The sequence below is a fragment of the Alosa pseudoharengus genome, unplaced genomic scaffold, assembly GCF_046254945.1.
Source record: "Alosa pseudoharengus isolate Yale_2024_CS ecotype anadromous, Long Island Sound unplaced genomic scaffold, YU_APseudo_1.1 YU_APseudo_1.1_scf_5, whole genome shotgun sequence".
Taxonomy (NCBI): Eukaryota; Metazoa; Chordata; class Actinopteri; order Clupeiformes; family Clupeidae; genus Alosa; species Alosa pseudoharengus.
Genome location: NW_027468837.1, coordinates 31,718,050 through 31,830,549, shown reverse-complemented (window position 1 = coordinate 31,830,549; position 112,500 = coordinate 31,718,050). Strand labels below are relative to the sequence as shown.

Genomic DNA, 112,500 nt, shown 5'->3' with positions numbered 1-112,500 from the left:
GACAGATAACTTTGCAATCAGTGCAGGAGGGTCAAGAGAGTATATTATGGACCTTGGTCTATACAAACCTGTTAATGGTGACTATGTGATATCAAGGTTTACAGCCTTTCCAAATACTAAATTTCACAGTGCCTCCTTATAAGGAGCAATGTAAACAGAGCATCATTGCTATTGCCACACCTTTCTTTTATAACAACAGACCAAAGTCCATGCACATTATGCCAATTATATAACTGATTAGACTATACAAACATTCTAGTTTTGATCTTCTTTACATTAAATATGAAAAAATCAAATCATATCTAAAACAAATGGTGTTTGAATGGCATATAGCTAACCAGATTAGACACTGACAGCAAATCAAATGTTTGAAAGTCACCAGTGTGGTGGTTTAAATCTTAACGTGCACTAGCTCATGAGATGTAATGATGTATTAGGTGTACTTGCCAATGAGTTATACCAGTTGATATGACTTCATAGCAAAGACAGCACGATCACATGATTTCACAACTTTCCACACAACGACCTTGACAGGGTTGAAATGGTTTGAGGTCCATCTGGTTGCATTTTACGTTCATCCTCTTAGAACAGAGGTGGGCAAACTAAGGCCCGGGGGGAAAATTCGGCCCAATGGACTAATTAATCCGGCCCACAGAGCATTCATAAAATAGGGCAATTTCTCATTAAAGGTGCTCTAAGCAATGTTGGGTAACATCACTTCGGTTGATGTTCAAACAAAACAGAGAGCTGGCTCGCCCCTCCCTCCCCCTCCCTCCCGTGCAACTGAAATTCTCCTCAACGTGCGTCTCGTCGGTGAATGGCTGGAAAAGTTTATGTTTCATGGACCAGGCTGTTTTTGCTGCCGTTTTTGAAGCCTAGGCTGTCTACAGAGGCCGCATTTAAAAAGAAAAGTGTATTCAGGAGACCGACAGCTAGTAGATTGTGAGGAGATGTTTGCTGTATGTGACAAAAAATGTTTCAGCTTAGAAACCATTAGAGCACCTTTAAGTGAGGTTGTAGGCCTGATTTATTGTAAAATGTTGTCGTATTCATGAAACCCCCTGCTTCTTCACCCAGCAAAAAAGTGGGGCTACTGGTTTGAGATTAGCACCCAATTTACAGGCTCATCTAAATATTTTTCCTGACAATATGCTGACATAGAAGATTGTTAGTTATAAAGCCCAACCCCCATCTACTAATAGCCCGTGCCACCCAGCCGTCAATCCATATCTTAAACCCAATGTAGCCCTTTAGCCAAAATAATTGCCCACCCCTGTCTTAGAACAATCATGTTAGTAATGTATTTTCTTTTTTAATCAGTGATAACAAATATTCGTTATAACTTAAAATACCAAAAATATGTCTGTCATGTTTATGCATTCTGTGTATGACTTCAACCTTGCATTGATGATGAAATCTAAGTTAGTGTTTCTCATAAATGTGACATCTGGTGTGACAACACCAGAGATCCCAGATGTATCATCAGACTGAGACTAACACTGAATCTGTTGGCAAACCACTTTACTGATACATCACTTCATATCAATTTCACAATGCCTTTGGAAAAGACACAAATGTCAGACGATATTCTGTCACATCCTAAAATAACTTGCAGAGACATTTCAACTTAGCCCTTTTCAGTGACCTCTGTCACAAGAAAGTGACATTTCATCATATTTGATCAGAAATACTGACTCCAATCCAGTTTTACTTCCCTAAAGATAATATCATATCACCATAAATATAAATGTCAAAGAGAAGAGAAATCAAGTATGATGCATCTAAACTATATGGACGAAGCTTAAATATGCATAACCCAGCGTCGCTATGTATTCACGCACTGCTGACATGAACAGACTTTTTCAAATTTTGTCCAGCCTCATTAACATGCGTCTTTTAAATTTAATTCAATCACACTTTCTGAAAGAACAGAGATGCCCAAACCATCTCAGCCTATAACAATGAGAAATTAGAGATGGATGTATAATGCCTTTTTGTGTCTAGCTCCCACTGCCTTATCATTGTATAGTTCTGTGAGGACTTAAGATAGTTTGTTGGTTTGTGGTACATTGATGTATATTGCAGTGTAGTCCACATGAAGTGATTGAACAGAGTTCATATTCCTGGGCTTCTACACTCATTTGGAATCATAATCAACTCACACTTGAAAAAAATAAATATACAAGAGATACCATACAGTAGGCTAGAAACAGCAGAAAATGATGTTGATTGGCGGAATCCCTTTTCTACACACACACACACACACACACACATATATATAATAAAATAAGGATGATATTTATGGAAATGCCAAATAGAACGATTTTGTGACAGAGTTGGAGAAAATTGCCCAGCTGACTCCAAAACTTGAAGAGTGTTTGAACAAAACACATATCAGTTATATTAGCTATGATACTTAAGCTTTCTTTGACAACTTTTCTTTGACCACTTGTCAGAGAGAAGTAATATTTTGCTAAAATTAGATCAAGTCTCAATTGATGGCAAAACGTTGCTACTGGAGCTCACCGATTAGCCTAATCTGCCAGTCAAGACCATGGTATATTGATTTATAGAATGATGTAGGTCCAGATAAAATAATGAGATGTGATTTTGGTTTTGAATGGACAAAACTAAATTATGATAGTCTAGCATGAACTTTTAACAGGTTAACAGGTTATTGGGTTAACAGGTTGTGTGCAGCACTGCGCTCTCCTTTTAACAAGCAAACACAAATAACTGGTGATAAAGAAACTGTGTTGATTTTGCTTTATGAATCTCAGGAAATTGTTTGAAGTGGTGCACCAGATCAAGTTCAGAGAATGCTGAGTCATCCGACTGTGATTTTCAAGTCAACAGTATAACCATTAAAACTTAAGCCTAAATGAAAGTGCGGCGCATGTCGTCGGGACTAGCAGAGTTTCAAACTGTTAACAGCTTTAAAATGACACTTGACAAAAAATAAGCATCTTAGTATTGTATAAGTATAAGTATAAGTAGTCTGATTTCTGGTTAAAATCAAAAGTCATACTCGGTTAACTGTATATTCTGACTGAACATCAATGATGCGGCTACATTAATGACATGCACGTACCTGAGACGACGTCTGGATTTTGTCTGTTGTAATTGCTATAAAGCATGTTTAACTGCGTACTTCGTTAGAAAACACAAGTGCAGTTCGGTGGAGTTTTGTGTTCTATGGGAACTGAATGAATGCTCTGCAAAGTGACATAAACTCACTTCACTGTGGTCACCTTCAAATAAAACCTTTAAAAAACACTGACCTGAAGTAGTCCTTTCGATTACGCTTCCTTTTGTCTCTTCCTGGCGTTTGTTACAGTTGATTCCTTTCCTGACAAATTATTTATTTTCTGATTAGAAGATGATTGTGCAAAAACCGTGTATTGCACTTATCTGGTGACAGAAGTGACTGCCCCTTAATTCAAAAGCAACTGAAGTGCGAGCAACTGTGATATGACAGCCAACACCGTGATGCTGCAGACACATTTTGTATAGGCTATCGTGACTCCCCTCCCATTGGAACACCTACGGGAATGACATGGAATGACCAGAGCGGAAAAGCGCGAATGGGGTTTGATATCATGTGAAATATGATTACGAAGTGCTAACTCAGCCCAGCGCTCCGTATAGACTAGTTGTCACGTTATCAGAAAAAAGCAAAAGACGGCAGAAACTTCCAAGGTCTGTAACAGATTTGGTGATAGGTAGGCTATTTCTGCGCAAAATTGCTTCATTCTTCTTCTTGCATCTAAAAAAGTGTTTGCCTTTAGTGTTTGCCATATAGAGACAAAAGACAATATGTAGCCTAATAAACTTTATGAGAAAACATTAAGTGTTGCTTGATATAGCCTAATGAAGCCCATCAGACGTAGGCCTTTATTTATATTTTTGTAGCCTATTATTTTCCTACGTGGTTAATATCAAAACATTAGCAGTGCAGTGTGTATTGGAGGACGAATATTTAACACATTTTGAAGCCAACGCATTTTTCAAAAGTATGGATTAGCCACTAAAACTTTTGTGACTTTCACTCATTTAAATATCTAAAGACAGGTCAATATAGCCTAGCTATTAGGCCTTATATGCAATTCAGTGTGATATGGAATCCTCTCTGACTGATCATAAACCATATAAATGTAAATGTAAATGCCTATATGGAGACATCCAGTTTGTGTAAGTCCCATGTTTATTATCTTTGCTTACGTAGATGCTGTTGACAATAAATATGTCAGCATTAGGCTACTGTATCAGGAACGATCTTTCTTCTGCCTCTGAAATGTCTACAGAACGACATCTTTCAAATGAACAATGAATTGTAGTATTATCCTCTGATTGTGGTCTATAGAAACACATGCTTTTAAGGGGTCAACAGTCAGTCTTACAGCTTTTTTCCGTACAGTGGGTATCCTCTCAGGCTGTTCTCATGTGAAATCACCTTCAGTTGCAAAGGGTCACAGTTGTACCCAGTGTGTGGTAACTGCGGTGGCACATAAACAGAGACATATATACTCACACACACACAAAAAACTTGTGGTAGACGTTCTCACATTCTGCAAGAATCTCTGAAAGCCATCTTTGATTGTGACTTTGTTCTGTTTTCAGTTGTTTCCAACACAGAACAAAATTATCTGGCTGTAAAGGTTTACACTTGAGGCTTCTCTTCTGCTGTGCTGTAAAAAACTGGAGGGGCTTCTAGGGATGGGAAGCACACCAAAACAAATAGATCATTTGCCATGAGGCTGTGTGGGCCTGTTTAGAATGGTCAGTTCTACTGGGTTCCCATAGTTCATCCCTTGTCCCTCACAAATCTCGACATCTCCCATCGGCAGTAGATCTCTTGACAGCTCAAGACAGCATCAACTCAGCAGTTTGTTTATTTTTTTAAAACTCGGAGTCATTGGTTTATGAACAGCAAAAAACACAACGCAGCACACTCCATGAACTGCAGTATAAACACTGAATGCATGTATATGACTACAGCCTTTGGGACCTGTCATCTGATTGGGATCCAAGCCGTGGTTTTGAGACGGCAAACTGGATTTCCTAATCTGTGCGTCACAGTGCCCTCTGCTGATTATATACACACATAGATTTGTTTCTTAGTTCACATATTTTTTTAGAATTCAGTCATACATGACCAGTCATACTATATATACTTTTATTTATAATCACTGACTGTATGTGTGTACTGACCCAAGAACTGAGCATCAAGCTCATGGTGGCCTGTGAATCTTTAGCTCTAGGAGCAGACGACATCAGGCAGAAATTTGGAACGCTGAAACAGCTTAGCTTCTACAGTACTGCTGATGGAAGGACATACAATATAATGGGCACACATGGGTAGCTACGCAATGCCAACACACAGCACGCTTAAACACAAATAGAATGGTGGAGCCACACTTTTATTGACACCTGTACAGAAAAGAAACAATCCTCGACGAGTCATGCAAAGCAGATATTGTGTACAAAGAGAACACAACATGAACAGTATGGAGGCAGAGATAAATACATTTACAAAAATAAAGAAAAAAAACTCCTGAGATGTCTCACGTACAATACGATACAATACGCAAGGGCACTACCTCTTACATGGCACTCATGGGTAAAAGCAACTTGATCCCAAGCCAGGTGATAAAACATGGGCATCTGTCTGAAGAGTCAGAACTGGGAAGAAACACTCCAGCAGTAGGAACCTTGGAACTGGGAAAGATTGCTTTATTGAAAAGACACTTGTTTAAGAGAGGTATTATTGAACTAATGTTTCTATACTGAATTCTATAAGAGATTGATCTATAGATATATGCAAGAGTGGGGTGGGCAAAGGAAGGAAAAGAAGTCACAGTTACATGTCTGGAAAAACACACTGTTACAATAAGGCTACAACATCAAGGGACAAAGGATAACTCTACATGACCTCTCCTCCTTTTGCTCTCACTGATGCCATCCATGTTTTGTAACCATGCAACAGTACATTAACATTCCATTCCTTATACAGACAGCCATGTTCAGACCAATAGGACTTATAAACACATACACAAACATTTTTTTTTACCTCAAACTGATACTGTACAAACACTCTCCATATTTCAAATTCATACTCACACATATAGCCAGGTAGGAGGGAAGATAGAACGTATACATTTACATAGACTGAATCTCGGACCAGGACACAAATAGGTCAGTTAAGCTTAGATGTAGCCACTAGTCTGAGAACAGGCTGGCAAAAGATTTCCTCAGGTTCCGAATGGTCTCTGCCTTGGCTTCATCCTCGTTGCTGGAGCGAAACGTGTCACCAAAGGCACTGAAGGCATTGGTCAGGGATTGAGATTTGCTGAAACAACACAGAGTGCACATATTTTGGTAAGTCATCATGCATTAGATGATAATGATGGACTTTAAGATATGCTGCTGAGTGCTCTTACTTTAGTAGGGGATGGGTTGACTTCTGCTGTGGTTGCTCCTCAACAGGGGGCTGTTCCTGGCTTGGAGCAGCAGCGGGTACGGCAGAGGGTTCTGGGGCATCTGCTGGGGCGGCCGCAGGGGCAGGTGGGGTGGCAGCGGGGGCTTCAGTCAGTGGCTGATCTTTCGGTATGTTCTTAGGCGGGGGCTGGGGTTTAGCTGGGGACTGGACCTGCGCCGGGCCAGGATCAGCCGGCGCCGCAGTGGGAGCTGCAGCCTGGCTTTGGGCCTCAGGTGGAGCTGGCTTTGGGAAGGCTTTGGCTGGAGGTGGGGTCTGGGGCTTTGGCTGGAGCTGAGGTTTGGAGTTTCTCCGAACGGGAGGCACTGGCTTAGGGGGCTTGGGGGACTGCGGTTTGGGAGGGAGCTCTGTGGGCTTGCCTGGAGCAGGTGTGGGCGCGGGCGCCCCCTGGGGCTTAGGCTGCTGGGGTTTGGGCTGCTGAGTGGTGGGGGGTGGAGTCGGCTTGGGTGGGGGTGGAGTCGGCTTGGGTGGGGCTGGTTCCGGGGAGGACCCATGGGGAGCTGGCTCTGACGGAGACTCCTTACTCTGAGTTTGCGACTCTTGGGGTTGCACTGGCCCCCCTAGGTTTAGTACAAGAGAGACTCATCACTTCACCACACTATCTCTACGACAAAGGCAAATAGGGTAGAGAAAACAAACTGATGTTTAAATCAAGCACCTGGTGTTTGAGTATTTTATTTACACACATTACAGACAACAACGAACCCCCGAGTCTAATCAAAGAAACCAAATATAATAAAATGAAGGTCAGAACTTTGAGATAAAGACAAAACAATTATATCCACAGACGGAAGCAAGTCAACACATGGTATGCTTCCTTGGATATCTTAAAGACGAGGAGTACAACAAAAGTTACTGCTCAGGCAAACATGTATGGAATGAAGTGGAGGGAGTTGTACACATGCCGACTGGGTTTGTGTTCAAGCAACTTGCTTTTGCACTTTTGTGAATCTTGCTTTTGTGCACTTTAAATCTCTGTACCATGTTTTATACATGCCTTGGTTACCTGTGACCCACAAACAAAGTGAAAATCATAATTCACAAATATGCTATTCATTCTTGAAAAATATGCATTGAAAATGTTGTGTTCCCCTTTAAAATGAAAAGTAAAAAATAAAAAGATACCCGCACACTGTTTCTATAAGCTCCCAGAGTGGTTTATTAACACAACGTTTCGACCAGAGGTCTTCATCAGGTATCAAGAAGATGAGCGGGCGGGTGGAGATATATGATATATAGACAAAACACACCCAATCCCTCACATCTGTACAAGTGTCACACATTACAAGAAAAAAAGGAACATAAGAAAAAAAGGGAAAAGTTGATATTTCCAAGTCTCCAATGTCTTGTGGCAGACGAGAGAAGAGTAAATGTGCAGTATGGTCAATCTCACACACTGCAAAGAAACAAATGACAGATTTTTAGAAAATAATTATAAACGTTTTGAAAAACACTTATAAAAAGGGTTTTATATCAAACTCCTCGTTCAGTCCAAATGGAGCCATGGTATTGAGGGCATGTATATAATACGTTTCACGCTGTAAAAGCAGTCGTTCAAGATCACCGCCGTTTCACTTTTTCAATGCCCATATAGCGATCAAATGCCCTTGTGGTCTTGCTTTTGTTGGGAAGACATGTAGAGCTTTGCGCACACGCATTATTGAACACCGGAGTAATATCAGGTGTGGGGATGTGAGGGATGTGACATTTCAAAGAAGCTGGGCAATATCAGCACCCTTCACTATATAGGCATTGAAAAAGTGGAACGGCCACCTAGGGGTGGTGACCTTGAACGTATTATATACATGCCCTCAATACCATGGCTATATTTGGACTGAACGAGGAGTTTGATATAAAACCCTTTTTATAAGTGTTTTTCAAAACGTTTATAATTATTTTCTAAAAATCTGTCATTTGTTTCTTTGCAGTGTGTGAGATTGACCATACTGCACAATTACTCTTCTTTCGTCAGCCACAAGACATTGGAGGCTTGGAAATATCAATTTTTCCCTTTTTTTCTTATGTTCCTTTTTTTCTTGTAATGTGTGGCACTTGTACAGATGTGAGGGATTGGGTGTGTTTTTCAGTCTGGTGTATAATGACCTATACAAAGGATTGAATTGATGCAACTGTAACACTTGGTGGGCTGATGTAGGCCACATAGGCCATTTGATTACAATTGTCTGATGCATTAATGGATAGGACAGACTGATTGGTGGACATGGGGCATTACCCACTACTTTGTCTATATATATCTCCACCCACCTAGCCTGACGAGCCAGACCCACATTAAAATGTAGGGTCTGGGCACTCACCGTTCGCAGTGCTCAGTCCGAGGGGCGGGATAATCAGTTGTCTTTCAAATTCCCTCTGCACGCAATAGGACAGCGGCAGCGCTATGAGTCCCATGCGTTTCCCACCAGCGGAGCAAGTTGGCTAGTTCAAACGTTTGCCAACTTAATAAAAGCCAAACCGTTGCAACTCTGCCATCAATCATTATGTTAAGCCCACCTAACGACTCTATACACGATTTCATTGGCCTGATTGAGTTTCGATTTCTGGAGCTCACAAGCCAACGGAGAGTTGCTAGACTAGCCCTGGCAGCAAATGTAATTTGCTGCCGCTAGGGGCGTGTCTAGATTTCTAGGCTAGCACCCACCCGCTCATCTTCTTGATACCTCTGGTCGAAACGTGTTAATAAACCACTCTGGGAGCTTATAGAAACAGTGTGCGGGTATCTTTTTATTTGTCAATTGTTGGCTAAGCCTTATACCCAGCACCTGTTTAAACTTTGTAGATGTGCGTGCACTCCACTCTTTGTCTTCCCCTTTAAAATGATCATATTTATAGTGATAAGACTGCAAGACTTATTTAAAAACACAGTGCCATCTACTGGTTTTGTGTTGACATTATACAGATAATTCTCTTAGTAAATAACTTTTTGTAATAATGTTTAGACTTCAAATGGTTAATCAAATGATGGACATTTAAAAAAAGAATGAACCAAAATGCTCATAAACTGGGGGGGGGGGGGGGGGGGGGGGCATGAAGGAGGTGCCAGACACACCAGGAGGAGGGAAAAGAAGGAGATCCCTAATATTCTAAACCTTGGTACTGGATTTAAAGTCTTATCCCAAGAAAACAGCTGCAGCTGTAAATAGTGACATCTTAATTTAGTTATTAGATGCCACTCGATTGAAGTTGATTAAAATAGCACATAAGATGATACATTGCCCATAGGAATGGCTCAACAGGATCTTTTCACTTACACAGTAATAGGATAGGAATGGTTCAAACTACGGGATCTTTTCACTTACACAGTAATACAACTCACTGAAAACATCACTGACGTATATCCACAAACAACAGATATTCAGGTTATGTAAACAAACTTTGTTGTTCTCCAAGAAATTGCACATTCATTGGAAAATTTCAACAAAACCATCTAAATTTGACACACAAAGTTTCTTTCCTTTGGTGATATGCCATGCAAAGTGTCCTACATCCAATTGCATGCACACAGATCAAACAGAAGATCGGAAGAACATTCAGCCGGCATTGTAGGTTCGCTTCAAAAACAAGCAGAGATGTGTCGCTGCCCATAGCCTGGTTAAAAATGGAACATAATACTGCCCTCCTATCCTCTGTCACAGCAGATCCTCTGCTCTTTGTTGTTCCAACTCATCATCTACATCACCATCAGACATCTTATTCAAAAATAACTCTTCTCTATAAAATTAGAAAACCTCCCATTCTAGCAGTGCACTGCTCCATGAGTTACTGTTGCATGTTTACTGTAAAAGGCAAATACACATTCTCTCCGATATCACCGCTAGCATTAAATTGTAATAACAAATGCAATAGTGGTACCGGTAAAGGCAATGTGAAGATTTAGCAAGAATCTCAGGCACATGTGAATTCAATTAAGAGACTCCTCAATCCCAGGATGGATTCTAAAACATTTGCCTTTGCCACTGTGTCAGCATATGCAATGCATAAAACAACAAAGCACAAAAGCTGACGCAGTGGCTTCCACTAACAGGATAGTTTATGAAGATAGTTTGTGTTTTAAAATGCAGAAACCTTTTTTGAAGATCTCTGAAACCAGACAGGTCATTCTGATGATTTTGTTGGTTTTGAATAACTAGGCAAACACTGTATGTGATTATCATGAACTAATGTTAGATATATCCTTACCTTTAACTGTGGACATATTACAGTAACCAAAGCACAATTACCGTAAAACTCCAAATAATAGCCCGGGCTTTTATTTTCCCAAATCGCCAAACTGCACCGGCTAGTATTAGAGACAGGCGTCTATATGAGACAGGCCTTTAATTCCCTTTACACAAAACTTTTCCTCTGCAAAGATGGAAAATATTATAGAATTAATTATTTCAAAGACACTGAATGTCTACCTATATGACTAGGTTATCTGATGACAATTACGGATCATCATTCATTTAGTGTTGAGATGTTGTTCATTGAGGGAGATACAGTAAGATCCAAATAGCGGGGATAGCCAGAACAGATGAAACACGTTTTAATCAAACGTAATTTACAAAGAGATTGTATCACACTGAAAGCTCATATTTTGTCACTACTAGCAAATAGCCTATATCGGTCCTTTGTCAAATACAGTTGCATTATCAGCCCTGACCAAAACCGTTCAGGAATTATTTATGCAAAAGTGGAACATGCTTAATGTTTCATTCTCCCTCCTTTTCAGCACGAATGAAGCAGCATGAGAGAGCATGAACGATATCGTTTCTCCCGTTTTGTATTTGCCAAATTTGTCTACATTCAAATCATAGCCTAGCCTACTTCCAGGCGCATGGGAACATATTTTTGACCATGGGCTGCTGAATAACATAATAATCATGGATGTCCGACGATTTCATTTAGACAGCTAAATACGCCATTTCAGCGCCGTGTATGAGTAGGTCTAAGAGTGAGAAGTTTTATAATGCCCTGGGCAGCCACATTCCACTGCAACTATGCGCATCACTTGCCACTCCGACTCCTCAATAAAAACTGTGCGCGCACACACCAGTCCCATAGAAGCGCATTTGACTTTACATCATTAACCTATTTCCGTATACCTGTATAGCCAGATAATGTCCGTAGACGGGCTCTGATATAGCCTAGTCTAAGGTAAATTCCTTGTCTGACTTATTTCTGTTTATCGCCATGGCATTTACAATAATTAAGAATAACGTTCGCGAACCGTTCTGGTTTTGTTGCCAGCATAAAAACAAGCTTACCATCGGCCTATCCACAAATTTTAAACACAAGGGATGAATTGAACGATGACGAAGTCGGACATATAGGCATAGTTCATATTGAAAAAAGTTATACAATTCCAAGTTATACAATTTGGAACTCTAGCTTTTCCCCACCGCAGTTTTTCAATGCCATCTGATCATAACGTGCGCAGTCTGCGCCATACTTAAGACCAAATCACACCCAAGATTTGCGACGAGATGAGCAGCAACTTGATGCAACATTCTAAAACCTTGCAACTGTGACCAGACATGGTGAATGCTTTGCTACGGCTTGAAACGACGTGCAACATCTAATTCACACTCCTTTCTGTAATGGTTTCGTGTCATTGCGAATCTTAGGTGTGAATTGGGCTTTAAACAGACGATCTGACGGGTTTTAGAAGATTAAATACAACTCGAAACTAAAAAACAGGCCTCTACTGGACACCGGCCTATAACCCAAACCTGTAGCCACGCCAGGCGTTTAAAAGAGACAGGCGTCTCTTTGGGACTCGGCGATTATTTGAAGTTTTACGGTAATTCATTACCATCTTCAAGTATTCTTTTTAATCACAGATTATTCTCCACCAACATCTCATGCTCCTTGTAAATTATATTAAAGGAGCTTTTGTGCGTACATTCTGGTATCCCAATTGTAAACATATTTTCAAGTACATTTCCTCAGCAGTTACATTTCATGCAAAAATAGACAAATCTGTATCAAGTAATAAATCACTGTCATCACTTACAAACACCCATATACACAAACTGACACACACATGCACACAACATGAAAGCAAGGCCTTGTGAAGAAAAAGATAAAAGAACAACTAATTCACCAAACAAACACTGCACAATTCCCACACAATTCTGCACATTGACAGCAGCACTGATCTTTGCGTAGGCACAGTTAGTTTTGTGTTGTTTATCAAGTCAGTGCATTATATCACTGACAAAAGCCCTGCAAAATGAGATGTACACTGTGTCCACTGAGAAAGAAAACAAAGCAGGCAGCCATCACAAGCAAACAATCAAGCAAACCAACACAAGTTAACAATACATTCCAACACGGCATTAAACAGCCCTGGCAGAATTATAATCATCACTAGCTACACCTTCCCGTGCTGTAATCTAGACAGTGAAATCTGAGGCAACTCTTCCTTCCTTGAACTGAATGAACCACTACTCTGGTGTCACTGTAGGCTCAATTCACTGTGTCTGGACTTGTGCCTGGACTTGTTTGGGTTTTACAGCAACGCCATTACAGTCGAGAATGTACTGTAAACAACCTTGTGGTGGTGGTCGCTGCCCAGGGATCTTGGCGGTTTCCGTTACAGTCTCCTTTGCTGGGGCTCCCTGTGAGAAGGCAGAGACGAATAGTCAGCCCAACATCAAAGCACTCGGAGCAGAGAGCAGATTAGAGCTGAGTTCATGAGCTCAAGAGAGGAAAGCCAGAGAGCAGAATCAAACAGACTGGCTACAGCCTGGAAACAGGAATTATGAAGAAAAATACTAGTTGTAGGTCCAAAGGTGTCAAAAAAGAAATTTTTTAGTATAAGCATTTGCATTCATTTAATTTTAATGCTACAAAATCCTCCAGAAATATGAGGCCCAGGTTGGAGTCTTTTGCAGGCATTATTCATGTAAAGGTCATGCATGAACTTGAAGTTCAGGTTCATCATACTAAAATTACTTTAAAATCAATCATAAATTCGTACTTACCGACCTTAACTTAAAGTAAGCAAAAATAAATCCTGATAGCACAGATGCTAAGTGTCAGTGATTTGGAGTGGTTGAACATAAACACCAGAGGGCGCCTAAAGCAAAGGATATCCAAGAAATCCATTTCTACTCATCTCCCATGATGCACCATTAAGCGAACCTACAGATTGCAGAAGGGGGTGATTACCTCTGGGGGCTGGGCTGGGGGGATGGGCCTTTGAGGAGGCCGTGCGGGGGCTCGGCTCCCTGCCTGGTTCATCTTGGCTAAAACAACATCAGCAATGAGTTGCCGGTCTTCACCTTGGTGCTCTCCAATCAGAGGCATAGAGGATCCAACCACCTAGACAGCAATGATGAACAGAAACCTCACTCCTGATGAAGTGGAGATCAGCATGTGGTAACTGCTGGGAGGACTGGGTCAACAACTGTAGCTGATAAGAGAGGCAGATTATAAGAGTAGCCTCTCTGAGTCAGGTGTCAGTCTTTGACTAATAAAGAATTCGACTAGGGAACAGCTAATATGTGTTGACACAAAGTATGTTGAAAATGACTGGATCAGCAAGTAGTTTATGTCCCAAACTAGAGATCACAGCAAAAAGTTACAGTCAGTGGAACTTACCAAACCCACAAATTGAAGTCATGTCACTCCTCTTGGCTCACTCAGGCTTACATTTCACTGCTTGTTATATACTGACATAACTGTGTATGTGATCAATAAATCTCACAGTACTGAACTCTGAACTCATCAACAATTCTGGGCCCCCCGATAATCTATAGTATTATTGGGGGGGCTCTCTGGGGGCCCCCTGTCAGTGTCGGGCCCTTAGAATCGTCCTAATAACCCCCCGCACCCCTCCCCCGACCCCCAGCGGCGCCCCTGCTCCTCATACTGCAAGGTCAGATGTTTTAAACAAATCAGATTGGATGAAGTGAATCTGATATCATTCTAGTAGTATACCCATAGCGGAAATATGTACACCAGGATTTCCTTTGTTAGAGGCTTCAGTGGCAGTCTGGGTATTGTGAAAACATTAAAAATGCTCATCGGTGCTGCCATGGCAACAGAGTGGCCATGTAATTTCAAGGCAGTTTCTGGAAAGGAAGCAAAACTTGGTACAGACCATAAGAAGGTACAGATAATTTGTATTTCACTATCCTCACAACACCAGAAATACTGTTCCTCTTTCTTAGAGTCTATTACTGCAGGACTATAACATTAATGGGGTAGTCAATTGATCATGGCACATTTCACATACTGTATGTTCTGATTAGTAGTGATGTCCTATAGTTACATTGGCAAATAACAGGCCTTTTGCAAGCAGATTGATGATGAAGATGTGACATACAGTACAATGAGCAAAACACCTCTGCCCTTATAAGGACATAAGGAAAGAATTATGACTGCATGTTCAACAAAAGCTTTCTCACGTTGACAATCTACCAGCAGCAGAATGAATGGGCTTCAGTGTGGGAGGGTGTGTGGGTAAGCCACAGAGTACTTCAGCATGTGCAGGGCAGACACAGATGAAGATCTGAAAGGATGGAAGCCCTCTGTCATGGTGGCAACCAAAAAGGGATTCAGCTGGGCCAGAGTAGGGGCACAACCACTTCCCTCTGTGACAGCCATGTTTGTTTTATCTGGTAAGAGTATGCCTGACCCACTATTACATGCTTTTCATACAGGCAATTTCAGAATAAATTAAACAATTTCTCAAATAAGGGTTCCAAAACCCACACTGTCTCATGTGGCAGCACCATCAATATGGCACATGCAATCTTGAGACAGTGAGATGTGTTGATTGCAGCGCCCCCTATGGGCAGAATTTATTGGCAGGTTGTAGGGATCCTATGATAAATTGTGTGCAGTTCACACCTCCTCATCATACATATTGATGATTGAAGTGCCTGATTTTTGCATTTACAACTTTCACTAAGTGGAGCTACACCCCAAATTAATGGTTATGTGCCTCCTTAAGACCAACATACCACTATGTATGATGCAACTTATAACAATCAAATAACAAAAATCAAATCCCTAATATAATGCACATGGCATCAAGGTGTGTCTCAACTCTTCCACTGAGTTGAATGTATCATCACTGGTTTGTGTTGTCATGTATAAATGCAAGACTAAGTCCACAACAAACATCCGGCTTAATCAAAGCCACCACTTCTGGAAAATGTAGCATCACTGTGGTCATAGGACAACATTTCAGATAGCCATCTTATCCCTGTGTAATCATCCCCATATTTGGACAATCCTCTGTCTGATCTTTTTCCATCTCTATGTGAGGATGACATGGTTGGTGCAACGAAGACAGAAAAGACATTTTTCTGTATTTTGACTTTTTTAACTAATCTCCATCAGAGGGCTGAAGCCTTTACAATCATTTCAGGATGCTGGCTAGTGGTCTGTGGTCTTGAACAGGCACCAAAGAACATGTCAACTGCGATGAGAGAGGTTTTTATACAATAAGGACATTTCAATAATGTAAAATTAAATTTCACACTTTGGCAAAAATTGTATGTAGATTGTAAAGTCCCGAATTGCTTCTTTCTTCCTCCTGAAATACAGTAATCGCTCCTGATGGAGAAGAGTCTAAATGGTTGGAATGAAGAAAAAAGTAAAGCCATCATTTGTTCATTCTCCTATGCAAATACCATATATCCAGGTTTTCAGCTTGCCAACACATGAGGTGTTCCTATTCTGAACATTCACTAATGAAATATTGAGTTAGAACTAAAATAATAATATGTCCGTCCCCACCATAGCTACCATGTAAGATCCATGTATGTAAGATCCATGTACCAGCATGCAACATTTGAGCCTCTTACATGGTTTAGTTCTTGTGCTTTGGGCTTGTGAACTTTGACAAAAAAAAGAGGCCGAACAAAATCGACAGCCCCCTCCCCCTGCAAAACTGGCTGTATCTTGGAAAGTATTGATCTTACATAAAAGTAATTTTACAGTGTGTCTCCTGGGTAACATAGGTACACCTGGTAGTAATTTTTTCAGAATTGTTTGAGACCTAAGTGCGTGGGCCCTGGTTGAATCGACGTGGAATGACCCAACTCTTAATGAACAGGGATCAGCAAACCTGGCATGTGTCATTGTGGGCACACTCATAAAAACACCCATGTCCCAATGAGACATGCTGAGTGCATCATCCACAGTCACTGTGGTTCACTGGCCCTTCCTTTTCCATGTTGGATTTGAGTGGATTGCGTGACCACACACTTGTGGTGTGTTCATGGATGCTCGCAATGTGTACTAAAATATAGCTGTAATTTGAAACGGAATTAAACCTTCCTTTTATTTAGTCATCATTTTAAAATATCTCTTTTTCTCTGATGGCAATGGGATTGTAGAGGCAGCGTCATGTCTACCAAAAACTCAAAAAAGGGAGGAGGAAAGAGAATGAAAAAACAACAACCGTCCTTTAACATGACTGTATTGTTACCGTCATTTTGATGTAACACTTAATTAATTTGTGATGGTGAACTGATTGTGCTCACCTCAGTGATGTAGTCCTTCCCATCTTTTCCATGTATGGCTTTTACTGCACAGATATCCAGACCTCCAAAGATGTCAGAGCAAGTATCTACCCACAGCTTATACCTGTATTGAAGAGGACTTGGCATCAGAGATATCTCTCAACATCATGATTTTAACAGTGTCAATACTGAGAAAATCAACAATTCCGACAAGTCAGTCCTTACAATTCAGGACTGCAGGCCTATCTGCATTAGCATTTTTTGCCGCTCAGTCATTTCTTGCTTATAGAATGGCAAAGACAGAAATTAATGCCCATGGAGTCCAGGCAGCTTGATATTTGGCTTTTGGCAATATATGCCAAGCAGCTATATGGTTCTAATTATATGGTGCCTGAATGATGCCGCAGGGGCCAAGCTTGAACGCGACACAATCTGCACACGGCGTGATATCATTGGGTCATCACAGGTTTTCTGCACACGGCGTGGTATCATTGGGTCATCACTGGTCTTTCCTCAGGTGTTTGCTCTTCATTATTGTGAGCTTTGTAAGTATAAGTCAGACCATGACTGCGTGTGAGCTGGTGTACTAAATTGAATAGTATGAGATCTACAACAGAATACAACATTTCATGTAGTTGCTTGGGTTCATACATCATACAATGTCAATGCAGGACCTGAGCTCCAGGCTTTGGTACATAAAAGCAACTCACTTATCAGTCATGGCCACTTGTTCCAACATGGCAGAACCCGTGTTTGATTTCCAGTTTCCTGATATGGAGGTCCTCCTGTTACAAAAGAGAAAAATGTAATGTAATGTAATACAGTTGGTTATGAACAAAAACAACAAAACATTTGCGACACTGTTTCTACTCAATTTTAATTTATCCTAAAAATAATGCCCTTTATCAATGTGAATATTGAATTTTACCTTATAATGCATACAGTCACAATACATGTATCAGTCATTATACATTTTGTTATCCTATTTTGATTTTGAAAACACCAACCTGCACTTAGTGTCATGTTGGATATTGGTACAGACCATTACCCCTCTAACATGGTTTAGCCCAATGACTTGATTGGGTAATTGGCTGGTCTATTTAAAGGCGGGCTCATTTCACACAGGGGAGAATAGACTGGAAACACAGGAGAAACAGACACATGGAAGAGCTAGAGATCCAGGGCCAGGGAAGTTGTAGAGTTAAATGTTTGTTTGTTTGTTTGTTTGTTTGTTTTTATGTGAAACTAACCCTTGCTTGTTGTGAGGCAAGGGGAAAGTAGGTCAAAAGTTGCAAGGGTGCCTTGCTTGGACAGGGAGCCTAGAAAGAGTAGGTTCCTGGTGTCTAGTTTAATGGCACGGTAAATGTTCGTTTGTCTACTGAAGATCCCCGGATTTCATGTTTGGACTCTAATTGTGCTTCCTGGATCTGCCTGTTAATGGACAAAATAAATCTATATTTTTGTGTTGACCTGCTGTCTCCTGCCACCTTCTTCCCTCAACACCATCTTAGAGCACCTCCCTAAATGTGAGGTGGCCACCTCGGTTCCTCACAATGGGTTAGGCCAAATTAAAAGGACTACATATTTCCTGGTTATTAGACTTCTGCTGTGGAATTTGTCATCACTGATCAGTCAGTAAAAGTGATGGCTTTCTCCAAAGACAATAGTGGGCTTATTTTCTCAGTCATTCAAGAGGAAAGGTCATTATTGAAATGCTTAGACCCACCAGACCAACAGATTCCCTGTCTCTGCTGAATTACTGAAGCGAAGCAGGTGTGGCCTTGGTTAGTACTTGGAGACTTCCTGGGGAAAAACGATTTAATCTGGAAGTGGTGTTGGTGGGCAGCTAGTAGGTGGCAATCTTCCATCTGGCAAAAAAATCCCAGTACCTCAGTGCTGTGATGGGGACACTGTGGTCTATAATGATCCCATGATACTTACCACAGAGATTAGGGAATTACCCTGGCCCCCAAATTATCTCCCAGTTTACGTGGTTCATTAAATTATTCCACCTCAAACTGGCATGGTAGATTGGTAGCTCTTCTAGATTTGATTTGTTCAATATCTCTAGAACAGCAATTTGCCTCCCACCACTTGATGACCATGTTTGTGAGCTTCAGGGCTCTTAGGATAAACCTAGGCAAGACAAGATTATTTATGACGTATTTCATACACAATTCAATGGGCTACATAAACAAAAGCAAAGAATAATAGTAAATTTAATGTCATCAGCATAGCAAAATCAAACTTTGTCCAGGTGGGAGCAAGTGAAAGTTAACTAATAGTGGCCCCAAGATCGACCCCCAGATAACACCACAGGGCGTTGAGGAGGTTGGTGTACTGTAGGAGGTATAGTCGCTGATGGCAAATAAGCTCCTTTCTTGTAGGTATGATTTGGGGCAATTGATAACTTTACCTGTGGATCCAACCCAATGTTCTTGTAAATCTTGCAGCATTGGACCCAGAGTTGGCAAAACAACAAATGCAGGGCTTCAGAGCGTTGGTTACGTGGAACACATGCCCTTCCAGCAGGTTTGCAGCCTCACGTGACATCCTCCCAGACATGGAGGAATAAACATCCCCTAGCTCAACATAGGGGCAACTTCCCAATAGGCCCTCGGAACCTCGGGATGCCCTCGGATCATTCATGTCCCATGATGCAACAACCAGAGCCTCAGCCCTAATTACATAGAAGCTGTTTGCCTCACCAGAAATCTTGGTGTGTTATTCGACTCAGCACTTAACTCTGATTTCCATGTTAAGTCCCTCACAAAAGCCGCCTTTTTCCACCTCTGTAACATTTCTTGTCTTCGCTCACTTCTGTCTGTCACTGATACACAAACTCTGGTCCATGCATTCATCATGTCCCGTATTGATTATTGTAATTCCCTTTCTATTGCCCTCCCTCCTTCAAAAACGTCAAAACACCAAAAATTGTCATTGGTGTCCCTGCTAAGTCTCTCCAAAAACTAGGGTTCTCTCCCACACTAGGTGCTCTGCCCATATCATCATCCCAGTGCTCTCCAACCTATATTTACTACAATTCCTATATCAAGTTCAAAATGATCCTTTTCACACCTTCAAAGCCCTGTTCTCCTCTACCTCAGTGAACTCCTGACCCCATACACCCTCCTGACCCCATACACATCTCGCTTCCTTAGATCTTCTAACAGATAATAGACATCGGAACAATCCTTTGGTGAGATCCGATAACGTAGAATCTTTGAAATGCTTGACTCCTTGATTCACTAGAATGAATGGGTGACATCATAGGTGTGTTCAAATTCCTTGAACAGAGGTGAAATATTTTTCCCAACATTGCATGACAGGACAGGCACTCATAAGAGTGAAAAAAACCTAAGAAGAAAACTCCCACTGTCCACACTGGCTGACTCACAGACCTTCAGGCATGTTCCCTCACTTAGGGTTATCTCTATCAAATCACAAAGTGCATGAGGACTCTCTCGCAGACCTTCTGAGCTCTTTCTGTAAGTTGCCATTTCCACAGACTTTACCATAGGAAATTATTATTAAATCTCGTAAACTCATATTTAGTTGCAAAAAGGACATAGACAACATATCAGGGACTTTGTTAGGCCTATTTTGAAGCCACCCTAAGATGATCAAAAGCCCCCCTAAAAATATATAGTAATAATATGCATCCAAATTCACATTCCGTATTCTCTGTTGAATGCTCAGGCTAGGTGCTGTGATAAACGGTTTGCGAGAAAATTAACGTTGGACATACACCATCTCCATCCAGTTGTACTGATGGTATATCTCATGAATGCTTCACAATACAGGGCAAACCATCAGATTAACCAGCAGACCTTACCAAACACTAGGTTATGAAGCATTCTTCTGTACAGTAGGCTAAGCCTCTCCCGAGTTTTGAAATAGCAGCAAATCTCTACATGGTATCCAAGTTTGAGCTGACATTCTGATGTTATAGCTAGGGGTGTAAATATTAATCGATTCGTATCGATGCATCGATTATGCAGCCGACGATTCAATGCATCGATTCGTCCGCAAGAGTATCGATTAATGTGTTTATTTTGCCACCTGTTTGTTTGCCTATCTATTTTCAGCATTAGCTCCGACCTTTCTTTTTCTGTCTATGGCTCCGATGTAAGCGCACTACCTACTCCTAAGCAACGGGTGGCGCTAACCTCATTATTGTCTTCTACTTCACTTATACTTCACACCACTTCAGACCATAGACAGTAAAAGAAAGCTTCAGACGCATTCGTTACTTACATTTCACACATTGTTTTGTTGAGTCTGACTTTCAAGAGCGATGGTACTGTTAGAGCGTTCTGGCAATGAAAGTGAAATTTTACACACTCCAGTCGGCGTCAAGTCATGGGTGTGGAAGTATTTTGGCTTCAGAAAAACAGATGAAGCAGTGGTAAGAGATGTTGCCGTTTGCAAAGAGAAAGACTGTCAGTGTGAGAGAAGATACTGCGGCTACGTCAAATCTATCCGCACACCTGAAAAGGTGCTATGGTATTAAAGGCGAGAGCACAGGCTTCCAAGCCTAGCTGCCACATCAATGACAACGTTTTTCACTCAAAAGTTGTCGAGCACTTTGCAAGGCCATTGCATTTTTTTTTATATGCAAAGACATGAGGCTGTATTTAATTGTGTCACAGAGAACAAAGGCTTTAGATACCTGCTCCTACATTCCAAACTTTTGTTGATTTATTTGAAACTTCATAGATATCATGTAAAAATATTGAGTATTGAATCGTATCGAATCGTATCGTGGGGAATTCTGAAGTATCGAAAATAATCGAATCATTGGCTTAAGAAATCGATATTGTACTGAATCGTCATGAAGACTCCGATTTACACCCCTAATTGGCAACATGATAGGGTATGAAAACGAGCATTGCAAAGAGGCAGTCTCCTAATGTAAAGGGTAGAAATGTAGGGGTATTCATCACTCTGTGTAAACCTGTCTGGACAAATGCTAAAATAATGTAATTTTAATGCTTTAATGCATGAGATTGTGAAGTACAATTAAATACAGTAAAATATTCTCTGCAAACAAGGGATAGAGCTGAAAAACAATATTGGATGGCCATGGTGTTTTGCATTAAAACTGCATTAAAACTGCACAGACCTGTTTCTGTAAAGAAAAGAATTGTATGGAAACCTCTGATAACCATTGTCTATGAGCACAGTTTGATACTCAATTCAGAAATGCTAGTCTAAACTTTACCACACAATTGTACTTGTATTTAGACATGATACAGAAATACCGTCCACCATCTTATCTGGGCCTGTGGTTAGACCAATCAAAATTTGCAATTAATTTTGGAAATGATGGACTCATCTGGACTAAAGAGGAGAGGGCCTATCCAACTTGTTTTAGTGCTCAGTTTCAAACCCAACATCTATGACGGTGTGGGTACATTAGTGCCTACAGTATGGGCATCTTGCACATCTGGCAAGGCACAATCAATTCTAAATAATGTACAGGTTTCGAGCAACATACTGCCATCCAGGCAATGTCTTTTCCAGGGAAGACCTTGAATATTTCAGGAAAACACTGCCAAAATGAACTGCACATATTTAAACAGCATTTCTCCATAGAGAAAGAGTCCAGGTGTTAAAACGGCCTGTCTGCTGTCCAGACCTGTCAAATTAGGTGTATCATGGAATGAAAAACATGATTAAGCATATCCCATACTGTTAAGCAACTGAAATCCTATATCGGGCAGGAATGGGACAACATTTCATTCTCAAAACTCTGGCAGCTGGCCTCAGTTCCTAAACACTTACAGAATTGTGTTAAATGAACAGCTTAAAGGGACACCAGGCAAGCCTGATGCTTTTTCTCTACGAAACTCCCCCTCGCTCGGTCTGAAGCTCTTTTCCTTTTCTTTGCGTCTTCCGTCAAGGGTTTTCGCTGCTTCTTCGCCATTATACACACGTTTGCAACAATCTCTAGCGTTTCATTAGCCTGCCTCTGTGCTGTAAACTGATCCTGCTTCGGTCGGCGGGTAGGATACACCGAACTTGCAAGTGGGATATTCTTCCACAGGCAGTAGGGGCGGGCGAGAGAGCCGTCATTCGCCCCGTAATGAGTCATTTAACCATATACCGACTTACGAAGATGATTAATTAACATGAAAACATTAGCTGGTGTCCCTTTAAGCAGTACAGTGGTAAACATTCCCTGTCCCAACTTTTTTTGAAACACGTTGCTGGCATCAAATTCAAAATGAACATATATTTTGAAATAGTCAAAATCGATATGTTGTCTTTTTTGCTGCTAAATTATGGGTTTTTACGAGACTTGTATATGATCACAAATTGTTTTATTTGCATTTTACACAACATCCCAACTTTTTTTGATTTGGGGTTGTATGTTACATTTTTATTAAGCCTTACCTTGTCATTTCATTATTATTATGTATTAGCGGGTCGATAGGCACAGTTTTCCAGTCGATTGTTTGTGCGTGTAGTTCCGTCCATAACACGTTTGCGCAATATCTCGCAAGGGGTTTGAAGGTAATTCATCAAACTTTGCACAGTTAATCACCACAAAACTAGATGGACTGAGGGGTCAACGTTTAAGGTCACATGAGGTCATATATCTCACACAGTGTTTGCACGCTGTCTCCCAGAGGGGTTGAAAGTTCTTCATGAAACTGCACAGTTAAATTATACAAAGGCTCAACGGACTTTCAGAATTGTAGGATCAAAGGTCAAGGTAACATGTAGTCTATAATGCGCTATATCTTGTATGTGGCTTGAGGGGTCTTCATACAACTTTGCATTGTTATTTACCACAATGGCCAGATGGACTGATTAGATACTCTAGATCAGGGGTGTCAAACATAAGGCCCGGGGGCCAGATCAGGCCCACCAGCAGGTTTCATACGGCCCCCCAGATGTTTTAGGTAAGAAGGGAAAATTAGAAAAAAAGATATTCACATTCGGAATATACACAACACGGAAGTAGGGCATTTGAAGAGAGAAAGAGCAGTATATGACAGCAGTACATTATTTGTACTTGTTTGCTCATAAGTGATATCATCAAACAACACTCTGATACACATGCAGAAAAATGATAATGCCCATGACAGTGGCGGCCCCCCACAAGGTCTCATTCCAACAAATCTGGCCCACTACCTAATATGAGTTTGACACACCTGCTCTAGATCATGGCTTTACAGGCTGCGGTCACATGGTCCTACATGTAATACACTGTTTACATCATAGACTGTATATATATATATATACAGTCTATGGTTTACATGATATAACCCAGGCAGCTTGAAGGTTTTTCATCGATTGTGACATTGTTCATCACTATAGAGACTACATGAACTGATTGGGTACTCAAGGTCATTTGTTCTGAGTAATTTGTTCTGTTCTGTTATTTTCAAACTCTTCTGTATTCAACTTCACAATTACGACTAAAACATTTCTTTGTTTTCTACATGGATCTCAAAAAGTCATTCCTTTATTCTCTTTTTTTCTATTAGCGCTAAGATTTAACCTCTAATTAAACTGCAGAGAGCCCCTGGCAAAGCTTAATGTTTTTTAATGTTTGTAATTATGTGCTTTTGATTTGTCTTTCAGACAAAACAAGTTGTTAAAACAACTCCATACTGTTGTATAACTTTGTCAGCATTATGACTCAAAAGCATCCGGTGGCAGATGTAGATGGTACATACAAGAATACATAGACACACATGCACATACATACACAAACACACACACACACACACACACACACACACACACACACACACACACACACACACACACCAATTGCATTCATACATACATACATGTAAGCCTTGTAGTCTCCTCCAATCTTCTGGACCCTGATGTCATATTTAGCATGGATGAAAGGTTCTGTGGTTGTGTAGGTCTGGGTTATAGCCACCACACTAGCAATGTCCTGGAAGTCACTATGATTGTCCACTTTTACCTAAGAACCAGGCAAACCAAATGAGAAGGTATTAGAGAAGTAATAAATGGTAATATTATCTAGTAACTAAGTAATTCTACTGTTAAAAAATAACTGGATTACCACACTGACATGTAATTAAATGTGATATATATGTGAACCTTTTGAATCTGCTATAATGACAGTGCACAGTCACAAGTTTAAAGACTGTCTTACCTTGCCCATACCAGAATGGGCATGGCCAATTTTGACCACCACTGGGAACGTGGGCATGGATATCTGAAAAAACAAAGCATTATTCCAGCATTAATCGCTGCCAGTAATTATGTAATTACAGATCACAGGACCAAAATACAAGCTGCAAAGCCAAACATTCATGGAATATTTTTGATAGTAAGTCACATTGTCAGGCATGATCATCAAAGAAATGTGGCGGCATTTTTTGTTTTCTACATGGATCTCAAAAAGTCATTTCTTTTTTCTCTTTTTTTCTAGATTTAGACCTAGATTTAACCTCTAATTAAACTGCAGAGAGCCCCTGGCAAAGCTTAATGTTTTTTAATGTTTGTAATTGTAATGTGCTTTTGATTTGTCTTTCAGACAAAACAAGTTGTTAAAACAACTCCATACTGTTGTATGTCAGCATTATGACTCAAAAGCATCCGGTGGCAGATGTAGATTGTACATACAAGAATACATACACACACATGCACATACATGCACATAAACACACACACACACACACACACACACACACACACACACACACACACACACACACACACACACAGCTGTATTCATTCTTGTGGTCAGACCAGGTCAGGCATATGGGATAAGAATTTCAAATACACCGGGGCATATGGGATGCTGATATGCGGTCAGATGACCTCTGAAGCGGATGTCCACTTCTCTAGTGCAAACATTACAGCTTTCTTTACATTTCAATATTCACAGTTTTGATAGAGCAAAATGCTTTGGAAGGTGTGGAAAGTCCTGCTATCTATTTTCTAAAAAGCGGACTAACGTCAAAACTTGAAACCTTTAGATATCTGTGCAATCAGGGCCCTTTCAGAGTCTGGAGGCACTCCCTTATGTCTTATTAGATCTATCAACTATGTGTCCAATAAATTATTGACATTAGGTGGAACCAGGAACCAAGTGTAAACAGCCATCAGAATTGCCTTTGTATCATTTGGATTACTCATCTATCATACTGTTTCATTTATGGTTCTGACCAATCTTCTAGGGATTATGATGTTGGTGAATGATGTTGGTATTGGTGAGTTGTGTGTGTGTGTGTGTGTGTGTGTGTGTTTGCGTGTGTGTGTGTGTGTGTGTTTGCGTGTGTGTGTCTGTGTGTGTGTGTGTGTGTGTGTGTGTAGGAAAAACATTCATCTGGTGTTTACAGATAAAGCCCGGCTAGGATAAATTGCATAAAGCTATGGCATTATATGACCCACAAGTGGGTCTACAGTACTTAGAGGAGCTTAGAGAAGCAGCAATGGGACTGGTGATGTGTGTCATAAGACAGTTATCTAAGCTGTGTAAAACATAGTCCAGTGGTATGCTGTGTGCAGACGTACCTGAGCAAAAGCTCTCTCTGGCCTACAGCATATGGAATGATGTAAGTCAATACATGTTGTCACTTTGACTCCAGTAATTGTATTTGTATGTATTTCTATACAGTATTTTGACTGCCAAACCAATTCCCCCTACACTGTTTCACCTTCTGCCAGCATTCTGTATTTACAACTGACATAAGTTCTCCCCTGATCAGATGATTTTAAACTTGTACGTCTGGGTGACCCTGGGCTGTCTGTCTGTGAATCATGCCAATAATATTTTGGGCAGGTGTGATGCCTGCAGCGTTGTTTGTCTCATACCTGCACAAAAAAAACTAATGATACAGGGCTGACATCCAACAATGCAATTTAACAGCAAATGACAGAGTGAGAGGGAGATCATATTTCCTCGCCTTTATGATCCACTAGTAAGTTTCAAAGTAACAGAGCGTTCCCAGCCCAAGCTGTTGTCTAACACGGCACAGCAGTGGGAACGAAGACAGTAAAGACTGTAGACATACACATCCTAATAGCAAAAGGCTGATGGTTTAGTTGAAAAACACAGTGTTGGTCTGGAGTTCATTCATGACTTTTTTTTTTTTGATCTGTGTGTACTTAGTGAGTCAAGGCACAGGGTGCTCATGTAACTGGTGACCATTCTGTGGGGGCTGAGACTAGGGGAAGGAGGGGCATGTTTTTCCCCTTCTTTTTTTTCTCTTTTTTTTTTTTGGTTGAGGCAGTCCCTCCCACGGACAAAGATGAAAGCTACATAAGGGGTTCCCTGTCTCAATCTCTCAGGATACAGAGTGGAGAGAAGGATAGAGGTGAAAGAGAGAGGAGGGCGAGACTGAGAAGGGACAGAGAGAAAGAGTGAGACAGAGAAGAAAAGAGTGCAGACAGCAGAGAGTCAGGGCACTGGAGGTGCAAACTGCCATTTTCTTCATCCTTTCCATCTTTACAAGCACAGCCAACCGACCAGCCGCTAGTCAGCCTCCCTGCTCCCTCTCTGGTGCACTCGACTCCAGCAGGGACCCTCGGAGACTTTCTGCAGGACCTTAATCCTCAGTGGCAGGGCAGGCAGCCGTGAGCGACAACATGGGAGTCCCTGTGCCCGGATGCGTGCTGCTGGGGCTGGTGCTGCTCCTTGCCCTGGGCTTGGACAAGGCAGCGGAGGGCTGCAGCTGCCACCCAGCACACCCACAGCAGCACTTCTGCTACTCGGACGTCGGTAAGTGCACGCCGCTTGCACCGGTTGAGTTGCGTTTCACCTGCGGGCCATTTGGAGAGGGCTGTGTTTGTTTGAGACATGGGCATGATCTAGCTGAGGATTTGTTGGCTACAGTAATAGTATCAGTGTACATCTATAATGTGAGACCAGCGTGCAAAGTTTCAGACTAATGGCTGTTGTGATGGCAAATAGCTGAAGGGCTGAAAATGTATTTTCAGCAGTCGTTACTGTGTGGAATTCCCAAGGGATTTACAAGCAGCCTATTGGATTTGGTTATAAATTGTGAAATATCAAAAGGCCAAAATTCAATGAGTGGATAAAATATAAACGGCTTTAAAGATAATTCAAATTTGAATTTTTTTTAGAAATAAATACAAAATTCTCTTGGATCACTTAGATTTCCTTCCTTCCACCCTCTCTCTGCCTTTCTCCATGTCTGTCCCTGTCATTTTCTATTCTCAAGCTCCTCTTCTCTTTGCAGGCCAAAATAAACAGTGCCATTTGACTTTGTGTCCTCAGAAACATGTTGGACAGTGCTGGAGTCCGTCACATGGAGTGGAAAGCCCAGTGTACATGTCAAAAAGTCAGAGAGAGAGGGGGGGATAAAGAAAAGAGAGAAAGAGAGATTGTAAAAAGCCAGACTCTAGCTGTGTACATATTATGCTGAATTGGATCGACAGTTTCAGCTATTCGTTTTCTGTACAGAGTGCAACAAAATATGGCTTATTTGGAAAACATATAGGCTTATCCACCTCCGATTCACCTTTAGGAAGAGAAATGAAACTGGACTTCCGATAAAATAGTTGGCATGGAAATGAAAGAATTTAACATGGCACTTTCTTTCTGACAATAGAACTTAGAACAGAGTCGTAGAGCCACAACAAACAAGGCCAGCTGACCCCCCAGTGTGTCCTCCTCACACTGCTGCAAGTCAATCACGGGAATTCTCATGTTGGACTAACTCGAGTGTATTAGGCTCGTTGTCAGACTTCAGAGGGCAGTACCTCTTTAATGCTTCCAAGATCATTTAATAATCTTAATAATTTAATAAGTACTGGAACCTACAGGACAAAGTGCAAAAAAATAGCATATATATTTAGCACATTTCTATGAAACAGATGATAAAAACATGGCATACTGCAGCTTTAACCACTATTGGCTGGCTAAAAGAGAACTGATTTGAACACATAACTGAATTTGGGTCCGTTTTTTGAGGGCAGTGCTTTGCGCTGAAGTAGGTTTGGCACAATTCGTGTAATACTGTAACCCAAGGTCTGTGGAATCTGCCTAGGAACCCCTTTGGGTGACCCAAGGCGACTGTTAGTTTGTGTCCTGTCAGCCATACTCCTTGGATCTTAATAGGAGCAACCAGGAGAGCCATTAGCCCAGCCTTGGGTTTCAGAGTGCTAAAGTTCTACTGACTGGAGAGGGTCCAGGCTGCGCAAAGAGTAAATGTACTACATGAGTTTCAAAAGTCCCACGCCATTAGCATTTCTATAGGCCAGGCGAGGTGCTCGGCATACTAATTGGTCACTTTAAAGACCTTGACAGGATATCTTTGTGAACATGACAAGGCTCGCGATTCATTGTGATTGTGAAGGTAATACATCTGTTATTCATCAAATGAAGCAACTTTTTTCTTATATTACCATCTTGCTGTAGCCAAAAGGAACACTAGCCAAGCTACTAGAAACCTTTATGGATTAGAATTGAGAGATTGCAAATTGCACAAGTGCATAATTTGTTGTGATGAATGAAACACAGGCGGGAAATAAATGGTGGCCTCATAAGCCTTAACGATGTTTTGGATGTTTTAGAATTATATCCCATTAAGGCTTCTCGCTGACATAGACCTGCCAACACAGAAAACAGTAAGGCATTTTCATAACCTTTGATTCTTCAAAGGTCCTCAAACTGAACATTCTACTTCAGCTAAAACATGTTGCAATAGATACAAAAACACTGGGTGTTATGACCTAATATGAACTACAAATCTTATAACAATTAATGGTCTCCATTACCATCTGGGGCCAAATAGCCTCGATAAGAGAATGGATCCTTGACAACAGATCCCTACTCCTTCCATGGCGTATACTACTGCTAATGTATCAGTTTCCTGGGCTGTTCCTTCTCTTTTTTGTGTGTTAGACGTTTTTACATAACTGGTAGAAGAAAACCCCACTGAGTCACTGGAGACCTTTCGTCCCTCTGTAGTCCCAGCACATAAGGGTCGTAATAAGAACACAGCCGGCATAATCTTACGCTGGATTTAAATACAAACATTTCATAAGTAAACAAAGACAGGGATTAGTGTAAGAGTAAAGGATTTCTCAGGATGAGAATTGTTGTTGAAATTGCTCTTGCACTTGCTCTCTATTTAGCAGGTAATCCTCCCAAGAAAAGAAAACCAAGTAGAAAAGTATGATTTGCAAATATACAGAAACGTATTTGTCTGTAGTTATGTCATTTCTGTCAGTCCTCAAAGATACAAAACATGACATGCTCTAGCTTTAACGGTACTCGTCTTTATTTGTAATTGAAACAAGAGCACGAGGGAACACTATGCTGTATTAGTCCCCTTCTTCAGCAGTCACTGAGGCTGTGCTACCACTGCAGGTGATTTGCCAATAATAATGTGTGACAACAGCCCTCGAGAGGCTCATAATGAAACCTCCACAGGAGAGCACAGGGCTCATTAACATGCCAGATGAGCATTATGCAGGCCACCATTACTAATACATGCAGATTGAAAGTGTCTGGTGTAAAGTTTGGCAGTTGCTCAGATTTGAACCAGTGCTGGTTACAGAGGCTCTGACTCACAGCCGCTACACCACAAGACACATTTTGGGACACACATGGTTTCACCTGGCCACAAACTTAGCATGCTTTAAATGCTCTACTAAGAGCTTCATCTTCCCACATTTTGCTGCGTTCACGTCTGTAAAGCAGATGTTGTGGGGAATTGCCCAAATCTGCATACCTTTTCTAATGATATCATAACAAAATAACAAATGTTTCTGAAGTGAGGGGAGTGACATGTGTTTGCATTGTTGCAATATTATGTGAAAATATATATCTATCTGAACATTGTAAGAAAGTAGTTATATTCCTAACCAATATGCAAAATCATTGCTTGCAGCTTGCACATGTTTAGATGCCAGTCTGTCTGACATTGTGTGTGGTTCAAATATGACATTGTGTGTGGTTCAAATATGAAAACATCAAGAGCAACATAAGGACAATAATTAACAAACATTTTACCTGAAGTAAAATGTCTGTTAGATAGTTATAATTCCTTTCCTGTAGGGTGACTGTAAAGTGGAAGTTTAGCAATGCAGTATACAGCATATTTACACCTGTGTGTGTGTGTTTGAAACAGACAAGGTAGTGTCTGAGCTGCTTCACAACTGAACAGTAGACTCCTGTAATCACATGGGAAAGAAATATGGAGAGGAGAGAGAAAGTCTTTGAGGACATATTTTGAGAAATCAGAGTTCAGGGGGCAACTAGATATTTGCAGTCAGACAGTGTTGATAAAGCAGACCTAATCAATTCACCTGAGATTGGCAGGCAGAAAACTGCACGAGAGTTGTACATAAAAACAAGGGGAACGTTTAATGCGGTTTGGTTTCAATAATGGTATGCAGTACGTTGCTAAACATACAGATGCAATTGGGATAGAGTGAGATACATTTTGTACTCTCCTCGCTATCCACATACAGCTGAAATTGGGATTGAGTGAGATACATTTTGTACTCTCTATCCACATACAGCTGAAATTGGGATAGAGTGAGATACATTTTGTACTCTCCTCGCTATCCACATACAAGTGCAAATCATTTGGGCACCTGACAAACCTAGACAGCGCAGCAAATAACAGCCTTGTTGCACGCTCCTAGCCAGCAGTCACTGGCACGGTCCCATTAAAGGGTTACAACTGACAGCACAGCACTGACTCTGTGGGGCTGGAGATGTGAAAGTCAAGCTGTGCTGGGAATATGTCACCAGCAGGCCTCACAGGGAGAGGCCTGCCCAGCTGGATGAGCTTTCCAGCCTCTGTCAAGGACAAAGGAGATTGGAATGACAGATATGAGCTTGTAATTGTAAGCTAATACCCTCTGGTTGCACACAGCATAGCCCAAAACACCTCAAAAAATGGCTTCTTTGCTTGATATACCTGTTTGTTTCTTGCATATTTCATTCCGCTCATGATTTGTTCTCTATGGATAACAGCAGTCTGCTTCATAGGGTTACTAGAGTCAGAAATCCTGTTTTAGAACAATGTGAGCCTTTCTTCTGCTGGGGCACCCAAAGGGTAGAGACAGGTACTTGTGATGCAGAACGTGTTCCGATTTATACTCCAGTGTTGAGGAACCATTAACAGCCAGGGGAGCGGTGTGGTTTAGTGTGCCAGCGGTCTAATAGCCGTTCAGGTCTCTGGTTACAATCACACATATGATCAAATATCATCACAGCCACAGATCAGTGTGTGCTGTTAAATGGCCAGGTACAGCTTGTAACCTACCCAAGCACTGGTCATCCCACAGACTATTAATCTGTGTGTGTGTCTGTGTGTATGTGTCTGTGTGTGTGTGTGTACTGTATGTGTGTGTATGTGTGTGTGTGTGTGTGTGTGTGTGGGGGGGGGGGGTCACTTTGAAACACTGTTAGAACAATAGACACCATGGTTGATTATGAATATTTGCATTTGAATAATGTAAACACAAGATTTCTGGAAAACCAGACTTGCTTGACTTCAGCTAATGCTTTTTGTTTGAAACTAAGCGGAGGAAAAACTGCTATAACATGTTTTTAAGAGTGTTTAACATTTCTATGCTTATCATTGCTTTACTAATGAAAAGTCATGTTTAATTTATCAGTGATTCGAGCAAAGATATCAGGAGAGAAGATTGTGTCTCCAAGCAATACCTCTTCCCCTTACATGAAGATGGTCCAATATGAAATTAAACTCATTAAGGTAAGGAGTGAGATTGGCCATCTGAATTTCAACCACTTTAAATGTCTCTGCTCTTTCCTGGACTCAGTATGTGAATATGAGATACAGTATGATACTAACTCACTGCCATGTCCTCCTGCTTTGACTTTCATGATGAAGCCTCCCAGCGTGACCAATATGGGATGTGATGAGATCAGAAAAACACCTCAGGCTTTCTTTGGCATTATCGTTGCATCTAGTAATAATTAAAGAGATTTTTCTCATCGCCTGTCTTGTTCCACTCACATCCCAACTCATTCAATCTAAACCCATGCAGACAGCCACAAGGTTACAAATCTATTTAGTCAACGAGCCTGAATGAAAGAGAAAATGAAGAAAATGTCACAAGCGCTCAATAATTGAATAACAGGCAATACAATTTCACTAGCTTTCCTATATACATGCCATAGTGGTGATATGTCACTCTGTCATGTTGAATTCAGTTACTTTCTCCTTCCTCATAAATCAGGCTGCTGTCAAGGCCACTTCTCTGCCATGTTCATGAATATGTTCCTGCTTCAGAATAATGAAAATGAATCTACTACAATGTTGATAGATAATAACATAATAATGCTTTCTAATTCTTGCAGATGTTTAAAGGCTTTGATAAAGTTAAGGACATCCAGTACGTCTACACTCCACTGTACTCTTCTCTTTGCGGAGTCAAGCTCGATTCCAATAACAAAATTCAATACCTACTGTCAGGTAGAGTTCCACTTTCTCATGTTTCTGTTTAGTTCTTTAGTTCTTGTTTTTTTCTGTACACTATTATGACATATCACACATTGAAACAGTAATACAATTGTATCAATGCTTGTCAGTTCTGCTGATCAACATCCTGCTAGACTTTAGAGACTTGTACCTATTAACTCGGAACATCATTGTCGTTCTGCAGGGCATATCCGCAGAGATGGAAAAGTCTCAATTGGACTTTGTGACTTTACTGAGCCATGGGACAACTTGTCACTAACGCAAAAGAAGAATCTCAATTATAGATATCAAATGGGCTGTGACTGCAAAGTAAGTCTGCATATCTTCAGCTGCCTTTAAGTCTTTAATGCTATTCTGCACAGGACGGCTGTGTTCATGTCCCATCAGAGATCAACTATACAGCTATCAAGTCATCTCTCAAATAACTAGTTTTCATCTAAGTACTGCACAGTACTAAATAACTGTTGCCATAGCTTGATAATGGACTGAAAGGCCCTTAGCTATTTATAATAATTAATAAGGGAACAAAAGATATTATGCCACATATGTCATGTAAGCTGATGTTTTTTATTTACTAAAATAAAATCTGACCTAAACTAATTCAAATCCAATGACTAACTATTGGCCCTGCCCTGTCTCTCAGATTGCTCCTTGCTACACAGTGCCCTGTTCCACGACCACCGATAACGAGTGTTTGTGGACAGACTGGGTGCTGGACAACAGCCTCAGTGGAGAACAGGCCCGGCAGCATGCCTGCATCAAGCGCACCGACGGCTCTTGCGGCTGGTACCAGGGTGGGCCTCCTCCTGAGAAGGACTTGCTTGACCTGTCTGACCCCTGAGGGCAAAGCCACGCTCACCACTCTCACCCATCAGCCAGGCGAGGCAGCGGGCCACATGGGTCTCTATTTTCCAATCTCTATTTATCTCTCGCTCTGATCTCCAGAACTCAGCGGCTTCAAAGATCTGTGTTCGAAGACGTTCAGGGTTCACCTTGCCACTATTATGAATGTAAGAAAGAGAGTGCCCATCAGAAGACAGATGTTTCAAATCTACATCAGCCCTGGTCAGGGTTTCATGCTGACTTTACTTGTCTTTGCTTGATTCAATAGTGTAATATATGGTGACAGTTTGGTGTTTTCCTCTTGTCTTTTCAAATCTGCTCTAAAAGAAAGATCCATTCCAGTGGAACACTTTCCCCAGAGTGCAATAGAAACACTGGAATTGTGAAAAAAGTCTGTTTTGAGGATGAAAATATTGCCATAACCATGAACATTTCTCATCGCTGCATACAGCAATTCTGTACAGTATGCACACTTAAATGTGTGCGCATATTTTGGACACCTGGAACTTCAGTGTGAATTCTGTATACAAATGTGCATATTTCTATTATTTGGACATTAACTCTCTGCACAAAAGAGTTAGATTAGCATAGAAATCACCCATTAGATTAAAATTGAAGCCTCCTTGATAACTTCTTTCTGTGATTTTGCCTTGTGATCTTGTTTCATTGTGCGATGGTTTGTTTTTTTTCTTGTGCCAAAAAGCTAATACATTGCTTTAACATAAGCAGGCGTAGAAGCCATGTAGGAAATGATTTTGTATACAAAAAGTTTGTATGGGTATTTATGTTTCCTTTTGCTGTCAATATAGTTTTCTATACGTACCAAAAATATTGTATGTAAAGTTTAACTAGGACTTTCAAAAAAACATTTCAAATATTCTTCAAACAATACTTTATTTTCTGTGCAATGCTAGCCTGGATGCTAGCTCTTTCAGCATACAGACAAAGTATTGTGTCTCGCATTTGCAGAGATAGACTAGCATCCAGACTAACACTATGTCCCTTCATTCAATAAAAATATTCACTTACAATAAGGAATAAACTAAAGCTCGATTTCTTTTTTTATGCACAAAATATCTAAGTATATGTCCTATCTGGGAGGCTAAATAAACTTCTCTTGTCTGGATTGTCATGAAGATTCTCACTTGCAGCCACTGGAACACTTACATAAGTAATGACATCATAATCAGTATTTCTTGCCACTGTCTGATGCATAACAAAGAACAAGACTGAACATGCTGTTTTCACAGTAGTCTGTGATTTTGCCATCCTGTGAAGGTCAATGATGACTTGCTTACCATGTCCTTATGGTTTGGATAGTAAGTCTGCTCAATAAGTGGAAATTTATCAGGGCCAAGCTTCTTGCAAGTGCCGATGAGTTGAGCAAACTGATGGCAGAGAAAGAGGTGAGAGGGAAATTATAATAATGACACAGTTTTGCTTCTAGTTATACATTCAAGCCCTGTCAGCACGTATAGTAAGCAGGCTATTCACTGTCAAGATTAGATTTGTTGAACGTCTAGGAAACACTTTTAATTTGAATACAGCAGCAGGACAGCAGCACTGAAAAGGCTTCTGCATTTCTCCCATCTCAGGTCACTTGCACAACACTTCACCCATGGTACATATCAACACTTAGAGTTTTTAGAGTTTAGAGTTTTTGGTCAATCTAACCACCAGATGAACTTAAACAAAGGGAGGAAGCCTCACCGCCCATGGCTTGTCACATAGGTTATAAATGGACTCCAGGGAGTTGACACTGGGGACACCGGCGTACTGCAGCCCAATGATCATGTTGCGGAAATCCTCGTTCTTTGCCATGCTGTAGGCATGTTGTCGGATGAGAACAAAATCAGGCTTGAAGGACCTAAAGGGCAAATGTGAATAGGAGAAATTAGGAAGGATATGAGTGACCCTGGAATGAAGAGAGACCATTGTGCACATGAAACTGGAGTGCAAGGTTGGTAAAAATGCCAAAATTCTACAATGGAACAACAGATGAACTTTCACCATGCCTTATTTCTCATTTACTAAGTCATACAACATAAAGTGCAAAACTAGTTCAACAAAACTGAAATGAAGATAGAAAAGATACTAGAGAGAGAGAGAGAGAGAGAGAGAGAGAGAAGGAAAGGAAGAAAAACAGAGCGAAGGCTTCTCAGGTCACTGCACAAGTGATGGTGATAGGAGATGCTGCCTGTTGGTTCTTCTTTTGTCTGAGGGTGTGTGTGAGCGAGGTAACCACGGGCACAGTTTGATGAACACCAAGTCTTCCTGCGCACAGAATATAAATGAGCCCTAATGAGGCTCAATGAGGCACCACAGTGAGAAACACTCTGTCTCTCGCCTATGAGTGTGTGTGTGTGTGTGTGTGTGTGTGAGAGAGAGAGAGAGAGAGAGAGAGAGATAGATAGAGAGAGAGAGTAATCACTGCTTCCTACTAGTTTTGGCAATGTTTTTAAACAGTGTCTTTATGTTATCTTTAGCGAAACTTTATAAATCAACAGGCTTACTTCAGGAAGAGATCAGATTCTATACACACATTACAGCTGCACCCACTGGCACTTTGAGAGACCGCTAATATAAAATTTGACCTTGAGTTGAACCGTGCCCATTCAATGTTTTTTTAAATCACTCCCAGGCCTCTGTGACAAGGTACCAGACACAATACTGGAAGCAGGTCTTGACAGGTGCTGGGAAAATGCAATGAGTCCACCTATTAAATACACTCTTATCAACTTTATGGCAATACATTTTGATTATAGGGGATCTATGGGGCAATAAATCCAGTCCCTTACAAACATTGCCCCTTTATGATTCAGTCAGCCCCATGACTCCAGTTATTGCTCAAGCACAAGATCTTTATTTCCCCCTTCATTCACTATAGCAGGGGGCCCCTTGGCACATTTCTGGTGGTTGCTTTGTGTCCTCTATGATAGTAGATCCCACTGGGAATGTTCCATATTGGGTTTGCAGTTACATAGCCAGACAGCTATGCTGCACAAGTGACATGTTCATTAGGGGTACCGTAACTGAGGAGGAATAAGAGATCCTTTTAGACTTACCGCACCACTTTAGTCCCATTCCTGATCACTTGCATGTCCACATTGCAGGTCCCATTAGCATGAGCCACAAGGTTAATCTCAGAAAAATCAGCCTGGAGAACAAAACCAGAACATATACACACCCTTTAAACAGGCATTTCATTTCACTTATACTAAAGTATTGCCAAACTAAAGACAACATAATCTTCAACTGGGTAAAAATCTTCAATATTTAATGTGAAATGTTATTACATTTATCCGTCATTTTGATCTGCGTATACAGTCAAAGGTAATTTCCTTGCTACAGTCCATGTTATAAATCAGAAATCATACAGTGCATGGCAACAGGATCAGAGAGTATGCAGTCATGTGGCAATATAATGTCATTCATCTCCAGCATGTAATAAGAGGCTGGGGACACTGTTTTGACTGGGCTTCGGCAATAACAGCAACCCTGAGCAATTCTTTACTGTCCAGCCACTGCAGCGTTTTACAAGATGTTGTGGGCTGATTAGCTGTCTTAGGTTTTACTGTCAGTATGACACATCATGCAATTGTGTTTCACAATTACTCATTTAAACAGCACACTGTTGACTACTTTCCTATAAAAAACACTACAAAACATCGGTGTCTGTGAAAACAATTAGTCACTTTTAATTAAAGGTTGAAATTGAGCTATAAAACTGTAAATGTTGGGGCCCTGTTTTTCTATACTTTGTCAAAAGGTTCCCTTAGTTTATAGTGGCTTTTGTGGCCACATTTCAGACATGCAATTTGGTGCAAATTTTAGGAACTGGATAATCAATTTCATCTGACATTGGTCTGTGGGTCTGTCTTAATAATCTGGGCTTGATAAGCAAAGAAAGACAAACACAGATCTGGGGACTGTACCCAAAGCTAAGGTCCACTAGGACTCCCAAAACCTCTCTTCTGTGCTTGGGAGCTCCCAGAGGCATACATCATTTATTATGCACATTTATGTATTAGAATTAGAATTTCAATCAGACCAAAGTTTGGTGTTTAGTGGTTTCTAGAACATACTGTACTGTATCATGCCGCAGGTTTATGGTGATTTGACTTACATGTAGCTATTAGAAATGGCTATTGGTTTTATTTTCCTGAAAGTATATGCCAAACTGTAATGTCTATCTTTCACAAATAAATAAGACCGCTGTTGCATTACAGGCAGGTGGTCATACATTGTTTTTTTATTATTATTTCTTTGTCTTTTTATTCATTTTTGTCTGCAATATCATAGACTTGACCACACAACTTCACATGAAACTTTGGATGTTTGTAGCCCAACATAACTGATATGGAATAGGTTTGTGACCCCTAAGATACATTTCCCCAGGTACCCCAGGTAGACACAACGCGCTTTTTTTTGCATTAACACAAAAAAAACATTCTTTTCATTTTTGCAACCAGATATAATGATGTCTAAGCTTTGTGTTCTGCTTCCCCATTGACACTTTGTTGACTTTAAGTGTGATCAATGCCTCTGTAATAGCCCACCCATTAGTGATGCCTCTAACCTAAGCCAATTATACAGTAACTGGGGTATCTACAATGCAGTGACATTTTCTGACAGTAATTCCAGGCTAAAGTGCAGCGTCTGTTACTCCCTTCAACTCCCTTGATTCATTACATTTATGAACGTATAGTCTTGGGCAGGATTTAGCTATCAAGGTGAAGTGAATTTATGAGTATCCTATCCATATTACAGAAAGGTGAATTTATCAAAATTGGTCTATTATAATAAACACAGACAAACAAAGTAAACAGAAGGTAGCAGGATCTGATATGCCTAATGTAAACCTGATATACCCTTTGCAGAGTATTTTCATGAAATCAATTAAGTACAGTAATCTTGCAAAGAGAGTAACTGAGCACAGAATTCAGCAAATCTATAGATTGCTGGCAGACAATGGAAAATAGCATTCTTTAGAGAAAGGGAGACAGAAGGAAACAGTGTAATGACTTCCTTAGCTCCAAGTAAGCACCTTGTAAACAGGAAGGTCATCATGATGTGGGCACACCATCAAACCAGTAATAAGGTAGCAAGACAGTACTGCATCACTACATACATTCAGGCCTACAACAAGGCTTGATCTCTGAGAAATATGACAGGTACAATGTATTTTTGACATTCTCAAATAGAACATTTGATCTCCATACATATTATAAGTTTCATTCTATGATTATATTCTGATTGTAACAACTTATTATGAATTCATTACTTTTGCATTGAGTACTTTTGGGACATTGCGTACTACTTAGATCCACTGAAAGATTAGTTTGGGTTTATTTCAACAAATACATGTGTGTCAAATTAATATACAAATGTAATTTCACTTATTGAAGAGGGTCTGACATCTCTCCATTGGGAAATGTTTCTAACTGTAGCATCCTAATGCTCTTCATTGCTGTGGCCATTTATGATCCGATCAGCAACTCTGACATTTGACATTTTCATTTAGCAGACACTTTTTCCAAAGCGACTTACATATGTCAATTGTATTACTTGCATTGTTACATTGTCCCCAGAACAACTCAGTGAACTGAACCCACAGCTTTTCTGGCTACTGCATGCTAGCCCTAGCCTGGGAATACCCATACGAACGTTTGGCATATTTGGAATTTGCTCTGCAGGTCCGTCTGGCCAAGAGACTATTGAAGCCCATTTCCAATGTCCCTAAAACACAGGCACCCAAATTCAATTGCAAATCCGGCATGGACGTGTATTTCTTTGAAATTGAGTAAACAACTGCATCGAAAAACCTTCGTTTACAAGATTGCTGCATTCTGAAACGACTTGTTAAGAGTTTAATCAGCGTTTCCCATACATTGACTTAGTTGTGGCGGCCCACCACAATATCAACATTGACCACCACACAATGATTTTTACAGGTTCTACTAAATTGTGCTTATGGGCTGTATTTTCGGTCACCAGCGCATGGCGTAAAGTTCGTTATTCACTGGCGCGAAGTTGAATTCGTTATTTTGCACCTTTATTTTTTAAGCATTGCGCCCAGGGGTGTGGCAATTAACAACCTAGGGAGGGACCTGGCGCATTGTCTAAAAATCGCTATCATACACCACCTAAACCTGGTCAGAAGTCAATGGCGAGTTGTTCATATGCTATTTTAAGAGCGCATGTCAACAGTCATATTGGCAGGTGCACGCACCATCCTTCTATCATTCATGAACGCACACCAGCGCACGTCCATGCAAAGCATTACAAATTGCACGATTACAATGGTAAACATAATTAGAATAAAGATATTACGAAATACTGTACATCTCATGATGAGTAGTTATTCACCATCATTTGCAAATTGGTAATGACGGTTAAAAGTGATTAGGGGAGAGGCGAGAGACACGTATGGAGCACAGCTGAAGACGCACTGTCACGAGATATAAGCAACTCCTCTGCAGGATAAATGTTGTTTTATTCAGTCATTTGAGCAACATTAGGGTAAGTGTTGCTTTTTCCAGCCTATGTTTTCGATGGTAACCCATTGTCAGTCAATAGTGAAAGTAACTGCATATAACTGTCTTGTCGTTGACTGACTCCTTGGTGAAGTTAGTTTCACTTTGCCAATGAGTTCAAATAATAAACGAGTGCAAATGCGTGAAGGCTATGCTAGGTTTTAGTAAAGCATGGTTTAAGAATGACTATTCCATACGGTCTCGCAAGCAGCCTCCTTCAAATGCGCCGTTGAATGCCAAAATACCGATGCATTTATTTGACATATCGCGCGTTGCGCCGTTAAAGGGAATGACAGATGTCATTCTCATTGGTTTAAAATGATGTTACGCCCCAAACACACCCATATGACTGATTAAAAGACCTAGGAACACCTTGTTACGCCATGCGCTCCACTTTTGAGAACGAAAACCCTCCCAATGTGAACTGGACATCCTACTAAATTTGAATAGACTTTTGACGAGTGACGATGCACTTTAGAATGTCATGATAGGGCCCTAAATCTTGTTAGCATCATCATGTGTTAAAAACTGTTGCATTCAAGTTAATTCTGCAAACCTACCACCACAAATATAATTAAATTCTGTGGGAAACACTGTTAATGCACCAATTTCAGTTTCGTTTCACTGCTACTTACACCCCTGCTGAAAGTCGTAAGTCAGTGAAACTTATCCAGACCCACTCACTCTCAATTCCAATTGAGAAGGTCTGCTAACCAGGCTATGCTAGCCCAGCTCCTTAACCACTACGCTACCACCACCACACATAGATAACCGCAAAACCTTGACGCGGGAACCCACAAATACCAACAAATTCTTCTACTGTTCCTCTTTGTTACTGTGGCTGTATATGCAATCTGATCGGCAACATATCCAAACAAACTGCATACCCCTGATGAGGCCACTGACAAATACCAGCATGTACTATCATCACTTTATGACTGAATGGGGAACTAGATGCATGCATCTAAGTTGCTAAAACATCTACAAACAAGGGTTGAGGCAGGCAGTGACAAGGCAGGCAAGGAGCCCAACTCCGCCTTGGCCATGACACACCTTTTGCCCCCCTCACACCTGAGTACACCTGAGGCAAGTTTACACCTTGAGTTTCATAGGAGGTTATGCTCTGCTGTGCAAAGCATTCAGTACAAACAATTGGTCAGATGATCTGATATCTCTCGTCCTGTCCATATTAATAAGCAAAGCTCGTACTGGACATAGGACATGCAATCTCATGCTCCTCATCAGAGGAGAATGACAGGGGACAGAAGGGAGCTGCCTTGATATGTGCTCAAGACTGAGCTGCAGACACATCCTTAGGCAGAGTTTGTTCTCAGCAGAATGATCTGCGGTGAACTTGGTGCATAGGGGGTTTGCTAAAAAGTGTGTGCAGTTCATCCACTCTTTTAGCTGTTACAGGAGCTAAAGGCAAAGGCCACTTTATGCGAGAGGAATTTCATATCCACATCACGTAAGGGCTCAAAAGGGTGATCACAAAGGGCACCCGGCACCAGGGAGAGATCCCACTGTGGGACTAATGATCACAAGGCTGGCCTGAAGTACCCTTCTGAGGGAGCAAGTGGCTAATGGATGTGTACCTGGAGACACAACCTATATGACATGCTGAAATGGCTGCTAGATAACCCTTTGATGTGAAATGGACTATCTCGGCGAACAGATGTTCCCTGGCCATTTCGGAGCAATTAGAATTAGAGTGTGCCTCCTCTCTCTCACCCTGGTCAGTGTGTGGCAGTGGTAGTATAGTGGTCAAGGAGCTGGGCTAGTGTGTAGTAGCATGACACGTTGTGGGTTCAATTCCTGGCTTCCACCATTGCGCCCTTGATCTAGGCAGTTAACCTCAAGTTGCTACGGGGACAATGTAATCCCTTGTGATATATTTGACAGGGTCAGATTACTTTGAAATGCAATCCATTATTGACTGCAGATTACATGCAATTTTTTGTAATCAGTGACGTAATCAATAGGATTATCCAAAACATGTAACATAATCTGATTACTTTAGGATTACTTTTTACACAACTTGCACATGACATACATATTCTTATTTTCTGTTGTCTTTAATTCAAAGTTGTGGCGATATTGCCAAGTACTGAACACATATTTCCCAACTGGAACGGGTTTATCGGTCAACGTCAACAGCTCCTCCATCTTGGGTTTTGATTTGAACCTTTTTCTTGTCAAGAAACTACAGAGGCAATTGGATGATACTGATATCTAGTGGACAAACAAATGGGCTGCTTGTCAAATTAAAACATTTGTTAGGCTATCATAAAAAAGTCACATTGTTTGCATGGTGAAATGTAATCACGTAATCCCCAACAATGTAGCTATAATCTGATTACACATTTTTTATTGTAATCTGGGCTGATTATAGTTACTTTATTTTTGTAATCTGATTATGTAATCCAGATTACATGTAATCCGTTACAACCCAACCCTGATAGTTGACATACGTAAGTCATTTTGGACAACAGTGTCTGCTAAATTAATATATGTAAATGTAAATGCTTAGATGAGATCTACTGGGAGAAACAGGAACAGCAGGATGTTTGGCAGGGAGGGGCCATCACATCCACCCTCAGGGGCACAGACTGATTGAATAATATAGCTGACATTACGATTTTCTTGCGAGGTGAATAGATCGATGTAGGCTTCCCTGTACCACTCCGAAATCATTCTGACGACCTCACAGTGGAGAGTCCATTTCCCTAAAATAGGAGAGCCGGCCCTCAGTTCAGATGTCGACATACATTGCTCTCAGGGACAGGCGCTTACGCTAGCGCATGGCAGCAACGCTTCCAAGGCTTCCCCCAGTTTGACCTTGGCCTCGAAAGCCCCTGCATGTCTGTAACGACTAGACTGAAGAGGCATGTTGGGGAGATGGGCTGATTCAGAAAATGTGCTCTGTCTGTCTGCCTCTGTACCACCACAGTCAGGCCTATTGTTCTGCCAGTGGACTGATTGGAGCAATGGGTGGTCTACATCAGTGGTTCTTAACTGGTCTGGCCTTGGGTCCCTGCATTTCCCAAGGTCATTAAATCCAACCCATATTTTTCAATTTTTTCAAGCCAACTGATACGGTGAGCTGTGTGGTAAAACGTGTGAAGTGCCTACTTGTTTGGAACATGCTGATGTTAGGCACATTTGCGAAGTCTTCAACTCCTGGTGTCGCCTTTCAAAGTACTCTTACTTGACTTACTTGTGTTTCGCCATATTTACCACTAAAACATTAGATCTCATAGGGTAGCATTTTATGTGGGCGATTTTTTGTTTGTTTGTTCCACAAGCTCTGATACGTTTTCAACCATAATGTATGCACAATTAGGTTTGAAAACGTATCAGTATCTCAGAAATAATCATGTTATGCAGTCAGCTTTGGACAGCTGCAGGCGGCTACATCAAGTCGAATCCCCCTAAGGTTTGATTATAGATGTTTCAGTGACTTAGATCCATGCATTTAGTTCCCAATATGTGAGCTGTCTCACAAAGTGATCAAAGGGGAAAAAGGGCGCCAAGACATTGACTGTTAAATTTTGCTTGTGATATGTCTTATAACATAAAAAGCACCTAATGGACATTTTAAAAATGTCAAAAAAAATTGTCAGAGGTCTTTAAAAGCACACGGTATGTATGTGTGCATTAATCTAACATAACCACAATAATGGTTTCAAAGTTGTTTTTGAAGCCTTATGCACAGTTACAAAGAAAATTTTAAAACTTTACCTGCTCAACTTTGATGTCATATTCTCCTTGAACTTTCTTTCCGCGGAAGACTTTTGCCCTGTCAAAAAGAAAAAAAAACATATTTTAAAGAGTAGGTATACACTGTTTATTAAAGGTTTTATTAAAAAATAAAAACAGGCTCACTAAACCAAGGCTCACTAGTCTAAATCAAAGCAACACCATGGCCCAATTTGCCACAATTGAACTATGTTTTAGAGGCAAGTACTAAACTCAGTTTGATGAGTATGGTCATGTGAGACATATTCCCACAGGCTGCCTTGGGCACACATACACACACACACACACACACACAACTAAGAAAAAGCATTGCATCGCCACAAGACACTGCTAACCACTTTTATTATTACCAGCTGGCTAGTGCATTGAAGACTACAATTTCTTAATGTTGTTTCAAATACTGTCTATTTGTGAGGTACTATGTTAAACTTGACACCCAAGAGCAACCCTCTGTTCTGTCTTCATGCCTCTCTATTGTCCCATGGCTTTATGAAAATAAACTGTCAAAGGGCTTTATGAAAACAAACTGTCAAATGGCTTTATGAAAACAAACTTAAGCCAAACTAATGATCAAAAATCAATTGCAAGCACATGCGTAAGAGTACTTATGCTTATCCTGTCCAAACCTGTTCATCAAGAGTGTTGGTGTTTTTGCCAAATACTGTAAGATGTGCTAACAGCACTGTATACAGACTCCATTCAAACTCTTACAGCAGCTACTGAGCAAAAATAACTAGCAGTGATAAAACAAGCATATGGTAGCAACCATATGACAGGGCTATAAGAAAATCGTGGGTATCTGCCAGTTTTACCTCAGTCTGCTACCTTGTGCCCTACTGTATCGAATGGACCAAATCTCAAGGAAGGCTTTTCAATGGAAAGGGTCCTTGTTCAGAGATATTATGTATAAAGCCATAGTACTGCAGACATGCCTCCATCCTGGCATTCATCAGAGTCCTGAGTGGCAGCAATGGCCCTGTCAGATACAAGGGAATTTGAGCTTACATGGACTCCACTCCCCTGAGTTTTTCTTTATTTCAGAGGCAAACTCTCATGAACCAGTTTCACAAGTGATATTCAAATGAATGTTGTGGTTGTGCTGCCACCTTGTGGGCAAATAACACAAATAGAGGAAGTGACATCATTGTTGTCAGCATTGGTAAGCATTGGTTTCCCAGGCCTGAGGCATTCTATGTTTATATTTGCCTTTTCATGTAGTTATACTTAATTAATGCAATTTGACTGATTTTGGAAAATAGTCGTTTGTAAATAGTCAGTGTTTGAAAAGTCTGGTGTTCTGCTCAAGCTCCTCTGACCTCTGCTGGCTCAGCGGACGAGTCCTGATGAACGCACAGAGGGTGATTTTTAGGGTCAATCTGACATCACACAGCTGGTTCATTGGGAACCAGCCAGCTGTAGAGGTTGGACACAGACATTCACAGTCACTCACAGACGGCCACAAGCAGACGGCCCTAACAAAGCCCACTATCCAACTCTGCAGTGGAGAGGGTCTCATTAGACTTCATGCTGCCAGACACATCTCTGATGCAATGCTGCCATGGTGGAGTTTTGGCTCTCAGGGCTGTCCACCTCTCTGACACACGCCTGCCCAGATTAATCCTGAGATGTTGGTGAGTTTGTGCACAGATGCATGCGCATGCATGCATTACGCATGCAAACACCCACCCACCCACCCACACACACACACACACACACACACACACACACACACACACACACACACACACACACACACACACACACAAATAGACACTGATGGTGCATCAGGTGCATAGTAAACAGCAAATGCAGTGGACATATCCAGAATCAATTTTCACATGTGAGCTTGCATGACTTCAGCAATTTTGCAGAAATGTTACAACTTGCACATTCAAAAATGTTCTACCTAAATTCTCACCTGAAAAGAGGGGTGACTACAGGGAAGGTATACACGGCATGTGTTCCTTGGGACTAACCCATGACCTCAGGATTTCTCATTATTTGAGCAATTTTGTAACAGAAATAAACAAAAATATGGGGCAGAACATGTAACACATGAAAGCATTACATAATTTGCAATGAAATTGAAAAAACACATTGTTGGTCTTGTAGTGGCTACATTGTATATTTTCAGTCCCCTTGGGTCACTATTTTTGCCTTCTGAGAGAAATAACAGTCTTCCCTACGACTAAATCTGCCTCAGTGATTTTGGGCAACATTACGAAACCAGTCAACATGGTAAAAAAAGAAGCAGACCTCTCTTGTTGTGGTATACACTGCACTTGGATGCCATTGTTTGTCTGCATTAATTGGTTGATTATTTTTGTGGTTTTGAAATAATAATGTATTAGCCACATGCTCAAGCTACAGCACCATCATTCTCAGACACCTGTGAAAACAGAGCCTGTAGTTACAATGGCCTTGCTAATTCAGCTCTTAGGATAATTCAGGAGTCTGCTGGTTCCATAATTTAGTGTCCCTTTGAAAATGTAGAGAAATGTGACAAAGTGTGTGCTCTAGTCTAGATAATGTGAATAAAAATATGATACAGCGCAAGACCCACACAGCTTAAGCTTCATCTAAATGTCCTCCCCCATGTTTAGTGTGTTCCTGACTAGGTCAGGCCAACTTGATTAGCAATACTTGTCTGAAGCAACTGTAATATTCGTGATAGAAAAAGGGTCAGCCTCAATGTGTTGTAAATGGCTGATTGCTGTTTTCAGTGTCCCTTAAGGGTTTGGTAAACTGGTTAGAGAAACAATTGATAGTCATGGGAGCTATCACTGGAGAATGCAGGTCTGTTGTTGTGCTCTTTAGCTTGGTGTACACTTCCATCTGAATCTCATGACCTCATGATGTGAGATGGCAGCTCACACACAGCTAAAATAATCTTGAATAATCCTTCTGATTTTACATATTTACAACTGGGGGTGGGCTACAGATATCATATAAATCCCAGTGACGACCACAAGTTAACATCTGTACATTATAGCCTAACTTCAATTGAACCTGAAGACAAACTAACGGTAGATTTCACTCTACACATGTTATTAATCAATGAAGTCTACAAAGGCTTGACATAGGGCAGACTCTGCATGGGAGGTGCACACAAAGGTTACTATAGTCCCACATGTAATGTTGCATTACTTAAAGGGAGGACTACCGCAGTGGTATTTCCCTCACAGGAGCTGGTGTGGTGTACTTTGATAAGGTCAGACCACCAATATTAAACCCAACCTCATCTAGTCTCTACTGTAAAGCATTTCCAGCCATGTGGGTTTAAAACATTACACCATGACAAGCAGGGCTAATTACTTTTACACTCAGAGATTAGATCATCGTCTCACTAATCAGTGCAGTGGTCCAGCATGAGCTGCGTTATAAGAGCACAATTGAACCTTTAAATCCAGTTTATGTTGCACGGTTAGACCAGGTCCTCTGGGTTATCACAACAGCAGAGAAGATATTACAAAGACATTGCTTCTTCAATTTGTCTAGGGATTTGAGATACAACCCATTAACATTTGAATGTTTTTAGTGCTTTAATGCTTTGAGAGGGTGCTCTTTGTTTGGATACATTAAGCCCCATAACCAAAAATGTTTTAGTCCTTTTTAGACTGTATTATAAATGGTTATCTAACGTAGATGCTCTTGGTACTGTTCCAAGATTCTTATAAAAGGGGGTTTTTAGGCAAAAGAGGCCAGCAAAGCACAGTGAAGATGACTCAGAGGGCAGAAGTTGATCTTGAAAAAAAGAGCAGGTGTTAGTCTCACCTTCATCATTTTTCAGACTGGTTGTCTTCCTCAGGCCCACAGTGACAACTGGCTCAGACCAACACTATCCACCCCCCCCCCCCCCTTAAACTATATATATTTAGTTTAGTTTTTCATGTGTCTTGTGACAGAGCATCACAATACTGTACATCCCTTCCCCTTTTTGAACAAACATAATTAGCTAGGGACATATACACACATCTAACGCCAGGAAAAGCAGATGAAGGTGAATTTTAATAAGCATCCTCCCTTTGATGTTGGAATTTTGACAGGTGGATCTACAGTCCTTTTTGCATGATAATGTGACATGAAGAGCTTTTCCCCATCATGCCACTGTGCAGTGGTGGGAACTGGAGACATAATTCATAATTCGGGTAAGTAATGGCTTAGCATCACACTGTTCTGCAGTGAGTGGTGCTCATACGCTTCATTTTGGTGTTCACTTTTTATTGTGCACTTTTATCACATGAACACCAGACTCAGAGTGTATAATACTAGCTGTGTTTCTATAACAGAAAATATGCATATCTGGGCTTATATAATCCAAGTAACATTGTATGGAATTTTGTCCACAAAACATAGGTCAGCTTAACATTTTAGCCACAAAAGGATTATGAAAGCATGTTAGCACATTTATTCACATGGCAGTGCATTCTGTAATTGACAATTCAATGTGCAATTTAATCATGCAATTTGAAAATATATTGTGCAGTGTAATATCATATAGAATGTGGCAATGCAATCCTCAATCCTCAGTTTGAATTATTTTGGTTAATTGCTATATTTTATTCTCTTGATTGAAATGGCAATTGATTTAGCAATTAGATATTCAATGTGCAACTTGGTTTTGCAATATGCAATGCAACATGGCAATGTAATCCTCAGATAATTCTGGATAATTTTGTTAAAATTGGAACATTTAACATGGAATAAATGGCATTTCATTTTCATATTTTTGGGACCTTTATTCTAATGAAATGAAATACTGCCCCCAGCAAATACATTACATTTTGCCATGCTCTTTGAGCTCCAGAATTCAATAGAGAATACAATCTGCCAATCCTCTCATCAAGGCAGGTCTTCAGGAAAGACATCACTCGTTCAGTGAATCACATTCATGGTCCTGTTTTAATGAACATTCCTCCCAACTGCATTACCCAACTGTGTTTCGCAAAAATGTTGAAATATATGTGAAATATGTGTGTCAAAAATAATACCGGTAATAGAAAAGACAATTGAATGTGACTCCAGGAAGCATGGCGTTAATGTTTGTACTACTCGGGTAGAGAAGTCTCCTTACATGCAGCCTATTCTCCAAACAGGAGCTATAAAGGGACTCCAGAGCACCAATCAGGCTTGATTACCATATTGATCAGAGCACTCCTGATACTCCTCCTGCCCTCCCGCCAACATGGCTACCAATGTGGCTTTTGGAACAGACAACCATTTTCTCTTCTTTCAATCAATGCAGGGGATAAAAAGAGGCCACTGCAAATCAGTATCCCAACCATTGTGAGTCTTTCTTTTATAGTTAAAGCAAAGTCCTTTTAGACAAGTCCCTCCACTCTGCGGCCATATTGCAACGCTTTTTGACCACTTATCAGCATCTATTTCGGCAGAAATGCGTGTGCGCAAGGCTTCACAACACCAACCTTGCTCCAGCGGCGAGATCACAACACATGATTGGCATGATGTATTCACAACACACCACATGATTGGCTCAATGTATTCACATGTCGACGTTTTGCAACGGAAGAGGTGGGATATGTGTAGACAACTGCCATATTGCCGTTACAAACCAACCCCATGCATTTTTATGGAGGATTTTTTGAATGCTGTGTCTCCTCATTAGAAAGTCTCAGGTTAAATGTAACAACTTGTCATGGTAGTGTTAACACTTTACACAAACAATTATGTAAGTAGTGTGATAAAAAATTGTGTCCACTTCATTTACATATGAACGTGTAGTGCACAGTATAGAAGGTTTGCTGGGAGCAGTGGTATCAGCAGTATCTGTGGTATATGTGTTAGAGCCTTAGGACATTGTGTTCAAAATATAGATGCAAGGTCTTTGTTTTTCATAGGTTGCAAATGCAGACATATTTATTCATTTGGTAAAGAAATGCTTTATTCTGAAATTGTAAAATGCTTGGTCTTTGAGGATCATGTAATTTTTCATATTTGGTTTCATTAAACAGCTCCTTATACTCTTTCTCAGCCTACCAATATTTGCCCCAATTCTTTTTTGCTGAATTGAATGTGCACATGCATGAAAAATGACAAAAATGGTTGCACTGAAAATGTAAAGACATTTTCTTAATGGCGCAAAGCTCAGCTCATGATTTGGAGGCCTGGTCTTAATGGCTGTTTACCATGTTCTGCAGCAATTTATAGGGCTGTAAAATGTTTTCGTGATGCATGCCCTGCAGGCCGACATAATCACATTTGCACAACCTCATCCAAATATCAGTCACACTCAGACCTTTTCATATAACACAGCACTGAAAATCTATTGAATCTGACTTCTTGCACACGTCATGAGCTAATGGCACAGTTTTCAAGAAATTACAGTCATTCTGGACAAGAAGGTGCTATTATAGAAGAACAGGATCATCACAGCAATTCCTGCAGAAATCTACAGAGTGCTGCGCAGATGCCAGTGGGCCTGCTAAATCCATGTTTTGAGTGATGAATAGATATATTAATCTGTTTGGCACTTCAAACACCTGACTAGCAATATTAACCCCACAAAAATCACATAAATGGTGTGAAACAACAAAAACTTAAGTTAATAATAAGCTAATCATAACATTGTTTGTCAAAACACTACGGTTATGAGACATCCTCATCCATGTTGTCATCCTCTTATTTATATTTTAACAAGCATGCAAGTACTGATACAAGCTATGCTCAAGTTCCCCTGCTTCTGTACTTAAGGGGCTGGAAGAGTGTTATGAATGTATTATTTGTCACATGTTGTGCAGTAGGGAAAAAAGACAGACACGAATGTAGTATTTTCCTGCAGTATGTGCATTCCTGTATGTGTACACACCATCAACATCACATTTAATTTCATTGACAAAGCACATTTTGTGGCGTGGAGTACATTAGTTCAGGCATCCAAGTAACATTGCAATGTATTTTGTCCACCAAAATGTTATAATATTTTCACCACAAACTGCTGACAGTTTCATGTGCAAAGGACCAAAGTGATGATTCATTTCATGCATTAAACTGACTACATTGCTTTTCATTTTGTGGACAAAAGGATGAATATGGGGGCCTTTTAAATTCAAAGCTTGTTGCTTGCTGCAGTTATTTATTTCTTTGATAGGTCCATTCATGCAGCACATTCAATGATTTTGAGAAAATCCTTCAAAGGGCTAAACTGCTACACTGCTATTTGAACCCAATCTAGTGGTATTTGTACAGTCCCACCTGATGCAGACTCAGTGCTCAGTGGCTGTACTGGGGAGGCGTGACTACAATGGTGATGATGCTAAATGTCAACTGCCACTGAAATGTCGGGGATGTGAGTGAAGGGCAGAAGAAAATGGAACACAAATGCCTGGATTCCAAGCTGCTGTGTGTGGAGCGTTCGGGCGCATAATGGCTGCCAATGCATTACCCAGGTGGGTGCTACACATGGGTGGTGCTTAATGAGGTTCCATCTTCACTGTAAAACGCTTTAGGCTCCTTGAAAAGTGCAATATAAATGCAATGTGTTTGCAATAAATGCAATATTGTTATTATTTGTGTTGTAGTACTTCACAAGCCTGTCTGTTTGGTTCACTTTCAGTTCAGGCAAAAACCACTGCGGTTGTCCTTTGGGTACCATTGACCTCAGCTGCCCAAACCCAACTCAGCTCTTCAACTCACCACTACAACAACAGAACCAAGAAGTGGAACTTCAGTACACTAGAGAGGCTCATACAGAATGCCTAAGGAAAGCTCTGATCTTGACAGGAGGTGTCTGTGTGGTTGATTTACTTCCTGTTCTATCTCCAGTAAAATAAAGTGTTCAAGAAAGGAAGGATGGATATTTTTGCATTAAGTTTAGATAATATAGCTACAAGAGAACCTTCAACAGAGAGAGAGAGAGAGAGGGAGCCACAGAATGAGAGAAAGTGACACATGCAATAGCAGCTCAGCAAAGTGTGATGCTATCTTTATCTTGTCTTCCACACCTCTCACTTGCTGAACAAGATCCTATCTACTGTGAAAATAGCTGTTCATCTCACTGATGAAATCCGACAAAAACTCATTAGCATTTTCCCTACTTAAACTCCCTGACACACACAGTGACAGGTGCTTTGCAATTTTCAGCAGGGTAGAGGTGGCAGCAGATTGCATATTTCCCGCCAATTAAACACTGTGAGTGGTAGAAGTCTCAACAAATGTTCATTTTCCTTTTTGTGTTCAAAGTGATGGCTTTATTCCATATTCAAAACGAGGAGACCTGTTTATTACCGAAAGTAACGTCTGAGGTGATTTCTGTGGCCTATGGCTGCAGTGAAATACCGTATGTACGTTTTACCATGGAGAACAAAAAAAAAGGGGGGGGGGGTTGTGAACACACACACTTTTCACCACAAAGCTTCCTGTATAAATATTCTTCAACAACAAGTGTCTGGAGTGGAAGGGTCCTGATCATAGACACTGCGCTCACCACAGGCAGCAGGAGCTGGCACTAGTGTCCTCTCAGTGGCCAGGGGAGATTTGTCAATGAAACCTTGTTACTGTGACAGGGAGAGAAAGCACCCTCATTCCCATTGTGGCATGGGCGTAGTCCGTCTTCCCCTCCCTCTCTCTCTCTTTCTCCTTCTCTGACATTCTTCACTTGAACATTGTCTTTTAAATTAATAATCATCATTATGTGTAACTCAAGCCACAAGTTAAACAGGACCAGAAAATGTCTCTCACCATTGACAACCATACATTTTCTTTTACGAAGTTAGGGCTCTCCTTGGTCGACTGGAAGAGGCAAAACTTAGACACTCTATAAGCGTTTGTTCTCCCCTCTAAAGATTCTTCATTTCAATCGGGATACAGGTTAATAAGCATAATTATGGTGAAATTATTGGACAAGGCTGCACAAATGGCTGCCCCCCAAATCAATCAGCTGTTTATAGTTGGAGCCCACCAGTAGAAGCCCACACAAGATCCAGATGCAGTGATCCAGAATGCAGATCAGAGCACAGGCATACGCAGATGTGTTGGAACACTTAGGTCAGAAAAAATCAACAACATTAGCAATTAGCAAGGCCTATAAACAGGCACAGTCAATTTACTGGCTAACTGACACTGCAGGACCTTGACTCTTTTCTTTGAGGGGCTGGAATATTGATTGCTGCTCTGAGCCATGTGGACCTGTGGCTATCTCAGAGCCAGTGTAAGGTCATCTGAGGGCTAGGTTGGCTCTCAAGGACAGGAAACGTCTATTGTTGCATAGATCTAATCACCGCATCCAACTCTCGCTAGCATAGAGGCCTGTAACAAAACCCAATCTTAAATGTAATCAAATCACAACCTGATGCCATTCATCAGACTTGTTTGACGATCTTCCTCTGAAATGTTAACCCGTCCACAACCATTTTGTTGCTGTTTTTTCCTTCTTAATCTCATAAATGTGATTTACACAGCATACCATCAACTGTTACAATGTTACTACATTCTAGGAGGAAACTTAAAGGAATTATCTGGATTTAAATGCACTTTAGATCGATTTACGGATGATTGAGGGTACATACGTTGAGTTGACATCAAAATCATGTCATTCGGATGTGTTTTGAGAAAGTTTGATTGTACCGTTTTCAGTCACAACTCGTAGCCTGGAAGTGAGCAGGGCATTTCAATTTCGCTGCTACAAAACGCTATTTTTATACCTCTTCTACAGTTCCAAACAACATAACACTTACGTGGTAGTGAGTAGAGGTTCCCTAAAGCCAAACCGAAGTATCCCGAGGTCTTTATGTGGTCGAATAGAGTCCAGAATGAATTTCATCAAGCCAGTACCTTTCCAGAAATGTTGCCATCTTTGCTGTAGGAGTCTTATTGCTGAGTGTGTTGTAACACGCTCTGGAAATTCACAATTTCGTCGCCGTTTAAAAAAAAAAAAAAAAACATAGTCCAGTCCATACAACTTCATTTCAATTTCGAAAGAATGTTTTTTTTTTTTTTTAAACGGCGACGCAATTGTGAATTTCCAGAGCGTGTTACAACACACTCAGCAATAAGACTCCTACAGCAAAGATGGCAACATTTCTGGAAAGGTACTGGCTTGATGAAATTCATTCTGGACTCTCTATTCGACCACATAAAGACCTCGGGATACTTCGGTTTGGCTTTAGGGACCCTCTACTCACTACCACGTAAGTGTTATGTTGTTTGGAACTGTAGAAGAGGTATAAAAATAGCGTTTTGTAGCGGCGAAATTGAAATGCCCTGCTCACTTCCAGGCTACGCGTTGTGACTGAAAACGGTACAATCGAACTTTCTCAAAACACATCCGAATGACATGATTTTGATGTCAACTCAACGTATGTACCCCCAATCATCCGTAAATCGATCTAAAGTGCATTTTACTCCGGATAATTCCTTTAAGTCATTGCTAAATAACCCTCACCAAGATGCTTGGTCACCCAATGCTGTCCTGGGTCTCCCTCTCTTTTCCTGGCCTCCTTCCCAAAGGGCAAATGAAGTGAAGGGATCAGATGTGGCAGGGGCTAATAGGAGACAGTGTTCAGGCTACTCTGGGCATTTTGCTGTGGCAGGACATGCCCTATTTAAAAAAGCTGGTCCTGGAGAGATGCACCACTAGTGTAAGTGTGAGGGTATGGATAGGAAGTACTACGAATCCACATTCCTGTAGAATTATGTGCTAATGTCCTGCAGAGAGCCAGTGGTGGACGAAGTACACAAATCCTATGCTTGAGTGAAAGTAGACATACACATGGTTAAATGTTACTCCAGTAAAAGTAAAAAAGTACTTGCCTTCAAATGTACTTAAGTATCGAAAGTAAAAGTCCTGAAATGTATTATGACTAATACAGTTAGATTTACTATTGTTGAAATGATTCGGCACAGGCATAGGCATTCGTCGTTTTCATTGAGCCTTTTTTCCTCCATTCAAGGACAAAATCAGCTAAGAATTGTTGTATGTAGAAAGAACTAAAAACAAACTAATGTGATATCTTATCTTAGATACTTCAAAGTAACCACATTTTTCTTTGTTGAATGCTTTACACTTTCAGCCCAAATCAAGATGTTCCCTTTTGTGTTTGATAGTGTCAGATTGTCTATCATTTGCTCGATGGCGTCAAGAGGCTATTTATATGGTAACATCAATATTGTGAAAAGGAGTCAACAAGGTACAGTAAATAGTGGGTATGACAATAACATAGGTTTGGCAACACCATTATTTAAAGCCTAGCTCGCTTAATAGAGAATATACACGTAAGTACACAGGTATATTTGGACAGTCTTTGTTTTCTGACAATCTTTGGACAGTCTTTTTGTACTTCAGCTGTCACAAAATGTAGTGGAGTAAAAAGTAAGATATTTGGCCTAGAAATGTACTGGAGTAAAAGTAAAAAGTTTAACAAAATTGAAATACTCAAGTAAAGTACAGATACATGAAAAAGTGACTTAGTAATTAAGTAAATATACTCAAGTAATGTCCACCACCACAACTTCTGGAGGCTTCCATGAAGAGTACATTTAGTGCTAACTGCTAAAGGAGGATACCCTCCTCCCCCACACACCCCATTACCCCCCTCCACACACACACACACACACCATATATTCCTTTTTAATTAGGCCCTACTACTTTTTAACTTATCCTTTAAAGTTGAGCTGGCTCTTGAGCCTAAGAATTTCATTACTTATAATTCCTTTTATGAGTACATGACAATAACCTACTGTGACAATAACCTGCTTGAACCTACTGAACTCTTTCTCACCCTCTCTCACTGTTAGCTGTGTGAACTCACCCTCTCAGTGTTAACTGAGGGGCCGTGCACACGACGCCGGTTTTTGTGAAACCGGTGAGGTTTTGTTAACGGTTACGCCTTGCATGTACACGACGCCGGCAGTTTAGGAGGCTGAAACCGATAGCTTTTGAAACCGGCTTCCGAAGTGGGAACTTCTGAAACCGCCGGCTAGACCGTGCCGTGTAGACGTGTGAAGCCGGCAATCCTATGACGACATAGCCAGCCCCACCCCTAACCCAGCCACGGCACTCGACCTGACATGTTGCTTGTCAAAACAAACCGAACCATTTATTTATCATATTAAAATGTTTTTCTTTCCCCTGTCATGATTTATATGCCTATCAGCCTTTAGTGGCTAAGTTACAAGCACACGTTAGCTTAACCTAGTTAAACATTAGCTTACTGCATGTTAGTGTTTTCTCCAGTGGTGCTCAGACCTAATGCAATGCGTAGGCTAAGCATTTGAAATTTCACATAGCAGTCACATACCTTAAAAATGAACTTTATTAGTTTAACAGTTGAATTGAAAACCGAATTGTCTGTAGTCTCCTTATTTCATGCGACTGCTTAACCAGAGCACTTATTAGACATTCTCTGGCTTAACAAACTGTTTCAACAATGTTTTCTTCTACGCGATTCACGCGAAAATATCGTGAAGCTTCTGCACAGCGGCGCCATCGACTGGTCTGGCATATGCACTACAGCACATTTAGCCGGTTACACCTCTGTGTGTACACGCGAGGTTTTTTCTTGCCGGAGTCGTTAAAGGTGTGAAAGCGGTAAGAGAAAATCCACCCGGCGGTGTCGTGTAAACGGCCTCTGAGAGAGCTAGCTGTGTGAACTCGCCTTCTTTCAGTGATAGCTCTGCTGGATGTCCGATTGAACTGTGTTTTTCATTAAGTATGAAAAGACTTTAAAAATGTAGCTTCCATGCTAGGAGTTTTATTCTTCTCTGTTGGGGTTCTTCTTTATTAGGGTTGAAGCACTATAGCAACATAATGCAGATAACTGTTTCCACCAGGGTGATGTCGATGTTGTAGGCCTATATGCTTCTTACAAACCATACAGGTTTGAAATATTTTTTAACCATAAATAATAAAAGGATGGCCTTGAAACTAGTTTATGAGTGATTCTTAATGTTTGCATCTGATTAGTCCGCTGCTCTGAAATTCTGACATACTGTATTATCTTTTATTTTTTATCAGCAGCAATTCAGCTCATAATGTCTGATTATACCAGAAATGCAATCAGTGGATAATGTCGACCCTTACAGCTTGGGGCAAATTACATGATTAGCAAAGATCACAGTCACTGCTGCATTTGTAACTGTGAAAGCTGGTTTGTGCTTGTTATCCTTAGATTTCAGTCCTCAGAAAATCACACTTCTTGCTCCAATTTAGTTGTCCTTTGGAGAGGACAAAGAATACCAATAAAGTATGTGCTCTGTATTTTGTCTGGTCTGGCAGATTCTGATGCATTTTCAAAATCTATATGAAGAAGTGGGTTTCAGTATTAGGGTCCAAAGAAGCCACATCAGCGTGTAAAGCATTAACTTCATGAAGGTCTAGTTGCCACTTTACCGCAGTGTGCCATAAATCATTATGCTGGAAATGACTGAGGTTTGCAGAAATGTCACAATTTGTTTTCCTCTAAAGCAGGATTTAGCAATGCGTCATCTCCCCCCTCCCATCCCACCTTTTCAAACATGTGCCCCCCCCCACACACAGGCACACACGCACACACACACACACTACACACACTGGTTTCAGTCGTTGAAACAGACCCTTAAGTTTGCCAAGAAGCCGCATGCTCCATTATACTCTCAGTGTTACAGCAAGCATTTAATTGCATTCTGTCTTACTGGCTGATTCTGTTCAGCCTGCCAGGATACTGATCTTTGATACCTACTGACTTTAATTAGCTTCTACTGGGTTGTAGTTCAGCCATGCAAGCCCTTAACAGGAGCACCCATGCTAATGTATGCATATCAGCCGAGTGCAGAGCAGAGGAATATTTCACTTGCAGCGTTAGATGTGTTCTATCATTTTCCAACAGCTCATTAACAGTTTGTAAATCAGGATGACATTTAATTGCATTACACTATATTGTCAGATATTGTCTTTCCCAATTTTTTGGGAAGGTCATCCAAAATAAGTTTTAGCCTTGTTCCAAAAGGTTGTATCTGGGATTACTGCCAACATTAATTTAGAAAATTAGTGGGCACTTAGTTTTATTACTAAACTTTAAGCCAAATAACTCATAAATCATCAAATCATAAATATGCTACAGTATAGTGCTGACATATATACGAGGCCTCAAGAAATTTGGGCATCATTATCAAACATGAGTGAAAAGGGCTGATGACAGTTCCTCCTCGTTGTTTATCAAATGTTGTCTTAACTCAAATACAGAAAATATATACCATATGAGCCCATCAGAAAATGTAATGTTATTCTGAAAAACATGTGTGTCATACGAAATTATTGGCACCGCCTCATCTAGACTTTTATGCAACCCCAGACACTGCCAACAGAACTGTAAGTGTTCTCATATCTCATGTCTTGGACTTGAGAAAACAGAAGAAGGGATGTGACTATTCTTCAGTACAGAATCTCTTCTCCTGTGCGCTTTCTCTTTTTCAGTTCATAACCTTTTACAAGTTTTCGTTTGGATTTACTGTAACTCAGGGGTCTGGGATGGCCAGGGTAAATGATTGGCCCAGTTGTTGATTTGGGTATTTTGAGCTGCTATTTCCTTGCATTCATTCCCTGATTGTCAACACATGCTTGTGAAATGCTCTTGAAACTTCCCCATGTTAATGCATGATTAAGGGATTTGGGCCTTGTGTCAACCCTTCTCTCATAGCCCAGTGAAACAGGAAATTATTTCTCCTTAAAATTCCCAAACACTAACCCTAAGGAAATGATTTCTCCTTAAAAGTCCCAAACACTAACCCTAACCATAACCCTAAGCCTTGGCCAACTTAAAATTACTGAAATATTTGTAGTGTCACATAATTTGCATTTCCTGCATTCAAGTGTATTTATGTATACTATATGCTGTGTGTGTATACTGTATGTGAATTTGTTTAAAACACAAATGGGTTCTTTATTGTCATATAAAACTTTTTTTTTCTATTTTAAAGATAATGAGATTGATGCATGATCAAGTGAATTTCTTTTAAACCTTTTAATTATCTTTTGCCAACAATTCTGAAAGGCACTGTATAACTGGGCAGGATTAAGAAACAACTACACAATTGTTTCAGCTTACACAGCTGAATGTTTCTTTGAAATGTAACTGAATGAATGTTATCTTCAATTATGCATGTTATGTTCAAAGTGTATGCTGTTACAGAATAAGAGTTTACTGGCAACTGCACTCAGACATGTTCTCAGCCTATTCAGACCAATTGTGCTGCTGAAGATTCAAACTGCAGCATGAACAAGGTCAGACCAGCACCATAGTGGAAAATATGACAGAAAAATGGCATTACACCGCCATCTCTAATAAGCCTTGATGGAAGATGAGCAGGCATCTGCAGGTAATATGAATGTTCACCTACATGCTCTACTAAAATCTGCTTTCTCTCTACTTATAAGCAATGTATTTCTCCAGATATGAGTGAGCAAAAAAGCTGTGCAAAATCAACTGGCCGTGGTCTAGATAAAATGTATTTATAGTACAAATAGTTTTCAGATTTGTTTGTGTGATACCATGGTGGGTGCCTCTTACTGGGACAGGTCACATGTCCTACCACCAGGACAGGAGGGCAGGAGGGAGTGTGTGGGAGTCAAAATGACCTCAGCATCCTGTCCGAATGAGCCATAAGGAAGAGCAGCAGGGCCCCGAGCCCAAGAGAGGCACAAAGGGAAGGCTCTGACTGAGAGGGAAACATTCCCCATTAGTCATCCAGACCTCCCTCTGCTGCATCCAGTCAGGGAGGAGAGAAGCTCAGCTGATGTGCATTTGCCAGGACTGACTCAGTGAGGAGATCCTTGGGTCGTGACTGCTGCAGTGAAGCTACTGTACATGCCCCATGTGTAAATGTCTTCACTACCTCGTCTCCCCACTCATCTCTCTGCCAGAATCGGCCATCGTTGTAAACAAGAGACTCCAACACACCCTCTCATTTCCCCCATCTCTTTTCCTGCTCTCTCTCTCTCTCTCCCTCTCTCTCTGTAGATTTTTTTCCTGTTCTATTTGTCCAAAGATTTATCTTCCTCTCCCTTCCTTTTTATATCTTTTCCTGTCTCTCTCCTCCACTTTCTTTCTCTCTCTCTTTTTCTATCGTTCTCCCTGCCTCTCTCGGCTCCTCTCTCTCTCTTTTCACATCTCTGGTGCTCATGTGCTTTTTGCTCAGACGCAGTCCCCACGTGCACCCTGTCATCACTCTTTCAATCAGCGTGTGCCACTGCAGCACACGTGCACACACATACACACACACACACACACTGTATTTAGCTGTCCCAGAGGGTGCAATGCCCTCGTTCAATCTGCGTCATTGTCTGAGCTGAGCGGAGCTTCACGTCACGCGTTAGCGTCAGAGCTGATGGCTGACAAAATTGTCTTAGCATAATCTGGAAGAAAAAGTGAGGACAGGTGCAAGCGAGAAATGTGGGAGTGTGGGATTGGACACAACAATTCCTTCTTTGAGTTCATTTTTATATTGATATCAGATTCAAGAAATGGCTGTACAAATGCATCCACTTTTGGGCCTGATGTCACTCTCCTGGCAGGTGATTAATCTCTATTTATTGCCTCCACAGTTTTAGTGTGTGGGGGTGAGAGGTGAATGTAATAGAACATTGTTCTGCCCCTGTTCTTACTCGGTGAAGGACCTTCACGGGCTGGTGGTAAAAAGAGGCCCATGCATCAGACGCTGGTCACAGGCACTTTGTGAAGCTCAACCTAACTCAGCGTAGGCGACCTTAATCACAAAGAGTCTTCAGGCTCCCACGGGACCTGTCCTCCTGACGCCCAGAGCTGGTGGGTGATATATTCCCTCTGACAGGGAACACACATCAACCAGTTCACATTTATTCATGAGCAGCAGGATTGGACCTGGAATGAGTTGAGAGACTTTTTGCTGCTTTTGAAGTGAGACGGACAAGGGTGCTGCTAAACTAATGTGTCGTGTGAGAACCATATTGACTTGCCTGGCTAGAGGGTGAGTTCATATGTTTCTGTGTGTTCGTGTGTGTGTGTGTGCTGAGTGGAGCTGTAAGACTGATGAATGACTCTACAAAACACACTGCCTTTAAGCATGTCACGGTCCACCCACCCAGGCTGACTTATCTACTGGCTGCAGTGAGTGTGTTGGTAGAGGAGACAGGGCCCCAGCCATCCCATAATGCTCTGCTTCTGCTGTCCTTCATCATCACTGAGTGCTTTCATTACAACACTAATTACATTTCTGCTGTTTGCTAGCTGTAACTGGCAGGACCTATTATTGGACATTCATGAACAATACTTTATCATCATGAAGGTAAACAAAAGGACAAAAAAGAAGATTAAGAGATTCAAGAGAATTAAGTGATGACAATGATGTCAGTTGTGTTTACTGACATAGAATCGGAATACTGTATAAGTCAACACATACTGTAGATTAGCTTGATAATTACCTGTCATGTTTCTAGGAAGAAGGTATACCGGTAAATTATTTATTAATTGAAAACATTGCTGTCAAGCATTGCTATTGTGAAGCTTTGTCAAACTCCTATTTGATTAATTTGTTAAGCAGTATGTAAGAGCCACCTCACTCCTTTCTGCTAGCCTGGGTTTTCCCATGCTGCCTTACGCACGCGATTTTATTCACGCTGCTAGGCAGCCTGGATTCTATGGACTGTCGTTTTCACCTCAACGAAGGAACCGATCACAGAACGGAGGGAGGGCAGCAAGACAATGACGACACACCGAAGCCGTTATGAGCTACGTACAGACGCATTTGATAGACATTTGTTGCGCCCAATAAACGGCTCTGGGCATTCGTAAACCACGTTTCAAATACGAGAAAATGAATGTCTAGTTCTCAGACCCCATCTCAATGAGAAGAGGTCTGACGTTAGCCAGGCTACCTTTCTGCCCCAATTATTACAGTATCTTATGGCATCAGCAGTTCTATTCAGTTTTCAGATATGCCTCTGTCACTGCTGATGGCCAGTTTCTCATATTGCATGGACAGTTTACAAAAATGATACATCTTACTATCTTATAATATTTGGACTGGACTGTCATCCTGTCAAGGTCAGTCCCACTATTAGTGTGCTTGCCATCAGTAGGTTCACAGCCTGTGTGAGTAGAACTGTGTTGTCCAGTTGGTCCAGTTCCAATAACTACTGTATATATCCTTCATTTTAATTACATGTTGTGCAACATCATGTTGGAAGATTCCTACATGAGCCATCTGACTGCTGTTTAAAGTACAGAATAGGAACCCTCATATCTTCATCTTTCAGGAAAGGCCACTTTCATGAACACATGAATGGTGCACGGATGAACACACCCTTAGCAAAAAGTAGTATACTTAAGTTCATTTTATTAAGTATGCTTCAGTATAAGTATACTGTAAGTATAGCAAGTATACTACAGACCATGTACTTTTAGTGTACTAGAAAGTATACAAATGTAATAGTTTTTTGGACTAAATTGGAACATTTCAAGTTTATAAAAGTATACTTTAAAGTTCATTTTAAGTTTGCAAAAGTACCATTTAAAGTATACCACAAGTACACTTATCGATATAGTGCCATTGTACTAGTTATATACTTCGAGTCCCTATTTTTAGTTTATTATTGTATATTTTAAGTATACTGTTATAAACTTTGGTTATTTTACTAGTTTACTTGTTATACTTTAAGTTTGCTTGGCATCTTGTAGCTTACTATTTATATACTGGAAATATACTCCTTAAAGTATTCTTAAAGTTTACTCATACTGTATGTACACAAGAGTGTGATGCATTTACAAAATCACAAGACAGAATGTTGAAAACAAGTTTGATATATTTTCAAACATTTCAAAAACAAAGACCTATGAAATCAAGTCTTTCCTTAATGGAGAAAATGAAAGGAAAAGTGCAGGTTGCATGTAAATTGCAATTTCCTTGTCAAAAAAGGTAAAAGAAAAGTGCACAACTTTGGAACCAAAAATAAATAACTAGATAGAAACAAAATCTGTACTTTTATGACCTCTTTTCATTTACTTGGTTGGCGTAGCTTATGTTGTTGTATTTCTTTCTTATGATTTGTCTCACATCTTGCATGGTGGTGTCAGGAAATTTCGTCTGGGCATGGGCTGTGAATGAAAAAACACATACAGAACAAAACATTACCTCAATGTTATTCTTATTCACCGTCCACAATTAACACACGTCATGGCAGGGAGGATGGTTTATCAGGTATCAGCAAAAACTGTTATAAAGGGATTGCACACACATCACACCCCAGTCAGTTAGACTGAATAAGACAGTGGTAACTGAGTGGCAAAACAATGGGCAGCATGCTGGCGGTGACATCACGTGCAAATCCTCTGTAATTTACGACAACTGAAAAACATTGATTGTTTAGCATCATATAGAAGCATTAGTATGTATTTTTACCATAGATGAGCACCGCAACTTGCAGTCCGCAGAGACTTCAGCTTTAGTCTTAGGACTTTTACAACACAACCTCGCATAAGAGGCACCTGCAAAACATTTGAATATTACTCACCAAATAATGATGAAACAATTACATAAACATTTCTTTTGTAAATCTATCTATTCATCAGTGCAGTGAATATGCATAGGCCTACAGTCTATACACTAACTCCATAACATAAGAAATTCGGGGGCATCATCATAGCATTTCCAAATCCATCATGAATTGTATACATCCAGTACAAAGTTGATGAATATGCTTTCTTTCTAACTTATGTGTACAATCACAAGGTGTAGAGGGAAATTGTATAGCAAACATTTCCCCATATGGATAAACACATACACTATCAATGCATTTTGAGGTATTTACCATATCATCAGGGTCAGACAACACTTGAGGAGAGGCGGGTGCACAAACGTGTCGGTCTGGTGTGGGTGTTGACCAGGTGGATGCAGGAGTTGAGATCTGAACTGTGTTTTTTTCTATGATCTCTTTCAGTTTTGTCACTACTGCTGGAAGCTCTGTAAAGGGAATGAAAACAAGGCAAGAAAAGTTTTGTGTCAATACTGTGTTTTGAGACCATTAAAACATTAAATTAGTCATTTTTGTTATGAAGACCGTGACTGGAAGAGGAGCTGACTAGGCAGGAACAGGAAGCAGGAGGAGACTGAATTAGCCATAACCTATAAATCTCAGGTTGAAGCCAGGTGTTCAGATTTCAATGCTTCAGTATGGGAGTATATGAAAATTTCAGTTTATTGTGTCATTATGCCTGACCTGCACACCCACAGTGTTTGTCTGACTTTGGGAATCAGTATAGGCACATCTTCAGTCGTTAAAAGCTGTTGACTGTTGCTTTAGGCTACTTGAATTGATAAATAAAAAATACCTCTCATAGCATGTAGTATCATCCCATGGTCTGCTTTCAGGCTCTTGATTTCTCTCTGAAGCTCTTTCACTTTCTTCTGTGCCCCAATCCAGTTTCTGGGCAGCTGCTCCTCATCTGATGACTCCTCATTTGAGTTAGTCGACTACACCAAAACACGTGAAATCAAAGAATCAGGCAGAAAATCAGGATCAGGCAGAAAATCCACACCATAATTATTGCTTCAACTCAAAATACCATAATAGTCAAATATTTTACCTCTGAAGATATTTCGTTTGCCAGCTGCTTCTTCAGCTCTTCTATCATTTGGTTTGCCGACTCTTTTTCAGTATACGTTGACTTCTTTCTCTTCTGTCAAAATTATAATTCGGTTTTATATGTTTATAACAGGCATATAATAACATTCATGTTAGTGATGATTTAGTTGCATTTACAGAATCAACTGCACCACCTTGATGGATCATACCTAGAGAACCTAACTCAAAACAAAAATCATATAACTATGTTGGTATTTTTTTTATGCACACCAGAAATGATAAAGAAATGTCACTTACAATCAACGTGTGTCATACCAAGGTATTTATCAAGGTACCTACCTTTTTTGATGGAACTTCATGATCCTCTTCGACATCTTTCCACTTGCTGTTCGGCTTACTCTTCCTCTTGATTGCTTCTTGCCAGATGTCTTCACCCTTTATGAAGTCCTGCCTCTTCTTGCAGAGATCACTATAGTTGTCTGTGTAAGAAACAAAATCAAATTAAAAGCTTGTGGGATCTCTTTTGCATTTTGAAACGCATATTAAAATATGAAAAAAAAAGAAACCTGTAGAAACTACCACAGGCAAAACATGTAGGTTTAAGATTGCAAAGTGGGGTTTAAGAGTTCAAAATTAAATGTACACTTACAGTATAAGCTGAATTACTTATCTAGTATAAGCTGAATTACTTATCTATATTTATTCTGCCAAATTCACTACCTATTTTGCCTTCATAGAGCTATAGAAAAAGAAAAATGGCGACCAAAACAAATAAGTCAAAGGTGCCAACCGAACAACTAACGTTAGTTGTGAGTGAACATGACAAACGGGAATGTTCGTTGCCATCCTCGTCGGCATCTAACGCCAAAACAAGGGCTCATTTTCTCATCCTCGACATTGCAAATTGTAAATAACAATAGCTGCTAGTAGTTCACAATGATACAAGTTAGCCTATGCCCAGGCCTCACTTTAGAGAACAATGCTATCAAGCTAACTGAGAAGCAATACAATTAACAACTTACCACCAACCATCAAAACCTTTGCTGGGGAAAAGGCTGGACCGTCTGACTTTTTTCTGCCTTTCATGTCCCAATTTATCTCCATCCATCCGTCGTCTTCTTCTAGATCAGGGCACTGAGTGATTACTTTTGGACATCTTTGCTGGTCGTCAGTACTCATCCATGAAATCTTCCCAACTTCCACAGTCTTGTCCTTGAAATAATAAATGGCAAATGCCATTGTGGTATCTTAATGCTGAAAATTACGTTTTAGCTAGGATATCTTTTCCTTCTTCTCCTTTCCTTGTTGAGAACGGGTCAACGAGACCGTTAACGTTATATTTTTTGCAAGGGAGACCGTGAAAAGAGCATCACAGTCCCGCCCACAGCCGATGCCGGAAGTAAGAATTCAATACAATAGGGGAGTTCGACTTGCGGCAGATCTGTGCAGATCTGACTTGATGTGATGCATGCTGGGTTGAACACAATAGGGGAGTTCGACTTGCGGCAGATCTGTGCAGATCTGACTTGATGTGATGCATGCTGGGTTGAACACAATGCATACTGGGATGGACGCAATGCATACTGGTTAGAAATTCTGTCCGACTTCTGTCAGCCGGGGAGGGACTTACCACCGTGACACCATGTCACATGGCCTTAAAATATCGCGGGAGTCTTAGCCTGCAGACAGATCTTGCAGTTGCCTTCCACGAGCTGCACGAGCTGAAACACGCCCTCATGACGTCAGTTCAAAGACGTGATAGGGCCATTTGGGAGGAATGTCCTCATGACGATTATGACTAGAGGCTCATGCTGCTTCCTTATGTTGGAATATGCGAAAATAAACAGAAATCGAACGGATACCTTCTTATACGTGATTTCTGCAACAATGGTAGGCTAGCCTACTGAAAACGTTTGGATATTCTGTTATTTTCTGCTGTTGGCTAAATAGATAGACACACGTATAGGGGAAACACTTGATATTGAATTTATGTGCTACAATGCAGGCCTGTTAACTGTATGACAACAGTGGTTTATTTAAACTACATCATAAGAATTTATTTCGTCAGTCATCATGCTCATTTTAACAGACAGATCTTGCAGTTGCCCATAGATATATACACTAGATGTCGCCTTCTGCTTCTCAGCATGCGTCAACACCGCCGCCATCTTTGTACAGGGATCTGAATCGCTAAACTAGTTCTCCTGTATTGTCAGCGTTACCTATTTAGCGACGTTTGGCCATCCCCAGCGATAGAAAACCTTTTTAGCGATTAGCGACAAATTTGGGAACTTCTCACAATGATGGCAGATCGGCTTCTTTGTTGTTGAAACGTAAGAAAATCACCTTTCTCATGGCTTTGTCATTTATGAATTCAGCTACATCTCGTTTGCCCATGGCACTGACCCATGATTATAAAAGTAACGACTGGCGTAGCCTATGTAGTAGCAGAGGTAAATGTTCTACAGATCTACAGCAACTTCTGGTGAGATTACAACTTACATGAGTAAACGAGACGAGGGGTATGTGGCCTCAACCAGAGCCTGTCTACGAAGAGCCTGTTTACTTTCATTGTATCGAACCTGGTTGCAGTTTACTCATTGTTCCTCTAGGGGCCGCCGCTAGCTAGTGCAGAATGAATGGGAGTCTATGGGGCTAGACGGGTAAAATGTATCTTTATTATCGTCTTAAGCTTAGTTTTCTGTAGACTCAACCATAAATACATGCCTGTCAGTTGGAACAACCCAAAAAATTAGATAATTGCTTGAGATTTTGACGATTTATGGTGATTTTATTTTCGCTAGATCTTTGCCCAGATTGACGCTAATGCATTATAGAGGAGTGGATCACTGAAGCAAGATGGCGTCTCGATTGACGCATTCGTTCCAATGAACAGCAGTAGTCAAGGCGACATCTAGTGTATCTATGGCAGTTGCCTTCCACGAGCTGCACGAGCTGAAACACGCCCTCATGACGTCAGTTCAAAGACGTGATAGGGCCATTTGGGAGGAATGTCCTCATGACGATTATGACTAGAGGCTCATGCTGCTTCCTTATGTTGGAATATGCGAAAATAAACAGAAATCGAACGGATACCTTCTTATACGTGATTTCTGCAACAATGGTAGGCTAGCCTACTGAAAACGTTTGGATATTCTGTTATTTTCTGCTGTTGGCTAAATAGATAGACACACATATAGGGGAAACACTTGATATTGAATGTATGTGCTACAATGCAGGCCTGTTAACTGTATGACAACAGTGGTTTATTTAAACTACATCATAAGAATTTATTTCGTCAGTCATCATGCTCATTTTAATGAGTAAGAATGAAAGTTCTGCTGTGTTTATTGCAAACAACATTCCGCGATATCTCCCGCGAGTCACGTCAGGCAGACTGTAGCCTTTCTGTCCGGGATGAGCTGCCCTCTGTTGTAGCTCCTCCCGGCTAGGCTCTGAAGATCACGTTTACGTAGTAAGCCAGACCAAGTCAGACTCAGCCGAAGTCAAACAAGCCTAATTTCTCCATAGAGCATCACAGTCCCGCCCACAGGAGTTTCCGGAAGTAAGAATTCAATGCAATTTCTCCATTGACAATTCAGGTATAAGCTATAAAAACTTAACTGCACATGGTAGACTCAAAACCAGCTACGGCTGTACTAAGCGATTGTGTATGCTCATATAGACGCCAAAAGTTCACGGGGCACTAACCTCGTTTTGAGATAAATGTCTTTTATTCGCGATGTCTTGGATAAGTACTTCATTACCCACAATCCTGAACAATCCTACAGTGATGCCTCTGATTGGTGGAAAGGCCGTTAAGGTCATAGTTTGAAACTTTATCAGCGAAAATTATTGACAAAGATGGCGGAGTCTTTTACTGCCTATGGCGAAAATCTTAATGTGAATAAAAACTTTCTAGACCAGGGGTGGGCAAACTGCGGCCCGCGGGCCGGATCAGGCCCACCAAGCACTTTCATTCGGCCCGCCGAGCATTTCATTTGGTTATCAGGCTGCTCGCTATTTTTTTCCTGCGATAGAGATGACGTTGGTTAGCTTTACTGCAAACTGCTTTTCACTCTCCTTAGAGAATGTTTACAATGTCAATGTCAAAACATCATGTTAAATAGCGATAACATCATGTAAAAACTAAGTTAACTCTTAGTTATCTCCTTTGCAGCAGAACTAACGTGAACGTTATGCGATCCATTTAATTGGGAACGCGTCTGCACTCACGAGAGGGAGGGAGAGCCGCAGGTTCCAGCTGGCTTGTCATTGTTGATAATTGATATCTCCTTCTTATAAGAAACCTTTAAAAGGAAATCATGAAGGCAACAGTAGTTCCCACTAATGACCATTTAAAAACTGTGAGAGGGCCCAGCCGGAGCAGGCAGAAGATCATTGAGAAACAAACGTGAATTAAAGCGACTGTCTTAAAGCGACAGTGCACAACTTATACATTTTGTTAAACAGCATAGGGGGGGGTGTTTGTTGTGCGGCCCGCTGGCCAATTTTCAAAACCCAATGTGGCCCTTGAGCCAAAAAGTTTGCCCACCCCTGTTCTAGACGAACATTGGTACTTGTATCAACAAGGATTGTGGTTTATATATCACACGAACTTAGTCAGGGCCAATACACCATCAAATAGAATGGAAATGCTAGTTTGAACACTTAACTTTTCAGGTAGCCGATAGGCTAATCATTAGAAGCTAGCCTTTCAGACATTAGAATGTCATTATAATGCTGCTAACATTAGCCTACATGCTGCAACACAGCTATCAAATATATTATGTTTTAGTGACCTTGTTGTTTCTATGAACATGAATTGTTGTTTATATGAAACATCAACTTAGTCTAAGCACAAGACCTATCAAACCTACGAAGTTGTGTGGTGAGTTTTGCAGGGAGGTTGGTAATGCTAGTTAACATTAGCTAGGCTACTGTAGCCTTCATACTGTACGAGCCATATCATCAATCATTAACATAGAAATACTTCTCCGTACGTTTAATGAACATTTTGTGTAATAATTCACAGCAAGAATAAACTGAATATGGTGGTCCAAGAGCAGACCATGCACCGGTCCATGCATCAGGATGGCAGTCAGATAAGAAGCACTGCACAATGTTGCTAACGTTAACGTTAACCGCTTTCACACACATGATATAAAATACACGATGGTAAATATAACATTCAATAACAAAACACTATTATTTACACGATTACTCCTGAAATAACTGCTATTAACTATATAAAAATCATTGTTTGGAGGAAAGGGTTCGCGTGCTGTCGCCGGTTGGAACAGCACTGGTTCGTGCTGCTTATATACTTTTCAGTGAGGCGCGGTGGTTTATGGGATGGGTAGTTCGTTCGCTCGGGTGGCCCACTGGTTAGCACTCTGGACTTGTAACCGGAGGGTTGCCGGTTCGAGCCCCGACCAGTGGGTCGCGGCTGAAGTGCCCTTGAGCAAGGCACCTAACCCCTCACTGCTCCCCGAGCGCCGCCATTGTAGCAGGCAGCTCACTGCGCCGGGATTAGTGTGTGCTTCACCTCACTGTGTGTTCACTGTGTGCTGTTTGTGTTTCACTAATTCACCGATTGGGTTAAATGCAGAGACAAAATTTCCCTCACGGGATCAAAAAAGTATATATACTTATACTTATACTATACTTAAATGAAAATATGTACACAGTCTTGTACCTTTGACTTTTTTTGGACTTTCTCTTAGTTTTTTCACTCGAAATGATATGTTGTATGCATATGAGTTACGCCGTAGCTGATTAGCCTAAGACATGCTCTAAAACTCTTTAGATACGGATTTTTCCAAAACGTCAATGGGAGAAATGAATGGGAAATTTACTTCCGGAAACTAAGCTCTCTCGGAGGAGGGGCGGGACTGTGATGCTCTATTGGGGTATAAGCCATAAAAACGTAACTGCACATGGTAGACTTAAAGCGATGGTTCGGAGTAATTTCACCCTAGGGTCCTTTGCACCGTGACCCCGAACCAAACACCCTCCCAGAACCTGTTTTCCCTTGGTCGAACCCTGGTCGAGTAGCGCTGTCAGAAACGAATGAGTTTCTGCAGTCGTAATGGTAGGCTACCAACTTTTTTCTCGTAAATTACCCCACTAATAATGCCTTGAATGGTACGAAACTTCTACAGTAGTACAACTATGTTCTTTACTCATAAAACGTTTACTGTTAACTCTTGCATGGTTTTTTCACTTTGCATTGCATTGCTTTCTGTCTCCTCCTTAGTTAAGTCAACAACAGCAATGGCTGTATCCCCATATTGCAGGCTGTGTGCTTATACTGACTGCCTGCTGCAATTCAAATGAGAATCTTCTCTCCAGTAGAGCTGTAAAGCACAAACAATAAATATAATTATCCTCTCTGGCAGACCAGAACCTGGACTACTGACAAAGAGAACTTCTCCACTTAGTGACCTCAGTCAGATGGGTTTGCATGGGCAAACCAACAGAGAGAGAGAGAGAGAGAGAAAGAGAAAGAGAAAGAGAGAGAGAACTTCCTCATACAGTGAAACAAATAGGCTACAATCAATTTGAGCAGAGGGCTGGAGTTTCTGAACTTACAGACAGACTGGAGTACTAAAACTGAGTCTGAACTAGATACAGGCTACCATTAGGTATCACTCCTCCATATCACTCCTGTCTTTTCCCTATAGTTGAGTTAAGGAGTTTTGAGGTCTTTCAGTAATTACAACCTTGTTTCCTAAATGTGTTGAATTTCATTAATTGTCATTCCACTCTGTTTCATTGCCTTAAGCTATAGTTATAGCCTATTTTGTGGCTTGTTTACCTTCTTCTGTGCTCATGTTCACACATAATGTATCAGTGAAACCTGCACTAGGAGGTGTGAAATAACGTGTTTCAATTAAACTGTGTTGTTTTAATGTGTGTGTGACAGGCACAGCACACCAAAACTCAAGGCAAGCCATTTTGTCTCTTGTGCCATTTGGGTGTGCAGGGTTTAAAAGCTCTTTGATATCTCATGCTACAAGGCAATTACCCTTTGCTGAGAATGCTAAAGGCTTTCACCTTCCAGTCAGATGCTGCTGCGTGTGTCTCACCAAACTAATGACTGTGCATCTGAAGTTAATAAGCCTGAATTTATCGAGCAGGCAAGCTAAAGATGCCACAGGCTGGTGGAGAAAGTGAAGAAAGCCAGTGGGAGTTGTCTTCTCTCTGCACTGCAACTGCATGGTTAATGAGTCTCTCTGTGTCCTCACACATCTCAGTGCAAACAAACAAACAATCAAATACAAACGGCGGAGGATGGAGCCTTTATGGATCTGTTGGTGGAGGCAATTATGGACAATTTGTGTGTATGGGATATTGGCTTTTTCTTGCCCTTTTCAGTTCAGTTGTCACAGGGGAATTGCTGGGGAATTTGGATGGACCTTCTTTCAAAACACCCCCTAGGCAAACGAATGCAACACATGGCACCTTAATTCAAATGTGTCTTTGTCTTAATCTGGTGAGTCTTTTGAGGAGCTGTGTTGACATGTGTTGTCCATGACCTGAGACATTACAGAAAGACAGCTACAAGCTAAAAGACTTAACAACTCTACTGCTACTTCTGAATATTGTCATATTTCTCCTGCTTTAATTCACAAAAGACTTCAAGCAAGCCCACCGCTGCACAGCTAAAAGCCCCTTTAAGGCGGTGATTTGTCAGCAGTGACAAGCGGCGCCATGTCAGTGGGCATTGATATAGAAGCCTGTCCCCTGAAAGAATTACATCTCAAGCTTCTCTGAGACACTGATGAAGTGGACATTCACATCCTAGGAGAACGAATGTGATCCTCGTTCAGAGCTGGTCATTCTACATTAAATGTCCAGATTTCAGTATTTGGTTAATTGGTCAATTTCAAGTCAATGCAGAATTTCAGTAAGGACATGCAGACAGCCACCAAGAGATATTATGTTCAAGAATTTGCCACTCTATGAGGTATGCTTGCTTTTATCAGGTAACTAGTTTTGGTGTCTTCAAATCTATTTTTAAGGACATAAACACATTTGTTGTTCCCACCAACCATAAAGGATGTACTTTGCAATTCTGTGTTCCGGGCTGGAACGCATCTAAAAAAATAAGGAAAACTTTTCACAGCACAACATTGCAGACTAATTTCAAACATTACAATGCTTAGAATGTATCCATTACTTACATGTAAACAAATTAACTTTGTTCATTACGTTAACCAAACCATAAACCAACCAATCTATGGATAGCTTTGTGGCTCAGAGAACAAATTGATAGTTGACCAGTTGTGTGGAGGCCTTCATCACTGAACATAAATGAGAAAAGGAAGAACTATTACTGCTACCTGTGTACTGCTAAGTGTGTAATTATGTAATGGGATTGGGAAGTCTTTGTGCTTTTCTATAGTACACGGTTTAAAAGAACATTTTGTAGCTCTCCTTTTATGGTCTCAAAGAGATTTCCCCAGCTGGAGAGTGGGGTCAGAGTATGAAGGTTGACCTTTCTATTCAACATGTACTGTAGCAATTACATTCTAGCAACCACATCTATGGTGTGCACTGGATATGTCATATGTTCAGAAAAGAGTTTGCTAATGTCATGAATTAAACTTTTGCCATAGTATATCCTCGTGATGTGAACTTCTAACTCTCCTATCACATTCACAGCAGTCTGGAACTGTACCACAGGACACAAGCAATGGGCATTTCTAATGAAGAATAATAATCTTCCAAATAATATTGAAAGTGATTAGATCAGCTAAAAGCTTAGGTTTGAGTCACATCAACAAAACTAGTCAATATGGAGACAATTGGTAAAACAACCTGACTAATCATAGTAGGGAGATGCATTATCCTCCACAAGTGAAAAAGAAGCACTATTTCTAGGAAAAACATCACACAGTAAATCCAAAGTACATCTTCGATTTGTTTTTGTGACAGAGAGGTGTGAAATATGTGAAACAAGACACTTTATTTCAGGATTGCTTTCACACTTCAATATCCACATCCACATTTTTCTTTCAAGGAGACAAAAATGTACAAGATGTTAGAAACACAATGGGTATTTGTGAGAGGAAAAAAAAACAATGTTTGGATTGTTCTCAGGTGTGGCAGTGTGAGGCTTGTGGAATGGAGCTAGAGTAACATTGCTTGCTCTTGAAGACGTCACAAAATATGAAGAGCGTGCCAGTCAACATCTGCTCATACACAAAGTCTGCTTCCAGCTGCACAGGATTTCTTTATATGTGAACAAACCCTCAGTAGCTGATCTTTTCAGGAGGAACGATAAGGTTTACATAATATGAAATAAAGGGGTGTGTAATATAGCTCAATGTTTGAATATAGCAAGGAAAAGGTATATCATTCAATATTGCTGCATCTCAACAGTATAGTAGAGCAATGTAATGGAGCAAATACATCAAATAGCGACCCTACCTGGGCGTCTCATAAACAGAGACAGACTGTGAAAACATTGGTGGCAGATCAAATCCGGATGCACTCTGAATAAAGCCACACCTGTTCGGTAAGTGTGCGTGTGTGAGGCAACCACCACAGAGACAATTTAATATTAGTCATAAACAGAACCCACTGGAAGTCATTGTTTACACAGTTGCCATCATAAAGAGTGTGATGACAAATGAAATGTAAAGGGATATCCCATGTCCTTGGAAGAAGAATGCAAACACACACACCGAACCTGATTATAAGGGCATCATATTGTAAGGCTGTATTGCTTACTGTCAAATTGACTCAAACTTTGAGGGAAAACGGATCAAACTAATTATTCCAGGCCTCCTCCCCCACGGGCTTAGTAATATCTGACAGCACAAGGATGGCAAATGATGGTCTTGCTAACTGAGTTTGAGCCCTTCTGAAACAAGGCATGCTGAATAAGACCTGATTGAATTATAGGTAATATATGATGGAGCAGGCGTGGCCCTACCCTACCACCTGCCCTCATATGCTCTCCCTCTGGTCCTCCTCTGCTGCTGGACTTTCTCTCACTCTCTCATCCTTTTCTTTCTAACCAGAACTCTGTGGATGAGCTAAACAGGGACATACTGACTTATAAGCCATAAAAACCATAGTATACCCGCACACAAGTTTAGCCATGCAGAAGCACACACACACACACACACACACGCACACACACACACACACACACACACACATTCACTTACAACACACACACACTTACAAACACACGCACACACACATATTCACACAAACAGGGGGGGGGGGGGTGTTAGCGAGAGAGTGAATCACTCCATCCCTTTTCACAGAGTAATCACATGACCAAGCCTGTGTGCAGCTTCCTCCTCTTAGCTCTCTCCATGGAGAGCAGCATGGCGTCTCAAGGGCAGGGAGGCGAGCAGGGGGGAGACGCTGAAGCCCTCGGCCCTTTCTTCTGCACAGATCACCTTCACATGCCCAGGGGGCTACTGCCTCTCTCATCCAGTCTGGATGGTTGCATAACACAAATAGATACCCAAAGTAGCTGCAGTGAGATCCACTAGTGCTTGACAATGTCTGCATTTTTTGTATGTGTGTGTGTGTGTGTGTGTGTGTGTGTGTGTGTGTGTGTGTGTGTGCGTGTGTGTGTGTGTGTGCATGTAGTTACATAAGGAAAGGGTTGTGCTTTAGATCACTGGGATGACAATTAGACCTCCCTCCTTAAAAAAGAGGAGGCACAGTGTTCTCAAGCATGATGACTGTGGAAAGCCAAATCTCTGTTGAGGTTGTGAGTTGTGGAAAATGAGGTGTTTTGTTCATGGTTATGTAAGACCCTCTGAGTGGACCTCACACACACACACATATTACATTCATGTGCGTCCACATGTCCACAGAAATTCATGTCCAAGGCAAAAATGGGATTACGCAGAGAAATGAACGAAAGAGGTTCAGAATAAACGTCCAGATAATGGAACAGCATCAATGACACCTTTTCCCATCTCTGTTGGCACACCGCCATTCTCCAAAAACAGCAGCAGAGTGCTTATAGCCGCTCTGCCACTGAACTAATTGCATGTCAGATACAGAGCTTTGCTCAAGGGTTTGTGTGTGTTTGTGCATGGCACGTGTGTGTGTGTGTGTGTGTGTGTGTGTGTGTGTGTGTGTGTGTGTGTGTGTGTATGTTCAGGGGTGGGGGTGGGGCTAAGCACAGTGGATCTGTCTGTCATCTCTTCTCTCGTGCTTGTGGATTCATGTTACACCTCTGCGCATGCAGGTTTGCCTGTCTAATGACAGACAAGGGAAATTTCACACAGCACCAATACAGATATCTTGCTCTGCAGTGGCTTTTGGGCTGCTGCATCTGTTGAGCCAAGAAAGCCCAACCAATTTCAGAGAAAGCTTCGCTGGCTTCCTCTTGGAAGGGGTGGAAAATCAATATAATTAACCTAAAAGGCACAGGTCTGTCTCCTACCTAGAAAGCAGTGTGTCTTCTCAAACAGTACAGCAGCCAGTCAAATATTCAGTTCTTGTGCCTTTAGTGAGATACATTGCAATTGCACAATGACCTAGTGTCTCTCTTAAGCCATTCTTATGCAAATGCTTTGAATATTTTGCATTTATTTGCTTTATTTCTGACACTGCCCATTCAAGTGCATCTGCAAAGTCTTCCTCTGACCAGTAGCACAGTGCATGGCAAGCCCATTCACATTCAGACACCATAGCAGTGGACAGTTGCCTGGCAATATAATTGCCATATTAATACATTCTAGTACATAGCTGGATGCTAGGCATGCTTCTCTAAGGCCATACAGCCAATAGGCCTGACTTGATAGCATGGTCTGCTGATGGGGATGGAAGGCAGGAATGCAATTCAGCTTGTTTCCCTCATATATACACAGTCAGTTGAATGACAGGCATACACACACACACACACACACACACACACACACACACGTTAGGGAAAATGTCCCTCTATTTACCACATGCTGTTGAGGACCATGCTCTTTCACCGATGATCACTTGAAGTTGCCATTTGAAATACAGTGTGCGTGACAATGCGCATTCAAAACCTAGATGCTTTCAATAAGTTCAACTGATGCAGCTGTCAGGCAAAGCAGTCGTATTCATTCAACAACAGTCACTAATACAGCAATATAATCATGGAAGCTAACTGCTGAAGAGCCATTTGAGGAAATGCAATGGAGTTGCTGTCCAAGGTACCAAATTGTATACCTCATATATCTCAACACAACAGCCAAGGACACATGCTAAGTTTTTTCAGCCCAGGAAACTGCTCTGTTACGAAAGGTAATATACCACTGGATGTATTTAGATAATCAAAAAGGGAGGTCAGTTTAAAGGTCTAAGAAACAGAGCATTTTCACTGGCACTGAGTGAGAGAGAGAAAGGTCCACTCACCACTCGTGTTGTGGCTCATCGATGACCAGCAGGATCTTAAACTTCTTGTGACTTGGAGCCGGCGCCTGCTCGACCAGCCCGGCCGAGGCGGCCGTCTGCTTGACCACGTTGGTGATGGAGCTGAAGAAGCCCGTGCCGCTGGACTGCGCCGGTTGGGGCCGCCGTTCCGGAGCCGGCGAGGCTGAGGGGGACCGGGCAGGAGTCGGCGCCTGGCCAGGAGCAGAGGCCGCTGGGGAGGCCGGGGCAGCGGTGGCAGTGGCGGAGGCGGCCGTGGGGGGCGGAGGAGGAGGAGGGTCCGGCCGTTGGAGGTCCGTCATGTAGCCATTGGGGAGGTTGGCGATGAAGCTGCTGTCGGAGAGGCGTCGGCGTAGGAAGTTCATGGCGGCGGTTGGAGGCAGGAGTCCCGCTGGGAGATCCGCTCTGCTCACTGGGCGTCGAGGGTGAGGGTCGCCGGCTGGAGGTTAGCGGCTCGGAGGTTGGTGGAGGAGGAAGCCAGGGAGACGGTCAAGGTCCGGTCCAAGCTGTGCTGGCTCACAACGTGAGGAAAGAGCAGCTCTAGCCCAGTGTTTTTCCCTCGACTCTCCAGGTGACCTGCTGCTTGCTGCTTGCCTCCTCAAGAGTGAGAGCTTGCCAGTGTGTGTGTGTGTGTGTGTGTGTGTGTGTGCACGAGCATGCGTGTGTAAGCGTGCGCGCGAGACACGGTCACACTCTCTCTTGCAGCTCGTGCCGTCTGTCTCTGCAATTTCAACAGCCTGACTGCCTGCAGGAGATGTTCTCTCTCTCTCTCTCTCTCTCTCTCTCTTTCTTTCTCTCTTCCTCTCTCACTAGCTCTGCATGTCCTCCTCTCTCTCTCTCTCTCTCTCTCTCTCTCTCTCTCAGTCACGCTCACACACACACACACGCTCCCTCCCTCTCTCGTCCCCCTCCCCCAGCCCTTGGCTCCCCTCCCCTCTCGCTCTGCTACATCACTGCCTACGTGGTTGTGGCGTAGTACAACCAGCACAACGGGGTTTCCAATGAATATGCATGAGGCACGTGTGAGGCAATAGGAGACTCCTGTCAGTGCTGTACCCCACTGTAGCCCTCTTCACAGCTCCCTCACTGTCCACACCCATAACCATGACCAGGCACTGTGCCTGGACGCCGAAGGTCCCTGGCGGATGGAGGGGGCAGGGTGGATGTGGAGAGGACCGGGCATGGGCACTGCATTCTCAGGGGCTCCATACCGGTTCCTTCTTCACAGGTTCCCCTCTGGTATTCAGCCAAGGCCCATTGATTTCCACCTTTGGCTGCAAAAAGTAGGGTTGCGTTTCATTGCAGCTCCTCCCATACACACACACACACATACACACACAGAGGGACACACATACACACAGAAGGACACACACACAGGCATCTGACCTTTCCTATTCTTCAGCTGTGCTGCCAGAACTACATTTGCAGTGGTATTGAGAAACCACCTGCAGGGCTAATGCATTGTAATTCTACAAGGTATTGCACCATTGGCATTCCAAGGAAACAAATCCAGCCCACTACCTAATATGAGTTTGACACCCCTGATTTAGAATGTTCCTGGAATAGTTGAGAGACTGCCAGTTTCTATGGACAGCAGAGACTAGTGGACACCTCCAACCCAGGCCTGACAAGAGTAGTGCATGCAGAAGCCTGAGTGTGTACACAGATAATATGCTCTTTCATCTCCGCGGGGAGGAGGAGGAGGAGCTTCCTCCAGCACATCACATCACATCACTCTGTTCCATCCTCACAGACAAATCCAGGGGGAAACGAAACACATCACAAGCATTCCATGTTCCTGTCTTATAACGCAATGCTCTGAGCACCATAGTGTCTAGCCATGTTTACCCAGTTAGACTTGAATACATTAAATGTTTCCAGTTTTACAGTTAGGTCTCATTTTAGCTCCTGTAAAACACCATAGTTTTTAAGAGTTCAGGTAAAAAGACGATGACTGGCAGGTACTGCTTAAACTCCATAACTACCACGAGCTGATATGGTAGCAGATATAACAAATTCAAATTCACAAAATGGCATTATGCCATTATTATTTCCAGTCCCTATATTTCAGTATCTCCAAATCTTGCTGCCATGGTTGACCTTTGACCTCAACCTATTTACAGATCAGTCTGAATGGATTGCTGCTGCTGATGGCAACAAAGGCATCTCTGCCTCCCAATCACTCAGGCTGGAAAGGCAGGAGGTGGAGCAGATCTTGAAGTGGCTGGGCACAGAGGTTGACCACAATCTGAGATTCACACAACATGATGATGGAATCTATATTAAAAAAGCAAAACAGTGCACGTTTCTCCTCAGGAACCTGAAAGGTTTTAATATAAGACAGGACGTTTTAACAATGGTATACTAACTGACACTCAATATTGCATCCTGGTACAACTGCCTGAAAAACGTTTGTGAAAGGATTTGCAAGAATCATCAAGCACACAACCAAAATCCCTGGCAGACCCAACTCTCAGACCATAGAGAGGCCCACTCCATCTTTAAGGATCCTTCACCCCCTCCACCATTCTTTTCAGCTGCTCCCATCAGACAGAGCTGTACAGAGCACCTCTGGCCAGAAAGAGAACTTACAAACAAATCTTTAATTGCCACAGATATATGCATGGTATACAAGGAAAAATAGACAGTCTCTACCTGATAAAACAGCTTAGCGCATGTATTTAATACATTAATTATGGCTGGTTTTATGCTCCCTCTATTAGGCTACTATGTGATAGACAACAACGTGTTTTGAATCCTCAGATCCTGGAAGGTGAAACCATTCCACTACTCATGCTGCCAGCCTCTGAGCTGCATGTCCCTCACGGGATCAAACGAGTATGCTTATACATATGTGTGAGAGAGCACCAGGTGCACAGGGATCACGCTGGAGGTGCCCATCAATCAGGGGAATGTAAGTGCTCTCCCTCCCTCCCTCTCTTTTCTCCCTCTCTCTTACTCTATCTCTCCTCTCCCTCCCTGTCTCCTCTTCCTCTCTCTTCTCCCTCCATCTCTCGTTTCTCTCCCTCTTACTCCATCTCTCCTCTCCCTCCCTCTCTCTCCTCTTCCTCTCTCTTCTCCCTCCCTCTCTCTTACTCCATCTCTCCTCTCCCTCTCCCTTTTCCCTCCCTCTTTCCTCTCCCTCTCTCTTCTCCCTCCCTCTCTCTCCTCTCCCTCTCTCCTCTCTCTTACTCCATCTCTCCTCTCCCTCCCTATCTCCTCTTCCTCTCTCTTCTCACTCCTTCTCTCCATCCCTCTCTCTTACTCCATCTCTCCTCTCCCTCTCTCTTTTCCCTCCCTCTCTCCTCTCCCTCTCTCTTCTCCCTCCCTCTCTCCCTCTCCCCCCCTCTCTCTTGTTCCCTCACTCTTCCTGTCTGTTGATTTATGCTGGAGTGTGTGCAGAGTACTCAGTCACGATTCACGGTGTGGCTGCATCAGCAATGAGCAGGAGCAAAGGCAGCAGGGCGGAATGCGCTCGTCGCCACTCACAGCTGCATCCGTGCTGACATGCTAAGCCCATCCTGACCTACATTTTTCATGACGGGATATAAATAGAAAAAAAAGGAGAAATAAAAGACAACTCACCAAGCCATGCCCATGCCACGGCCCAAGAGCTGCTGTCGTGAGTGATGGGTAATGATAGGCCTCTGTGAAAGCAGCCGCACCTTTTAGCAGAGCAAGGATGATGCCTTGCCTGGTGCTTTTCAAAGGTTAAAGAGATGCATTTATTCCTCTGTGTGGAAGAAAAACACTCTCCCCAGTACAAGTGGCCTGATGTGACCATTGGCTCACAATAAATTAATTAAAATCATATTTACATTTGAGGTGGTGTGTGTGGGTGTCCTGTCCAGACAGATCTCATGCTCAGAGAGAGAGAGAGAGAGAAAGAGAGAGAGATGTGAATATCATTGCAAATCAGTTCATGGCATCCATCTTTCTCTATGTGTGTTTGTATCCAAAGCAGGTGTGTTCAGTTTTTGGGACGCAACAGGGTGTCTGAAAAAATACAGGTGCTGACACATCATGGCATACAAGCTGACTGCCCTTTGCCCCAACATGGCTCTCGAGGACCCTTCTTTAGTCTGTGAGTGGAACACTAAATTGCAGGTAATTAAATCATGCAGTTCTATCAGGTTTCGAGCATTACTCACTGGGCAGAGACTGCCTGCTCATATATGCATCACAAAGCAGTGAGGACAAAGCACTTGAGTAATGACTGAGATACAGACAATATTCCTATGAAATGTGAGAGGTTCTAAATGAATGAGCCTACTGTGAAACAAACTCTAACCCTCTTCAGATGAAAGCAAATGAACAAAATAGAGGGTCAAATGATTTTATAATAACAACTTTTTTTCCCTACAAATGATATCAATCCATAAACACATGAATGACTTCTTAAAATGTATGATATGAAGCAGACAACATCTGACAACACATTTTCTTCCCATAGCAACTTCAGTGTAACAGATTTCAAAACAAAACCTGAATAAAACACAAGAGATACTCATGTCAAGAGCAGGGGCGCCTTAATACCACCCGAGGCCCCTGGGCTATATGTTTTTTAAGGCCCCCCCCCCCCCCAACCGCAAATATCAATTATGATTAAATGATACCCGGCCCACGATCTGCCCCGCCTATTTACATAGCGTGCGCTTTTGGTTAATAACATGCAGTGTAGCCTATTGAGCCTATGTAAAACCTTTACATAAACAGGAACAGAAAGTCCTCGAATCACGTCAGCCCATGACATCGCTTATCAAAAAGCTAGCCTACTGCACGAAAACAAGCGTTGAACTTTTACAACACTGGCTGTATGCTTAAAAGTTAAAGTTAAAAGATGGGTACACATATGGACGTTTAAAAGCTTTTCAAAAGTGCATGTGTTTGTCGTGTCGGGCGGTTCCCGAGGAGTTTTTTTGAAATGCTGTCTACTTAACACACCAGTTTAACGCAGTTTGGGAGGGACAGAAATAGGCTACTAGCCTACAGAACAAGCTGGCTCATGTGACGTGAACATGAATTATCACTACAGTACATGACATCTCCCGTTAACAATGGAGAAAACATAACATACAAACTTAGCTGTTGGTGAACGGAGATGCAGATCACTAATTCATTTATTTGCGCCACAGGCCATGTTCTGTGTTCACTCCAATGAGACACGTGAAATACATGTTTTTAAAGCCGTTTCATTTCCAGGCTATTTGCTAAGATATTTAGGCTACCTGCTATGCCTTCTGTTTTCATGGACAGTTACAGGAATCCACGTCATTCGTTTGTCGTTGCTTCAATCCTACCCACGTTATCTCCAGAGTTTGTATTATAAGTTTGTCAGTCTGTTTCAGACTCTCCTCTAGCTCCTCTACACCCGTTGGGATTTATTGCGTTTTGTTACATGTTGTTACACTTTAGAATTGGAGAAGACAAAGGGGGCCTCTGCATGGATGTAGCCTAATTGTAGAGCAGTACGATGTGCTCAATTATTTAGGCTAGCTCCAGAGTAGGCTAATGACGCCGCAAATACGGACACGACGTTTATTATTATTGATTATCATTATTATTATTAGGAGGCCCCTCATTGGTCGAGGCCCCTGGGCTGAAGCCCAGGTAAGCCCCTGCATTAAGGCGCCAGTGGTCAAGAGACATCTAGTACTCAACTCAGCCTACAGGTACAGGCCTATAATTAGCACAAGGTTAAACTATGGGATAACAATTAACACCTCCCTTTAACTGCCTGCTCAACCGTTTGGTAGAGCACACTTTAAGACACCATATCTTACCAAAAAATCCAAACTGTTTTGAATTTAAACATATGGAGCCATATCTACCACTTGAGTACTATATGTTAAGCACAAAATATTTGCTCAGTACCTCTGTAATGTCGAAGGCCACACCTTCTCATCATACGCGATTTAAGAAATTAATTTCCGCGATTTCGGCCATATTTTTTGGAGTCACATCTACCAAGTTTTCAAAAGTAAGACTTTTGGGTCTAAGCTTTCAGAAAATATATGGTTTATATGGTTGAACCAGTTTTTCCTAAATGGCACAGACCTAAAGGTATCAGCCATATACCGGATTTACCAATACCAAATGTGTTATGCATGGGCTGCATACTAATGAGGAGGGTCGGACATGTCTCATGTCATGTTAGATCACACCCTGAGGGTCTAAGCTTTCAGAAAATATATGGTTTATATGGTTGAACCAGTTTTTCCTAAATGGCACAGACCTAAAGGTATCAGCCATATACCGGATTTACCAATACCAAATGTGTTATGCATGGGCTGCATACTAATGAGGAGGGTCGGACATGTCTCATGTCATGTTAGATCACACCCTGAGGGTCTAAGCTTTCAGAAAATATATGGTTTATATGGTTGAACCAGTTTTTCCTAAATGGCACAGACCTAAAGGTATCAGCCATATACCGGATTTACCAATACCCAATGTGTTATGCATGGGCGGCATACTAATGAGGAGGGTGGGACATGTCTCATGTCATGTTAGATCACATCCTGAGCGTCTAAGCTTTCAGAAAATATATGGTTTATATAGTTGAATCAGTTTTCTCTTCATGGTACAGACCAAAATGTATTATGTGTACACGTTCTTCACCTAAATCCATAGAATCCCATTCATTTCAATGGAAAATTAACTTAACAGATACAGTGGGAATGAGTTTATTTCTTGTTAACATTATTTTTCTTAAACTCTGGGACCAGGGCAGATAATACCACTTTTTGGGGGAAAAAAATCTTTTTTCTTTCAGTAAAACACAATAATCTCATGCCAAAGTCAGATAACTGACTTTTACCATAAACTGGCACTTTAACCATTTGGTAGAGGTTCATAGAAATTGAATGGGAGGGTCCTTTGGGGAAAAAAATCAGATTTTTCATACTACAGCCTAATAGAGCAAGATAAAACAAAAACAATATTTTTTCATCACTTTTATCATGGTGTGCCAGTTAAAGGGTTAGGATGGTTAAAGGAAAAGATTTATTTAGCAATTTGCATTTGATGTTTTGAATAAATTAAAGAGCCCTACTGTTTTAAACTGGCCATACACTTTTGGTGTGGATTTAGCTTTGGATATCATTAAAAAGGAATGACTGTGTACAATATAATAACTGGGATACATGTTTGACAAAAATATTATTGGTATGATTCAGTGGCTGTCATATGGTAATATTCATATGATACTCATTCACAATATTTCCCAATCTCACAAATATGATGATTAGAGGTCTTACATAGGCAATGTCAGAATTATGGTAATAATTCTCTAATTTTTTCAGGTTGATGTGGAGATTAACAGTATAGACCATTAAAATAAGTTGGGGTATACATGAATATGATTTACATACCCTCAGCAAGGCTTATTTGAAGTGAAATCAAGTGTGACGTCAGTCTTACAGCAAAAACTAATGAGCTAATGAATGTGCAAATGTCAATGTCAGTTTAAAAAGCATCAGTAGCTGACCCACGTGCTGTAAATATGAGTACAGGTGAGCAAACATTATTGTCATGCATTGCTGTCTAGAAGGGGTTCTTACTACAGCTATAAACTGGCAGCTGCAGATGGATATGGCAAGCCATGCATGTGTGACAAACCACGGTGAGTATCTGGCATGAGCTAATGAAGGAGGGCCTTGAGGGTCTCCAGAGTAGTCTCTATGGAAATCCTCTGGTCAACTGGCCACTGTGGATTCAAAGCCTTTGAAGTACCACAAAGGTTACAGAGCATGCTACATCACCTGAACAAAGATTCCTATGTTATGACCACAGTAACCAAAGGCCAATAACAATGTACAAGACCAGCAAAGGATGTGCTTTGTAATACATTTTGAAAATGAATTGGTAGTTATTCAATAGGAGGCATGGGCTCATTTATTTCTTATTCATTCAATAATTGTGTTTAATTCAGCCCCAGATTGCTCTGATAAAGTAAAAATATTCTAATTCTGTAAAATTAAGTATACAGTAAAAGTCATCAGAGGGCATTTCCAAATGAACAAAGACTCTTTGTAAATAAATGAAGTTAATGAGGCAACTGGCACAATGGACAGCATCCTCCTAGCACAAATGGCCTTGATTAAGAAAATAGATTATGGAGTTAACAAAATTACTGGTCAGATACCATTCTGTGTCCAGGCAACTTTCTACACATTTTATGTGCCGAATGCATAATGACCAAACATTCACTAAAGGCTTCCATGTTCTGCATAATCTTATAGCCTAGAAGGATTACAAGATGACAAGAAACACCTTGTAATAGTCCCTCTGTGTGACTGTGTGAAGTGAAGACAATCCTCCTCCACACTGACAGGCTCCAGTCAGAAGGAGTCAAGCATCTATGTGCACTCAGTTGAATGGCATCACAATAGGTTCCAGTACACAATAACCAATTGGAATAAAGAAGCAAATAATTTACTGCAAAAAAATGTGTTTTAATGGACATCTTCATTCAAATCAACTCACATCAAGTCAAGTGGTTGTGTAGCAGAAATTCTAGAGGCACATGAGAGTAATTACACAAATGTCAAAATAAAATGCAACAAAACACAATAGCTGTACATCAGCAGTGGAAATGTTCAGTTCTGCTGTATAGGGAGTCAGCTCACACAGCACAGTCTGTCAGCATCTCACACTACAAAAAGCCCAATCAGACTGCTGATGCTTTATTACAGCATGGTCAGGCACTGTTAGTAGTGGATGCATCTCAATGTTCCATTCAGCGAAGAAGCATGTTGGTGGGCATAAGCAGCCTCCGTGTCTCCATGGAAACAGGCGTTAAACAGCGGAGATCCTCTCTCTGTGGCATTGTGAGCAGACAAACAGGCGGGGTGAGTGTCTGAATCTGCAGCAGTGGAAGTAAGAACCGCCCAGCTCCATCGTCCAGCATATCGCGACTCAGCTGTCTATAGACTCATCCTCTATCTCTCTCTCTCTCTGTCTATAGTCAACCTCCATCTCTCCCTGTCTATAGAGTCAACCTCCATCTCTCCCTGTCTATAGAGTCAACCTCCCTCTCTCTCTGTCTATAGAGTCAACCTCCATCTCTCCCTGTCTATAGAGTCAACCTCCATCTCTCCCTCTCTCTCTGTCTATAGAGTCAACCTCCATGTCTCTCTCTCTCTCTCTGTCTATAGAATCAACATCCATCTCTCCCTCTCTCTCTGTCTATAGAGTCAACCTCCATCTCTCCCTCTCTCTCTCTGTCTATAGAATCAACCTCCATCTCTCTCTGTCTATAGTCAACCCCCATCTCTCTCTCTCTCTCTGTCTATACTGTAGTCAACCTCCATCTCTCCCTCTCTCTCTGTCTATAGAGTCAACCTCCATCTCTCCCTCTCTCTGTCTATAGTCAACCTCCACCTCTCCATCTCTCTCTGTCTATAGTCAACCTCCATCTCTCCCTCTCTCTCTCTGTCTATAGAGTCAACCTCCATCTCTCCCTCTCTCTGTGGCCAGTTTAAAACAGTAGGGTTCATTGTCGCCGCTTTGCTCCTTCGGGGTCTTTTCACACCCTCACATGACAGATAAAAATCACTGTCTGCTTTAAACGAAATTAGCAAGGGCTCTCTGAACATCAGAGGAAAAAGTACAAATACAATTAAGACACAGATGGATCATCTCAAGGATATTTGCAAAGGGCTTCATCCAAATGAGAAAAAACCCTTGACCAGCACTGCCATTTTCTCCTCCAAAGAAGCACATGTCAGGAAATAGGTTTTCACCTCAGGTCAAATGTTGACCACTTGCATATTGGATTGTGCAAGGAATGCTATGGTTAGGCTAATAGTACTTTGTATGATGAAATCCCACGATCGATCAATGGGTCATCGATATAAAGTGGAATAAGGTCAACATAGACACAGCCTGTACTGCAGTGTTTTCTTGGATTGCAGGGTAACTGTGGTAGTCATAGCTCACGATAGTCCACTAATCAAAATGCATTTTGAAATAAACAAACACTGCGTGTCATATATCGTTTAGAATTGGATGATTTATAATTCAATATTTTGGATACAGTAGCAAACAGTTATTACTTCAAAATTACTAGGTTTAAAATAGTATTATGTACAATGAGAGTTCCACCGTCCAAACATTTTATGAGGTGATGTCAACATCTTAGCCATCCTGATGCACTTTCATCAATATTTCTATTCAGTGAATGACATAATGCAATTACATGCAAGCAATGTGAATCTGATCTCTTTCACACCACAAGTACTGAAACATTTACAAATAATAGATAATTTATCATTTATTAGATCACTGAATGATAGCTCTGGATATATTTGGTCCAGATATGGATTCACACATGACTGCACAATGTAAACCATGTGAGCCATAACGACACAGAGCTCTCATGCCCTCCTGTGGCAATGTCGCTTATTGCAGAGAGTCCACTCATATTTTACAGCTTCCTATCTAGTGGCCAAATATTCTCATCACCTATACTGTCTGTAAATATTGGCACAGACCCTACAGCCATCCAAGCCAAGGGTTCCCTTTTCTTCAAATGACATGCTCTGAATTTCTCTCTGCTTTTTTATCACCTCTCCTCATTGATGATGGCAGTTGATGGCATTCTGCTTTATACGCTATTTTCCATGATCATAAATGAATTAATACATAAATAAAAAAATTGCTTGGTGTATATGTGGTTGTCTTTGTAGTGTAGCTAGAATCTTTCTTTTTCTACAAAAAGCTGCCAGCAGTAGGCTAGCAGTGGCCAGGCTCTGAGAGAGTGTGAGGGGGGGGGGAGATTAAAGCAATAGTGAGGTCCTTATGGGCATCCTTTACTGTGGCACAATCTCATTTCATTCTCTGCACCCTCTCCTGTCCTTTCTGACTCCATTTGTGCATTCATGTGGAGTGTTTGCCATTTGGGTCATCATCCCAAAGTTGCTTGCAGGGAGTTGGAGAGGCTAAAAAAACAAGTAAGTCTGTTGCATCAGGAAGTCTGTTTGCCAGATTTGTGCTGGTACTCTATTGGAGCAGAAAGGAGGAAATATACTACAGATACAACTTTGATTTGGGTTTGGGAATAAGCTAATACACATTTATAAGGATTTTGTGAAATGACAAAATGCATAGTTCAAGCAAAGAATTCAAATGATGATAGATAGCTTCATGCATTTAGGGTAGCATGGGTCCATAGGTAGAGTGTCCATACCCCTTGATAAGAGGCGCCCTAAAGTGTTCAAAGAATGTTGCTCTGTTCTGACATGGTAGATAGGGCCATATAGCATGTCTGACAGTGCACTAACATATAGCCACAACATTGACACACATGATCAAGTTAAGGAGCATGCAAATGTTTGACCTGCTGTTGAATTAAAAAAAAAAAAACAGCTCATGCTAGATTCAAATTCAAAGACATAGGCCTACATGCAAAACACATTATTTTCAGTGTTGCACATAGCCACAGACTTTATATTTTATACAAATTAAACCAATCATACTTTCATGAGGGCGCTCGTCCACGAGTGCAGAATGAATGGATGTCTATGGAGCTGTACCCCTCAAAATCCACTTTTCTCGGGATATAATTTTTTTTCAAGTAATTGGAATATTGTATTCGAAAGGGGAGGCAAAGAAAATACACTTGGTTGAGTATTATATGTTTTAAAGTCACTTAATTGTTCTAAAAAGCCTTTCAAACGTGTTGATGACGTCATTCATTAGCACAATGCTAGCGTGTTATGGGCAACAACGACCCAACCTGTAAGAAATCGAAAGGACATAAGTACTCGTTCATTCAACTTTTGACCTATAACCCATGTTGACGTTATACAAACTACAATCAAATCTGAGATTTGTCAACGACAATCAGGTAAAGGAGACAAATTTAGCCGTCTAGCTCCATTGACTCCCATTCATTTTGCACTCATGGCGATCGCCCCCAGTGGAACTCTGGTGGAACTGCAACCAAAATTCGGTACAATGGGACTTAAAGGATAATTCCGGTATTTAGCACTTTGAGTCCCTTTTCTGGTTTCTTTTGGATGAACTAGAGTGGTGGACACCGAAATTTTGACGATGGGTCCTGTCTCGACTTTCTGACTCGTTTTGATCGCCTTTGACTGGCTGGCTATGGGCATGCACAAACATGTTCTTAAAACAACCCTTAACGTTCGTTTTCAAAACTGTGCAACTCACCGAGTGGTTAGTGGTGGTGTTCATTGGTTATTAAAAATATATATATATATATATATCAGCGCAATGTATGATTTCAATCCTTGTTATTTGCTATTGTGGAACTATTTTTTCAGATACCTCACAACCGTGTATAAACTTCCGCTCAATATTTGAGTCTGAAGCATAGGCAGTAAAAGAAGGTCTCGCGTGGGAAAGACTACAACCGTAAACAGACCCCCTTTCCGTTTCCGTAGCACAGTGATATCAAGGAGCAATGAGTCTTCCAACAGAAATCATTGGGATTTTACAAAATGGCAAATAAAACACGACAGAACGCTACTTGTTTTGGAACATCAACGAACATCACTAACCACTCGGTGAGTTGCACAGTTTCTGTCGTGTTTTATTTGCCATTTTGTAAAATCCCATTGATTTCTGTTGGAAGACTCATTGCTCCTTGATATCACTGCGCTACGGAAACGGAAAGGGGGGCTGTTTACGGGTGTAGTCTTTCCTCCGCGAGACCTTCTTTTACTGCCTATGCTTCAGACTCAAATATTGAGCGGAAGTTTATACACGGTTGTGAGGTATCTGAAAAAATAGTTCCACAATACCAAATAACAAGGATTGAAATCATACATTGCGCTGATATATATATTTTCTAATAACCAACGAACACCACCACTAACCACTCGGTGAGTTGCACAGTTTTGAAAACGAACGTTAAAGGTTGTTTTAAGGACATGTTTGTGCATGCCCATAGCCAGCCAGTCAAAGGCGATTCAAAACGAGTCAGAAAGTCGAGACAGGACCCATCGTCAAAATTTTGGTGTCCACCACTCTAGTTCGTCCCAAACAAACCAGAAAAGGGGCTCAAAGTGCTAAATACCGGAATTATCCTTTAATACGGAGTGGCCAGGCTCTCCGTAGACGGGCTCTGCTTTTACTGTCTATGCATTTAACTTACCTTGTGGCATGGAGTACTATTAGCCTGTGCGGCTCTGATAAAAATACATGCATGCGGCTTATTCCTCTGACACGTGGAATGTGTTATTATGTATCGCATAATTATGAACAAAATACACACATATTTGTTTATCGAGGAGTAGCCTACAGTTCCTGTAATTGCCGTAGTAATCGGCCTTAGCTATTAGCGGACGACGATGCATACTGTTCGCTATATAGTAACTTGCCAATGAGCGTGTGCATATACGTTAGCCAGCCAGCATGTAAAGACAGTTTTGAGGGCACTTTTTGTTTTTGTAATCACCAGGGTTGTGATGCAGGACACACTTACCTTTTAAGGAACCCGCGTGGTAGGTTACATGTTTAGTGTTAGTGATGGCAAACATGTCTGTTCCAGCTTTGCAAAATACGGCAGTGTTCTTTCAAAGGATACTCTCCCAGTTTCCTCAGGATATAAGTCTAGCGTTTGCATATGGGTCTGGTGTATTTTTCAAACAACAGGGAACTACTCAAGGTCAAATGGGGGTAAGTCAAAATAAGTCTATACTAGTCGGGTCTCAAAAGCTCAAGAAAATGGGTTGAACCTGACATCGTCTGCCATACTTTTTATTTGTGTTTTTTTCTTTGACTTTGACCCTAAAGCTAGATACCGCATTGGGCTCCAGAAGGTACGTAAATAGCGACGCCATCTTGGTGGGGGCAACAATCACTGGAGGCCAAAGAAGGAACATGTGACTCTGACTGGAAATCAGATTGCCGGCAAGTGTTGCCCATAGAAAGTAAAGGTGTTGCCCCCAGCAATATGGCGGCTGCGTTTACGATGCTACCTAATAGAACTCGACGGACAATGCGGTATCTAGCTTTCTAATATCTATGGTCACAATGGACATCGGGATCACACCATTAAGCACGAGATACTCTAGGTTACAGCAGTGACTCACGGTGATGGTGGTGTCCGTGCACCATGTTTTGTTAACATAAATGCACAAACCCCCACCGCTGGTCTTTTTTTTTTTTTTTTTTTGGCCAGCCACCCCTCTTAATAAAGCAAAATATATATTTTATAGCATACACAATATGTTACAATACAGACTTAGATTTATATACAGTGCATTACTTTGTCCTAACCATTCACCCAGTTTAGTGAGACCCTGGGTACATAAGGGGAGGGGAGATTAGAGCATCACATACAGAGTGTAACACATAACATGACAAGGTGACAGACAGACAACAGAGGGACAAGACAGTTGACTAACACAAGGACGTATTATTAGTGATTGAGTAGAATGATCTGATTCACATTAGTTGGTCACGGTTAGGGTGTTTTAGGGGAGATGGGTTTGGAAACATGTTATGCATGAGTGTGCAGAGTGTGCTCCTATGTGATAGCTGCAGGGGCAAAAGCAAAGGGGAAAAGAAAAAATAAATAAACTTTACATAACGGAAGAGAATGTATGTGTATGTGTCTGGTAATGTACACGGCTTGTAGTTATGTTTTTGTGGAATTTAGAAATGTCAAAAATGGGGACAAGGTGTCTTCAAAGGCTGATATTTGCTTCCTTCAGTGTTCATTGTGTTTCTCCAGTGAAATGTGTTCTGAGATTAAATTTGTCCAGTGATTGATGTGGCAAGATTTCTTTGATTTCCAGTTTTGGAGAACTACTTTCTTAGCGACAGCTAGATATATGAGCAACGGATTCCTGTATTTTTGCTGGATATGGATTTTGGAAAAGTCACAGAGTGTTGGAGATGATGGAATTCTGTAGCTCAGGATGGTGGACAGTGTCTCAGTTACTGTGATCCAGAAAGAGTGAACTGGTTCGCAGTGCTACATGGCGTGCAAATATTCGTCTGTGCTACCTAAAGTGCATTGTGAACAGATATCCGTGTTGTGTAGGCCCATTTTGAACATTTTACTTTGGGTGATGTGAGTTCTGTGAATTACTTTTTTATTGGGCTTTATATTTGCCTCGCAAATCACAGTACCTTTATTCGGGGCAGGCTTGTATTTGAGGCAGGCCTTAATTTCTTACTTTTATTGTGGGTTTCAACCATTGTGAGACATGCGTTTGGAGCGGCATACCAGGGAAGCGTACCTATGTTTCCCGGGTCCTATGTTCCTAATGCTGTGTGGCATTCCGAAACGTTCTTAAAATCGGGGCCATTAGCATATCGCTCGTTTTAATTTGGGACCTTGCAGTTGGAATGGTGTTTATTCAAAGTCTCATGTCCAAAATAGCCTGCTATTCCAATTGTCAGTTTATTACAATTTTTTCGTGAATAGACACTGCAAACCCATGTTTGTTGCCATGTTGTTGAAAAATCTGCGGAATCATTTTATGCAAGCAAACTGCATACAGGGAGCCTTAATTGTTGATGTTGGACATGATAATCATCCAAACATCTTGCATTTTGACCCGTGATGATTCAGTGCTGCCAAAACTCCGCTACCCCCTCAGTCTCAGGTTCCAAGTACCCTGGTCCTGCGCTGTGCTGTGTAAGAGTAGGCCTAGAGTGGAGAAAGCCAATGTGTGCTGCTTTTACTGATATATTTAAAGATACATGCATTGGGCCTTCTAATCCAAACAATGTCAAACTTGGCACTGCATGTCTAGTGCAGTGGTTTTCAAAGTGGGGGCCGGGGCCCCCTGGGGGGCCGCGAGGGGGTGCCAGGGGGCCTCAGCAAGTTGGAAGGAAAAATAAAAGGAACAAATAAGCACATTTGAAAATGTAAAATATACCTATTACTATGAGGGTTGTTATACAATGCCATTATAATATTGTGTCGCATATCTGGACATTATATTTTCCATGATAATGACTGTGAATAATAGTAGAGTGATAGCTCTCATATAGCAGAAAGCCCCAAATACAATTTTTCCACACTGTATGCTCTATCGCAAAGTGCTTGTGGCTAAAATAATTATTAGGATTAGCTTAATGTATTTTTACATTTGCCGTAGTATTGTCGATGGGTTTAATAACACATCAAGGGGGTCCTTGATGGAGGAACCTAGTGGTATTTGGGGGGCCTTGTTGTGGAAAAGTTTGGGAACCCCTGGTCTAGTGAGTGTTAGGGAATGAAAGCTCAGTTGCTCACATTTATTTCGTGTAAACTTTTAGTGGTCTTAATGCAACAGTTTACAAAGCAGCTGACAGGGCCACCAAGGACTGTGAGGGAATCAACAGCAGAAAACCCTAATTAGCAAGCAGAAATGTCCTAGCCTGGTGTTTAGGGTGCATCGTAGACAGGTGTCCTATATCTTCAAGAAGAAATAGGAATCACATTTTACCGGAAAATCATCCTACCATGAATACACAAGCCACAATGCTGTGAAACCGTAAGCTATCCATTGTGTTTTTTGGAAGTGAAGTGGAGTAGTGTCTGGCAGCAGAGCCATCGGGTGGACAAACTATGTAACACCAATACTGGAAATCAGAATGTGAGTGTGTGTATGTGTGTGTATGCGTGCATGTGTGTGTCAATTGTGTGTTTGTGTGTGTGTGTGTGTGTGTGTTTGTAAGAGAGAGTGTGTGTAAGACAGTCCTGCATTGTAGCTCCTCATCATTCTCTACCAGCAACCCTTCGCTCAGCACCACCATCTAGAGGCCGATGAGTGTACAGTCACTAAATGTACAGATAAATCAATTTATTTTATACCCCCTATGGATGAAATACCCTCAGAGGATGTCAGGTTAATCATACACATGAAATGTGGTGCAGTTCAGAACATCTCAACTGAAGATAGGGAGATTAAAGCAGAATAATATTGAATTTTTTCATGATTATGGGCTAGTTGATGTGGGCCCTTGAGACCAACATAACATAAAAAATGATTCATCCTTGGTGCCATTTTTTGGGTTTCGGGGGGCTCAGCAGGGGGGGGGGGGTTAGGGTTGAATGAGTGTTGAATGAGTGGCCCCCTGGGACCAAACACATTTTTTCCGTAAGAGTCTAGTGGGGCTACATGCCCACTAAATTTCATGTGCCCCAGTGTTTCAGTGTCCCGGGTATCATTGACCTAGCCTGAAATTCAGAAAATAAAAAACTTTGACAATCCCTTCACGGTAATCATAATAAACAGTTGAATGAATTGCTCCTAAACTGCACTGCCGAGTTTTGCTGTTGCGTTCAGAGACAAAAGCAGAGATGATTGACTTTAAGACATGTTCAATGGCCTGATCTGAAGTAATCTATGCTAGCTCAATGCCACAATCTGTAAGTAGCCTAGGCTGCAGGTTATATTTTAAATCAATATGAGAAATTAAGGCCAAGTCTACATAATGTTTGTCTCAATCAAGTTTATTTATTATCTAGTTTGGTCCAACAAATATGCAGATATCATCTACTCTCGTCTACTCTAAAGTATCTATTAGGCCTATGAAATCTTCAGAAATGTCTGATAACTTTAGGCACAGAGAGAGAAAGAAAGAACAATGCTTGCAATCTACATGATAAGATGAATTCCGACTCTTCAGTAAAGCAAAAAAACAAAAAAAAAAACAAACATGCTCCAAGGTTATTTTTTTATTTCATTTTTTGATGTTCTGCAAACGACGTAGAATGATGGAGTGTTGTAGAAGGATTTGCTCTATGCCCAGTTGCAGCAGGAGCAGGAGGTGTCGAACACCAGACCGCTGGCGCAGTGCTGGGTGTAGGTCCTGCCGCCGGCGCACTCGTAGAAGGTGCCCTTGTTGGTGGGGTCGGGGTACATGCCGTCAGCCTTGCCGGCGCAGAAACCGCTTCCACCGCTGCTGCCGCCGCCGCCACTGCTGCTACCGCCACCACTGCTGCTACCGCCACCACCCTGGGGCTGAGGGGGAGCGTGGGCGGTGGGGGTCACGGGGGCAATAGGCTTGGTGCGGGAGGCGCAGTCTGGGGGAGGAGAGGAGAGACAGCAGGTAAGGCGAGTACCTCATAGTGTTTAGCGGTTTAGAATAATTACAACTGCCGTGGCTCCTGTTAATGATAAGCACGTTTTTAGCATGTGGACTACTTTTGAGGTTGAGCCCTTTTAGTACTGTACAGGGACAGTTCTTATCTTTGGTGGATATAAATATAAATATCTTTGGTGGATATATATATAAATATCTTTGGTGGATGTTGCTTCCATGAAGGTCATGGATGCGGCCCAATACATGCACAGTCACATCAGTTCAGCTTTTGTTAGTGCTGACTGTTGCTGGATCATTCGGGGCAAACCCCTCGTAAGGGTGAAGCCTTTAGAGTTACGCCGGTAAAAGTCAAATGAGTTAAATCAGGCTGGCGTCACTCACTGGCTCCGGTTCCCAGGCCGCTCTTGATGGTGTTGATCAGGGGGTATCTGCCCTGGCCGCAGAAGGTGCCACTGAAGTCATCCAGGTCCAAGCTCCACACCATGGCTCCACCAAACTGGTTCTTCTTAAGCCAATCAATCTGGAACCCATGTACACTTTCAGTAACCGTTTTTTTTCCATTTTTTTCGTAACGGTTTTGCGTAACCGTTAACAAAACCTCACCGGTTTCACAAAAACCGGCGTCGTGTGCACGGCCCCTCAGTCAGACCTCACACTTTCTCATGAACAGTTTCAGTCAGTTAGTAAGTCAGTTGACGCTCTAACACTGCAGGTCATGACATATTACACTATATCAACTGCCTATTTCTTATCATGCTGTGCCACTGTCTGCACAAAAATGTTTTCCTTTCCTCTTTGTAAGCCACTCGATCCGAAACAAGTTAACTTAGTCTTTGATATAGGTTGTAACCTTTGGCTTTGTCATTATCATTATTTTCACTTAGGTGTAAATAGCACTGTTGACTATTGACACCTGGGTGCAAACAGCATCTGCCTTACAGGGTAGTAAACCATGCTTTTTATGTTATTGCCCAGAGCTCCATTTTCTAAGGTGTTGACTATTAAATTCTCCCATAAATACTAAGCCATAACACATGACACATTTAACCATGGAGTTTCTCTGTCACATCTAAGGTTTTGAAATATTAAAAACCTACTTTGGCCTGGAAGCTCTTGACGTTGTCGTAGCCGACCCAGGTGAGCTGGGTGGGTGAGTAGGCGTAGGGAACCATCTGGGCGGAGTCCCAAGCCTGAATGGCTCCTCCCTTCAGGAAGGTGCAGATCTGCGTAGGGAAACAACAGTGACCGTTAAAGTGGCAGGAGTCAAACACAAGCTCCAGTGATGATTAATAAACTCCTGCATGCACAGAGAAACCAATTCAAAACCAATACTGTAAACACAGGAATTTACCACATTTGAGATCTCAGTAAACTGAAGCATAGCATTCATGTACTAATGAATGACTGTGTAACCTTGTGTTGGAAAACACAGCCCCATGTGGGATTTGAACACACAACCTCAGGCATGGGAGACAGGCAAGCTAGCAAGGAGGCTAAAACCTAATGTGGTAGCATCTGTTGTTAGCATGTCTGCTAAAGTATACCTTTAAGTCAGCTCAACAATATAGCCCCATTACGAAAATTCACCAAGTAGGTGTACACTCACAAAGATTAATTTAAGCTCTGACGTGCAAATGAATGACATGATGTTATTTAGAGAAGCAAGCCCAGCTCAAATGTTACTGGCTGGCAGAAACCCACCTCGTAGTAGGCCCAGAATCCGGCCTGCCTGGTGAAGGGTCCAGCAGGTCCAGGTCCGTTAGCGGTGGCACCAACACCGGTGTTGGAGGCGCTAGCCAGTCTGAAGGTGTGTCCATAGGTACCGAAACCAACAAGCAGCTTCTCAGCAGGAGCACCCTGGCTCTTCCAGTAGTTCATGGCATAGTCCTGATCACAGCACAGGAGAGCAGGTTAGGGCAGCATACAGGTACGTTCACATACAACACAGAGGCCGCTGTCTAAAGGTGAGGATCCAGGGATGCAGTAGAGAATATGAATCCACGACACACTCCGCATCATTTAGCATCCTCATGCAATTGCTCATGAGTGAAATCCTGGAAGGGATTTAGACTCTCTAGACCTGTAGGTAGGTGCGTGTGTGTGTGTGTGTGTGTGTGTGTGTGTGAAAGAAAGACAGAGAGAGTCTCACCGTTTTGAAGTAGATAAGGTCTCCCTGGTGTGTGTGTGTGGGAGGGTGGGTGGGTGAGAGAGAGAGAGTCTCACCATGTTGAAGTAGATGAGGCTTCCCTGGTCAGTGGGTCCCTTGTACAGGGGGCTGTTCTCACCAGTGACGTGCTCCCAGGAGCCATGGAAGTCGTAGGTCATGACGTGGAAGTAATCCAGGATCCTGACAAGGACATGGAAATGGAACTCAGATGGAAATGGCTCTGCTTCTGGCCACCATTCATAGTGTGTGTGTGTGCTGTGTGGGTGTTGCTACATATTAAGGATGTTGTCAGACCCACTTGAATTAAATTCATACTTAAATAATTAGTTATTTAGCCCACAATCTGGCATAAATATTTTTTTTCAGGCAATAATTGATTTACAACCCTCCCTAGCCATGCCTGCTAAACAATGTGCCAGTATATTTCCACTACAGAAACAAATGACCAAGAATTTTGGTAACTTTTAGACCTAGCAGGTTCTTGGGTTCTCCCAGTATTCTCTTTACTGACTGAACCAGACTCACTTGCCGAGCTCAGCGATCTGGTATCCAGTGTCGATGGTGCCCTTGCCGGCGGAGACGGCAGCGGTCAGCATCAGACGAGGACGGTTGGTCTTGGTGCCCTCAGCCTCGAAGGCAGACAGCAGCTCCTGTATGCACAAGACCAGTCAGTCAAGTCAAACAGTGATGTCAAATGGTCATCTGGCTTCACAAATGAATTATGATACAGACATTCATAAACATAAAATCATGTTAATGAGTCAAAATAGTATTTATACACAAATATGGGTAACTGGCTAACAGCTAAACGGCTAACATTTACTTTATATAGTAGAAAACACAATCACACAGACAGTTTTTTTTTATGAATGTGACCTGTAGGTCATGAGTAACTGATGTAGTGTGTTATGTAAAGTGCCCAACGCCCCCTGCACACACATACACACACACACACACACACACATATTGTAAGCTGTAGTTGTGACCTGGGTGAGGGTGGTGTAGAGAGTCTTGTCGATGGCAGGGCTGCCTCTGGATCCAGGGTACTCCCAGTCAATGTCCAGACCGTCAAACTCGTACTGCCTCAGGAACTTGATCACAGAGGTGATGAAGGTCTGACGGTTAGCACTAGTAGACACCATAGCAGAGAACCTGGACAGGGAGACAATATCCATGATTGACTAGATTCCCTACTGGTCTCACTACAGGTCTCATAACTGGTCTCACTAGGCTACAAGCTGTTTGTTTACTGTTTATGGCTGTTTATGTGATAAGTAAAAGAACTTGAATTTGAACTTGAACAAACAAATAAGAAGACTGAGGAAAGGAGAGAGAGAGAAAGAGGATGGGCAATATAAATCAGAAGAGAGAGTGAAAGAGTGATGTAGGTAACAGTAATTAAATAAAAGAAACTTGGGGAAGGTTGTTTACTTCCTTAGCTGGTGAATAGTCACTGCAGTCATGGACCTTAAAGAAATCTCCTGTGTTCTGGAATCTGTACTCACTTAGGGGTTCCCATGTTCCATCCACCGATGGCCAGAAGGGTCTTCAGTTCGCTGTTCCTGTGGGACACATCAGAACATTGAGTTGAACCCAGGGCATTGGATATGCTTTAGGGAAGTTATGGTCTGAACACGGCATGTCAGCTGTGATGTGGGGATTTTTTTCTCTTCTTTTTAAATATATATATTTAAAAATCAGACTGTAGTCTAAACTATAGGGATTTATCTATTTCCTTATATAAGATTGGTAAATGTTAAATTAAAGTTATTTTATCTTTGGAGATCATAAGAGGAAAGTTTATAAAAAATGCTTATCAACAAAATCCCCCACACGTCTGTTCTTCTACCTCCGGTTTCCTATCAGGACCGGTTACATTACAGACAGCCGTGCAGCTTCGGTCAACCTTTACACAGCTGGTTGTGTACGTTTTGGTTCATGTGATGCTTATTGCTACAGATACTCACTGGTTCTTGAGGGCCTGGAACTCAGCATAGAGTTTCTCGTCATCCCACTCAAAGCTCTTGATCTGGTTGTTGTCCATGGTGGCGAAGGCATAGATCAGGTGGTCACAAAGGCATGGGTCGATGTCGGTGGGGAAGTACTTCCCAGCTCCAGGCCTGTACTGACCCCAGTTGGTGAAGTAACATGACAGGAGATAGGAGGATCCTGGGATACACACAGAGAGGAAGAGAAACGTCACTGCCAGGCCTGACTGATAGACACTCACATGGTGTGTGTGTGTGTGTGTGTGTGTGTGTCAGGAGAGCGGTCTTACCTAGCTGCGCATGCAGCAGGAGAGCCAGACCTGTTGCAGAGAGGAAAGACAAGCAGCCATTTTTATTTCTTATAATACAGGATTACAAAGTAGGCCATCTGGCCATTCATCTGTGACTTGCATTACATTGACTGTTACCATTTAAAAAAGGTAGTTATCCCCAGGCACATAATATTCAGGTAGGTAATAGATCGGTAGACAAACTGTTAAAAATCACTTGTTATAATAAGTTATAATGCATAAATGGTTAAGTGTTCAAACAACAATTTCTGTATCTTAGAGGATAGTCATGTTGCTTACAACAAGCTCCCGTGAGAATGTACCATGCAGAAATATTTGTTGCATTCTATTTCTTAAGGCATTCTTTTTTGTCATTGAGTAAAGACTTTCTGTCCACATATACAAATATCTACTCTAAGACAATATAGTTGCAGGGTTGCTAATTCAGAATAAAAGCATGTGTCAATGTGGATTTGTAAAAAATCTAAAATGTTACAATTTGTACAGTTTTTCTTTGTTATAGTGAGAGGTCTGGAGTTCCAAGGAGTGACTTACCAACGCAAATGAGAAGCTTGCCCATGGTGCCTCTGTACAATGATCAGTGGGCAGCCGTGGCCTTATATACGCTCAGACCATCACCACTTATCGCCCAATCTCACCCAACAACGTTTACTCAGGGGCTAAAACTACCATACATCCCTTACATCAGCAAGATGCAGGTGTTTGTCCAAGGGAATTTCTGCTACGTTCTCTCCTTGTGAGACCGATAATGCGTCCTTGATTTGAGATACTGTCAGCGATATTTCCCTTACTCAGCACCTGTTCTGTTACTACCTGCCCAAATGCATCCATGCCATTTGTTCAAATTATATTAGACAAAAAGCATGCATCAACCCCCTACATCTGATTGCCATTCAAAATAATTTAATGTTAATATTTCTATAGGTAATGTTAATATTTCTATCTTTCTCTTGAGGTGACAGAGATTCTTGTATATCACCTCTGAAAGTTTCCACTGACCCTGCTATTTGGTTTTGATAATGTTAAGTACAAATAAGAACATGACTTACTGATAGGACAAATCCACTCACCAGCGCTAAAATATTGTTCCATTAGGCACAATGAACACCAGTAGGGGCTGACTGTCAGAAAATTACTCCACATAAGACAGCTTTCTATTTTTTTTAACGACATTGCGCAGTGACATACTTACGACCTTCAAAACTTTGTTAATTATGTACTTTGATTTCATACAACATTACATTACATTTGATATCATGGGCATCCATATGGTTGTATTTCAATAGTGCTTATTCAGAGGTGACTCAAGGTCAACAGAACGTGACAACACATAAAGCAATGGCATTTTCACAGTAGTAATTGAACACACATTTATTACCACAACCAGAACAGACATGTAGTAGTGTGTGTGTGTGTGTGTGTGTGTGTGTGTGTGTGTGTGTGTGTGTTTGATCCTACAATGTATGTATTTTCACCCCCAGTGAACTTTGTATGGCCATTAACTCTGCTGTCACAAATCTCCTTGCAAGTGCTCTTGACCATGGGGCCAAAACAAAGCAGCTGATCATCTGATGAGGCTGTCAAAGATCTTAAAATCTATGAACTTTATAACCCTATTTTAATTTCCATTAATTTATCAGGTATAATTACACCAAAAAGTTGGAGACACAAAAGCCACAAGGATATTGATTTCTCTTTCTATAAACAAATGAAACATCTTTGTGTATTGGTTGTGTTAGACCAGGTGCAACCGTAAACGTTTCACCTTTACTGATTAAGTGTTTTGCATTTTACTGCTTGTACTCTGTATTGTTAGCCTGGAAAATCCAGACCCTGATAATCTAGAAAGATTAAGGGTCTGGCCAAGAACAATGTAATAGCCCAACTCGAGGGGCGGCAACAAGCATGCATATAAAAATCTCACTGCATGCAATTGGATAACACTAGACCATGTTTACTCTGAATGATTTCGGACTTTGACGCAATCGGATAACACTACAACCAATGTGTACTGTTCTCCAACGTTGCAGTGCTGTCTTCATCAGTTTAGCTGGTTCCCCGGAAGGTTCCAGGGTACTGTATTGTAGTTTTTTGACAAAAAGACTCAGTGAGGCCTTTAAATGTTTGTATTTTAATGCTTAGTAAGGAAAAACAAAACATTTTTTGTGAAAAAATAGGGCTTGTCCATCTTTTTCATATTTCTTTCTTTTATGCCGTCTTTAGCTTTTCCCTTCAGTCATAATGTGTTGGTCATTCTCTTTAATCTCGCTCTTCTTTCTCTCCTTTATTTCTGCCTGTCTCTTGACAGCCTCCAAGATGATCTCCTTCTCCTCCTCGTCCATCCAAAGGTCATCTGAGTCTGTGTCGCTCTCGTCGTCATCCTGGGACCACTGCTTGGCCATCTCTTCAGCCACTTTTTTTAATTCTTCCCTCTCTCTCATTTTCCTCAGTTCCTCCTCCTCCATCTTTCTCTTTTTCTGTTCTTCATCCTCTGTTAGCTTCATCTCTTTCATTAGTTTCTCCTTTTGCTCTTTTGCTTGCTGCTCTTTGACTTCTTTCTCTGTCTCTCTGTGGATTCGCTCCTGCTCTCTCGCTTTCTCTACCATCTCCTTCATTTGTCTCTCTTCCTCCTTTGTTTTAATCTCCATCTCTTTCAGTTCTCTCTTCCATTCTGTTGTTTCTTCTACCATCTCTTTCATTCGTCTTTCTTTTTCCTTTGCTTGTTTCTCCATCTCTAGATTCATTCTCTCCTGCTCTCTCACTTCTTCCACCATCTCCCTCATCTGTCTTTCTTTCTCCTTCACTTTTTCTCTCATCACTCTCTCATTGTCTCTCACTTTTGCTTCCATCTCTTTTATCTGTTGTTCATCCTCCTTTTCTTTTTTCTCTGTCTCTCTGAGAAGTCTCTCCCGCTCTCTCGCTTTCTCTTCCATCGCTCTCATTTTTCTTTCCTCATCCATTGCTCTTTTCTCTATCTCTCTTTCCATTCTCTCCTGCTCTGTCGCTTTTCCTTCTGCCTCTCTCATCCATCTTTCTCCTTCCACCACTTGTTTTCTCAACATTTCCTCCTGCTCACTCACTTTCTCTTCCATCTCTCTCATTTTTCTTTCCTCGTCCTTCGCTGTTTTCTCCAGCTCTCCCAAGATTCTGTTCTGCTCGATGGCTCTCTGTTCAATCTCTCTCATTTTCATTTCTCCTTCCTTCGCTGTTTTCTCCAGCTCTCCCAAGATTCTCTTCTGCTCGATGGCTCTCTGTTCAATCTCTCTCATTTTCATTTCTCCTTCCTTCGCTTTTTTCCTGCATTACTCTCATTGTTCCCTGCTGCTCTTTCACTCTCTCCTCCAGCGTTCGCATCCGTTCCTCCCCTTTCAGTACCTCCATCTCTTTCCTCTTTACCTGCTCTCTCAGTTTTGCCATGTTTTCCGCCTCAGCTTTCTTGAACTCTTCTAGTTCCCTCATTTTTCTTTCCTGCTCTTTCACGATGTTGACCATCTCTCTTAGCATTCTCTCTTTCTCTCTCACTTTCTCTGCCATCTCCCTCACCCGTCTCTCTTCCTCCGCTGCGTTTGCTCTCAGCATTTTCTCTTGCTCTCTCGCTTTCTCTTCCATCTCTCGTATCCATCTCTCTTCCTCCTTCACATGTTTCCTCAACATTCTCTCGCACTCTCTCACTTTCTCTTCCATCTCCCTTACCTGTCTTTCATCCTCCTTTACTTTTTCTTTCAACATTCTCTCTTGCTCTCTCACTTTTTCTTCCATGTCTCTTATGTGCCTTTCTTTCTCCTTCGCTTCTTCCCTGAACATTCTCTCTTTCTCCCTCACTGTCTCCATCATCTCCCTCAGTTGTCTTTCTTTCTGCTCCACATTTTCTCTCAACACTCTCTCCTGCTCTCTTGCTTTTTCCTCCATCTGCCTTATCGGCCTCTCCTCCTCCATTGTTTTCTCTTTTAACATTCTCTCTTGCTCTCTCACTTTCTCTTCCATCTCTCTTAGATGTCTCTCTTCCTCCACTGCTTTTCTCTTGAGCTCGTTCATCACCCTCTCCTGCTCTCTCATCGTTGCCATGTTGTCATCTCTCTTTCTCAGTTTTTCCTTTTCCATCACTCTCTCCTCCAGTCCTGTCAGCTGGACACCTTGTCTCTCTATCTCTTCCTGTTTTTTCTTCTGTGCCTCCAGATAGATACTGTAGATGTAAAAACACTGTGTTAATGACTGAACCCATACATAAACTTCCAGTATCAGCATATTACTGATGTATAGAGTGAGTATAGAGTACATACTGCCTCTCCCACCTTCTCCAGTATCTATGTCTCTCCTGCTATATATATATACATATGTATATATATGTATGTATGTATGTATGTATGTGTGTGTGTGTGTGTGTGTGTGTGTGTGTGTCTGTGTGTGTGTGTGTGTACTCTAGTATTATTAATGTATAGAGTACATACTGCCTCTCCCACTGTCTTGCCCACATCTCTTGGGCCTTTCTGTCCAAAGCCTCTCTCATGCTCCGTAGCTCGTCCCTCATACTGTCCCTCACCACCTTTCTCTCCAGCTCTTTCACCCACTGGTCCAGCTCTCTCTTGTCGGGAATCGCCCGTGCCAGGCACGCCTCCTGGGAGCTGGAGTCCAGCTGCCCTTCAGAGGGGACATGTGGAACCCTAGCAGAGTTTTCGGCCATGTTTGAATCACCAGGTCTTGTGGTCTATACTGGAGTCCTTTGCTTGTTTGGCTTTCTTTCCCTGTATCTGTAACACTGTTCTGGGGAAGAGATACATAATTTGGCCTATGTGAGACTCGCTGTCTTTAAAGAGAAAAAGGTCTCTTTCATTTAGAATTTGAACGTTAAAGTTATACTGCTTGTATAAAGGTGCTCTTTGATAAGAAATTATCGCATAGCCTAGGCCTATACATTTCTATGTTCATATACTCTTTAAGATATTTTCATATATTTAAGAATACTGACACAACAAAACGGTATTACATTACATTAGACTCACCTGTAATCACCTGTACTTGTTGACTGATTGCTGTAGAATGAAGATCTGAAGCTCTTGACATCCCCTTTTAAATGTTACCATGGTCACCATGACATGCATAGAACTTTGAGCATCGCTGGATTATGACACATAATCAAGATGATTCTAGAACTCAGTGCAAGACTGTTTGGGAAGTTGTAGCCTAGCCTACTGTTTTTTTGTTCAAAATTGTATTTTGTTCAATAAACACATAATAATAAAATAATAATAATAATACTAATAACAACAACAATAACAATGCCGATAATAGCTGTATTATTATAATTATCATTACTTCTACTAGCCTACTATTATTATTATTATTTAAAATGTTATTATTATAATGAAGTAAACTATTCTAAATTAAATTAATATTCAACTCTCTACTCACTTTAATTTTCTCTCATTCTCTCTTATTGTTCCAAACCCCGACCAGTAGGTGGCGGTGACGCCCAACATCCTAGGACAGGGGAAAAGAAAAAAAAAGGAAGTAGACGCCGATGTTGCCGAGTGCCCGAAGAGGGGTCCGGAGTGCCCGCTTGTTTATCATTTAAATATCTTGCGAACATAGTAAGTGTTATCTTTCGTTGTGGAAAATGACGAAATTGGATGTGTTGAATTTGTATCTCAAGGAACGTTTAAAAGTGGCCGCAGATGAGATATTTCAAGTCATCAAGGACACGATACTAGAATATCAGAACGAAATCGCCTTAACGAAAGAGGAAAACCGTGACTTGAAACAAAGACTGTCAGATGTTGGTGCCATCTCCGCCGGTATACAACGAGGTAATAAACAAAAATAATTTGTTTACAAATGTTCGACTATGTTTATATCTCAACTGCCAGGTTGTCACTATGCAGTATGGCCTCCTGTTTCATTTTAGAGTGGGTCAACAAAGGCCATTCGACTAGGCCTACGTCCCCAGAGTTCCCCAACTATACTATCTCCCTACTAAGGCTGCTGTCGTCACTGACTGTAATGCTGTAATGAGTCGACTACTACGGGACATTCAAACACTGACGTTTTTTCCCCCTAATGAGTTATTATTCAACCAAATAGGTATTAATGTTGTAGTCCAGTATAATAATGTTGTAATGGCCCAATGTGAACTGGGATCAGTGCTGTTTGTGCTGACCCTGCTCTGTTGACCTCTCTCTTGCCAGTGCTCTCTGCAGAGAGACGCCAGCTGAACCCCTCGCCTGTATGTGAGCGCGAGCTCAGTGCAGCACCAGCCCCGGGTGACCCACAGTCCCCCGAAGTCATCGAGGTCAAACATGAAGAAGGCCCGCCCATGGCAGTCACACCAGGAGCAGAAGAACCTCAGGAGACGGATCTAGTCACGACACCTCCTCTCTTTAACACTGACCATCATGAGCAGAGACTCCCTGAGACCTTCGCAAGTTACACGCCACACATGGCAGAGGTCGGAGGGATGGAATCTATCTCCCCTGGCCCACCTCAGCCAATCAAAATAGAGGATTGTTCTGAGGAATGCAGTATAATAGAATTTAACACAGAGCTCCCCCATACCAGCTCTATGCACTCTGAGGGGTCTGTGGAGGCCGGTGGGATGGGAGTTGGGTACATTTCCGACAGTTCAGGTGCAGTAGAGTACCTGCCGCAGAGTTATGCCCAGGGACCAAGCACCCTGTTGGGGAGAGACTTGTCTGAGCTTCCCCCTCAGACCTCCACCATGGAGCCCGACCACCACCACCACACACAGCACGCCGAGGGGCCGTTTTACTGCACGCTCTGTGGCAAATGTGTGGGCAGCGCCCGGGAGATGACAATCCACAAGCAGGTGGTGCACGGCAAAGAGAAGCCGTATCGGTGCGGTGTGTGTGGCAAGTGTTTTCGCTACTCGGGCAAGTTTAAGGAGCACCAGCGGATCCACACGGGCGAGCGGCCGTACCGATGCCACGTGTGCTTCAAGGGCTTCAACCAGACGGCGCACCTGAAGGTGCACCTGCGCACACACACCGGGGAGAAGCCCTACAGCTGCCCGCTGTGCGGCAAGCGCTTCAGCCAGTCCAGCCAGATCAAGGGCCACTTACGGACACATACCCGACACAACAGCTCACTCACGTGAGCTCAGCTACACACACACACACACACACACACCACACCACACACACACACACACACACCACACCACACCACACCACACCACACACACACACACACACACACACACACACACACACCAACCACACCACACCACACCACACCACACCACACCACACCACACCACACCACACCACACCACACCACACACACACACACACACACACACACACACACACACACACACACAAACACAAACACACACACACAACCGACACAGCTGACACAACAACACACTCACGTGAGCTCAGCTACACACACACACACACACACACACACACCACACACACACACCACACCACACCACACACACACACACACACACACACACACACACACACACACCACACCACACCACACCACACCACACCACACCACACCACACCACACCACACCACACCACACCACACCACACCACACCACACCACACACACACACACACACACACACAACCGACACAGCTTACACAACAACACACTCACGTGAGCTCAGCTACACACACACACACACACACACACAACCGACACAGCTTACACAACAACACACTCACGTGAGCTCAGCTACACACACACACACACACACACACACACACACACACACACACACACACACACACACACACAACCGACACAACAACACACTCACGTGAGCTCAGCTACACACACACAACCACACAACCGACACAACAACACACTCACGTGAGCTCAGCTACACCTATACACACACACACACACACACACACACACACGAACACACAACACACTCAAGTGAGTGCAGCTACACACATTTAGTTACATCATTACATTTGTGCAGAGGACACCGTAGGAAGGATTTACTACTGCATCAGTAAATACTACTACTAGAGGATAAGAGTGTCTACATTAGAAGTACTGGTCAAGTGTGATTGGAGGAGAAAGTGGTAGAAGAAAGAGGGAAGAGAGAAGTGCATGGTAGTGTGTGTTAGATTACACACAGTCAGACACAACACTCACGTGAGCTCAGCTATACACACACACACCCGCCACAGCGCATGTGAGCTCAGATACTGCACACAACCACCACAACATGATCACGTGAGCACACACTCATATCCACCAATGTAGACTCACATACAGCCACCAGCACTACCCACCCCTGCCGCGGCTCACACTCGCATAACCTCACTGTGCGCCATGACACGAGTGGTTATGATCGACGTATAGACACACTGAAATCACCTGTGCGGTCAGTACCGAAGTGTATATGATGGATGTCATGTGGACACACTGAAATCACCTGTGCAGTCAGTACAGAAGTGGATATGATGGATGTCATGTGGACACACTGATATCACCTGAGCAGTCAGTACAGAAATGGTTATGATCGATGTCATGACACTGAAATTACTTGTGCGGTCATAACAGCATCCCTTCCATGCTTTCCGTCTCTTTGGACAGGAATGCTCAGTGGGGTTACATGAGGTCTTCTTGCAGTGTTTGTTATTAATATGGCAACTATTGAGCAGCAGTGTTTTATAAAAACAAATTTGACAAAACAAATGATCGTAAGCTAATATACATCAATATCATCACATGGCTCGAGATGTGACCTCTTTGGCTCACAAGGTCAGATTATACTTTCCCCATGATTGCAGGTACATGTCACAGTGTTTAAAAATAAAAGTCAGCCTTCGCACCATGTATTAGTATGGGCTTAAATAATGGACTGACATGGGGTCAGATGTGAAATCAGCGTCTTATTTGCAGAGGTGTACAAATGCACAGGGCTGAGTGATGTTTTTATCGCTGTTTGTCACTGGATGTATGAATGTAATCATGTTTGTGTAACTAATCATGTTTGTGTGACCGTAATCATGTTTGCGTGAATGTAATTATGTATCACTGTTTGTCGTTTGATGTATATGGGAAGAATATGTATCATAGTTTCCACACTAATAAAAAAAGTGGAAACTGAGTTCACTGTGTTAAGGGCATAACTTTGTTTACAGTGTTAAAGGTGCTCTAAGCGATGCCACATGTTTTTTAGGCTAAAACATTTTATGTCACTTACTGCAAACATCACCTAACCAACCGCTAGCTGTCTGTGTCCTGAATACACTGTAAATAATGCGATCTCTGTAGACAGCCCAGGCTGCAAAAACGGCAATAAAAACAACCTGGGCAAACCTAGCCCATAAAAACATAACAAACTGTTCCAGCAAATCATAGACGAGAGAAACAGATAACTGTGTTTACTGTACAGTGTTAAGGGCATAACTTTGTTTATAGTGTTAAGGGCATAACTGAGTTCACTGTTAAGGGCATAGCTTTGTCTCCATTACACCACATACATCTGACATCTGGAAGTATTTCAGTAATAGACCAACCTAATGCAAATATTGGACATAGTAAGTTGTATCTCACAAGTAGAAGCATTTTACTCACCAGGCTGCTGTCAATGCAGGGTTTAGAGATAATTATATTATATACCACATTTTAGGGGTCTTTGGTGTTCAGCTTGTTCAGTTATGCCACGGGATTTGGATGAACATTGATATTCATTTTATTTGTATGCTTTACTACAAATCCGATTGTAACATCCAGACTAGGTATACCTAATGGTATGTAATGTATACCTAATCGATATAGGTCAATATTTACACTGAGTAGTATGTACTGGTTCATCTCAAAAAAATTGAATATCATGGAAAAGTTTTTTTTTTCTGTAATTTATTTCAAAAAGTGCAACGTTCATATAATAGATTCATTACACATAAAATAAAATATGTCAAGCCTTTTTTTGTTTGTTTTAATCTTGATTATTCTAATATTGATAATTACAGTTTACAGCTAAAAATTCTGAATCTCAAAATATTAGAATAAAGAATCTATAATACAGAAATGTCGACCTGAGATGAGCTCTAATCAGCTAGTTAAGTAAAAATACCAGCAATAATACATGAACCTTTAATCTTTCAGTCTGGGCAGGGCAATGGAATTTTTTGAGATCCTACTGCCAAAGGTTTCAATCAAAACAACTTCATCTTGCTCACCACAAGAGGGCAGTGTTGTTTAGTTTTTGACAGAGCCACGTCTTGGGTCAGTTTTTTAGCAGCCTTAAATAAAGGTCCGCTTCTTGATTGGACATCTCCACCACCTCAGTATTCCTCCCCAGTGCTGGTGCTTTGCTTGCCAATACAAATCTTAATATCACACTGAACCAGAGCCCAGAGGTACCCGAGGCCATAAAGCACTTATGTAAGAATAATATCAGTCTCACTCGTTTTATTGCCTTACAGTTCAATTAAGGGAAACAGCACACAAGGGATCCCTTCCTCAAAGATGTTCTACATTAGAGAGGAACAAACTTTCATACCAGCTAGCATAAACATATCCTTACCGGTAAGGAATTGCACATATATTGATGATAAATGATTAATGATATTGATGATAAACAAGGAACTGCCAAAAGGACTCAGTCAGACAGCATTTTTTGGAGGCAACACAAGGTGAATATGGTGAATGATGAATCCAGCAAAAAACGACCTGCATCGGACAGAAAACTAGGAGGCATTCATTAAGGTACCCCACTGAGGACCATAGTAGCCTACCAGACCAAATCACATCTATGCACTCCCCATAGAGAGACATTTGAGAAAGAGTGTGTTCCTGTGTGCCTCAGTTAGCCTCTCGGTCTATTGTGTCATGCTATTAGCGTTCCCTGCATCATAATAAAAGTAATAGGACTTGGAGACCTAATTTAGTGTGTGTGTGTGTGTGTGTGTGTGTGTGTGAGAGAGAGAGAGAGAGAGAGTTGAAGCATGGCCGTTATATCCCAGCTTCATCTCAGCTCCTTGTCTGGCTCAAACAGGGAGTCGTTAGACCTCGTATGATTATTGTTGTGTGTTATCGTGATTCAAACAAACCCCCAGACCCAACACTGGAGCCATCATCGCCCTCCCCCCATCTCCCCCCACATCTCCTCACCAGCTTCAACTCTCTCTCTCTTATACACACAAACACACACACACACACACACACACACACACACACACACTCACACACACACACACACACACACACTCACTTCGCTCCATTTGCACGCCGCTCCCATTACAGCACAAAAGGTAGTAATCAGGTGGAGAGACTCTGTGCAGATTGCCATGTCTTGTAAAGAAGTCAGAAAAGACCTCGCTTGTTGTGCTGCTGCCTGTTGGTGCATATTCTTATGGAGTGTGTATTCTTATGGAGTGTGTATTCTTATGGATGAATATCTGATCAGATATTCTCAGGGCTCCTCATTTTGTGTCCACATTTACGGAATTTGTACGATTATTCATGTATTCTGTTGCCATATTCATGGTATCCGTAAGCTCATGTATTTATTTAGACGTAATAAACATGTTCATATGCAGCATTAGCTTGATCATATTTTCTGTAACCTGGTACGTTTTGTTAGCATTTCCATGGGCCTTCATACACACATTCTGTCCATTGCTTAATCAGATATTTCAGCGACTTCACAGCAGTATACTGTATATACAACGTATACAGCTGTGGAAAAACAATGAAGAGACCACTGCACATTATTCTGATGATCATACGGTTGCACATTTTTCTGATGTCATCCTATGGTTGCTGAATGACATTCAAATGAGATGAGATGAGTTGAGTTGTCATACTCAAAATGAAGAGACCTATTTGCAAATAATATGACCGTCAACTCATTCAAATGTTACTCAGCAATCGTAGCATGACATCAGAAAAATGTTTTTTTCCAGAGCTGTACATATATAACACAGCAGTATGTTTGACATGTTAAGGAGGTTAGTTTCCTAGTTGCTGCTATTTCATATATCACACACGTATGGTGTCTCTGCTCATGCATTATATAAGGTGTTCCCATAAAAATGTGTTGTAGCTCTGACCTGTCTTTTGATGGCTAGAAAAGGCATCTGTGGAGCCTTTGATCTCAGTACAGAAGATCTAGAAGCCATCATTGATTGGTCATCATCATTATGCCTTGACCAGCCTGTCAAGGTCAAGGTTACGATAATGATCACACCGTTATAACGAACACCATATAGCACACCCACACACACACACATACAAACTATTTCATTTTAATGCACTCAATCACACACACAGACACACGCCACGCCACGCCACGCCACGCCACGCCGCACCACACCACAACCGCGGCACACTACACCACGCCACCCCACGCCACGCCACGCCACGCCACCCCACGCTACACCACGCCACGCCACGCAACGCAACGCCACCCCACGCCACCCCACGCTACACCACGCCACGAAATCAGATTTTGAGCCTATTGGAGTGTCGAGAAGGGAAGTTCTAAATGAATCACTGATTTATCATTATTTTATTCATGTAATAATTATTTTACAGACC

The 112,500-nt window shown here is 41.6% G+C and overlaps 6 protein-coding genes across 7 annotated transcripts in view; 2 read left to right on the top strand and 4 right to left on the bottom strand.

Moving 5' to 3' along the window:
* Nucleotides 1-3,487, bottom strand: part of pparg (peroxisome proliferator-activated receptor gamma) — a 25,565-nt gene extending 22,078 nt beyond the window's left edge. Inside the window, exon 1 of the mRNA XM_076269040.1 lies at nt 3,282-3,487. The gene's annotated coding sequence lies outside the window, so the exon portion shown is untranslated. The remainder of the gene's footprint in view (nt 1-3,281) is intronic.
* Nucleotides 3,488-6,219: 2,732 nt separating this feature from the next.
* syn2b (synapsin IIb) lies at nt 6,220-77,845 on the bottom strand. Its single transcript, XM_076267905.1, has 13 exons — nt 77,466-77,845; nt 44,525-44,582; nt 37,313-37,404; nt 35,958-36,114; nt 35,546-35,635; nt 25,124-25,186; nt 24,786-24,928; nt 17,688-17,762; nt 16,999-17,101; nt 13,670-13,822; nt 13,050-13,116; nt 6,441-7,056; nt 6,220-6,349 (listed from the first exon to the last, which is right to left on the bottom strand). Exons 1-13 carry the CDS (start codon nt 77,843-77,845, stop codon nt 6,220-6,222), a joined length of 2,127 nt encoding a protein of 708 aa, XP_076124020.1.
* On the top strand, nt 27,286-35,278 carry LOC143103782 (metalloproteinase inhibitor 4-like). Its single transcript, XM_076267599.1, has 5 exons — nt 27,286-27,697; nt 32,578-32,675; nt 33,284-33,398; nt 33,589-33,713; nt 34,048-35,278. Exons 1-5 carry the CDS (start codon nt 27,565-27,567, stop codon nt 34,243-34,245), a joined length of 669 nt encoding a protein of 222 aa, XP_076123714.1. The 5' UTR covers nt 27,286-27,564; the 3' UTR covers nt 34,246-35,278.
* LOC143103820 (uncharacterized) lies at nt 63,294-66,535 on the bottom strand. The gene is made up of 7 exons (XM_076267656.1): nt 66,113-66,535; nt 65,430-65,569; nt 65,092-65,184; nt 64,837-64,978; nt 64,317-64,468; nt 63,908-63,993; nt 63,294-63,603 (listed from the first exon to the last, which is right to left on the bottom strand). Exons 1-7 carry the CDS (start codon nt 66,327-66,329, stop codon nt 63,579-63,581), a joined length of 855 nt encoding a protein of 284 aa, XP_076123771.1. The 5' UTR covers nt 66,330-66,535; the 3' UTR covers nt 63,294-63,578.
* A 17,349-nt stretch (nt 77,846-95,194) lies between the features above and the next one.
* Nucleotides 95,195-100,532, bottom strand: LOC143103736 (acidic mammalian chitinase-like). 2 transcript variants are annotated; one of them, XM_076267535.1, is made up of 11 exons: nt 100,499-100,532; nt 99,944-99,973; nt 99,633-99,834; nt 99,171-99,227; nt 98,652-98,817; nt 98,191-98,315; nt 97,722-97,845; nt 97,200-97,385; nt 96,596-96,721; nt 95,880-96,018; nt 95,195-95,478 (listed from the first exon to the last, which is right to left on the bottom strand). In XM_076267535.1, exons 1-11 carry the CDS (start codon nt 100,521-100,523, stop codon nt 95,195-95,197), a joined length of 1,464 nt encoding a protein of 487 aa, XP_076123650.1. In that variant the 5' UTR covers nt 100,524-100,532. The 2 variants fall into 2 exon arrangements, with proteins under 2 accessions (XP_076123650.1, XP_076123649.1); XM_076267534.1 differs by having other exon boundaries at nt 95,195-95,517; nt 95,898-96,018; nt 100,499-100,523.
* A 4,966-nt stretch (nt 100,533-105,498) lies between these two features.
* Nucleotides 105,499-107,098, top strand: LOC143104463 (uncharacterized). The gene is made up of 2 exons (XM_076268551.1): nt 105,499-105,768; nt 106,147-107,098. The coding sequence occupies exons 1-2, from the start codon at nt 105,579-105,581 to the stop codon at nt 107,070-107,072; spliced, it is 1,116 nt and encodes a 371-aa protein (XP_076124666.1). The 5' UTR covers nt 105,499-105,578; the 3' UTR covers nt 107,073-107,098.
* The last annotated feature ends 5,402 nt before the right edge of the window (nt 107,099-112,500 follow it).

What these genes read in the sequence shown, in the direction of transcription:
- LOC143103782 (XM_076267599.1), top strand. Translation starts at nt 27,565, where the DNA reads ATGGGAGTCCCTGTGCCCGGATGCGTGCTGCTGGGGCTGGTGCTGCTC. An exon ending in ATGAAATTAAACTCATTAAG is followed by an intron (nt 32,676 to 33,283) that starts GTAAGGAGTGAG and finishes TAATTCTTGCAG; the next exon opens with ATGTTTAAAGGCTTTGATAA. An exon ending in AAATGGGCTGTGACTGCAAA is followed by an intron (nt 33,714 to 34,047) that starts GTAAGTCTGCAT and finishes CCTGTCTCTCAG; the next exon opens with ATTGCTCCTTGCTACACAGT.
- LOC143103820 (XM_076267656.1), bottom strand. Translation starts at nt 66,329, where the DNA reads ATGGCATTTGCCATTTATTATTTCAAGGACAAGACTGTGGAAGTTGGG. An exon ending in ATGAAGTTCCATCAAAAAAG is followed by an intron (nt 65,185 to 65,429) that starts GTAGGTACCTTG and finishes TAATTTTGACAG; the next exon opens with AAGAGAAAGAAGTCAACGTA. An exon ending in AGTTGCGGTGCTCATCTATG is followed by an intron (nt 63,604 to 63,907) that starts GTAAAAATACAT and finishes TTTCATTCACAG; the next exon opens with CCCATGCCCAGACGAAATTT.
- syn2b (XM_076267905.1), bottom strand. Translation starts at nt 77,845, where the DNA reads ATGAACTTCCTACGCCGACGCCTCTCCGACAGCAGCTTCATCGCCAAC. An exon ending in CCCATTCTGGTATGGGCAAG is followed by an intron (nt 24,929 to 25,123) that starts GTAAGACAGTCT and finishes CCTGGTTCTTAG; the next exon opens with GTAAAAGTGGACAATCATAG. An exon ending in GCAGCGACCACCACCACAAG is followed by an intron (nt 7,057 to 13,049) that starts GTTGTTTACAGT and finishes TACTAAACCTAG; the next exon opens with GGGGGCCAGTGCAACCCCAA.
- LOC143103736 (XM_076267534.1), bottom strand. Translation starts at nt 100,523, where the DNA reads ATGGGCAAGCTTCTCATTTGCGTTG. An exon ending in TTCCAGGCCCTCAAGAACCA is followed by an intron (nt 99,228 to 99,632) that starts GTGAGTATCTGT and finishes TGTGTCCCACAG; the next exon opens with GAACAGCGAACTGAAGACCC. An exon ending in GATTCTGGGCCTACTACGAG is followed by an intron (nt 96,722 to 97,199) that starts GTGGGTTTCTGC and finishes TTCCCTACGCAG; the next exon opens with ATCTGCACCTTCCTGAAGGG.
- LOC143104463 (XM_076268551.1), top strand. Translation starts at nt 105,579, where the DNA reads ATGACGAAATTGGATGTGTTGAATTTGTATCTCAAGGAACGTTTAAAA. An exon ending in CTCCGCCGGTATACAACGAG is followed by an intron (nt 105,769 to 106,146) that starts GTAATAAACAAA and finishes CTCTCTTGCCAG; the next exon opens with TGCTCTCTGCAGAGAGACGC.